At 43.8% G+C, this 121,896-nt stretch overlaps 4 protein-coding genes across 10 annotated transcripts; 2 read left to right on the top strand and 2 right to left on the bottom strand.

Moving 5' to 3' along the window:
- Positions 1–903: 903 nt before the first annotated feature.
- Positions 904–3,569, top strand: SP9 (Sp9 transcription factor). Its single transcript, XM_014599336.3, has 2 exons — positions 904–1,056; positions 1,462–3,569. The coding sequence occupies exons 1-2, from the start codon at positions 1,036–1,038 to the stop codon at positions 2,821–2,823; spliced, it is 1,383 nt and encodes a 460-aa protein (XP_014454822.2). The 5' UTR covers positions 904–1,035; the 3' UTR covers positions 2,824–3,569.
- Positions 3,570–9,143: 5,574 nt separating this feature from the next.
- On the bottom strand, positions 9,144–46,399 carry CIR1 (corepressor interacting with RBPJ, CIR1). Of its 2 annotated transcripts, XM_006267511.4 has the most exons (10): positions 46,227–46,399; positions 41,406–41,500; positions 40,520–40,593; positions 37,923–37,933; positions 37,772–37,827; positions 37,319–37,367; positions 36,606–36,723; positions 14,130–14,236; positions 12,477–12,562; positions 9,144–10,748 (listed from the first exon to the last, which is right to left on the bottom strand). In XM_006267511.4, exons 1-10 carry the CDS (start codon positions 46,296–46,298, stop codon positions 10,103–10,105), a joined length of 1,314 nt encoding a protein of 437 aa, XP_006267573.1. In that variant the 5' UTR covers positions 46,299–46,399; the 3' UTR covers positions 9,144–10,102. The 2 variants fall into 2 exon arrangements, with proteins under 2 accessions (XP_006267573.1, XP_059583260.1); XM_059727277.1 differs by lacking the exons at positions 37,923–37,933; positions 46,227–46,399 and having other exon boundaries at positions 41,406–41,496.
- Positions 46,400–46,464: 65 nt separating this feature from the next.
- On the top strand, positions 46,465–59,819 carry SCRN3 (secernin 3). The gene is made up of 7 exons (XM_014599338.3): positions 46,465–46,658; positions 46,927–47,108; positions 47,972–48,171; positions 48,930–49,142; positions 53,246–53,408; positions 53,739–53,919; positions 54,977–59,819. The coding sequence occupies exons 2-7, from the start codon at positions 47,008–47,010 to the stop codon at positions 55,130–55,132; spliced, it is 1,014 nt and encodes a 337-aa protein (XP_014454824.3). The 5' UTR covers positions 46,465–46,658; positions 46,927–47,007; the 3' UTR covers positions 55,133–59,819.
- Positions 59,820–61,564: 1,745 nt separating this feature from the next.
- GPR155 (G protein-coupled receptor 155) lies at positions 61,565–110,892 on the bottom strand. Of its 6 annotated transcripts, none has more exons than XM_059727272.1 (17): positions 110,785–110,892; positions 109,337–109,385; positions 95,599–96,107; positions 89,783–90,182; positions 87,013–87,178; positions 85,366–85,521; positions 82,963–83,046; positions 80,887–81,007; positions 78,810–78,894; positions 78,631–78,721; positions 77,268–77,481; positions 76,482–76,589; positions 74,435–74,565; positions 72,764–72,859; positions 68,072–68,136; positions 66,771–66,908; positions 61,565–63,583 (listed from the first exon to the last, which is right to left on the bottom strand). In XM_059727272.1, exons 3-17 carry the CDS (start codon positions 96,059–96,061, stop codon positions 63,361–63,363), a joined length of 2,541 nt encoding a protein of 846 aa, XP_059583255.1. In that variant the 5' UTR covers positions 96,062–96,107; positions 109,337–109,385; positions 110,785–110,892; the 3' UTR covers positions 61,565–63,360. The 6 variants fall into 6 exon arrangements, with proteins under 6 accessions (XP_059583255.1, XP_059583256.1, XP_059583254.1 ...); XM_059727273.1 differs by lacking the exon at positions 110,785–110,892 and adding an exon at positions 110,413–110,507; XM_059727271.1 differs by lacking the exon at positions 110,785–110,892 and adding an exon at positions 109,946–110,110.
- Positions 110,893–121,896: the final 11,004 nt, after the last annotated feature.

The following is a 121,896-nucleotide window of genomic DNA, read 5'->3' as shown; positions in this document are numbered from 1 at the left end:
GACTTACATGTCGCACATGCAGAGAGCAGGTAAAGTCTCTGTCGCTCCCTGGGCGTGCGGGGTGTGCACAGAGCAGAGGCCACAGGCAGGTGCTGGGGAGGCTTATTCCAGCGGCGCCCTGGCGCTGCTAGCGGGGAGCGGGCTTCCTGCCACGAGCAGCCCTGCTTTCGCGGGTTTGCAGGCGGCTGGGAAAGCAGCCTGACTTCCCCGGTCTTTGCCCGGGGACGCTCAGTGAGAGCGAAACCTGCAGAAACCGTCTCCTGGCTCGGCGGCGGGAACACGGGAGCTACACGCGTGTAGTTTTGTGGTTATGTAACTAAAAAAGCCTCTTCCCCCCCCCCACTCTTCGCCCCTCCCCAAGGAACCGGGCGCTGCGCGGCGCCGGGGGTGGCTGCAGGGGGAGATGGGCAAAAAGGAACTTGGGACGTGCTGCCCGCGCCCGCCCCGGCTCCTCTTCGCGGGCCCTTCCTCGGACACCGGCCGGGGGCGGCAGGGCCTGGCGGGCGCACAGCCCCTCTCCGCGGAAGGGGCAGGAGAGGGGGCAGCGGGGGCCTCGGACGCCGCGTGGGAGCCGGGCCCGACGGGCGGGGAGTGCGGCCTGACCTCCTGCTCGCGGCTCGTCCCCTCTTCTCCCACAACCAGGCGGCCGGGGAGGGCGGGGCCGCCGCCGGCCCGGGTCGCGCCCCGACGGCGCCCGGGGCCGAGGGCCGGGTTTGGGCAGTGACAGCGTCATCCCCGCGGCCCGAGGCGCGGTGTTTTATCCCCCTGCCTTTGAGTGGCACGCGCCCAGAGTCCCGGCTCCTGCACCTCCGCGTGTCTGATTGGCTGCGGGGCAGCTCCTGCCTGCTCTCCCTGCGCCCTCATTGGGCGAGAGTCGCAGGCAGCGGTACTTCAAAGCAGGCGCTCCCCACACTTAGGCTGAGTTTAGCCCTCCCGAGCCAGGAGTGCGCGCGGTGCGGCGGGAGTCCGGCGGGCGCCCGAGCAAACTCTCCCGTCGGAGCGCGAGGCAGAGCCCGCCCGGCCCAGGGACGGGCTATGGCTACGTCTATCCTTGGGGTAAGTGGCGGCTCCGGCGCTCAGCCCGCGGCGCGCGTTTCGTTGCGGGAAGGACCCGGCGGGAAGGAGCCGCGGCTGCTGCCGCCGGGGCGTACGTCCTGGTCGGGGCCGCGCGCCCGCCGGGCTGTCCCGTGAGCCACGGGCGAGTCGCCGCTTCTCCCCGGGGAGGCGCCGCGGGGGCCGCACGGGAGCCCTGGCGCGGCGTCCCGGCTCCCCCCGCCGCGCCGCGCCGCGCCGCGCCCCCGGGCCCGCGCCCGGCTCCCCCGCCCGCACGTGCGCGCTTGCCAGAGCCGCTTCGGGGCTGGCGGCCGCGGGGCCCGGGGGCGCGGGCTGCGGCCACCCCGACCTCGGGCACCTCGGGCGCGGTGCTTCCCGGCCTCACGGCCTCGCTTTGTGTCTCCCCAGGAAGAGCCACGATTCGGGACGACGCCCCTGGCCATGCTGGCCGCCACCTGCAACAAGATCGGGAACACCAGCCCGCTGACCACCCTGCCCGAGTCCAGCGCCTTCGCCAAGGGGGGCTTCCACCCCTGGAAACGCTCCACCTCCAGCTGTAACCTGGGCTCCAGCCTCTCGGGCTTCACGGTGGCCACCAGCCGCGGCTCCAGCGGCCTGGCCAGCGGCACGGGCGCGGCCAACAGCGCCTTCTGCCTGGCCTCCACCTCGCCCACGTCCTCGGCCTTCAGCAGCGACTACAGCGGCCTCTTCTCCAACTCGGCGGCGGCGGCGGCGGCGGGCGTGTCCCCGCAGGAGCCGGGCGGGCAGTCGGCCTTCATCTCCAAGGTGCACAGCTCGGCGGCCGAGAGCCTGTACCCGCGCGTGGGCATGGCGCACCCCTACGAGTCCTGGTACAAGTCGGGCTTCCACTCCACGCTGGCGGCGGGCGAGGTGGCCAACGGGGCGGCGTCGTCGTGGTGGGACGTGCACACCAACCCGGGCTCGTGGCTGGAGGTGCAGAACCCGGCGGGGGGGCTGCAGAGCTCGCTGCACTCGGGCGCCCCCCAGGCCTCGCTGCACTCCCAGCTGGGCACCTACAACCCCGACTTCAGCTCGCTCACGCACTCCGCCTTCAGCTCCACGGGCCTGGGCTCCACGGCCGCCTCGCACCTGCTCTCCACCAGCCAGCACCTGCTCACGCAGGAGGGCTTCAAGCCCGTGCTGCCCTCCTACACGGACTCGAGCGCGGCCGTGGCCGCCGCCAGCGCCATGATCACGGGCGCCGCGGCCGCCGCGGCCGGGGGCGGCTCGGCGCGCTCCGCCCGCCGCTACTCGGGCCGGGCCACGTGCGACTGCCCCAACTGCCAGGAGGCCGAGCGGCTGGGGCCGGCCGGGGCCAGCCTGCGGCGCAAGGGGCTGCACAGCTGCCACATCCCGGGCTGCGGCAAGGTGTACGGCAAGACGTCGCACCTGAAGGCGCACCTGCGCTGGCACACGGGCGAGCGGCCCTTCGTCTGCAACTGGCTCTTCTGCGGCAAGCGCTTCACCCGCTCGGACGAGCTGCAGCGGCACCTGCGGACTCACACGGGCGAGAAGCGCTTCGCCTGCCCCGTCTGCAACAAGCGCTTCATGCGCAGCGACCACCTGAGCAAACACATCAAAACGCACAACGGGGGCGGCGGGGGCAAAAAGGGCAGCGACAGCGACACGGACGCCAGCAACCTGGAGACGCCGCGCTCCGAGTCCCCCGACCTCATCCTGCACGACGGCGTGGGCGCCGCGCGGGGGCCGGGCGCCAAGGACGCCGCCGCGGGGCCCAGCGACTCGTAGGCGGCCGGGGCGCCCGAGCCAGCCCTGCCCGGCCCGGCCCGCCCCGGCCCGGCCCGGCCCGGAGGACAGAGGAGCAGCCGCTCCCCGCTCCCGCCTCCCGGGAGCCGCGCGCCAGGGGAGCCGAGCCGAGCGGCCCCCGGACGGCGCGGCAAGAGAGACCCGACTGAGTGCGGCGCGGGCCCGGCCCGGAGCGCCGGCAGGAGGGGCCGGGCCGGACGCGGACTCAGCCGCCCCGCGTGTGGATTAGGGGCTCGGGGCAGCCGGAGGCGGCGGCACTTTGACTTGCTCTTTTCTTTTCTTCCCCCTCCCTCCCCTTCCTCCTTTTTCTATGGCAAGGAAAAGCATCCCGAGGCGGCCAGGTGAGGAGCCCGCGGCCGGCTGCGCAGCGCCGCCGCCGCCTGTATAAATAGGGGTCGAGCAGACCGTGTCCTCTTCTCTCGTGTAAATGTCCGATGGCGGGGGCCTGGGGGCAGGGGGCTTTCGGGGCTACCCCGGCCCACCTCCTCTCTCTCTCTCTCTCTCTCTCTCCCCCCTTTTTCCACCCCCCTTTTTCTTTTCCAATTTCCGATGCACTTTGTGAAGTCCGTATATATGTAAGAGATATTTAAAATGTTGAGTTAACATTTCGCTCAGACACACGTAAGTTAAGGTCATTTAAAAAGAAATTAAAAAATGCGTTTATCTGTATGGAAAAAAATCTCGCCATAATATTTTCATTTTGGTATTATTAAAGGACTCTGAACGACGCTGCCGGGTTTTTGTTCTCTGTCTCTGCCTTGCCCAGCCGCCCGCCCCGGGTCGGCTCCTTCCCCTCCGCCCCTCGCGGGGACTAAAAGACCAAATATGCTGAATAGCAGGGATCCGAATGAATCAAACAGCCTCGCGGGGCACATTGAAATTGCCCAGCGCTGCGCTTCCTCATTTCCAGCCCCCCGAAATTTCTTCTTCGAGTCTGTTCCAAAGGAGGGGGGAAAAACCACCCCAAAACCCCGATCCGGACTTCCAAGCCGTTCAAAGCCTGTTTGGAAAATGCCCCCGAACGGGGAGAAAACAGCCCGCGCCAAGGAGCGATTTATTTCATCATGGGGGGGGGGGGCTCTCCTTAGCACCGCAAGGCTTCCCAGGCTGGGAGGTGATCTCCGGGGGATAAACCGCTCGAGTCAATACTCCGGAAAAGACATTTCATGCCTAAATGAAAATCTTGTTAAATGTTATTAATTTTGACTTAGAGCACATAGCAGCCCCCTGTGCCTTGTATTCCCTTATTAGGGATTCATGTCTTATCAAATATCTAATTAATCTCCTAGACATCATTTGTTCTGGCCAACTTTATCTCAGCTGGTCCGCGGGGAAAACTCCGAATATTCTCGGTGACAAAGCTCCCTTGAAGATCCTTTTAATTGTCTAAATTAACTGCACCGAATTTGCATGTCAAACGGTAAAGGGCAACCTGAGATAAAATGTAAACGTTTTAAAAGCCCCAAACTAAGCACTTGATTTGATAACTAGGCTTTTTAATGTTATGGAAGACAACTGCTCCTTTCCTTTTCAAAGACAGTTGATCTATGCAAATAGTGAATTGGAAATGCTTATGTCCCCATGCAGTCAAATGGTCCTTGCATGTTATTTGAATATCAGTGGCTCTGCTATTGAAAAGGTTCAAGGATGCTCTCTGACTTCTTTGTGATTACTCAGTGCAGCGTCTTATTCTGAAGAAAAAAAAACTCAGGAATAATTAAAGGCTGGGCTAAGGCCTGGGAACACATTTGGGACAGGAATCTCATTTAGACAGGCTCTTTCAAAATAAGGCACAGTTAAATTGACCAGAAGGCAATTATTGAAATGAAAATTATTTTCACTCCCTTTGTCTCCTGACCACCAACTTAAGAGCCACAGTATTTTTTTTTAAAAGAAAATTGTTAAATGAGATAATTGCGCCATTAAAAAAAAAAAAAACAACAACACGACGTGGGGGGGTGGGAGGGAGAAGAAAAGTTAATTTAGTCTGTAGGTGAGGAGTGGAGAAACAGAAATCTTAACCCCCACGAATTAGAGAATGCAAATAAAACCCCGGCGCGGGGGTTGCGGCGCAGAGAGGCTGGATCAAGCCCCGCAGCTGCCGCGGAGATGAATGCGGGGCTGAAGATGCCCCGGGCAGCGCGGGGCGAGCAGTCGTTTGGAGGCGACGGAACCGAGCGGCGGAGCAACCCCGTTACCTTGCAGCCCAGGAGCCGGCCCGGAGGTTTCCCGGTCATCTGAGAGCACCGCTCCATTCTCTCCTTCCCCCTTTTTAACGGGGTCAGAGGGAGGCCGACCTCCCCGGAGCAGGTGCTGGGCGCCGGGCGGAGATGGCTCTCCCGGGGCAGGGGAGGAGAGGAGACAATGGAGCCGGCGAGGATGACATGGTCGGGCAGAGGTAACAGGCAGCGCCGGCTGCGGGCTGCCTCGCCGGCAGCGGTGGGTCCCTGAGGAATGCGCGCTCCCCGGGTGCCGGGCAGGAGGCAGCTTTGTTTCCCCTCCATAATAAAACAGATCAAAGGGAAGCAGCCAGGTCCGGTCTCTGCCGGGCCGGGGTTACAGGTCTCAGCTCAGTGATCAAGGACCTCTTTGCATTGCCTTTGCCCCTTCAGGTCAGAAAACGTCCATCACTTCCCGGCTTCCCAGAACGGAAGCAGGAGCAGCCCCGGTTCGTTCACGCAGGAAAAGAGAGGGAGCGGAGCCTTCCCGGCCAAACAAGGAGGCTTTGCCTCGCCTCGCCTCTCCGCGGCTCACGCTGCGGCCTGGACAGAGCGCGAGAGCCGGGCAACCTCGCGGCGCCAGGGCCGGGCCGGGCCAGGCCAGAGCGGGGCTCCCACGCGAGAGCGCAGCCCCAGGCTGCAGCCGAGGCGCGGGGTCGGCCGCGGACAGCAGCCAAAGGCCGCGCCGAGACAGGCGGCACGTCGGGGGCAGCGTTTCTTTCCTTCCCGCCCCAGGGGCGCCCCCTGGCCCCGGGGTTGGGCAGGGGCAGCGCGGCGGGCTCCTGCCTTTCGTTTCAGACAGGACCTGCCCCGCGGGCTGCTCGCAGCCGTCCCCGCGCTCCCCGGGCCGGGCCGGGCCGGGTGCAGGAAGCGGGAGCAGGAACCTACAAGCCGGTCCCGGGCGCTGCCCCCCCACCCCGGCGCCGCCAACTGCGGCTCTTTGGCGCCATCTCGAGGCCGCGCGAGCGCAGCACAGCGCAGGCGGCCCGGCCCCGGCTCCGGCTCGTCGGGGCAGCGCTGAGGCCCGACGGCTGCTCGGGGCCTCTCGCTGCAGGGCCGCCCTTGGGGCGCTCCGGGTGCTGCCACCGCCCCCGCGGGGAGCAGGCCCGGCCCGCGCAGCCTGGCCCCCGCGCGCTCGGCCCGTCCGCTGAAGGGGGGCGCGGGGCACGCTCCCCTAGGGGCCCGGCCGGTGGGAACAGCGGGCAGCCCCGGGCCGGGCCGGGCCCGCCGCGCCCCAGCCCGCCCGCCCGCCCGTGAAGCGGCCCCGGCGCGCGGGGTGTGGCCCCGACGGCGCTGGCCCGCGCGCGTGAGGCGGCGGGGCCGGGCCGGGCCGAGCGGTGTCCGTGCGGGCCGGGGGAGGTCAGGCCGCCCGGCCCCGGCCCCGGCCCCGGCCCCGGCGGCTCCCGCGAGGCGCGGGCTCGTGCGCGGCGGGGCCGCCCGTGTCCGCCGCCCGCTCCCGGGCGGGCTGGCTCGGAAACTGGAGCTGCCTTTCAGCCTAAAGCTGCCTTACCTGAATGTCATAATTACAGTAATTATGTACATCCAAATTACATGCTAATTCAATTAGAATCAAATCGCTTCTAAATCGAATGAAATGAGGTAGCGCGAATTAATCAATGACAACATAAATAGAGCGCGCTTCCCCCGGGTATCCCGGGCGGCGTCGGGCCGGTCACTGCCAGCCCCGGACGGGGGAGGACGAGGCCGGACCCGCGGGGACGGCGCAGCCCGGGCGGCTCCCCGACGGCCCGAGCCGGGCGTGCCCCGGACTGCGGCTCCGCGGCGCCCCGACGGCTCCCCGCGGCGCAGGGCCCATCCGGCCGTCCCTCTAGCTCGGCCTTCGCCAGCGGCCGAGCGGCTGCGCCACGTGGGGCCCTGCCCTGCCCTGCCCTGCCCTGCGCGGCCGGGAGGCGGGTCCTGCCGCAGGATCCCCGAGGCGGGCGGAGCGGTGCGTGGCGCTGGGGGGCGAGGGGCCGCGCGGGGTGAGTCCCGGGCGCCCTCGCCGCCTTCACCGGCTTCGCGACCCGCGCGGCCGCCCCTGCGCCTCCGCATCTAGCTCGTCCGCTTCAGATGCGGCGCAAGGGAAAAGCGAATCTCGGGCTGGGGTTAACAGGAAGTCACCCCTCGGCCAGGGCTGGGCCTGCTTCAGTTCCTTTAGGCCTGTACCTCTCCCTGCCGAGAAGCACAGCTCCCTCCCAGGCTGTGACCCAGCCACCATTCAGCCCCCACAATTGCAAGGGGAGGGTCAAACGGCTGCTGTGAGAGCAAAACGCTTCTGCGTCTCGCTCAGATCTACTTGGAGTGTCATTACAGTTTTAGCCATAGGCTGAGAAAATGCCAGCCTGGGCTTCAGGCCTCTTTCCACATAAAATGAAGTTTGAAGAATGCCTCCCCCTCCCCCCCTTTCAAAACTAGGAGGCCAAAGTATAAGCAAAAACCAGCTAGTTTTTTTCCACCTCTACAACCTGGGTCAACCTTGAACGGTTTGGTATTGAAGTCTGGACTAGTCTCAGAAAAATGTTAAGAGGCAGCAAGGTGCTGGGAATATCTTTAAGGGCCAGGGTTGATGAAGGCAAGAGGGATGTCTTGAACACAGATGCACAATTCATTTTCCTGCAACAAGTTGCCTGGGAATCAGACTTATCCAAAGCTGCATTATTTTGTTTGTAGGTTTGAAATTTCTTTCTGAATAGCTAAGCAGATAACAGAGCCACACCACAGAATAATACACGTTGGCTGCAAGCACAGAGGTACTATGGAAGCAGAGTCAGCTAGAACTACTCACTCTACATTTTACCAACTGCAAATAGACATCACAGTCCACAAAAGTACTTACTGAAAGAGGGTCTGAGCCCTTCCTTGCAGGAGAAACTTTATTAGCTGAAGGACAGCACAGACAGTTCTGGTCCAATGCCATCTCTGTCATGCACAAAGCAAGCTACGCTCTGGTTAAATCAACTGACCTCCTCAGATACTAGAGGGTAAGTGAATCCTTGTGGTTGTTAGTCTTTGTGCCCTTTCAACTGAAAGTGTTGAAGCTGCATAGCTATTCTCCCAACTACACACAGTAAACCTTGCTGCCCCCTCCTACCCAAGGGCAGGGGTTCTCAAAGTTTTTATGCTGCAGCCCGGCGCGCAGCCGGCCAGGGCTGGAATTTCTGGCTGGCAGACAGGTAAGGATGCTCCCTCCCCCTGGGCAGGGATGGGCCAAACCCCGTGCTGCCGCAGGCCTGCACAAGAAGCTGCAGCCTCTCCGTCCCACTTTGGAGGGCTGTGGTTTGCCAGTCTGCGGCCACTTCCTGTCAGAAGCCAACAATGCTGTGGATCAGCAGCCAACAGCACAGGGACTGAGAACCCCTGCTGTAGGGCTTTCTTTAAGTGAAGTTCTCCATGTTCTACAGACCCGTATGGTGGCAAATAGGTGCCTGGTTACATGGAGTCACTATTTCCAATAGGTAGGAACAGATATGTCTAACACACAGGCAAGTTAAAGTGAGCACATTTTGAAAGGTACATCCTAACAACCGTCAGTCAGTACAAATGCTACAACCTGTTTGGTTAAAAATACCACCCTGAGAAATGTCTCAAATCTTGTAACTGACAGCTTTCCTGAACATGCTGTGAACTAATTCAGGGCCTGATCCTGCCAAGTGCTATGTGCCTTCAGCTTCAGTGCTCCCAAGGGATAAACCTGTGCAAAGTATTTAACAAAAACGAAAAAGAAAACTGACATCTGTGAAAAGCTCAGCGTTTCAAAGGCAGTCAGTATGTGTTTATAAGGTAGGTCAAACCACTTCTACAGCTTATTACCTTTATGTGGCTTAAATTTCTGCAAGGTAATTTTCAGTCAGTCAGTCAGTCATAAGGAAAAGAAAACTTTGTCATGTGAGTGAAAGAAGGGACAAAGTTACTTGCCCGAGTTTTAAGTTTGATTTCACCTTTTTTTCCAGTCCATTCATTCATGTGTTTTCAATCTTCTTAAACACTCCAAAGGAAATGTTTCCTTTGCAAGGAGAAAAACATTTAAAAGTCTACTTGACCCTTTAGAATGAGCTAGGGCCCTGGATAATAAGGCGATTCTGATTTTAGAGAATAAAAGAATTTATTTTAAGTACATTTATTTTTGTGGTATGGGAGAAAATAATCCACAAAATCGTCAGAAAAATAATCAGGTCAAACTGCTGCAAGTCAAAGCAAGAAAAGAGTATTTAAATTATCTTTCAATTTCATAAAATTAAATACCTGGAAACAGCTGAGATGAAAAGGATATTTGCTATGTCTTCAGAAATTACTGGACATGGTACTGATGCATACTGACAGGGATTCAAGATGTTTAAATACTCCTGGCTAAGTTGTACACCACAGGAGGTCAAAAAAGTTAGCTATATATTTATGAGAATCTATGTTTCACTGTTACTTTAACTCATGAAATTGCTCTCTTAAGTAGAACTTCTGAAAAAATTGTTTCAGTATAAAAGCTCCTTCTAAAAACAATAGTCCCGCTAAATGAAAACCAAACAACTAATATTCTGAGATCTGAAGTAGTAGTGACTGTATCTTGCACTTTCCAAAATGTTGTTTGGCATTGCTTAAGCTCCTGGGACTCTTCCAAAATTACCCTTTTCTTCCCAAAATAGTAACGTCTTAAAAGCAATGAAAAATAATACCCATAAAATCCAAGCGTATGTACCAGACTTAATACTTCAGAACAAAGTAGGCATTGTTTACAAAAGGCTTGCTACATGAATACAAGAAATATTTACCAACAATTTTTTTCTCTCAAAAATACCAGACAGTTTGTACCTAATTTACAAATATTCCAAAATTATTACAGAATGGATGCTCTTTTATGTAAGTGACAGTATATAAGAGTTGGAGAAATGCAAACAGATTATTCAGAAAGACAGCAGTGCATAAGTGAGCCCTTGTTACAAGGTATTAAAACAAAAAGGGAGACATTTTTATTTGCCTTGGTCACCGGCACTACCTATTTTTTCGATCTGTCTGCTTCTGCTCTTCTCCCTGTGTTCTGCTTTACTGCGCTAATCTCTATAGTTGTCTCTATATTTCTTTTTCTCTCTGTATACATCTGCCCTGGGGCTTCTGGTTCCACTTTTTCTGTGCCATTCGTTACTGGGGCTTTGACTTGGACTTCGTCTTGTCTGCTTGTGCCTATAACTCCTGTGACTTGTGCGGGAACTTCTCCAGCTCTGCTCATACTCGTATGGGTTTCTGCTAACCTTCTCATGCCCTTCGGTCTCTCTGTTGTCAGCGCCATGGTTTCTGCTTTCAGACATTCTTTCGCTCTTGCAGGAGCTCCATTTGTTGTTCTCTCCAGAACTATCTTGCTTCAAAAGTCTGTGCTTCTCTCTATCCTTGTCCTTGTTACCGTGACTACTTGAGGGATCTTCGTAAAGTTTTTCCTTCTTAGTCTTTGCCTTCTCTTCTGAATCACTGCTGCTTGCCTCTGAAAACTTGTCTTTTTTTCTTTTCTTAGAATACCTCTTCTTTTGTGCTGCTTTATCTTTACTGTCAGTCTCACTATCACCGCTGCTTACTGAAGTTTCGCTGGAGGATGAGGAAGAGGATCCCATCTTATGTTTTTTGTGTTTACTTCTGCTTTTTTTCTTTTGCTTTTTCTTCTTTTTATCTTTCTTTTTCTTTTTCTTTTCCAGACGATCCAATTTCCTTTTATTTTCAAAACAGAAAGGTAGAACAATCAGACACTTGAAAGACATTTTAAACGGTGTCTGTCCTTTAACACTGCTTATTTAAGATGATCCTCTACAAATGTTTCAGATTTTCTTAACATATTGAACTTTTTATTTCAAAATATTATTAAAGCTTCTACCCCAAGCCAGACTTAACATGTAGCACTCTAACCTGTGGATGCTCCCTCAAAAAACAGTAATGTTGCTTTTAAATGTATTAAAATTTAGGAAAGATATAGAAAACATGAATTGGGGCCTCATTACTAATAGCACAGTCAGCTGATGTTTCTCAAACTAGTAGGGTTTGGATTGTTGTTGTTTGTTTGCTGTTTTATGTTAATACTAAGGAACATTTTCAAAGGCATAAATAGCAGTGAGGTGCTCAAGTCCCTTTGACCCTGAATGGAAGGTAGGAGCCTAATTGCCATTTGGTTGTTTGAAAATCTCATCCAATGTTGTTAGTTGCCTGGAAAACTCAATGATTTATTCCATCAGAAATAAATGTAAAACTCCTGCCCTACAGTACAGTGTTCTATCAAACAGAACCCCCCACATTTTAATTGCAACTGCCTTCATCTAGTTTATAATTTTAATCTCTTGTTCTCACTCATTTTGTTCACTGTTAGCAAAAATCAGCCACTAAATTTGACAGGCTAGGTAAATGGGTTTAACTGGATTACAACAGCTTTAAGCAGTTAAGTCACAAGGACCTAATCATTTTGTTAAACCAGAACCATTAAAATGTATGCCAGGTGTCTGGACCACCAGAAGCTAAACACAACATAGGTTTATTTTATTTAACCTACAACCAGATAATATAAACTCATTCCTTACTGGAAGGAAGGGAAGTGGCTTCCAACATCTGTAGAGGATGATTTCTTAAATATACAATTATATTTTTTATTATGTATTGAGACCTAAAATGGTTGACACTGCCCTTTTCAATTTTCTCTATGTGAATATCTTAAACTACAATAAGTGCCATTTATTCAATCAGGCATTTAAAATTTTACTTAAAAACATCCCTTCAAACAGTTAAAAAAAAAGACAATGCAACTTTGTTTAGAAAACAGGTGTGACCAACCTTAGCATGTGAAATTAGTAAGGCAACAGTAAAGAAGGCCCCCCCCCAAACTTTTGTGAGAAGCTCCCTCTGCTGGCTTTGCAGCAGCAAAGTATGAAACTTTATCTTACAGCAGGGGTGGTGACATCACCAATTATGCAGGTGAAGAGAAGAAGGTTGAGTTTGGCTCTGTCAGGAACAAAGCACATGCATCAAGCTTTGCCAAGTATAAAAATCAATAAGAAAAGAAAATTCATTTTCAATCTTGGAAGAGGGCACTGTAAACAACAGAGTGTAAAGCAATGTTTTAAAATAGCAATTTAGTGTCCTCTACCAGCCAATGCATATATAATGCGAGTGGTTATTTAAAGTTAAATCTGAAATGTAACTGAAAACAAAAATATACTAAAACTGCAATACATCAATTGGATTACAAAATGAGGAAGGAATGTGGTGCATAATACAAAGTGTATTTTGAGACATTTGTGGTCAAATATAGGTTACTCTAAGCTGATTTTCCTCCCCACAGATACAAAACTGGAATTTCAGTTACAGTAACAAGCATGCACAAGAATACCAAGGGGTTAAAACTATCAGCAAGGTAGCAGCAGCTTTATAGGAGCCATCTATCTAGGATATTACCTCAGAAGCTTCTGTTTTTGTTTAGTTGACAGCGATTTTAAAAATTCAACTTCTGGGTCGTCATCTCCTTCACTTGCAACAAATTCCTGTGCAACAGAAGTAACGAAACACCATGTATGCAAATAAATATAACACAGCCCTTCAAATGTAAGGTTTGTTTTAACAACAAAATTAATACTATTTCTATTAATTCTATTTCTATTTTAATACATACACATATACCTATGTATGCATTAAAAAAAATAAAATAAATTTATATATGTATATATATATATAGAGAGAGAGAGAGAGAGAGAGAGAGAGAGAGAGAGAGAGAGAGAGAGAGAATTTAATTTATTTAAATGCATACATAATGATACGTATAATGCATACATAATATATCTCTCAATCGATCTGTTTGTGTCTTTTTGGAGCGAGAAAGGAGTTTATTATACCAAGCGTAAAAAGAACTGCTATTTAGTGTAATAGTCAAATATTAAACAGTAACATTCACACTGTTAAAAGTAAAACAGTTCCACATTTCTTCAAAGTAATTTATGGAAAGTTTATTTGGCTTTGGCCCACTTAGGAGTGCTGGCCAGGGGATGGAAGACTTTATATACCAATAAGCCACAAAGGAATTTAGATGAGTAACTTAGCCTTCTATAAGCCTCAAATTGCCCATTTGGAAAATTAGTTTTATACCCACTGAAGTCGCAGGTACAACTGACCCCACACTTCGCAAAGTTTCAAATTAGCAGTGCATCTTCAACTCATAGTAATAAAATGATGTCAGGAGGTAACTTCAGGCATTTTAAAATCCAGACCTTTCAGATTATTTGCACTTGGAATGCTCTCTCTTTCTTAACGTTTTTTTTTTATCTCAACTGTACAAGAGAAGCAGCAAAGGCAGAAAGTCTCCATATGTTACCTTTCTAAACTGCTGATAACATTGCAATACATTTAACACCAATCCCATATATTAGATTTTGTCCCGAGTATGTAACTTCCTCTAAAGGCAAGGAACATAATCTACCACCTATTCATTCGAGCCTTTTAGCAACAGTTGAGTACTCTTCTTTTGAGTTTTGTCACCTGGTGGTTTGATTATCCTGTTATGTGAAGAAAGCTGCTTCACGGTGGGCTCGCTCACTATTTAAAATGGTAGGCACATGAAAGTGTATCTTAACATTTTGTGAAAGCACCTCAAGATTTAGAATAAGTGTTTTGTGAAAGTCTAAATAAATACAATATTATGTTTTAAATCCTGTAATAAAATTGTAATACATTACATTATACAAAAATGTTATTTTATTTTTTGCAAGCTGTTCTCAGGCTTCATCGAAAGCCCCTTAAGAAGCAAGGCAAATATCACACCTGAAGTATGTGACAAAAGCCCAAACAACCCCCTCTAGGAGCTATTCAATCTCCAGTCACCCAGAGGAGGCATTTAATTTATTAAACTATGGGTTTTAAAAAAAATCATTTCAGATTTGTCACTTTGGGTAAAATACAGCAGCAAAACACAATAAGTTTCATGATATTTTTTTTCTACTGGTATATCTATCGAGCCTTCCTATGGATATGCATATTGGAAAACATTAAGTAGCAATTCGCAAGCAATCACATTTAGATTTATAGACATTTTCAGCTTACTGGTAAAAAGATCATTACCTGTGATGGATCATTTGCGGTCAAGTTTCTCCCCAGTACATTTTGTTTCAGTGCAAACCCACTGTTTCTCATCTCCGCTATTAGCTCCGAGGGGTGCATTGATGGCCCTGTTCACAAAAATCACAGTTTGAATGTATCATTTATATCTCTCTACCTTTTTTGGACTCCACAGTGGGAATTCAGTTGAAGCTTTGTTAAGTAAAATCACAGCTAAATCAACTCAATAATCTTCTGCTGAGCAAATAATCAGATATGATTTTCTAAAACAGCAGTCTGGAGATTCAGAATAGAAAATAATTGCATTTTTCTTTAAGTGCAAGGGGATTCTCTTCTTATGTAACTTTGTCTTGTTGAAAACAATATATATTGGTATTGTCTGGTAGCATATTTTTGTTATAGTACAAAAATACAGGAAGCCTACAGAAGCAACATTAACTACATTTTTTAAAGAACCCCTTTTCCCAAAAGTAATAGAAAGGCACACTTGAGGATGCTGTCATGACATTTTTCAGAAATACACAAACTTAAACAACTTAAACAATTCAAACGTAATCCCTTCCTTTGAAGCTATAAATGTGGGGGGTGGGGGATAGAAGAGGGAAATAAAAACAATAAACAAGCAAACTCCCCCCCCCCCCGCCATCAGAATCTTTGCTTATTCCTTCTTCCCCAATTTGTGCAATACTTAGATTGTTACCGCTGGATTGTTCATGCGTCTCTCAGAACAGTCTTAAAACAATGCAACATATTACATTAAAGCATACATTTGCAATATGTATGCTATGTATGTTGGAATACAAAAAGGATTAAAATGCAGACCTTATCTTGGACCCCTCAGGCTTGGTTCTGTCCCTTATAAAGCCCCCATACAACTCTTATCCTTTTAATTAAATACTGAAGTAACTAAGATGTCTCACAGAGTCTTATAATTAGACCTGATGCTTTACTGCAAACTAAACAGAAAATGTTGATATTTCAGCTTTGCAGAAAAAATACTAGAATATGTTCATCAGTAAATTTGACTGCCAAACAATAGATCATATATTGATTCAGTTACTGCCATATAGATGAACTGATATGTTCATAAGAGAAATTATGAGGAATTAGGTTATGTATATATTACTGATGCTTTAAGAGTTTGTTTAGAAATATATTATCAAATATATCAATCCTGTTCTTCAGTTTTAAGAAGCTCACAGAACATACCATTTTGGAGGATAAACTTCCTCACAAATCTTTAACATGCAAAGTAAAACCTCCATGTCTCCAAGTTTCTAAGTAGTTAACTCTAGCCCACAATTCTATTGGATATCACATGGACACAGTTCATGGAACTACAAATGAACATATCCACAACCCAGGAATGAAGAAAAAATCCTCAAAAGAAATAACTCATTGCATGCCACTAGATTGTGGTTATTTTTAGTGTTTTGTTTACAAGCTCTCTTCAGATGTTTATAATTTCACCTTGATTTCAGTAGAGGAAGGGATTTTCTACTGAAGTACTTTTAGTTCCTAAGTCATCAGAGCCTTTCAACGTGGGCTTAAGTGCTCTGTTGAACTGGGGCCTTAAATCCATTTTTCCATACATGTTTATAACTCTAGTAATTGGATTTCTCAGAAATGATTTTTAAAGAATACATCAAGCTAGTTTTCCTTCAGAACATGTAACAGCGTAATTGTAAAGTCAGTGGTGCACAGTACACATTCATTGATGGCTTTGTTTACTTTTAAGTTTTAAATACTTGCCCGTGAGGCAGCAAACATCAGCGTGAGTTTTAACTCTTCAGCGTTCCTGCGTATGCTTGTCCCTGTATATGTCAGAGCCATAGCAACCATGCAGGGCCTACAAGTGTTTATCTTATACGGGTACTGCTTCAGAAACAGAATTTATGATTTTCTAGGTAGCAGGCATAAAAATTATACTGATGTGAGCCATTTACAAGAAATTCAGCATATGTAGCAGCTCAGCATGCCATGAAATCTCAGATATTTTTCAAAAATATATTTGAAATTATCCAGACCATAACATCAAATTAACTACTGGATATAAAGGGAAGGGGTGGTTATCCTAGAACTCTCTGACATTTTCAAGGAGAGAATCCAAAAGCTTGAAATGGCAGCCACACACCGCTGCCATTATATATCTGGAGACAAACAGACCTGCAGGGGTTGACCTCAAATCCAGCCCCAGGAGGGGCACAGGTGAGCAGATCAGAGAGAGCACACACTGGTCAGGATCCCAAAAGAGTGTATAGGTCAAGAGCAGCCTTTTAAATCTAATTTGGAAGGTGAGAGAGAGAGAACAGAGCTAAGTCAGAATTGCTACTGCGACCTTACTCTGCTTGCCCAGAACTGCTCCTGATGTGTTGCCTTGGTACCCAGTTATACCTGACATAAATACAGCAACCAAATTTACTACCAGATGACATCTTAATTAAAAAAAGTCTTTACAATAGCTCTCTAAGAAGAAAAAAAGAAAATAAGTTCAGTCATAAAAAGTATAGACAAATTTTGACATCTGGAGAAATCATCATGTTTCACCAGACTAGTATCTGAAGCAACTTTTCTAAAGCTTATAGACTTGGAAAATGGCTATATAAGACCCATATAACTGGCAGAATCGTAATTCTAGCACTCCTTAGGATCTCAAGCTATTTTGCTTATTCAGTAAAGTATGCCTAGTAATTCTCAACTGCCATATGGGAAAAACTGAGGCATGACAAGTGTATGCGACTAGTCCAAGTTTACACAAGAAATTTTAGGCAGAGCCAAAGGGAAAGAAAAACCCTAGCCCTGTACCCGAGTCACAAGAATACTTTCCTCCCTAAAGAAAGCAGTAGAATAAAGCAAGTGTGAATTTTAATCTCCAGCTGTCAGTTCTTTGAAGAAGAGGCTGACACTTCAGTCAAGTGTCAGATCCATTTCCTTTTCAGGACTTACCTACTGGACAGATACAATTAAACAAAGAAAAGAACCCCATTAAAATGGGTATGTCATCCTTGGGTATTGGTAAGCTCATGGAAGCATGTTTTTTGCCAATTAAAAAAAACACAAACAAACCCCCAAACCAGCAACTATCTACACTTTTAAAGCTTGTATAAATAAGGTCAATATGCTTCCCTTAATTTTTTATGATGGAAAAAAGAAAATTCCACTCTTCACCTGTGGTCTTGTTTGTTTTTTACTGTAGAAAAATTAGAAAGTACAAGTTTTGTCCTCCCCCTTTTTAAATTTTTTTTTTTGCTGGAAACAAGAGTGGGAATTCTCTCAAGCCTCCCATGAAAAGGCTACAACAGGCTTTCACGGAGCTCTTTTCTCCCAGCTGTCCCCCAGGGGTTTAAATATGTTTTATGGCTGGGGATGGAACAGGCAAACACCAGCTTTGAACAATCAGAATAAATATAATTTCCTCTTTCAGTTACTTGCTTTCCATTCTCTTGGTACTCATGGTGTCATAATGAGGGGCTCTACAGAAGTCGAGGCTGCTGCCGGCCGATTCCATGGGTCTGACAGCCATTTTCACAGGCGGAGCCCAGTAACTCCCCCCCGCCCCATGCCTTTGGCTGGAGGGACCTGTCCTGCCCCTCACCACCGAGTGGTAGCAAGGGGTGCGGCAACATGACGGACAGCCCTCACAGCCAATCAGCAGCAAGGGTGGCAACCACCCTGCTGTGCTGACAACTACCCTTTCCCCTTCTCCCCCCCACCTCGGCTATGTGGCCGGGCCACAGTGGCCACAAGGACTGCATGCTCTCCAGAGGGAGCCAGAATTTTATTTTCAGCAATTTTTTTTTTCTTTTCCAGGGAGCCCACCAAAAGTGGCTCATGCTTTTTCACAGAGCCCATTTTTTTTGTGGGGCCTGCCAAAAACCACAGCTTCTGTGAAAATCAGGAAATCACAATTTCTGTAGGTCCCTAAACATCATTCTAATTATTTAGTCTTCTATATGGTGGCCTGATATGGGGTCCTTGATGTCGGCTCAGTTCCTGATAAGTAGAGAATTGGTGTAAGTGAAGAATACCTTCTTTTCAGGCGGCTTCTCTCACAGCACAGGGCTGATGAAATTGACTTGAACACCAACTACGAGCAGGGCATGAAAGGACTACAACCTGAGCTCCAAATCATCAGATTACTCTGGATTTAGGGACAGGCTCACTGGAGACTAACTAATCTGCCAAATGGAAATTTTTGAACAATCCTCGGCGCTGTTCTATTTTACATTAGGACAAGGCTCACGATCAGAGGCACAAAGGAGGATTTCAATGACCTTTGTCAACCCACCTCCCAGACTGTGCTTCCTAAGAAGTGAAGTTCAGAACTGAAATCAGTTTTCCAGAAATAATTTAAGAACAAAAAATCCCACTTACTTCTGCCTTCTTTGTGCATGATACTAAAGGGGAAAACACCTCATTTACCCCATCCTCCTTTACAAAACAAACAAACAAACAGACTGTGAGGGACATCGCCCATTAATGACTTATGTGGCAAACTGACTTCAGTTGGATTTTGAGGCATGGACCAATAAAAGATAAGGGCCATAACCTTTAACAAGAGTGGTTGCTCAAACTATGCCAGTTAAACAAACCAATCCACCCACAACCCCCAAACTCCAAATATATTTTTCAATTCTATAAACATACATGGACAGTAGTTATAAATCAGCATGGTATGAAGTCTGCTGTGGGGAAAAATACAGAGTAGGGAAACTTAAAACAAAAACAAATCAGACTAGACCAATAATGCTCAACCTACTGAACTGGATGAGTAGCATGGGGCCAGTCTGTGGGCCAGATGCAGATTGTGTCGGTGCACAGGGTCAGTGCACAGATACGACCTGAAGCGTCGGCCCAGCCCTGCATGCCAGATCCAGCCATGGCATATCTTTGCTCGCTGGCTCAGCCCCACATGCTAGCACAATCCAGCACACTGGGTCATGCCATCCAGTTCACAAGGCTTCCCATGGGTCCGGAGATTGCAGCAATTAACACTGTCACCGGCTCCTCTGCCACCAAAATTTCTGGCTCTCTGAGGAGCCCCATGAACCAGATCAGACAGATAAAATAAATATAATCCCTATTTTTAATCTCCCTATAATTCTGGTTAGAGAAATTGGCTTGACCTGAAATTGCTAATTGTGTGCTGAAGGCAACTGGGAATGTTCTATCAATTATGAAGAAAAGGGCTTAAACTCTAAGTTGTAAGCCATTACAAATGCTTTACTTGGAATTTTAAAAAGTGTTATAATTTCATAGATCCCTCAAGCTCAAAAACATTAGTTGTTGATGTTTGAAGTCCTCCCCATATTTAACTCTATTAAGTCTGTGCAAACATATGCACAGGCTATTTGAGGAAATTGCCTTGAAGTCTCACAAAATCAATGACAATTGTATTTCTTTAAAAGGTCTATCAGTGCAGCAAACTTTTGAGCCTGTTTGCTGACAGCTGTTTTGCCCAACTTTAGAGCCAGATGTAGTGATTTCATTAGAATCAACTCAGCAAAAAAAAAAGAGAAAGTGCACAAGGAGAAGGACAAGAAAAACTAGGCAGAAGCTCTTGGAATTAAACAGCAAAGAGAAGACTGACTGAAGGTTAAGGGAAAAGTTTAAATAGAGTCTTGCTTTAAGGTTTTGTCACAAACATGCTTTTAAAGCTGCAGAACAGAGCAAACCTTGTGAATGGAAGCAAGAACTGAAACAGGACTACTGGGCATGCATGTCACATGGGAAAGAGCGCAGAGACCTCACCCACTCACAGCAAGCACATTGCCTATAGATAGGGTGACCATACATCCCAGTTTGGCCAAGACAGCCTGGATTCCATAGGCTGGTACTGGCTGGTTGGTCAAAATTTAAACAGAAGTCCTGGAATCACAGGGGTGAGGCGCAGTCTGGTGGGGAGGGGGAGTGGCATGGTCCGCCAGGCCATTCTGCCTCCTTGCTGGACTGAGCCGCATGTGCCCCTGTCTACTGGCCTCTGCCTGCAGCAGTGCTGCTGACTTGGGGGTGGAGCTGATTGCATATGCATCAGAAACTTTTCTATAGCTGAAAGAGCTCTTCTTCTTAAAAGAAGGGATCTATGTTTTTTGGAAGTGAAGACATGATTTTATCCAGGCTCCATTAGTTTATTTAAGAACTGCAACTGTGAGAACCACAAACTAATTAAAGGTAGCTTGTCAAGCTTTTAGGTGACCAGATAATATCCACCCAACTCCGGAAAGGTTCTGGACCCATTCTGCTTAGTGAAAGGAAAGGAATATCAGACTTATACATTTAATTAACATGCTCAAAAATAAAACCAAGAAAACATCAGTGAAAGCTAAGCTCCTGTTAACATTAAACTAAATTAAACTAAACTAAGAATAAAGCAAGATGCCTACTAAACAAAATCAAAATAAAGTAGTCTTAGTACTGGCCTGCAGTTAAATCATCACTCTTCATACATTCTGAGAAAGAGTCTGAGGCTGCTTGCAGACATTAAAAAAAATAAAGCAATTTAAACTACATGCACCCCTGCACATGCCCAGAAGAGGCAGCTTGTTAGCTGGACCTGGCTTGCCCAACATCTGTATATATCGGGCACTTTAGTGGAGTTTTTATGACACATTTATCTAATTGAATAAGCTATTAGATAAAAGCACCAAGAATCCCCACTGAAGTGCCTAATCTATAAAGACGCTGCAGAGCCAGGTCTAAGTAACACACTGCTTCTTCCAGTAAAGCACTTTTTAAAAAAACATTTGCAAGCAGCCTGAGAAGTTTTAAGGTGGCCATTTTCTACTTAGTTACAAATCCCAACTAAAAAATTTAGCCAGGTCAATCAATTCATTACTTCTAATGGTTAATAAACCTAATGTTATTAACTTATGCCTGAAACAAAATATCAGAGACAATTGTGCTTCTTTCCTAGATTCCAATTCTTGTTTAATGGCTACTCTTTCCCTTCCAGCCCCCTCCCACAGCAGAAATATTCAGACTTTAACAAAGGGCTTTGATAAGTAGAAGTTTGATAAACCTTATTTGGAAATTCCAGGTGATAATCAAGTGGCTCAGGGCTTTCAAGGCGCCTAACATTTTTAATGAGTTATTCAATCAGACAATAACTTTGGCTATTTAAATCTGGGAAACTTCCCCTTCAGACACCTTCCCCACAAGGACTTGTATGAGACAAGTATTTATTTATGGCATCCTTTTGTGCGAGAGACAGTGGAAATTGCAGCCCATGACACAGATGGTTTGCAATGTCTCATGACTGAATAGTCCAATCCGAGATTTGCACGATGTGTGGTAGTGGTTGCAAATGTATAAGTCACAGTTGGGTGGCTTGGGAGCTGCTTCCTTCCTATGAACTCTTTTCAAGCTATTGGAGCCAATTCCTGTCATGGACTTTAATGCCCTGGTGGAGACAATAACGCCACTTGTTCTGATCACTTGCCAAGGTTTCCCATTGCCCTTTGAAGAACCTCTGCGTTGGTAACTTTATCTTGCCATTTGCTGTTGAATATGTAGCACAAACAGTGCAGGTGGAAGCTGTTTAACCCTTTTTTCTTGATGTGCATAAGTTGTCCATGTTTTCCCACTATACATGAGAATGCTGAGTATGCAAGCTTTGTACACTAGCATTTTGGTCTTGATGGTAAACTTTGAATTGTTCCATGCTCTTTTAATTAGTCTGCTAAAGGTGGTGACAGTCTTTCCAATGAGAACATTAAGTTCTGCATCCAGTGAGAGAGTGGTAGTTATTGTGGAGCCTAGGCAGCTGAACATTTGGACTACTTCTAGCTGGTTCTCATTAAGGGTGATTGATGGATCTTGTGGAACTCCCTGTCCTAGTACAACTGTTTTCTTTATGCTGATAGTGATAGCAAATGCCTGACAAGCTCTTGAAAGGCAATTCATGAGTTCTTGTAGTAAGTCTCCATTGTGGGCTATATAAAGGGCAGCATCAGCATCAAATAGAAACTCCCTGATAAGCACCTTTCTAACTTTAGTCTTTGCCTCGAGTCATGACAGGTTGAAGAGTTTCCCATCTGATCTTGTGTGAAGGTACACTCCACCTTCCATACCTTTAAATGTGCAGTTCAGGGGTTCTGAGAAGAACATTCCAAAGAGTGTAGGGGCAAGAATACATCCTTGCTTTACTTTTCATCTTGAAGCTATCTGAAGTGGACCCATCAAACTGAACAGTTGCTTTCATGTTGTTGTGGAAGGAACATATAAAACTTGCCCATCTTTTCCAGGACTACAAATAGGCCTGCTCTGCTGATTCAGTAAATGAATCAAATTGTTCCAAACAAAATACTTCTGAAGCTCATAAAAAAGGAAATTATACTGGATTGCAATAGGGTAGAAGGCAGGGTACATTTGTATTTTATAGATTAACCAGACTTCTGTTTAAGTTCAAACTAACACAGCTAACTATATCTCTTTGAAGCAAGTACATCACACTGGGATTTTTTTTTAACATGTTGCCAATTTAGGATAACAGAGCACTCTGATTTTCTGTAATACCTAACTGAAATCAATTTGATCACTATTAAATGACTATGGTAAAAAAATTGTGCATTTCACTTGCTAAGGGCTTAACTTTCAACAAGCTCTCCCATTCCCGATCTAATACCTCCCCTCTTCTGTATGCAAGTCCATTAGAAATTATACATGAAACTTATCATTTTAGGTCATGTCCACTACTATGGCTGAAGACCAAACTGCATTTATTAAGTAGTATTTGCTAGCACGGTTTTGTTAACAAGCGTGGGCAGGGACTTTTTTTTTTTTTAATGAGAACAATGCTAGCTGAAGTGTGTCTCCATAAAGAGGTTAAAGCATAATTTTTGTGTTATCCCCTGTGGTGGGGGAAAAGTATTAAAACAACTAACAACGATAACTATTATTAAATTACAGGCTATAACTATTATTAAATTACAGGCTTTACTAGAACTGATTCAATGGAAGAAAGGATAGCAAAGGCCAAAGATGTCACTATTTCTATCTGCATCTGAGAGTCTTGATAATGTCTGCTTAGTTAACTGATAAATGCTTTCATTTCTATTAGCACTGCAAAAGAACAAGCTGCATTATCTTACCAGCTAAGTTTTGATTCTAGAATATATATTGAAAGTAATGAGGTTAGAAGTAGTAATAGTGGAATCTATATTTTTACCAGAGACAAAGAATGATTAGTAGAACTGACTTTCTGATATCAGGTTGTACTTAAATAGTGAAGGCAGTTAAATATTCCAGCTAACTGAAAACAGCCAGTTTAATATGAAATGTCACTGATACAAGGTAACAGAAACCTAAAAAGTGTTATTTTTATAGGCAATATTCTGATCTTAGCTACGCTTTAATGTATCCCAGTTGTGTGTATATGCTGTGTGTACATACTGTAGATTTTAGTAAAACACAGATTGCTTAGATTAGTAACGGAACACAACGTTCAGATCCTGAAGTCTGGAGTAGGGTTCAGAGTTCTGAACAAGACACAGAGCTGGGGTCCAAATTTTCCTAAAGTCTGAGGGAAGCATGTTTCTGGTTTAAATGTGTGTGTTCATTTAAAAAATGGACAACCCTAAAATTGCACCATCACAAGTGTTCACAAAAACTTATGATGAAAGTGTCAAGTTACTTATTTTACATGAAGGTTAATGAAAAATAGCCACTGCACATGAACATCTGCTTTCCACATTTACTTCTTTTCCAGTTCACAATTTTTTGTGAAAGAGAAGCTGTAACACACTGATCTGATTAAAGACCAACTACTTGTAAGGTATATAATTATTTATGGAATAAAGTCTGGCAGAAGCATGCCATCATGTCCGACATCTTAAAAGTAGCTTAAATCACAATTGCATTTATCAAAAAGAACAGATCTACAGTACTTTACTCCGCAGCTATGATTCTAGGAACATGCCCCACTATTTCACAGAGGGAAAATTACAATCTACCACCAGCCAAGCTCTACACCTGGCCTCTCTAGAAATCTGAACAAAAGAAACAAGGATTGGTTAGATCACTGTTTCTCAACCCATGGGTCATGACCCAGAAGTGGGCTGCAAGAATATATGAAAGGGTCGCAAACAATCTTTAAATAATGGATCAACACACTTTAAAAATAGATTCTCCTTTAAAGGAGAAAAATGTAGGAAACTGTGGCTATTCCTTTGCAGCCTGCAAGGGGCTACTTGGGGCTCCCCATTCCCCTACACACCCCACCCTATCCCACACACCCACCCCCTGGCCCCACACACTGGGAGGCTGGGACCGGGGGGCAGCAGGTCGGGAGTGAGGGGCACTGGGTCAAGGCTAGCCATCAATGTTCACAAACGGGCCCCGGTGCAAAAAAGTTAAGAACCACTGGTTTAGATTATCCATTAAGTGCGAACAATATATGTTCACAAATTAGATATCAAAACACTGTGTAGCTGTGTACTATGGTCTCAAGACTGGATTAAAATGGGAAGCATTCAAGTTTTACAATTCATGTTGGATGTACTTGCAGAGAAGCTCAAAGTTCTTGTTAGATGGAAAGTGATGATGATGATGATGAAGATGAAGCGAGCGTCGCCACACTCATACGGTAGAAGCGTAAGGGCCAGAAAGCCAGCAAAACATATAATAATCAATGTCAATAAGTCTTTGGGTGCCCAAAGGAGGGCGATAAGGGTATTCGTAGATGATGTGGTCAGCCTAGGTTAGCCTGGAGTGGTCTGAGCTTGAGGATCACAGCTGCAGCCAGTGTCATTGGAGAGGCCCCAAGGGTACATGCTTGCCTTAAACAGTCCAATGCCTGTTGTGAGACAGTTAGGAGCAGTCCAGTCCAGGCCCTGCAGGGCAGCTGTCAGCCTGAGGGACAGAAGCTAGTATTGGGGATGAAGTTGTTTAGCTGCAATTCTTGCGCAGTGTATTTCCTGCTCCACTGATGTTCATGCGGTAGGTAACATGCCACCTGTGGATTGAGGAGTTTCTTGGCCTGAGTGGAGAATGGGTTCTGAGACTTCAAGCAGTAGTTGCTTTTTTGTCTTGTGGCTAGTAGGCTGGAGTGTAAAGAATGGTTTGGAACTTAGGCTTTGAGGCCTTGGGCCAGGATAGCAGCTTGTCTCTGGATGTTGGGGATGGAGGGCAAGGGGGAGGAGGGGAATGCCCGAGATGATGGGTAAACAGTCAGCTGGGGTTGGTATAAAGCATCAGGTAATGGTCTTCATGATGCTATTAAGGCTGGAATCCACTAGCTTAGTACACATGCTCCAGCCGCATACTGGTGGACAGTACTCAGAAGAAGGATACGCAAGAGCCAAAGTGGAAGTATGAAGTGTTTGGAAACTTGCACCCCAGGTGGTGCCAGCAAGGCAACAGATAAGAGCTCCTCTACTGTTAACTTTACCCTGGACCGCTTCCAGATGCTGGTGGTAGGTAAAGCTCTGGCCCAGCTTGACTCCTAAATAAGTAACAGTGTAACAATGTTCAAGTGCCAGGTTGCTAATTTTGACTTCTATTTCTTTCTTTGCTTGGTTGTTATTTAGGTAGAAGGCTGTTGCCACTATTTTAGTGAGGCTGAACTGGAGACACCGTTTATGGAAGTAGTCAGCCAAAGTGTTTATGTCTGATATCAAAGTGGATCCAGTGTCTTCCCATTGCTTGCCTGACTTGGTGAGAGCCAGGCTGTTGGCATAGCCATACTTCTTGGACTGGGTGTCAGGCAAGTCAACAATGTACACATTGAAAAACAATGGAGAAAGTACAAAGCCTTGCGGAATGTCATTCTTACGATTTCTAGGGCAGCTTTCCTGTCCATCGATGGAGAGTGAAGCATCAGCATAATAAAGCTATCAATCATTTTGTCAAGTATCATTTGGAGGAGTTTTTAGTAGAGGCCATGGAGCCAGACAGTGTTGTATGCAATTGTGAGGTCCACCAGGACAACACCAACCTTCTCCCTAGCCTCAAAGCTCTCTTCAGTGTTTTGAGTAAGGAGAGTTACCTGCTCCACTGTTGACCTTCCACATCTAAAACCAGCCTGCTTCTTAGGCAGCTGTGGATCAATTATGGGGTAGACCCAAGCATAAATGAGGTGTTCCAGTAGCTTGACTGGAATGCACAGCAGGGAGACAGGTCTATAATTCTTTGCATCATCCTTGGGCTTGTTAGCATTTAGGACTGCAACGACTGTGGCCTCTCTCCAAATGTGAGGGATCTTGTTGCATTTGACGCAGATGGAAATGAATTCACGAAGCCAAACAATGGAAAGTCACGACATCTCAATGTTCTTAGTGACTTCAATGACCATGGCAACAAAAACAACAACAAAATCCCCTTTTTAACTTGACCCAAGATCTCCTAACAAACATGGGGCTTATTTCTCTGGTATGCTGGCTGAATAGATTAAGCTGACACCAGGCTGGAATTAGTTTTTCAATTCAGATTGGAATATCAGGGCATTGTCTCCTTTGATTGATGGATAAGGCCGACCATTTGAGGTGGAAGAGCTTTTTGGGGAAAGTTTGTGAGGACTGCAGCACTAAGTTTTTCTAATAGCTGGAGTATTTGGATCTCTTCAACATACTTTTAAATTATGGAACTAGCTCTGTGAATTTCATCTTAGTAATGGACACAGATCAAATATCTGTAAAGATTCATTATTTCTGTCAGCAAACTTTGATACTTTTAACTACAACGTTTGACAGCATGTCAGAAAAGCTTGGGGAAGACATTTGCTGCAATGATTTTGAGTGAGATTTTTAAAAGCATGAAGGTGAGATACGGACATAAGCCTCATTGAAACACGCTTGCAACTAATTTAACATAGGCACTTTTCAATATCCCTCCCTCCATTCTTTTCTCTCAGAGAAAAGCACTAGCCAACTGCACCTTCATGCCAAGTATTGTTTTGTGCGGGAAAGTCCAAAGGATCTATTCTGACATCTTTCTAGTTCAATATGCATGTAAAGCTGTTTAGATTGCAGTGTTGCCTATAAGCTGATTGCACTCAATCAGGTCTGGAGAGGACAGTTTCTTAGCTCTCCAGTTTCGGTCTGGCATTGAGGTTCGTCAGAATATGGCTGGATTCACCAAGGAAAACACAAGAATTGGCAATCTCTCTCCCTTCTGTTGAAATAAGGATTTTATTCCTTTTTGGTCTGTAAAGCACATACTGACTGTGGGTGAATGAGGTCCTGTTGGATTCCCAACTGCTTTCTGAAAAGAAAGCCAAGCAAAAGCCAATAACATTTTTAGAGGATTCTCTACATTAAAGTAGACTTGGTTGAAGTGATCCATTCCTAGAACAGGTTACTGCAACATGCCTAGTGAAACCACCTTCTATATCCTTCTCAAACTTCATCTACTACTGAACAGGGATAAAAACTTATTTGAATTTTTCTTAGTCTGCACTCATTTTGAATTTACTTTCAGGTACAGTTTTGAGTTAAGGATGTATATATAGTCAGTTGTTTGCAAAACTATGGTCAATCTATAACAGTAGTTCTCTATAGGGCTGTATTCCTGACAAACAAAATATTTAAAGAACTAAGCAGCTGGGAACAGTAGGATTTAAGAGGGGGAAAGACTGTATCCCATAAAAGGAACCCCAGTCCCATGGGACACCCCTGCGCATTACAGGACAGGTGAGGGAGATTCCTTATCCTCCACCAATGCTGACCTCGTGAAGGAACACCTTGAGAGGCTGGACACCTTCAAGTCAGCCGGCCCTGACAGTTTACATCCCAGGGTACTCAAGGAACTGGCTAGCATCATTGCTCAGCCCCTGGCACGGATCTTCGAGAACTGCTGGCACTCTGATGAAGTGCCCGAAGACTGGAAGAAGGCCAATGTGATGCCTATCTTCAAGAAAGGGAGGAAAGTGGATCCAGCAAACTATAGGCCCGTCAGCCTGACCTCTATCCCAGGGAAGGTCTTAGAAAAGATTATCAAAGAGGCCATTCTTAACAGACTGGCCGATGGCAACATCCTGAGGGATAGACAGCATGGGTTTGTTGCGGGTAGGTCTTGCTTGACCAGTCTTATCTCTTTATGACTAGGTGACCTATCACCTGGACAAGGAAGAAGAGATTGATGTTGTGTATCTTGACTTCAAAAAAGCCTTCGATCTGGTATCCCACGATCAACTCTTGGCAAAACTGGCTAACTGCAGCCTCGGCCTCACCACGATCCAGTGGCTGGGGAATTGGCTCCGTGGTCGGACCCAGAGGGTGGTGGTTGATGGAAGTCAATTGTTGTGGTGCTCCATGAACAGTGGGGTCCCACAAAGCTCTGTTCTTGGGCCTATACTATTCAACATCTTCATTAATGATGTGGACATTGGTATCAGAAGTGGACTGGCCAAGTTCACCAAAGACACCAAACTCTGGGGTAAAGTGTCCACACCTGAGGACAGGAGGGTGATCCAGGCTGACCCTGACAGGCTCAGGAAATGGGCAGATGTGAACCTGATGGCGTTTAATACTGAAAAATTCAAGGTTCTCCACCCTGGGAGGGAAAACCTGCAGCATGCTTATAGGCTCGGCATTGCTATGCTGGCTAGCACCATGGACAAAAGGGACTAGGGGGTCATGATTGACCACAAGATGAGCATGAGCCTTCAATGTGATGCTGCTGCTAGTAAAGCAAGCAAAACGCTGGCTTGCATCCATAGATGCTTCTCAAGCAAATCCCTGAGCCATGGGACTCTTCAGCCTGGAAAAGCGCAGGCTCAGGGGTGATCCGGTGGCCACCTATAAGTTTATCAGGGGTGCTCATCAGGATCTGGGGGAACGTCTGTTCACCAGAGCGCCCCAGCGTATGACAAGGTCAAACGGTCACAAACTCCTCCATGACCATTTCAGGCTGGACATAACGAAGAACCTCTTTACTGTCTGAGCCCCTGAGGTTTGGAATAGACTGCCGCCGGAGGTGGTTCAAGCACCTACTTTGAACGCCTTGAAGAGACATTTGGATGTCTATCTTGCTGGGATCCTATGACTTCCTACCTCTGGGGCAGGGGGTGGACTCATTCTTGCGAAGTCCCTTCCAGCCCTAATGTCTATGAATAATACTCATTATCTTCAGTACAAGTGTTTTGCATGGTTTGGTTCTGCATCCTGATTACCTTAAAAATTATATTTTCTAATATCATATAATGGCAGAGAAAACCAGCAGAAGCATTTGAGCTAACAATTCTCTTAATTTAAACGGGATAGAGCATCCTTCCATATGCTGGTCTGATAGACCACAAATGTCAGCGTAGTGTGACAGGCTTTTGTCAGAGGCCATATCTGGGAAGGTTTTAGAGGTTTCTCTTTCTTGAAGGAAGATTTCTTATTAACAATGTAAAGTGTAACATGAACTGTGTACTTAAGTGAGTTCATTAGCACTTTCATAAAATCTGTATTAAATGTGCACACACCTTTGAGAATTTTGAAGAATGATTTGGAATTAATCTAAAATCTGATTGGTACTCAGGCTAGTGAAGATGGGACCCTACTGTTTACAATCAAAGTGCTCAGCTGCAGATCTTAAGGGAGGGTTTTATTTTCTATGCATTTTCTGCAGACACCTTAATACAAAGGATGATTTACACAAATTTTCCTGATTGACATTAAGCTACTTCTACTTGATAAAATATTATTATAGACTAAACAGAGCAGTCAGAATTAAGTTCTACTTTCTTACTGGGTGTTGTAAAATATTTTTCCCTGCTAGGAAACAAAAGCAGTCTTAAAAAAAGCATATTACTTGAAGAAAAATCAACAGCATTTATGGATGTGAAGGACCTTCATTTGTTATTTTCACATGGTTGCAGGAATTGCTTGGTGGCTAATGATCACTTGCAGTGCAGGGTGTAGCAGAAGCTAGCTATATACACTGACCTGTTCTGGGTACATTTATATGATACTAGTGGTAGGAATCATAGGATTACAATTTTCTATGTGATCATAGTCCCATAGTCTTTGGCTTAGTAAAAGGTTGCGTTTGTATAGGCATGTCAATAGTCTCTTCACTCTGCCAGGACATGAAACTTTGTTTTCTGAAGGTGAACACCATTTCATGACATTTTTACCAGTATTTGTTATGGTTAAAGTAGTTACATTTTGCAGAATATTCAAAGTCAGAAGTTCTCTTTCTTGATGCTGCCCCCACAGAATCAAGGCACACACAGGACACTTTTTTTTCCCAAATAGTAAATGGCAGAGGGCGCGCATCCAATTTCCTCCAGCATTGTATTCCACAAACTGGGTGTCTAATACCCTGCTCCTCTTAGAAAATCCTTTGTTCTCCTGTCAGAAGTCAGAAAGACAAACACTCTCTAACCTACTTGTTCTCACAATAGTAAATATTTTATGAACAGTTCAATTAAGATCATGTAGAGCCACTAAATACTTAAATTTGTATTGCTTTTGGCTGCTTCAGGCCTGTTCATTCTTCAAGCCCTATCCAAAAGGACAGCTCTATAAGAGAGTGTTATGTATAACTTGACCTTATACTTAGTACAGATTAATGATCTGGGATGGATTATGACTTTATTTAGATTTGTGAAGAACTGAAGTAACTACAGAAAATGTCATTGAAATCAATGCCATAACTCTAAATGTGCAACCAAGAAAACAGTAATTTAGCTATATTTCTTTTGCTTTGTATATTTAATTAGCATTTACAACTGTTCCAAAAACTGAATGGAGCAAATACTGAATTTTCTTGTTGTCTAGGACGACTGGAATCTCTAAGCTATGTTCTCTTTTTTAAAGGAGAAACTCAGAGATAACTTGAAGCATCACAACATGTTAACAATTTTCATTTTAAACTATTACTGCACTGCCACATGCATGTGAAAAAATAATTTTTTCAGTGAAATTTAATACTGATTTATTTGGACACATCAGAGCTACAGCCTTGGAATCGTCTAGGTTTGAAACTAACTTTTGTGCTTTACTATAATCATTTTGCTTTCTAAATAAAGTGAGTTCCATTAACAAACTGGTTTGACAAGTTTTCTATCCCTGTACCACATTAAGTGACATTTTGAAATTAAACCAGCAAAGCCTTATGAAATATTTTCAGTATTGTGAACAAGCCACTGGATCCAAATTGGAAACAAAAATGGCTGCTTGAACACCAGAAAGTACCAAAAGCACAAATAACTGACAGACACTAGCAGCAAATTAGAAAAACAAGGCCTGTGTAAAAATCCGACCAATTTTAAGAGGTTATTGGCCTATTTTGTGAATACAATAGGTGTAGATGTAATATCAGTTCACAGTCACAAGTGATATAGTTTTGCATATATTTCTCATCTTGATTATGAATCTTAAAAGTTAAGATTTTATCTGTAAAAAACCCCAAACATTTTAAACCAGCTTAGCCTAAAGCAGCTTTTTTTGATTGCCTAATTTAACTGCGTAAGAATAGTAAATCTTATAGTTGGTCTCTGTAAACCTCACAGCTGGAACATTCTAACACTACTTTGCAGTTTCCAGTGATCAAAGTAAGTTACTTGATATATCAAACTAAGAATTTCATAATGGAAATAATGCAACACCAGGGGGTGCAGTTATCATGAAATAATTACACTCCTGGGAGATTACAGACAAGGCTGTACCCCAGGGGTGTGATTATCCCATGATAACCATGTCCACCGAAATTGCCTTATTGCAAAAATAATCTCTATTCACTGGTGAGATATTATTCAATATGAGTATTTTTTAAATGGTAAGATCATTTTTTTTTTTGCCTGAATCACCAACTGGATTAGTAAAATGCTCTCTATTCCTTGGTTTGTTTCACGCGCCCAACTTTTTGGACTTTTTATTATTTTGCTGTTTACTACAGCGTTGCATGTTGAGAAATACCAGTTTCCTCCCTCAAACACAGGGCTCTCATTAGCAGCATACATGTACTTTAAATTTGCATAGGCCAGTGGTGTTCAACTCCTCCAGCACCGTGGGCCAGACGAATGGCACAGGTCCAATCTGTAAATTGGATCCAGAGCACAGAGCCATGTTATCTGGCCCAGATGGCTAGAATTTGGAAGTCACAGCATTAAATTGCTGCGGCTCTGGAAGCTGGGGCAATTAATGCTACCACTGCTTACCACCATGCTGCCAGATTTCTGAACTGTGGGTAGCTCCATGGATCAGAGGGCACAGCTCTGTGGGCTGGCTCTGGCCTACAGGCTGGATCTTGGGCACCCCTGGTATAGGTCAATTCTACTGCAATTCCACCTTAGGAATCCCTAGTGCAGTGGTTCTTAACCTTTTTAACCTCAAAGCACCCTTCCATAACTTTTCTGAATTAAGCAGCACCCCATTTCAAATACTAATTGATTCATTACGGTACTTCCCTCCTTGCCAGGGGGAGCCTGAGCCTGAACTTGCTCATATCTGCTTTCCTCCTCATACCTCACTTATCTCCTCACACTTCCTGTGACACCTTTCAAAGAATCTTATAGGACCCCAGGGTGCCCCAACACCCTAGTTGAGAATAACTGCTCTACTGAAATCAGTGCTGGTCAGTACCCAAAATAGATATGGTGCTGAATCCTATAGGAAGGTATTTCCACACCATCTCCTTAACATGCTACCACTCAAACTTTTGATTGATTACCTATTAAAAATTATTATACATGTTGTAGTGGCAGTAATTATTGTTTTTCAATTGCAGCTTCATATTTAGCACTGAGTACTCAACACAAAGCAAAGAAAAGCCAACGTTCTAAAGACTGTTTTTCATAACTGACAAACTTAATACAAGCAATTAAGAGTCAAGTACATTGTTCTCAACCATCTGAAAAACAAAGCACATAGAAATGGTTTTTTTAAAAAGGACCTTCTAATAGTAGGCTAACCAAGAAGACTGTCAAGAAAATATCAGAAATCACTGAAATGAGTGAAAATTTTGCCTAGCAGCAGATCATCATAATGTAAAGCAAATATTCACGATTCTACTTACCCCTTTAGTCTCTTCAGCACAATTGATATAGCATCTCAGCCTCAACTAAACAAACGGCTTCTGCATTAACTGTAAATAGTATTGGCTTTCAAACAGACTTAGGTTTCTTAGTCACCTATATACTTGAAAAAAAATTACCCTTAGACTCACCAGATTTAAAACTACCACTTCAAACTACATGTTATTTGAAACAAAACAGGCAGTCCTCTAATAACATCCAATTGCATTTTAATAGGGTTAGCTAATAAATTCTTCTTTTTGTTTCCTGATTATGACAAAACAGAATGTTCAAAAATCTCTGAAGTTAGGCAAGTCCCCTCTCTTCTTCCATGCAATAAAGATTTGTTAGTAGCATAATTGCTGCCACCTTATTTGCCAGACTAGGCCTGGAAAGGAAATGTTTGTTCTACATTTAGTATAACATTCCCTTAAAGACTTTGGAATTTTGTTACAATGCAACTGATTTCAAACATGGCTGGAGACAGAAGGCAATATGATTTTTACATGGTTCCCCATCATGTAGATACAACATGTTTCAACCCTTCTTTTAAACAGTGTGCAATGAAGTTTTTAGCACTCTTATTGTATTTTGTAGACAGGACAGCCTAAGTGTTTCTGTAAGTGTATGGAATAGGCAATGAGCAAGGTAAGTCACTCCTTATCATCTATGAACTAAATGTGCTACCACCCACTGGTGCTAACATAGCTAGAAATGCAGCTTTTTATTCATGAGACAACAAGTCCTAGTTTCAAAAGCATACCACTGATAAACTTGAGATTCATTACCAACCATTCCACCATTCATGTAGTCTAGCTTCAACATTGTATTAGTGAGTGGTATATATCAGGAGCAGTTTATCTAAGTCAGCGGTTCCCAATCTGTGGTACAGGTACCACCAGTGGTATGCAGTTAACAGATTTATTATGACTTTATATGATAAAAATTGCTGGTGGTACTTAAGGTTGAACTGTACAAATTGCTGGTGGTAAGGTTGTATTGTTTTAAATTGGTGGTATGCAATCTGTCAGAGTTTGGGAACCTCTGATCTAAGTGAAAAAAAGCATCTAAAATTACTAAAAGTGTTCAACATGAGAGATTATGATAGGAAGTAAACAATATCAGTCAAGAAGGACAACGTAAGTAGGGAGAAGGAATGTAGGAACATTGCTAAAATTCTACTGGCACAAAATTATCTTATTTATTAATTTTGTGATTATAGGGCTCTATTTAAATCAATGGGTTTATACTGACATAAACCAACCGGGGAGGGGGTGTGCAGTGATTGTATAACAACTCAAAAATAAAGTCTTAGTGTTGTATATTGTGTAGCAGAGTGTGTATGGTGGATTGTGGGGGGGTATATGTGGGAGGGTAGTGGCATTTGTGGGGTGTGAGGGAGACTGGGGGGACACCTCCACACTCTCCCCATGGTGTGCAGCTCCTAACAGAAGCAGCAGCAGCAGGTGGGGGTGCCTGGTGGCGTGCGGCTCTGGCCAGCACTACGTATGGGGGCGAGGAGCAAAGCTCAACTGAGCTGCTTCTATCTCCAGGGTTCCCCACCTCATATGTACAACTTCCACACTTGCACGCCACCAGAGGGAAGCTCCACATGTTGGAGCCGACTGCCTTCACTGCTCCCTGCCATGCACGTCCCGGGACTCCGCTGGCAGAGCTGGTGGAGAGGAGCCCCGGCTCCAGCTTCCCCGCGTAATACCGGGACCTGTGTAGCAGGGAGTGGTGAAGGCAGCTGGCTCCAGTGCGTTGAACTTCTCTCCACTAGCATGTGAATATGGAAACTGAATGTGCGCCGTGGAGAGCCCTGGTGATAGAGGCGGCCTGGCTGGGCTGCGCTCCTTGCCCCCACGTGCAGTGCTGGCCAGAGTCGCATACCACCAGGCACCAGTGCCCCAAGCACCCCTGCCTACTGCTACCATCAGCTGAGGCTGCGTGCCATGGGTGGGAGCAGGGGGGTGCCCACACCTTCCCACTCTCCCTCACACCCACAACCTGCCCACCCGAGCTCTGTGTTGCTGCCACGCCCTTGGGCACAGGCTTCACACTGCTGCCAACCCCATGGTCCATGCTCCCACCCAGTTGCAGCTCCCCTGCTGACCCTACCCCCATTGCTTCCCTACCTACTACCCAGAGCAAGCGAGATGCGGATGAAGCGTAGCAGGTCCCCTGGCAGCTGCAGTGGCAGCAGCAACCCTGTTCAGAAGTTGTGTGCTGGCTGGGTCGGGCCCTTCTGTCCACAAGGGTGGAAGTGAGGTGTAATAGGGTATGTCGGGGTGTGTATAGTGGGCGCCTTGTGGGTGGAAGGGCTTGGCGGAGTACAATTAGTTGGTGGGTGCCACAGGCCAGAAGGAAGTGTTTGGCAGGCCAAATCCAGCCCATGGGCCTTATTTTACCCGCCCATGTTGTTAGCCCTTGAATAGAGGTTTAGGATAACTGCCATCAACTAGTGGCTATTATTAGGATGGTACAATTTTCAAACAATGCCTAATACTGTAGCAACTATGGATGAAAACACACCATTTCTTTAAACATTTTCTGATGTTTCACCCCACTGAACCATTTTCTGCCTTTTGGAACCAGTCCAGCTAGATATATCAAGGGAGTTGGTATGCTAAGAGAGAACTCAACTCTAATCTATGGCTTCTCTCAGAACATTATCAAGGGTACTGACTGCAAAGATCTTAATGAGCATCTGAACTGAAAATACAATTCATTCTATCACTATAACGTTTTGTATGACCCAAAGCAGAAAGTTTCAATGTGAAGTCTCCTTGTTTGTTTTTAGTATGTACCCCTCTCAGGGCATCTAGAGTCGCTTACAAATTTTGTTATGATTGCAAAAAAGTGTTAAGATGTCACAATTTTGGTACAAATGACTTTTTTGATAGCTGAAAAAAAATTAGTTATCTTATTCATTTAAAATAAATTTAGTGTAGTAACTATTAATGGAGAAAGACCACATAATATAAGTCAATATATAATTGAATGCTGAAAGCATATTTCTACTCAACAAGCAAGATGGCAGAAAGGAATTATTACTTGTGAATTATTTGCCTATTAGATCTATGAAGTGTCTAAATATTTAAAGGGAAAAAATCCATTTTCAGTCTGATTCAGTGTACCCTTACTTGTCCTGGCTCTCAGTTTCAGCCTCAATTGTGGCTGTATGATTTTGATGACTGATCATACTAACTTGTTTAACACAAAAGTATCTTCTTTTACATCTGATATAGGGCATCAGGCTGCTTCAGACCTAACTGCCCATGAAAACGGACAGAGCAATGTCACCACAATATTCAAATTATTTTTTTCAATCATTACTAATTCGATCTTTTGAATCTGAAATATGACTATCATGATATTACAAACAGAAACTACATTTGAATGAAGAATCTTTGCTTATTTCATCTGTTTGAAGTAGGATATAATCATATATCCCTAATTTAGAACTGAGAAATACCTGTAACAAGTCTGGCCAGTATCTTTTCAAAACATTTCAAATACATTCTCTTAATGCCTACCTGAACCATCGTTGGAAACTGAACTTGCATTAATTCCAGAAAGACCAAACAAAGGACATTCTCGGTCAGTGTTTACATGGCCCCACTTGTGGCATTTAATACACCTCACATTCCGCACCTAAAGAACAAAGAGTATTGATGGAACTGAGCTAACAAAGCTTCCTGTCTTCTTGTACAGTGCTGTCCAACTTTTGAGTGGTTGAAGGGGCCACCCACCACATGAACCAAGCATCTCCTGTGCTGCCCCAGCTGTACCACGTGGGCTCCTTCCCTGTGGCAGGCCACACCATGCAGGTCTCTTGTTTGTACAGACAACATGATGTGGCCCCCACCCCAGACTTCCCAGGCCCTATGACCAGAGGCTTCTTTGGCTTCATGAGGCGCACTGCTCCTCTCCACCCCCAGGGGTGGAGACAGGCAGTGGGAACTGGAGGTGGGGAGAGCCTGGGGATTCTGGAGGCAGCAACAAGACAAACAAAGTGGGGAGCAGTACCTGGATCAGGAGCCTGGGGGCCATGATTTAACTCCTCAGGAGTTGCATGTAGCCCTTAGCCCACCAGTTAGACAGTCCTGTTCTAGTACTTAGGCTCAAGGCTTATAAATTGATTGAGTGAGAGATGAGGAAAATTAAAAGTCCACATAAACATCCAGTGATTACATAAACCTCTGACATATTCTTAAGATAACCATAAAGTGAAATTTATGTAACTTGCCTGGATACCAAATGGTTGATCTCTGATATTCATGTCATCCTTAGCATATCTGTTATACACACACAGAAAGAAAGATTAAATTTTCAAGACCAAGTAAAATAGAAATCAAATAACTAGGAAAAATATCATATCCATAACTACTACAAAAAGTGTAGTACAGAGGATACAAGTCTATTTCAAAGCCGTACTTAAGTGTCAAATAGTAAAACTGATCTGTTGAAATGTGAAGCCAGAACTCAGACAAGAGACAAAACTAAGCTGACAGACTAAGTGATGTGTTCCAGCATTAGAAGCTTAACTGTGAAACTGTGATAGCGTAAGAAAAGTAGAAAGCAGTAAGATTAGCACTTAATAGATTAACCAAAGGGAAACCACCTGCCAAGAATAGTTCAGAAGAAAAAACAAATAAGGAGAGGCATGTATATTAGCACCAAGGACGGATTTCATACTTACTTTTCTCGCGGAGCTACTTTCTGCCATTCAAATTTGTATTCAGTCTCTCCCTCTTGCTGTAAAAACAACAAACACAGCAGTATGGAAAATCCCATGTCACATTTCAAAAGTAAGTAAATAAAAAGTATTAAGAATCGACGTATTGAATTACCTCTTTCGTTTCTTGTTTGAATGTCAGAAAAATATGAGGAAAAAACAACAAAGACTACATTAATCATACACTCAACAGATTGCTTATATATACTTTGAAAATTAAATATGAATGGTTTATATAATAATGTCACTACCTATTGTCAGGAAATACTTTACATACTTTACATTAAAAGATCAATTTAGTATACAACTCACCTCTTGTAAATCTATATTACAAATACTGAAAAATAACAAACATCTAATTATATAGCTGTGGCAAATATATACAGTATTCTTTCTTCTCAAATTTTTCCAACTTTATTCAGGAGTACTTCAGTGAAATCATATAGTTCTCCTGAAGTTCGTTTTTCAGTTCTACATTTATTGATGGAAGCAAAGTATCAAAATCACCTGATGTGCCAATATCTAGGACCTTAATTTTGCTAATGTTCCAAAACTTACATTTTGCTACAGTGACTAGTTGATTTCAAAAGGTAGTGTCTAAATGTTTGCAGGCCTGGGTTCTGTATTTGAAATAAATGTTTATAAAGGAACATTATTTAACAAAATGATATTCTTCATGTGAACACATTTCTTCTTAAATGGAAATTCCAAATATGGTACAAAGACTTGAAAGCCAGAAGCACCAATCCTGTAACTTAAAAACACTGTTTGTTAAAGTATGGTTAAGGAATTTTTAGGGTAGGGGCAGACAAGTTACCACAGCAGAAAAGGAGGCGGGGTTTTGCTGTTTGTCAGCTGCTCTATGGTAAATGCTGTATTGCATTCCAGCCTCTCAGTCTAGAGTTACCTCAGCTTATATTTCATCTAGCATTGGGTAAGAGGACTCATACTAGTAGTTTCTGTGGGCTAGCAAAAGTATGGCAAATCACTGCCCCATTTTCCTCTGTGGTTACTAGTTTCTTGCCCGTACTTTTAGAATAGGTTTAAAAAATATCTGTATTTCTGGATAACCATTTAGCTGCTCCCCACAGGGGCTGCTACCTTAAGGATATAGCAGAACATAAGTAAGTCTGACATTGCTAACTATAAATCTTATTATTGTCACAAATCAAGTATTTTTAATCTGCTACTCAATTATTCTGACACCATGTCAGGCTCTATGTTCATTGCTTAGTTTTGTAGGTTTGTATGAAAAAAAGCATTTCTCACTGAGGATAAACAGGAGATCTGGGAAAACTAGCTCCACAGGGAGAGAGAATATAGTGTCTACAAAATACCATCAGAAAAATTAGGAGAATTAGGAAAAACAAGATTTCCCATATTTTGATGGTAATTTTAAAAAGTAATGTTAATGCTAATAATAATAGAAGTTAAGATATTATATTTGTGTCTGAATTAAATTGGCAGTGTTTTTAAAGGATTATTTTAAAGAAGCCTTTAAATTAAATAAGAGGTCTCAAACATATGGGCTGTAAGCCAGACCTAGCCCATGGAGTCCCATAATCTGGCCCCCAGTGCTGTCCCATTGACTCACATGCTGCACTGGACTGGGCCTGTGCTGCAACTGGATCCTGGGTGGCATTGTCACCCACAGCTTTCGTTGCAACTGGGTCCCAGGTGGTGCTGCCACCTCTGGTGCCCACTTGGGCCAGCATCCCAAACCAGCCTGGGTGGGTGCTGCATGTGCTGGATCAAGCATGTAAGCGGGAGTATCTATATGGCTGATCTCGCTCATGGACCAGCCTTGTGCCAATCATTTGGCTCTAGGGGACAGATGAGTTCAACACCCCTGACTTAAATAATTACAAAACATGCTTAAAAATAAAAAAAAAATCCCACTGATTTCCAGAAATTTCTACTGTGGATTCAGACTTTTTCTGCTCAAATTTTCCAGATAAGACCAACTCATTGAAAGCCTATTTGGTAAACATTTAAACTTGCATATTCCATTATAATTGTTTTTCTTCTCCCCTACCTCTGCTACCTTATTCATGCCACCCATTAACTTTTAACAATGTCCAACATATAAAAAAATACTGGTAGTTTTTCAGACTTCAAAGCACTGCAATAAGTAAGGTAGCCCAATACTTCATAATATAAGCAAATTAAAGGAAGGTGCCCAACTTCACCAAACTAACTGCACAGATGGAAATTTTCTAGGTGTCGGCATCAGACTGAAAGTTGTTTGGAACATTTTATATTTTTCAGACATGTTCAAGAATCATATTAGGGTTAAATGAGGGTCTACCTTCCCCATTTTGTTGAGTTCTAGCATGCCTTGGAGCAGAAGCTTAAGACTCATCAGAAGGGCTACCTTTGTGTCAAGATGTCTCTTCTTGTTGCCGTAAAACTTTTTTATTTCTCTCTTCCCACAGGGAAACAGTTCCCTAATTTCTTCTTGATTCAAGACATTAAAAAAAAATTAGTAGTATGCGATTATGTCGTTAAGAACCGAATACACACAGCATACATACAGTGGGAGGAGGGAGTTAAATTGCAATTACACAGGCAACTTTTAATCAGGTCTTCTTTTAATAATTAATTTCCTAGTTTGACTGCCTATGACTTTGCAACCTCAATTTTTTTAAAGAAGTTGTGTATAAAATTCTTTTTTTTCTTGTTAGCTGCAACAAAAGAATGAATCAGAAGTACCTTTCTTTGCTCCAGGTGGGGCCTCATACATGAAGTTAAGACCATTTTTCACCCGCTCGTCACCCATAAGCAATCTAAAAATTAAATGGATTTTAGGACACAGGATATGAAATATCCACATTTTAAAAATACGCTTTGGAGGAATAATGTAAAACACACAAAAGAGATTCACAAAAGTGTTGTGACCTTTAATAATTTCTTGTCTGTTAATCTTAATGCAATGGGTTAAATATCAAAAGAATGTAGACAGTGCTCAAACTTTGCAGACAACGCTGCACAGCATAACAATGAATGTTTAAAGTCAATTCTGTGCTAACAGCACTGTGCAAAACAGATATGTACAATGTAAATGTAGAACCATGTAAGGTTACCTGCTACCCCAAGCAGAGAATGTAGTATGGCACTTACTCAAATACACAAGGAATATTGGAAGAGCAAGTAGGAAAAAAAAAGAAAGTTCATAAAAACATGCTCGTGACCCCTCAAGCAGATTCAAATTAGCAAATCACTGTCCCAAAGGAATGAGAACTCTTTTCCACTAAGGGGAAATTTGAGAGCTGGTACAGAAGACGCTTCAAAACATCTGAGGGTAAGCTGCCTCCTTCTGTACATCACTACATATCAGTAGTGGCCAACCTTTTTGGTAGACATGCCACAAACTAACCCCGCACCCTCCTTAAGTGCCACTCTGATTCCTTTCCCATACCCGATCTGCTACTCAGCTTTCTGCCCCCTGCCCTGCACTCTCTGCTCTGCTTTCTGCTCCCTACTGTATCTGCCACTTGTGGCATCCCTGCTGCAGGTTAGCCAACCCTGCTATATATAAGGAAAGGGAAAGCTACAGTTTTATTGTTTTTTGGTTTTTTTACTTCTTTTTGGTCCTCACCTATTATCATAAGATTCTTGTTCTTTAAGATACTGTTGCATTAGCTCTTCTTGCTTCTTCTTATCATAAGATATTTTCTGTTCTGCCATCCATACCTACATAAAACACACGAACTAGTTAATTACACTTTCTTTATAAAAATAAAACATTACTGCACATAAAATTACTTTAGAATCAATATACTTTTGGTAACATGTTTTGGTAATGCGTTTTGTCTGTACAACAAATGAACGTTATGTTACAAATGTTAAATAAGTGTGATGTAATTCCAAAGACATTTTTCCTGATTGTGTACATACAATTAAAATTAAAACATTTATTGCACTGGGATAATACTTATGGAATTCTAACCAGCAGGATTCCAGTAAGCTAATAGAGGAAATCAATGGTAGGTAAGGGTATTAAGCAGAGGTAATATCATCATTCAACATCAGCTTGTTTTCCTCTATTGAGATAAAACAGAAATGATAAAAATGGATTTGTCAGTTATATTACACCCCTCACTTCCTGCTGTTGCCATGTGCTGAAAGGTGATCCAGGCTGTGAGAAGCAGCTAGAGGTATGAATCTCAGCAAGAGGTGGTGGGCTGGCTACAAACAAAGCTTTGATGGCTTAAGAACCCATAAGTTACTTAACCCCCTTGCCCAAAGGGAGAAATAAAATGCTTCCATGCACTCTTTCACAAATGGGTATGTGCAATGCTGAGCTCAGTGCAATTAGTAGGCAAGCCAGTCACTAGTTTGGATTGATGCTACACTTTGATCTGAGAACCTATTACTAGGCATGTGCGAAACAGGCCATATTAGATTCAAATTCAGCCCAAATCGGGGGACAGTGATTCGATTAGTTGATTCGGATGGCTGTCCCCAATTCGATTCAGCTGAATCGGAAGATTGTTGCTGATTCGGAGAATCAGCAATTTGGCCAGCTTTAAATGTTTTTTCTACACACCTCGAGGTACCAGGCATGGCTCCTGAACACTGCAAAGGTGGGGAGGATGGAGCATCCCACAGGAGCATGGAGGGCCCCCCAGCATGCTCGGCGGTGGACCCAGAAGCGGACCAGAAATACTTCTGGTCCGCTGCCAAGCGCATGGGGGACCCCTACTCCCTCCCGCCCTCCAGGCTTGGCAATTGGCCACAGGGGGAGCCCAGGTGCCCCCCCAGATGCAGAAGGCACCAATCACTGAGCCAGGGGGTGGGTATGAGGGTGGCAGCAAGGCATCTATGCCCGCTCCCAACATATCCTATTATGCCTCACACTCCCACCACCCTTTTTGGTGGAAGGCCTGGCCCAGCTAGCATGAGTGGGGTTGCTGCTGCAGGCTTCCCTGGTGCGCTGCTCTCTCTGGGCAGCAGACAGGAAGTGGGGAGGGGAAGCGGCAGCTGAGTGGGAGTGTGGAGCCAGGGAGGGTGGCAGCAGCACAGAGCTCAGGTGGGCAGGGACACGGGGACTTTCCCCCATGCCGCACAGCCGTGGCAGGTAGCGGGGGCAGCAGCAGCCATGGGGGTGGTGTCTGTTTGGCGCTGGTGCCCAGCAACTGCCTCCAGCCAGCGCTGCAAGGAGTGCAGCTCCTGCTGAGCCTTTTGTTTGCCTGGTGCTCCCTGCACTCACAGGGCACAGGAGGGAAGCCCGAAACACTGGAGCAGGCTGTGGCGGTGAAAGTAGCTGGCTCCAGAGCCTGGGGCTTTTCTCCTGTCTCTGGCGAGTGCGTGGAGTGCTGGGGAAACAAACCGCTCAGCGGGGGGGCTACACTTTTCACGGTGACATGCAGAGCCAGCACCCATGCCCTTGCCTGCTGCTGTGTCATGGGGGGGGGAGGTGCAGGGCGGTTCCCACACCCCACACAAACACATCAGCGTTGCCTGAATTGACTGCAGGAGAGGACAGTGTGTTCCAGTTACACACCCACAAATGCCACCCAACCACCCAACATACCCTATGCCCCCCACACAGCCACACCCCCTTACAAAGTCCCCCCATACCCACCATAAACACCCCCACACTCTCCCCACCCACACACCCACCTGCCCCTGACCACACACACCCCCAACCACACCCCTCCACATAATATAAAAGACTAAGAATTTATTTTTCAGTTATTATGCAATCACTTCTTATACAGTACACAAATACAAATCATGACAAAAATATTTTTTGTAACAACGTTATAGTAGGTGTTTGACTTCTAGTGTATGATTTGATTTTTTCTTGTTCTAAGATGGCAGCCCTGCCCCCTCCCAAAAGGAGTATTTGGGGGGGAAGGGGAGAAACTTCTGGTTGCAAATACCAGGGGTGGGGCTTCTAGTCTCAAGATGGCAGCCAGGAGGCAGGGCACCTGACAAGGTGCAAGCTTACTCATGCAGCCCTTGACAGCTTGCCAAACCTCATTAAGCGGCCCTCTGCCCGAAATCATTGCCTCCACCTTGCCCTAAGCAGTAGGGCTATGCGAAGCTTTGGTCCCTGATTCGATTTGGTGGAGATATGGCCCGATTTGGTGGCCAAATTTCTGAATCTGAATCAGGAAACACTTTAATCTCTCCGAATCAAATCAGAACCCACCAAATTGATTTGGAGTGATTCAGAGACTTGGACATAGATACAGCTTTAAATGTTTTTTCTATATACCTCAAGGTACAAGGCAGCTCGTGAATGCTGAGATGCTGGGACGGATGGAGCGTCTCACAGGAGTACAGGGGGTCCCCACCATGCTTGGCAGAAGACCCAGAAGCGGACCAGAAGCACTTCCACTTCTGGGTCTGCCAGGGAGTGCGCTGGGAGGCTCCCCTCTTGTCCACCCAGCTCAGTGACTGATGCCTCCTGGGGACTGAGGCGGCACCTGGGATCCCCCTTGTGGTTGATTGCCTAGCTGAAGGGCCCCCTCTGTGCACTCCCTGGTGGACCCAAAAGTGGACTGGAAGTACTTATGGTCCACTTCTGGGTATGCCGCCGAGAACACTGAGGAGCCCCCCACGCTCCTGTGGGATGCTCCATCCGCCCCAGGATCACAGCGTTTATGAGCCACACCTGGTATCTCAAGGTATGTAGAAAAAACATTTAAACCTGTGTCTATGGCCGATCGGTGGTTCTCTGAATCAGCATTGAATCTTCAGATTCAGATTCGGCCGAATCGAATTGGGGACAGTCATCCGAATCAACTAATCGAATCACTGTCCCCAATTTGGGCTGAATCCAAATCCAAATTGAATATGGCCCATTTTGCACACCCCTACTAAGCAGACATTTTTCTTGTATTCATTTCAGCCAATGAACCTGTTGCAGGGTTAACCTTTTTATTTAACCAGTGTAATTTCTTATCTTGTGATTGTAAATTTTAGCATACAGTAGTCTCATTTAATATAGGTATTAGATGCTATTCTTTGGGCTGTTAATTTCACATATAATATATTCATCATATGTTAATTTTTATGTGCAAATTTAATCTCTCACAAAAATACTGACCACTTTCCTTACATTATATATTATGCCTCAGTGAAGATGCAGTCAGTCATGTCAGAGTCACTTGTTGAAAAAATACAGAAATCATACTAAAAAATGGACTGAAGTTACAGAGGCTTGACCCCAACTATAGGAGCATGTGGACAATAACAATTCCATTGTAACAACTTATACTGGCATAATTCCACAAGAAACTAACAGTTATGTCTGTCCACGTTGGAGTTATTGCAAAACAGCTATTCAGGAATAGGTATTCTTAATAACCAAGCGTGGGGATGCTTGTGTATTAAGTTATAACGGAAAAATGGCACTTGCTTTAGAATAAGAGCACATAAACATGAAGTTCTTCTGGAACTGTACTACTGCATTTTAACTGAACCAGGCATAATTTTCTACGTAGATATGATCCATGTGAAAAATCTGTCTCGGGCAGAAGCTTGAAGTGTTACTGGTCTGTGATAGGTTGGATAACTGTGTTAAAGTATTAAAATAAAAAGGACATCCTTCCTGCACTAATCTAGTAACCTCCATCTTGAAAAGTTAGAAAATACAATTTCCCCACTTCTGGTCTTTTATAAGGTGCTATCTATTACTTACAGTGCCCACACTATGATTTGGACCTCTCAGTACAGGCTGAAACCTGTAACCTACAAACATAGGTATGTCAATGGGTGCAACATCCAGCAATAGCATGTCCATGGAGCTGTTGTGCTAGAAAATTTGCCATTTTTTAGATTTGCTTTGCCAACGGAAAACAAAGCTGAGGAGCTCGCCGATGCTGATAAATGGGCTTGCTTAGGGAGTCACGAAGGAATCACAATTCTTTGAATAAACCTTCTTGCAAGCCCCAGAGTCTCTTCCCACCTCCCCAACCTGGCTGCTCTCCTGGTCTGACCCCAGCTCTCCTGCTGAGAAGTGTCCCCCTGCCACCGCCACATCTCGTCTCAGTGTTATTATTGTCTGCTGCATCCAGAAATGCTACAGGCTGGGTGGGGCCTTCCACAGCCAGGACGACTCCACAGCTCAGGTTCACTCAGGCCTGTGCATGCCCCTGGAAGGGGGACAGGCCACGACCCGCACCCTCCCCACCAGGGCAAGCTCAGGCTGCTAGAAAGGGGGTTATGGCCCCAGGAACAGCTAGCGAGGGGTGGGGGGGCGGTTCCTCCTGGGGGGCCAGGCCAGATCAGCCTCCCCTTGCCCCTCGGGTGCCCGTGTGGGGGGAGGGGTCCAGGGGGGGTCACACTCTGGCAAGCGGGTAGGGGGGCCCAGGGAGGCAGAGGGACCCGTCGGTCCTGTCCGGGGGGCCTCTGGCGAGGTGGGGCCCATGCCGGGGCGGGGAGTGTCCGCCCGCGCCGTCCTCACCTTCTTGATGTTGGACTTGGAGGCTGGGTGAAAATCCTTCTTGCACATGAAGTTGGCGAACGACTTCCCCATGATGGCGGCGACGGGCGGCGACGGCTACGAGTGAGAGCGCTGCTGCCCCGAGCCCGGCCGAGTCCTCGCGCCCCTGCCGTCCGGCCTCACGCCCCGCTTCCGGCGCGGGGGCGGGGCTTCCGGCGGGGGCGGGGCCCCGCGACCCGGCGGCCCCGCCCCGTGACCCCCGGCCGGGCAGGGCTAGGGCCATGGTCGGGATGGCCGCGCTGCGCTCCTGCGACACATTCGTGGCGCTGCCGCCCGCCACTGCCGGCGCCCGTCTCATCTTCGGCAAGAACTCGGACCGCGCGGCCGGCGAGGTGCAGGAGGTGCTGCACTGCCCCGCCGCCCACCACGCGCCGCCCGCCCGCCCGCCTCCAGGTACCACCCCACCCCGTCCCGTCCCGTCCCGTCCCGCCCGCCCGCTAGCGGCACTAGCCGCTTAGGAGCAACACCGCCGCCCCCTCCGCGCGCAGGCGCGGGCGGGACTGCCCGGGGGGGAGGCAGAGTCCTGCCGCCGGGAGCCCACGCCCGGGACGCTGCCCTCCAAACAGAGCGGGAGTGGCTGGCGGGCGGGCAGGTGGGGGCTGCAGCCCGGGGAAGCCGAGTGAGTCCCCCGGGTCTGGGCCTATGCCTGTCCCTGCTACAGTGCACCTACATCGAGATCGAGCAGGCGCCCCTCACGCACGCTGTGGTCCTGAGCCGTCCGGCCTGGCTGTGGGGGGCTGAAATGGGAGCCAACGAGCATGGGGTCTGCATCGGGAACGAAGCCGTGTGGGGAAGAGAAGAAATCCAGGACCAAGAAGCTCTCCTGGGCATGGACCTCGTCAGGTTGGCAGAGAGGCTGACAGTATTCAAATGCATGGGGTTAAACTCCAGGCGCGCAGTCCAACTCAAACGCGCGGTCAGTGCTTGGGCTGCTGGGGTTAAGGCAGAGCAGTTTTTATAGCCACTGGCACAGCAGGTATCACCTCAGAGTATCTTGCAACTCTTCCCCCACACAGCTAGGTTGGTGGGGGCAGTTCAGGGGAAGTCTGGAGGAGGTCTAGCCTCATGTCTGTCAAGTTATGATAAGCCACTCTTCCTACGTTGGCTCCCTGCTTCTGAAGGCTAGGCTTCTTTCTGCCTGTTCTGTTCGTCTTCAGATACAAACATTTCTTGACACAGATACCTAATCCACAGACACTGACCTGGCACTGAGACTCTACAAAGGAAGGTCCTCAAGGGGTTTTGAGTGGTTTGGTACCCATCAAAATTCCAGCCGCCACAGTTGCACTTGAGGATTGGGGCTGTGGCCTTCTTAAGTCTCTTTCCGTCTCCTCAACTGCCTGAAGTACTACCAATTTTTTAGTTTCAGCCTTTGTCACAGGCCCTGTACTTTGAAACAGAGAAAGGCCACCTATCGTTGCCTAGTTCACTTGGCCAGAAAAATGTATTGAAGGTGTCATAGTGTAATGACAGTCTCTGAGACTAGCATAACCCTCCTCAGTACAGGCTGGGCAGGAAGTTAGTTCCACCACGCTGCAGGTTAATGACTCTCAGCTGTCAGGTCTGGCAGCTTTTTCCTTGTGCCCTGTGAAGAGGTCTCCTCCCCCAAATATCACTATTATTGTTCAGATTTAACTTGAATATTAAGGTTGCAGACAATTTTAAGGCTTATTATTACAAAATCAAATATCTTAATTTTGTTTTAGACTTGGACTTGAAAGAGCTGATACAGCTGAAAAGGCCCTTACTGTCATTGCTGACTTGCTAGAAAAATATGGACAGGGTGGAAACTGTATGGAGAGTCAAATGGTATTTACCTACCATAATAGCTTTTTGATAGCTGACAGAAAGGAGGCTTGGGTATTGGAGACTTCTGGAAAATACTGGGCGGCAGAAAAAATAGAAGGTATGGTTAACAATCTTTACTAGGATTTTAAATCTTCCCAGTTCAGTAGCATTAGCATTTCCCTGCTTTTCATATGCTGTTTTATTAGGATGTGGCAGAAGAAACTGGTATTTAGGTAACTAGAAACAGCATGGCATACAACAAAAATGGCTCTTTAAGAGCTTAAATGGATGGGGGGAGGCTTATGGATAAGGTGATGGAGGCCTTAACATACATAAGGCTATTTAGGATGGAAGACTGATGAAATTGGAAGAAGTTGGGAACACTCATGGATGGGAGGACCCTATGCAATGTGAAACTTGATAATGGTAAAATGGGAATGGTAGAATTATGAAGTTTTGAGGGCAGTATATAGATGTGTAAAATTTGATACAGTAATAGGGAGCATCAGAAAAAATTCCACAAGAGAAATTAACTGGCAGATGGAGAATATGACTTTAATAAGTTATTTACAAGGACTAAGAAGCTCAGTTTTTAAGACTGTTCAGTGTTTCTTTATATTCTGACACTAGCCTTCCTCTTCAAAGAATATGGGTGTGAAGATTAAAAGAATGAATCTTGCAGCTGCTTGAGGAAGCAGCAGTATAATTTGTATATGGTCTGGATACTTGATACAAAAAAAAGTCAAAAATAAAAAGTTTAAGAAGTTGCTAAATATATCACATTTTCTAGTAAGCTTACCATAGACAAATAAGACATGGGAAGAAAATCAATCTATAACATACAAAAAATACATTCTTTTCCCACTTACGAAACAGAGGGTGTGCGGAATATTTCTAATCAATTCTCCATAACCACCAAGATCGATCGGGAACACCCAGAAATGAGAGCATATGCGAAGAGCAAAGGCTGGTGGGATGGTGAAAAAGAATTTGATTTTGCTGCTGTGTATTCCTACGTAAATACAGCCACAATGACTACGTCAAGGGGCAGATACTGTGAAGGTTACAAGCTACTGAATAAACACAAAGGTACCTTTGTTGTTATCTGACTCAAGAAAATGACAACAAATATTTACTAATCTGTATGCTTTAAAATCAAATCTGATTAATATATCTGCTATAAATACATTCAGTTGATTTTAAGTGACTTGAAAATGGAGTGATAGTATTTTTAAAAATTAGTTTGTTTTTAAGCTCTTTAATTGTTTTTGCCATTTTGGGGTTAGAGAAAACAGGTACACAAAAAACATGCAAAGCTGCAGTTACACCTAGAGGTCAAGCCAAGTAAAGTCAGGGTCTTGTTGTTATATCTTTCACAAGGATTTGTATTAATGGGCCACTTACCAACCACCTACTTTACGAGAAAATAAAAAGTAGACTTAAATTCACAGCTACAAAAACGAGACTGCATAGAACTTTGTAGCAGAGAATATAGATTTATAGTGTCTAAAACAAGAAACCATTGAGTGCTGTATTCATATAAATATTATCATGTTTTTTCACATACAGCACACTCCTAAATAAGGCATATACCTTGCTTTTGGAAGGCAAAAGAATGTAGAAAAAAAGATTTTTCCAGAGTTATGGTTGACTCTGATATAGAGTAAATCCTCCTGGAAACAGAGGCTGTGTCAAGACAAGCGTGGCCATGTGGTATGTGGCTCCACAGACCCATCTGCCATGACACACACCACATATTCAGGTGTTCTCCATGTTGCAAGGGGAGAGGGGTTGACTCTGGGAGATCCCAGGGTCAAAAAAATGATGTGAAAAAAGCCGGGCAGTACACATGGGTAGCACGCACTGCCCAAAACCGGAGCCTGACCGGCCAGGGCCACACTCCAGCTGCTGGAGGCTCCAAGAGGCAGGATTGCCACGGCTGCAGCCGCAGGAATTCCCCAGTACCCCGGGGTAAGGCTGTTGGGGCTAGCATAGTTGCTAGTCCCAGCCTCCCCTACCCCACCCAGGGTAACCTGCCATGCGCCAGAGGGCGCATGGGACAGGCATACCCCATGGGCAAGTAGAAGAGGCACAAAGTGTGCCACTGTTTCTTGTCCTGAGTAAACAAATGTCCATGCTTGTGTGGACGTGGCCAGAGTGTCCACAAAGTATGGCATCAGGAACTTCCTGGTATGCCAGACTGTCTCCTGCGATTTCATACTTGGATGCTATGTTTCCAGGAGGACTTGCTGTGTCACGCAAGATTAGGCCTCGGGCCTTTGCAAAGGGCAGTAGCAAATTACTTCTTTACTGTAAGTAGTTCTCTATATAAGTTCCTGTAAATGAAATGTTTCCATATTGTAAGCTTCATCAAGGTATGAACAACAGCTCACTTGCTGCTTTGAACACAAGATAGATACAGTGCTCAGCCAATAGCTACAGCTATGAGAGGGTTAACAAGACTACTACCCTTCGCTTTGCTGATCAGACACAAGCAGCAGCCATCCTGGCACCCACATGGCATGCACTGTCTCTCTAGGAGTGCTCCTTTTTCAGTGAAGAAAACAGCTTCCTTGAGTATTTATTTATTTATGAAATTTATATGCCATCCTTTCCAATGAAGGCTCAAGATGGCTTACAGCAACAGAGAATTAATAAAACAAAATAATAAAATAAAACATAATAAAGCAGAGCCTGACTAAACAACGTTTTAGCTTAGTTTTGATCAAAATATGCACTCCAATTTGAGGGGGGGGCTGATTTTGGGGAAAAAAGGTTAGAAAATACCATATTCTACTTAGTCTAATTAATTTTTAGACTCTACCTGATGATACCAACATTAAAAACCAGTTTAAAAATGTAACTGTTAAACTTATGTCACCTAAGAAAAAACACACTCTGAAAACAGAATAAAGAATCTTACAGTACTTTCAGCAGAAATTCGTAATTATGAACTTAAGTATTTCTTTAGCGAGAAGCTGCCACCATCTCTTCCAACTGCTGCTTCGTGGCAGCTTTTAGTTATGCTTCAAACTGTACAAAATTGCACTCTATTTGCTTGTTCATTTGAAATAATTAATTTGAATCTAAATAAAATTGCTCTCTGGTGTGTTTTTTATTTATTTTGCTGAGCTCTGCCAGCTCAGCTTCAGTGTTTATTTAATGCTTGTGAGTGAATTGCCTGTAGCTATCCTACTCCAGTGATCATGTAAATCCTGCATTCATTCTGGGAACTGCAGGCTCTGAATACTGAACATATCTTCGTAATACCTGTATTTACCTGTATTATAGTAGTGTTAAGGTTCTATCAACACTTTCATTCTAAATCCCCAATTTCAAACGTTTACCTCAGCCATTTTTAAATCACGCTAGGTGTTCAAGTTATCGGGCTGATGTAGTTTAATTTCATGTAGATGTGTTTTTAAATGCATGCCTTAAAAGCTATTTAGTTCAGACTATTTAGTTTAGAGAAAATCCACTGGCTTCATACTTTACTTGTCTAAGCTTTTTCTCCCAAGGGATTTAAAAACAAATCTTTCTGACCACTGATCTTCAGCCTGTGGGGACAAACCCCTTAAAATAGCTATGATATTTTACATCTGAAAAGCAGCCACTGAGTATTCTATTTGGTGAACTTAGGAGTAACATATATATATATATATATATATATATATATATATATATTTAGAAGTTTAGTTAAGTAGTTTAGAAAAGAGAAATGTACTACTTATTCTCTGCTGGACTAGTTGGTGATTGAATAAGACTACCTCCTCTGTCATTTCTTTCATATAGCTGGTTTTGTCTTTTTCAGGCTTCCCCCAGATAGTTATGCCCACTATTCTCTAGAGTGTGGGCACAGTTAAATATTCATACGCTGTTTAGGAAGTCAGGTATGGATTTCAACTTTCATCATTTCCAGGGAAAATTAGCCAAGTAGGGCAGTTTTCTAGCTGTGCAGAAGTCTTTGCAACTATTTTTAGCATTCCAATTAAAAACATCATGACAAATTAAAATGCAAATCCTAATTCAGAGATAAATTATTTGAAGTAACTGTAGTAAAGTTACGAATTTTAAGATTGACCATGCCAGCGTTAACATGGAAAAACCAATTAATAGATTATTAGGATTTCCTTCTTTATGTGATTGTGTTCTTGTGTGACCCATCATGTGTTATACCAGAAAAAGGCAATGCCTGTAACTGCCATCTGTAAAAAATATCGGGCATACTTCACTAGGAACTTCTACACAAACTGATACAATATCAACAGTATTTGAACATTAAGCACTACTTTAAAATGTGTACTATGAGAAGTTTTACAGATACAGACAGTCCCAAAGAAGGGGTCTGTTTTGCCCTGTCTCAGAAAAATTTCCACAAGAACCCCAAACTACCTGAATGGTATACTTTATTCAACTGTGGGCTGCTCGACAAAGAATTACGTTGCCCTCCTCACAAATGGATATACTAGTGTGGTTCCATTTCATTCAAGGCATAAGAGTTGTTTTTTTGCTAATGCCTCATTTTAGCTGTCATCTTGAAATCTAAATTACCTGGGAAATCAAATGATAAGAAACACTCTAGTCTCTTAGAGTTGCATTTTTCAACAGGATGCACAGGAAATCCACACACAGTTGTCATTATTTTTACATTTTCACTGTAGTCTAGTGGCATTATCTGTGTACAAATCCCAATAACCAATATTGTGTTTTGTCTGCTTAACTCCCACACAGCACTTAAAGTTTAGCTTTTAATCCAAAACTATTAATTTTCATCTGGAAAGTTACTATGTGAACAACTGTTTGCTAGTCTTACACTTAACAAATGTTTGGGATTTGCAAAACACTTTTGAGTCCAATACAGTAGCTCATTGTCATTTTCCTTTCAGAGGAGGATATTTTGATAATAAAATAGTAATCTCATTTGGTATTTTCAACATGTTGCTTATTTTGGTATATCTATATGGGGTGGGTGATTGATTGCTTTCATGACATATAGTAGCTTCTTACCCTGGTACTTAATATGAAAGATGTTCTCTTTAGCTAACTGTCATTTCACACTTGCCTTTTTGACAAAACAGCAAAACAAAATGGACATTACCTGTGAAAAATGAGTAAACAAGGAAGGTTCTAGAGTAGATGCTCGTTAAGTCAGTGGCACTGTACATAACTAACCTGTTTTGTATCTTAAATAGGCAATATAACTGCTGAAACAATGATGGAGATTCTTCGAGATAAAGAGAGTGGCATTAATATGGAAGGAGGATTTATGACCACTGGAAGTATGGTCTCCATTTTACCTCAGGACTCTAGTCTACCTTGTATTCATTTCTTCACAGGAACCCCAGACCCTGACAGGTGATGCATTAACTTGGGTAATAAAAACTTCAGTAGGGTCTAAAATGGCAATTTTTGTTAAAATTTTTTAATTCCAAACATGTAGTGAGAGCAGGATGCATACGTCTTAATTAGGATCTTACAGCTCCTGTGTACATGTATAACATTAATTTACCTGTTAAGAGACTTCATGTACCTGTGCCGATTAACTCAGAAATAAGCTGAGTTTTCTGAAGCCTTTCTCCAGAGGAAGCTAAAGAGAGAAATGGAAGACCTAGTGACTCATTGACTTTTACTTGGCAATTGTACTAAAATTGTTTCAGTGAAGAATGTTCTATTTTATCCCTCTAGGTCTGTATTTAAGCCTTTTATTTTTGTGCCAAATATTACTCAGTTACTAAAAACCAACTCACCAACATTTGGTGAGGATGACCCAGTTAAAAAGAAACCACGTTTTCTGACTCAACCAGATCGAAGACACGAACTCTATAAAAAACATGAACATGCAGCTGAAGTAATGGAAGCCTGCAAGGTATGTTGATTAAATTATAATTCAACACAGGTTGAATTGCAAGCATCATGTTTTACAGATGTGATTCTATATAAGGTTCCAGTTTGATGTTGGGCAGCAAAGGATATAAATTCAGTGAAGTAGAGTCCAATCTTTAGTACGCACTTCAGAAATGTTGAGGCCCAATTGGTATGTTAACTGTTTCTCTATTTGACAGGCTTAGGCCCAGCCTGTAAAATGTCCACGCTGCTTCCCAGTTTTCTGACTCTTGCTTCTGGTCTTTTCCTTTTTTTCCTAATGCCAGTCACCTCCTTTTCTTTTTCCACTCAGATACTTTCCAGTTGTAGTTCATGGTAACCAAGTAGCACTAATCATTCCCTCAAGATCTGTGAAGCAACTGAGTTGTATATAGCTCTGGGCACAAATGGGGATTTTAAAGCATGCTTACAGCACTAGTGTCCATGTAACTATTTTCAGTAGCAATAATGAGCTGTAAATTGCATCAACACAAATAAGCTGATGGTAGCAAGGGTGAAAGCTGTAGTAGACAGATCTTAGGTATCAGTAGCTTTGAGTAGGTTAAGACACCACAGTATTAAAGATGAGCCATGTTTATGATATGCCTCTTTCTTGTCACCACCATAGAGAATTATAGTTCCTAGGTATCCAACATAGACATAACTTGTGCAGGGAAGCATGGGCAGAAATACCAGGTTTGTGAGGGGCAGAAAGTAGAGTTAATTCCTAAAATGGCCCTGGTATCCAAGATTGAATACTATCACAAGAAAGAACTACTGAGAATCTTTTGACTCAAAAAAGGTGTTCCATCAGCCATAAACGTTGTCATTTTGTAGGGAAATGAAGTAAGTAGAGACATAAGGACCTGAATGAGAACATAGCATCTGAATGAGAACACCAAGTAATCTGGACAAACTAGACAGCATTGCCTGTGCACTGTTGCTACAGACAAAGCGTAAGAATCTATGCAGAAAGAAGATTAAAATGGTCAAACAGTGCATTCCCTTACTTTCCCTTTTCTGCCTATCGTATTTGTAATACAGATTTTTGTTTTTTATAGGAGAAAGGAAAAGAGATTCTGGAACGGATAAGGAAGCTGGAGAAACAGAAAATAAGTGAGATGGAATTGATCCTGCAGAACAAATACTTTGATGTTAACCAAGCCGTGCACCTTTTTTCAGAGTGTGTAGAAGAAGAAATCAGTGCATATGCCTAAGGGTACAACTCAAATGCAGCGAAATTCAATCAGCAATCAGCCTTTGTAGGCTCTGTGGATTAAATCTTACTTTTCAAAAGCCAGTTCCTATTAAGAGTTATGTATTTTGCACACATTGTAAAGGAGCTTTAGGTTTGAAGGAACAGACTAAAAAGTCTTTCAAAAGTAGGGAATAGGTTTGCATGTAAATGACACATGGTTGTAGGTTGACAGCTGAGGGAGCACTAAATGGAGACAACTAACTTTACTACTAGAACTATTAAGATGGAGATCTTCATTCTGTATACAGTTCTAATTTGGACAACGTTTTCTGCGCATGCAGATTTTTTTAAGACGACTCAGTACTCATGTGGACCTTAGGAACAGGATTTCATTGCCTCTCTATTAAAACAGCTAAGTCTGAGGACTCCTTCTAATGCACACATTACCAATATGTATCAGTTTCCTTTTGAGATTTTGCATAACACAAGTGAATCATTTAACCTAATTAAACTTTCAATTGTGCAATTACCACTCTACACCAAAATATCTTAGCTATCATTAAGTTTATATAGCTAGTGTATATCTGAATGGACTAAAGATAAATCCTCCTCTAATAGGACATATGGGTAACAGTCATGTTGCCAGTTTTGCGATTATAAATAACAAATGCATCTTTTAACAAAAAATGCAAAGAGTATCCCTTAGGTAAGTTGTTTTAACCCATCTCTACAATAAGGTGTTTTGAAATTTGATAGATAATATATTTAGTAAGTGGCTGGTATTCTAGGGGTACAAAATATCCTGCCAGTTATAATAAAACATTAATGTTGGCATTTCCCCTATGTTTTGATTTGCTAGCCCTCGCATTGAAAAATAAATTATCTTCGATTTCATGTACTGTTTTCAGAGTTGTGTGCTTCAATTAATTCTGCTAATGCACTTTAGAATACAACTCTGGATTGTTTTGTAAAGAGTAATGAATTTTTACACGTTTAAACACACAAGTACAATGAAAACTAGTGCCAGGTATTTAAAGGTAGAAAGCAATACCATGGCAGTTTAAAAATGAACTTTCTAAACTTTTCCACTTTACATTAAGTGTCACAGTTTTAATCTATAATTTATCTTGCCAAAGTTACCAGTCTAATTATGCCTTGCTCCTTCTCCACTCTTTCTCTTTGATCCTTTTGTAAGGTAATGATGAATTTAGGATATGATCTAAATATCTGTGGTAAACAAGAATCTGAAGAACAGAGTATATAAAAATAATTTGAGATGTTATTGACTGTAAATGAGTATCACAGAATGCAGAAGAGATACCTTTTGTACAAAAAGTGGTTTGATGATCTTTAAAAACTTTTTTTTAAACAAACTCAAATTTTTCCCTAGGGAAAAACCTTATAGTTAATCAGAGATAGACAGAAGCCAAGTGATATTTGGGTTGGGAAGCTTCATACAAGTTAACATTGTATTGAGACATATTGACATCTGATTATTTTGTGTATTTTTTGTGTAGTGAAAATGTGAAAAACTGTAAAACAAACAAAAAAATCTAGTCCCTGATACAGAGAGAGTACCTGCTAGCAAAGCTATGAAAACTTCAAACAGGAAACCATGGCACCCTACAGCTAATATGAAAACCATCTCCTATGAAGGGCGTCTCGAGCCATTCTCAGGCAAGTGAACCCTTTCATGGATTTGGAAGTGACGGTTAGCATACTTTTATTATATTCAGTAGAAGGTCTAAAATTGTAACCAAGATTAGGCCATGGTAAATGTTCCATAAAGCCTTAGAACAGTTAATGTGGATGCTTCTCTTTCCATAATGGCTACAGCAGATTTAGAATGTATACAAGGCCCTAGAAATAAGGCCATTTGTTCTACCTATTTATTTATATTTAATCACACACTGGTTATATTAGCAGAATGGCATACTTGTATGCATCTTCTTACCTCTGCTATCCTCTTTGGTGTCTTTATATATCCAATGACTTCCCAAGTTCTACACTTGTATGAAGAAGCATCAGTGTTGTTATTATACGAAAAAGCTTATATAGACCTCAGTTACTTTTGATATGACTATCTCCTTCCAGTACCTTTGTATTTTAAGGTTACTTACAAGGTATTGTATACAGATAAACGGGGGAAAAAAATCAACAAAGAGACAGGGAACATGAAATTGGGTCAGTTTCACATTAGATGCTGCTTCTGTCACTGAAAACTACTGATTTATATATTTAATTCCAGTTTTCTTGTTTGTGAACTCCTGTATCTCCCTAGGGTGTAATGGATTAACATAGAAAAGTTTAAATTAGCAAAGTGCTGCTAATAGAGCTGTCCCTAGGGGTGTGCAGGGCCTGGGACATACCAGCCTGTGCAAGGCTTGGGGCAGGGCAGGGATGGGGAGCGGCATCGGTGGAGGAAGAAAAAAAAAAAATGGGGGAGGAGGTGGGGGCTGAATGTGCAAGCGCTCACCCCCCCCATGGAAAAGTTTGTGGGGAAGGAGAAAGGGCACGGAGGAGTGGCATTGCCCGGCCCCGCACTGGCTGTTGCCACGCTGGCTGGCCTTGGCTGCCTCCCGGCCCTGGCCAGAGCAGTCCCAGCCCTGACCCCGGGTGGCTCCTGACCCCAGGTATGCACTGCCCGGAGTGGGGCCCAGAGCTGGGGGCTGGAGTGGGGCCTCAGCTGCACCACCAGGCCGGAGGATTCCTTGGCTCCATGCCTCCCTGCTGCCACTGCTTTGAAAGCGGTGGGTGCTGCCATGTGCGTCCCGCCGCTGGGCAGGCAGGGCAGCGAGGCACATGGTGCTGCACCACACCACTTTTGAAGTGGCACCACTGAGCTCCAATTGTCCCATGACCCAGCCCAGCCAGGCGAGTCGTGGGACAATTGGAGCCCAGTGGCTTGTCCAGGGGTGCGGTGCAGAGGAGCCGAGGGGTGGGTGGAACTCCCCCCATCCCCCCTTGGCTCCCTGCAGTGCACGCAGTAGCGGGAGCTGCCTACCTGCATCCCTGGAGGATCCATCAGGCTCTGACTGTCCCATGACCCAGCAGTCATGGTGAATGGGGCCTGTGGCAGGGCACTGTGTGCCTGCCACTTTAAGGGCCTGGAGCTGGCAGCCACCAGGTACCTGATGAGGGCAGCCATTTTGGAGTCAAGGGCTGCCTATATAAACAGGGCAGTTTGGCTGCTGGAGGCCAGGCAACAACACCACCTGGCCGGAGGGCTGCTGAGATCATCTGGAGGTAAGGGAGGAGCTGTAGGGGATAGTAAGGAGGCTCCTGGTCCTGGTCCTGACCTAAAACTGCACCCTGCTGGGAGTGGGTGGCCTGGTGGGGCTCTCAGTGGTGCGGGAGCCTCCAGGAAATGCCAGGCCAGTTACTACCCCGGTGAAAGGTGCGTCGGGGCGCCTTAACCCCTAGCCCCCACCACCGGGTGGGTAACCCCAGTGTTTGTGAGGGGCCCAGAGGGCGGGCCCTGGGAGAGACTGAGGGGCTAGAGACCTGACCCGAATGAGAGAGTACCCTCGACTGGCCCATGCTGGAGGGACCAGGAGGACCAGGAGAGTCAAAAGGGCCAGAGGCCCACTGCGAGGGACGCCCAAGAGCTGGGGGCCTGGGGTCCCGACTGGCGTGGAGGTGGGCCAGGGCTAGTAGCCAGAGGTCCTGGGGAGACCACACCTGACAGGGGAAAATAGTTTCAGGGGGCTAAGCCCGAATGAAGGTGGAGAGGCCGTCTGATTGGAGGGATCATGGAGGGGTCCTGTTAGAACGATTATGGGGCCCAGCGTGGGGGCCGGTGATTGTATGAACATCAAGATGCCATCTGCGAGGCTTGGGCTGCGGTATTGGGGAGGAAAGGAGCCGCAGAGAGCGCCCCCTGGCATCGGGGCACTAAAACGGGCAGCCTCCTGCTTAATTGACATCTGTTAATGAATCAATTAACATCAAGGCGTGGTGGGCGAGAAGGCGGGTGGTTGGCCCAAGAACAGGTGGGCGGGCCACAGAGATCGGCCCTGAGAAGGCCCCCTGTTACAGGGCCTCAGCTGGGTTGTTTCATGGGACAATCCCCATTGTGCAGCAGGAAGGGGGCAGGGGGGTGAATGATTCACCCTCCTCCTACCCCACTCCCCCGTGCACTGTGGGGGGTCTCAATCTGCCCACCCCTCCAGGGTGATAAAGAAGATTAAAAGAAACTTACCTGCCTGCATGCAGCTGGGACAGCTGCAGTGCTGCGTGCAAGTGCAGGGTAGCCAAGTGTGCCTGTTCCTCCCCCCACTGCAGCAGCCCATGCACAGCTTAAGCGTATGCAGGCTGCTGCCCTTTCTTTGGGGGAGCTAAGCCCTGTTAGCCCCTCGCTTCCGCCACCAGCTGGAGCTGGCAGTGCTTGGCAGTGGCAGCATCCCCCAAAGTGCTGGGCCCAGGGCGGTCGCCCCGATTCGTCCACCCCTAGGGACGGCACTGGCTGCTGAACAAAGTAATCTGAAAATTCCTGTTGTTTAATTATAGCAATTCTAGGTGTTGTCAACATTACATAAAACGTTTTCCATAAAAACTTTTTTTTTGAGTTAACTATGGTCCTTCTGCATCTCTGCTGCCATCATATTCTTCTAATAAAAAACAAGATCTCTTAGGAATTCAGTAATACAGAGAATGTTTATGAAATGGAAAAAGAACGATTCAATAAAGTGTTATTTGTCACATTCCTTCTCAGTTCCTAATGTATGTCTTATTTGACAGCAAATCATTTAGCAGTCATTCCATCTTGAATTTTGACTTTGTTACACCTCCTAAAATAGTCCTTAAACAGATGCTACAAACACATATATTGGTTACTGTGGTGAATCAAGTTCTGCCCCTAGACAGTGTTAGGCAGCATTGTGAAGTAAGATCTGTTATAGTACTTGCTTTGCTGCTGCTATATTCCAGTTTTTTGCAACTCCTGTGAAATCAATAGAGTTATACAAGCATAAAACAGGAGTAACACAGTGGTGAAACAGGTCCACAAAGTGAACTGCCTTACCACTTAATCATAATCGCATGGTAATAAGTAGGGAGGTCAGCCCAGATTCCAACATGGGCAATTACACTTGAACTATTCCCCTGTAGTTTCCATGTTGTTTTCCCTTTCTGGGTCTAAGTGATATACCATTGTAATTGGCCTGCTTCAGTCTGTAGGTGGGTGAAGTGATGGATGTCACCTCCTTTTGCTGTCATATGGGATTTATTTTGGATGAGTTCTTGGGAAGAATTATTTTAGGAAAAAAAATAAAGGAAAGAACTAAAAGAAATTGGTAAGCAAGTTTAAGTGACCTCTAGGAGGCAACCTTAACACACATTTAGGTTAGGAACACCAGGCAGTTGAGAGAGACTTTAAATAGGTCACTGGAACTCATTACCTAGTGTGTTCTACTGTTGTGAAAGCATGTGCGAATTAAAAGTTTCTTCCATGGTTTCTTCAATAAGTTACAGGAAAAAAAGGTTAAACCTCAGCGCTTCACAGGACGGAGCAACTGAATTGGTGGAAGTGTATTCTGGACATATAGGTTCCAGTTTATAAATTAGTCCTGTCATTCCAAGCTAATCAACCTGAAACAGAGAAGAGCCTAATACATCCTTTCAGCTCTTTAACAATAAAAGTCCCCTAACATCTGAATGAATGGGAAGTGGGCACTCAGGCTATTTTAAAGGCTTCCACACCACAGGGAAGCAAGTACCTGCCTTCCTGTCATGGGGGCTTACCAGCTTTCAAACGCTGTCTAAAATCTATTGCTCATTTTCTAGTGGTGCCGAGTGTGCTCAAAAATAAAATAAGTATCTTGAATTTAATTTACGGTTTCATTAAATCAATTAATTAACTATTGCAGACTATGTAATTGGATGATGGTATAGTATCAACGGTCACAATATTGTAACTCATTTATTAATAAGATGATGATTTCCACTTCAATTAAAGAGAACAACGTAATAAGGAGCTTTTTCCTTAGAGAGTTTTGGAATTTTTTCCTCAGAGATTGATTATTTTGCATGTAAACCTGGGGTAGACTGGATGCATCATAAAAAGGGGGGAAAGCAGGACCATTTTAGATAAGGAAAAGCAGGGAAAAGATGACTGCTTGGTTGACAACACACTTCCAAGAAACTAGCCATAAGTCATCAAGTGGATTATTTAACAAATGCAGAAAACCAATCAAAAGGAGCTTAGTCCCAAAATATTTCATAGCTGGTATGTCAGTTATTCTCCATTTGAAAGAGATCAATTCACAGTAGGTCCTCCAGCCAATTAAAAAGATGCACTGATAAAATCCATTGTGAAAACAAAGGGCAAAAACTGGGATTGCCAAATCACTAGTATAAGAGGACCCTCAAAAGGACAGAAATAGTTCGTGCAGTGTTTACCTTACAGGGGTATCCCATCACATTTTACAACAAAATATTCAGAACTACCAGATAAAACAACTCCAGATTTATTGAGAATCTGCAACATTTAGAAGCCAGTTATAACCACTGCTTCCATATATATAGTGTATGTGTATATATGCATATATATTCCAAATTTCTTCCGAAATAGTTTAACACATCTGTTTTCAGCTGTTGTAATGTCACAAGAGTAAAGCATCCATTTTATCTGTGGCATACACTAAGCCACATTACTATAAACTTCAGGTTGTTTGGTTATCAAAAAAGGTAAAATACGCCAGTTTGTACAGCACACAGCAGTACATTGTTTGCATCTATGCATGCTGCAGACTGATGTGCAAGAAAGACTACATGTTTGTCAGCAAAAGGATTTGGTTTCTCATGTCAAAGAAAAAATTCCTTAAAAAAAAGATTTGAAGGGAAATTTTCATACTTGGCTACTCTGCTTAAGTAAAAGGTTATTTTGTGGGTCCCCCCCAGTTGCAATGTTGATTAAAAGTCTAGTGGAAATAATTTAGTATTGGTCTGGCAGTTTTAAAAGGGCAGTAGTTATTCTGTACATCGATTCTATTTTAGCCATTTCAAAATATTTCAGATAATATGGATTCTCAAACTCCATTTTGTATATCGAAAAGATACAAACAATGCAGAGCACTATTTGAAACTTTTAGGGAGATATCCGAGTCTTAGAAGAATTTGTTTACCTTATATCCATGAAAGAAATATTTGGCAAGAAAGTTAATATTATTTTTTTAAATCCTTAGAAACTCTAAAATCATGTTCAGAAATTCCATAAGTTTTCTTTAGATAAATTTAAAAGTCAGAGCATCTAGTTTAAAAGTTTTTATACTTTGTTAAATGTTCTGGACCTGATTTGCATAAATACCCACTGCTTCAACTCTCCAAAGTAGCTTACTACCTCCAGATTTTGAAAATGAAAGACTTGATACTCAGAAGGAATGAATAATCTGATAATCATTCTCTTTTTACAGAGTTACATGCATCAAATGGAAAAAACACCCTGGATAACAAATTGTTTAAAATTAGTTCCATCTTTTTTTGTTTCTGCACATGTTTTGTCTCTTTCAGACTTGATTAATTTGTATAAAACCAGGATCTTTGTTGTTATTTGTTCAGCTGCTAATTTCTGCTCCTAATCCTTTGACATAAATCATATTCACAGCAATTATGTCATTAAAAGCAAAGGATTCCATGTTTATGGGAGGAATAAAATACCTAAGCTAATAAATAAACAGTTGAGCAAAAGTTCCTAATTTTTATGCAAGTGTACAAAGTGATTAGAAGAGGAAGATGGTGGAAGGGCAGTAGAAGGAAAGACTGGCTCCATTAAATCAATGGAGAAACTCATTGAAACTATCTTAACTAACGGTCAAGACTCACCAGAGTAAATGCATAAAACATGGTAAAATACAGAATATAATCCCACTAGAATGCATACATTTTCTATATGGCACTGGCAACTATCAGCTGTTTCACTGATATTGTTCGTGGATATAATGAGGGAAGGAATCTTTTAACTCCTGTTTGTTTTGTTCAAACTGGAAAAATAGCTGATGACAAGTATCTTCTACTGGTTTAAGTTACGTTATTTAACATAGATGTTGGCGTGAGTGAGCATTCAAAGAAGGTCATTAGCTATAGTTTTTTGGGAGTGAGAGACAGGCAGAACCAGCATTTCTTATGCATTACAAGTGAGAAACAGAATTCTGCAGGAATCAGAAGAAACAGAATGCATCAGGTGTCAGCAGTCAGAGCAGGGGAGATGAACTTGCTTGCTCTTGATTCTCTTTTGAGTACTTGCCCAGGTTAGTACCTCTCATTCACAGCAGACCTCTTACGAACAAAGCGGTAGTACAAGTACTCATCCCGAAATTCAAATTCGCTGGTAATATGCTGGACAACTCCTCCTTTCACCAGTCTGTCTCCGTACATCACAGCTTCACCACGGTCAGAGGCAAGGCCAACTTGGATAAGCCAGTTCACCAGGTCACAGCCAAAGAAGATACCAGTTGAGATCTTTGCACCACACCTGTATGTCAAAGGAAGGATTCACCCATATGTTCTGTAAATCTGGTATCACCACTGCACAGTGGGGGAAAGCAAGGAAAATAGGGGGAAACAAGGAAAGACAGCATGATAGTTAAAAGTATGTTAGAAGGGAACCTGCAAGTTTTGTATACTAATGGGTATACTATGGCCAATTTTCAGTACCTTATCCTATAAAACACCTCAGTAAAAAAGCAAAATGCATGCAAAGTTGTTATGTCTGTGAGAATAAGCTTAACTTAAAGAGCAATTTTAAGAAACCACACAAACACACTAATAATATTTATTGGATACTTACTTCAAATGTATTCATTAGCATGACCACTTCTGTAACAAAATATCTGATTTAATTACATATAGTGTGCCAGTAGCAATAGCTGTTTGGCTACAATTTAATGCCCATCTATAAAACTTTTCTTTCCCTGTGTGTGGTCATGGATGGACTTTCTGTATATTGTAAGTAAGTAACTTAACTGGCTTATTCAGCTAAGTATTTGCCAGAGGAGAACTACTAAGAATAACGTAACATTTAGGACAAGACTGGGTTAATTTCCATCATGCTAATGAGGCAATACTACTGACTTCTAGCTAGTACTTTAAAAAGTATTATTCAGAAATTTACCTTTAGCAATGAATGTTTCTGGTTATCTAAAATCTGTTCTATGGAACCCAAGTGCAGGGTTTCTGAAGTTTGAGCAAACAAAGATGATTAACAGCTATACGAGACAGCAACAGCCAAGGAACATTTTTATATTTTAATTAGAAACAAATAGTGAAAACAAGGTAAGGTTGTTAGCACCTAGTAGTGGAGCAACAAAAGAAGAAATATATTACAAACATAGTATCACAGAAAAAAGTATCTTTAAATCAAAGAGAAATGAGTGAGAAATTAAATGAGTGGATATTCAGAGGTGCAATAAAAGGATGCACATTATGTTCTCACAAATGGGAAAAAGGTTGGAAACACTGCTTGACAATGTGTAATATCCAAATACAAAATAAAATAACCCAAATATTTGATTCCAAAAATAGAAATTAAAAACCAAAAAATGTATATTACATTTCTCTCTGTTCTGTAGTAATCTGTTCCATCATTTAAACTGTCTGTCCAGCTGCACTTTTGTTTGGAGAGAAAATGTTCTTAAACTGAATTATTGTCAAATCCAATTAGTTGACAGATGACTGAAACAAAAACTAAAGAAACAACAATTTTCAATAACGAGAAGGATAAAAAGTTTATCTTAACGGGTAGTTATAACGCGTACCTCATCTACTTTATAAAACTATTTCCTGGTGAGCCATATTTTGCCTCTGTGTAGATGAAATAGGCTCAACAGACTGCCTTCCTTCCCTTTCCTTACAAGTTGCTTATACGTCACAGGAAAATCCAGAAGCATCTTAATTAGAACCATTCTTTATTTGTGACAATACAATGGATATTATATAGAACAGATTTTTTTCTTGCTGCTTTTCCTCCAATTCCATCCTAACTCTCTCCCGCCTCAACACTGGAAACTATAATCCTCAATTTGGGGCATCATAATGTATTTCTGAAAGCTCTGAGAGATGTCACAGACTAAGCAACACGAATGTGCGAACTTGTAACTGGCAAAGAAAAAGTCCTCACCACGGTGAGATTCCTTTTAAGGGTGCTGCACAATATTAGTATTATTAGGTATGCAAACACCTACATGAGTCACAAGGTAAACCCAGGGATTTCACAGAGGAAATCATAGTGTCAAAAACATGTCTGATATGCTGTGCTCCAAGTTCTTTGCAAAAGAACAACTGCTCTAGTGCAGAGGCTCTCAACAGAGGTGCTGTGGCATTGGTGCCACCTCAGCCATGTTGAACTCTTCCTGCAGCCCTTCCTGGTCTGAGCCCACACACTCCTGGAAACAGAGGAGTGTCAGGCAGGTGGGACTGTCCTCTACCCCTCTGTTCCTGGGAGCAGCATGTGGGGTTGGGCCGGGAAGGGACTATAACAAGAGCACATGCTCCAGCTGCAGACCCTTGTGCTGCCTAGCCAGAGGAGCCAGGTTGGGATGCAGCAGCCCTGTGAGACACCCAGCCGCAGGAGCCAAGTTGGACTGGAGCAGCCCTGTGCACCATGTGGCCGTAGAAGCCAGGTGTGGGGACCCAGGGCAGGTAAGACCACCCTCCTTTTCTCCCCAGGGGCACAGGGGAGTTTTGCCTAAGACATGAAAGTCATTAGTTACATCTCCTGCCTACTTTAAGTTTATCAAAAAACCCTGATACAGGCTGGAGTGTTGCAGCAGCACCCTGGTTGAGGACCACTGAGAGAGGTGGAGGTAATACAATAGTGGTTCTGAACCAAGTGTACTACCAAATTCAAACCAGTTGTGGAGGGATGCCCTGACTCTAAAAAGGTTGATAGCCACTGCTCTACTCTTCCTCCATAATCAAAAAGGGAGTGGAAGCTAAAAGCTGGCATTTTCCAAGGGGTGCTTGGAGTATAACAAGGTTGAAAACCACTGCCTTAACACCTGAAAAAGTTGGGATTAGACTCAAAAGCTTTTGCCCCCTGCAAATACTCTGAGGTTTGGTCTATGCTGCAAAGTTTTGCAAGCACAGGCACACTGGCTAGAAATGAGGAAATATGACATCCCCTGACCAGTATAGTTAAATGAGTAAAAACCTTGATATCAGCTCATTTAGCTTAGCTTGTATTTTTTGGAAAGCAGTTTAACTGAACTGGCAGAAAAATCCGTTTTGCCAACATATGCTGCATCTCCACTAGAGGGCTCTTCCAGAACAGCTATAGCCTTAGAAGTTCCCAACTGAAGAAGACAATCTAGTAATAAAACCACCTTTTAGAAAACAAAACCAAAAGCAGGACAGAACTAGAAAAGAAGATCTATATTTAAACACACACAATACTGCTTCTAAACTCAACATTCTTTGAAGTCTGGCAGAACAAGGCTCTTCGGTGTAGTATTTGTTGGGTCCAATTTTCAGGTAATTCTACCTAAATGTAACAATATGGCTACTTGTATAAAATCCAGGTATGAAACACTTGCCTAAAATTACATTCTCAGTCTTCAAATTGATGTATCCTTTCAGGGAAATGCTGCATTATTACTGCTATACTATGGTCTCTGAACATTCTAATGCAGTTTACACAAACTTCTCCACAGGATTAGACTCACCTTCTGTCTTTGACAATGCTCCTGACACAGTGATCTCTATGATAGCGAACAAACTGTTGGCATGTCATTCTGATTTCCTCAGGAACAGAGGAATCTGTATGTTCTGCTGTTGTTCTACCACCCCAGAGGAATTCAAATCTGAAAAGTAATTAAAAAAAAAAGTAAAAAAAACCAACAACTGGTACTTTAAAAAGAAAACATAAAAACATGTAGAACTCAGACAAACTTTCTCTAAGCTATTTCTGTCATCAGTACTGTGCATAAAATTGTTATCTCTGTGGCCCCCTCTACACATTACATTTATGCTATGAGTAACGTACCAATCATGGCATAAATGGCAAGGAGACTACATGCGCACCCAATTTAAGAATAACATGGAAAACCAGCCATAAAATGTTCTACATATAACAACAAATATTTTTATGGCCAAGGTATGGTGCCTTAAACTGAACGTAGCAGGTCAGGGCTGGGGTTGACAATCAGCTGATAGTCGGTTCCAGTCAGGGACTACACTGGTGTCTCGAGACTGCAATTAACCAGTAGCCAGTGACATTAGGGCAGGACCAGAAAACTGTAGTTCACTATGGCTGCTTGCACATGTTAAAAAAAAATGCATTTTACCAGAAGCATTAGCATGTTATATCAACCTGGCTCTGAAGCATCTGTAGAGATAGGGCACTTCAGCAGGGCTTTTTGGCATTTTTAGCTAAAGCTGAGTCAATCAGCTTTTAGATAAAACCATCAAAAAGCTTCACTAAGGCACTAGGCAGACAAGATTCTTTGGGTAAATCTGGTATCTTTTATCAGACCAACTAAAATAGTTGGAAAAATTCTACTTTGCAAGCTTTTGGGTACAAACACCCTTCTTTAGACAGAGGGAGAGTCTGAAGTTGTTTTGTGCTCTTCCTGGATGAGGTAGAAGGCAGTATCTCATGCTGAATGCAGGTCAGCAAAAATGCAAATGTGTGGCAGTGAGGGTCAGAGGAGGTGAGAGAGACACTAAAGCACCCAATCTTTACAGAAACTGCAGAGCCAGGTTGAAGTAATTCACTGCTTCTTCTGGGCATGCACAAGGCTCAGCACAGGAACACTAAGTTTAAAGTAAAGCGCTGGTTTATTTACTTGTTTTTAAATGTCTGCAAGCAGCCTTTGTGCACTGAATTAGCCTAATACAAAAAGGGAGGAGAGGAAGTGTGGAGCAAAAGCTGAAATGGAGGTTGACATTTTAGAAAACCAATAACATTTTATAACTGTCTTTTGCATTTACTCTGCTTAGATAAATGTTTAAAGATTCAGTTTACCTTCTTTTGAATGGCAGAATGATTAGATGTTTATCTAAACCAAAGATACCAAATGAAATGAAGCCCTGAAAAAAAAACCACACACACACAGAAACGTCAGCATGATAAACCTAGAACCAAAAGCCTAAAACAGACAGACAGGTACATACATAACAAGCTGTCCAAGAGCCTCTCAAAGAGTTGGTAAATTTACTGATTAAGATAAGTATCTCACATGATGCTACAAAACACAGCAAAATCCTTCCAGAGTCTGCATTCAAGGACCAGTTAAAATAATGGGAACAATAAGCAGATAGCAACTTACTTGCAAACAGGAGGCATTATATAAATAACTTGCAGAGCAGAAAATACCATGCTATAGAAGCCAAGGATGAGTGATTTGTTTAAAAAAAAAAATCACCAGCTGTTTCTAGCAAACTTGACATGCATCTCATTTGATCAGATCTCCATCCAAAAGTCTTGTAAACTGCCAGCATTTTTCCCCTATCACTGTAGATAACCAAGAGATCTATCTATGTATATACACGCAGATATGACCCTCTTATCAGGCTTCTACATCAGTCCAACACAAGTAACATCAGAATCTCTTCTCAGATAATGAAGCAACTAACTTATGACATTAAAATGATCAATTCAGGCTGGAAAGGATTTTTTTCTTGAAATGTAACTTCTTCAATTTATACGTTAGTAAAATAATACTGAAGACATTTAATATAATGGTATTTTGATTATACATTTTAAACAGCTTATCAAAGCAGGGCAACAATATGAAATCTGACACATTTAAACCAGCCTTTGCAAGCAAATTATGGTTCTGATCTGCAATCTGCTAGCTCCTTCTGGGAAGCATCATCTGCCATCAGCTGTTATCAGTGTCAAATGTTAACTGACACCATGGAGAGCTGAGGACATTTTGCAGCTCCTAGGAGGCACTAGCACTAGGTGGAATTACCTTCCATTTTGGCTCCAAAAGCATTTCATATAATTCCATCAATGTTTTCACCACAGCATCTGGTGAGCACAGGAGGAAAATATTCCTAAATCAGTTCTTGCCATTTTAGCCAAATGACAGCTACTAGAAAAGAGTAAGAGGGAGACCTCAAAGCCACAAAAGCCCGAGGGCTTCATAGACACAGATTTCATAGACATTAGGGCTGGAGGGGACCTCGGAAGATCATCGAGTCCAGCCCCCTGCCCAAAGGGCAGGAAGTCAGCTGGGGTCATAAGATCCCAGCAAGATAAGCATCCAGTTTCGTCTTGAAGGTGTTCAATGAAGGCGCTTGAACCACCTCCGGTGGCAGGCTGTTCCAGACCTTGGGGGCTCGGACAGTAAAGAAATTCTTCCTTATGTCCAGCCTGAAGCGGTCTTGTAGTAGTTTATGACCATTCGACCTCGTCATCCCTTGGGGCACTCTGGTGAACAAGCGTTCCCCCAGATACTGGTGGTCACCCCTGATAAACTTGTAGGTGGCCATCAGATCACCCCTGAGCCTGCACTTTTCCAGGCTAAAGAGCCCCAGGGCTCTCAGCCTGTCATCGTAGGGTCTGCTTCCCTGACCTCTGATCATGCGCGTGGCTCTTCTCTGGACTCTCTCAAGCTTCTCCACATCCTTTTTGAATTGTGGAGCCCAAAACTGGACGCAGTACTCCAGCTGCGGCCTCACCAAGGCCGAGTACAAGGGGAGAATGACATCCCGGGATTTGCTTGAGAAGCATCTATGGATGCAAGCCAGCGTTTTGCTCGCTTTACTAGCCGCAGCATCGCACTGTAGGCTCATGTTCAACTTGTGGTCAATGATGACCCCCAAGTCTCTTTCTTCCATAGTGCTAGCCAACATAGCACTGCCGAGCCTATAAGGATGCTGCGGGTTTTTCTTCCCAAGGTGGAGAACCTTGCACTTATCGGCGTTGAACACCATCAGATTCTCATCCGCCCACTTGCTGAGCCTGTCCAGGTCAGCCTGGATCACCCGCCTGTCTTCTGGTGTGGATGCTTGTTACACTGCTATAACTTTGGGCTGTCCTTTCAATCAATGTAGTTATATAGGTTCAAGAGGCTCAGTGGATACTTATCTGAGGGCACAGACAGGTACAGCTGGAGCACTTCAAAAAGGGGGACATTTCAAAAGCTGTTACATTCTACTTGTTACATATGGACAAGTTGGGACACTACAAATATAGCAAAACTGCTCCAACTCTAATCCTGGATGAAGCAGTGTTAAAGCTGAAGTGACTGGCTGCATTAGTATGTTCCTGGCTTGTACACACATTACAAGGTAATTTGAAGGTAACAGCTGCCACCCTTTTGAAACATTATCATTATGTAACGGCTCCAACCATATCTGCATCCAGACCCTGAGCATAAAAACAAACATCTCCAAATGAAGCAGATCAAGCCAGGGTGGAACTCATCCTGCCATAGCTAATCTACTGCATTGGGCAAAACAAATGTCACCCATTGTCCTGCATTGGGCAGTGGCCCAGTATGGGACAACAAGCAATGTGTTCCCCTTGCCCAGGAATACCCCACATTCCTTGTTGTCCCGCACCTTCTAGCCAGGACCCACATCGCCCCACGCTCTGTGCCGAGGCATGAGTTGGTGTGGGACCTGGGGAATCCCCAGCACCCTAAGCCTCCATGCCAGGACCCATACCTCTGCATGACATAGGTAGGGCTGTGCGAAATTTCAGCAGTCGTTTCGTTTCACAGGTGTTTTGGCCTATATCAGCACCCAAAACACCAAATCTGAATTGAAATGGAAAGCTCTGAAACAGCTCCAAAACTAGTCAGAAGGCTATGAAATGTTCTGGAAACGTTTCGGAGAATTTTGGAGCCGGGCTTGCAGGGAAACAAAAATTAAGAAGAGGAAGGGTAAGGACTGCTCTAATATTGACATCTAGCTCCCGGTTCCATTCCCCAGCTCTCTGATCGCTTCCCCTAGCTCTTCCCAGGGGGGCTGCGTGCAGTGTTTCAGCAGGCTGCTGCTGCAGACTGGAACCAGTGGCAGATGTTTGGCGCAGCCTGTGCCAAGTGCTGGGAAGACTGTGGTGTGGCCACTGACCCCAGCCTGCAGTGGCAGTCTGCTGAAACCTGACATGCAAATCCAGGGGCCCGCACCCTCCAGGAAGTGCTGGGGAAATGATCAGAGAGCTGGGGAATCAAACCGGGGGCTGGTGAATCCCTGCTGTGCGACCTGGCTCCGCAGGGAGCAGAGATCCAGGCTAGGCTTTCCTTGATGCTGCTGCCCACCCCACATCACTGGGACAGCACAGGGCGGGCAGTGGCAGCGAGGAGTCCCCCAGTGCGGATCTCTGCTCCCTGTGGAGCCAAGTCATGTGGCAGGGACCAGCAGGCTTGCTCGCTGCTCTGTGCTGCTTCCCTGCCCCGCAACCCGGCGTGACAGGAATCAGATTCACGCAGGGGTCTCCTTGCCTGCATGGAGGGCAGCGGCCCTCTCTTCCCCAGGTGAGCCACCCATGGCTTCATCCTGCTCCCCACGGGGGCCCTACAGCCTCTGGCCCCAAGCCCCACCCAGGCAGGTAGGGCTGTGTGAAGTTTGCAGCCCGTTCAAAACCGATTCAGAAGAGATTCAGCCAAAATGAAACCGGATAGTGATCCAAAACACCGAAACAAATCACTGTCCTCTGAAACGGCCAAATCCGAAACCAAATCAAAACTCAACCGTTTCACCCAGCCCTAGAAGTATGGGGTAATGTGGGTCCCAACAAGAAGGCACATGGCAATGCAGAACCTGGGGAATTCTTAGTGCCCCATGCCCTGCAGTGACCCGTGCTTCACACAGGTCCTATGCCTCCCCACATCTCCTTGCCGGGACCCACACTGACCCATGCCTCTGTGTGAAGCACAGGTCAGTGCAAGCCCTGGCATGGAGGTATGGGGTGCCAGGGATTCTGTGGGTCCCCTTCACACTGGGACCAGCACAGGCTTTCCCCACTTACAGAGACCAGGATGGGTCTTCATAAGTGGAGAACCCCACCTTTCTCCACTAACAGAAAGGTGCCTCAAAATTCCCCAGGGCATGTCTCTAAGCAGGAAAAGCCAGGCAGGTGCTCTGGAAACTCAAGGGGCTGAATAATGGGTGGTAATTCCCTGGGTGCGCAGGATTGACATGGTGCAACAGAGTAGGGACACCTGTTTGCTCACCATTTGTGTGGCCATAAAAATTTCTATGGTAATACAAATGCAATGTTAGGCAATGTCTGTTTCTACCCTGACAGTGGCTTATTTTAGTTTAATTTAATTTGTTCCTCATCATCTTAAGCTAACCCGAAATAAGCCACAGTTACACTGCACTAAGAATATACATTCAGCCTTTTACACTAGGGTAATTAGACTGGTATAAATTCACACCTTGCATTTTAATGGTGCATCTTTTCCTTGTAGACAGGACCTTGCATTAGGCACTGGGTGGCCAGCTGCCATTTGTGTCTTTGACAATTCTCCCCCAGCGTGTACATAAACATTATGTAAAACTGAGAACTCAGGAAACCAGAAGCCAAAACAATGAAAGTAAAACAAAATAACAGCAGAACATTGGGAATTTCAGCACACTGGAGACTTCAATCAGTATAGAAGTGTTGCCAGCTACCAAGATGTACAAAAATGGCAGCTTCTTACCTTTAGCAGATACCCAGAAACAAGCAATTTCAAAAGCAGAGACTGATAAGTACCTGTCCAAAATTAAATACTGCGCAAAAGAACTGCAATTCCACATACAGCCTTCCTGGCTCTTGGTTGAACAACCACCAGAAGCAGCTGGACAGATTCTGTTAAAAAAATTATAAACTGAGCATTATAAAATGGATAAACTAAAAAAACCCAAACAATTTTATTGTCTTTAATGCAACAAGTCATCTCCAACAAATGCAAAAACTGAAAAAATAAGTAACCAAATGTATTCTTTCTGTAGCTGTAAAAGGGGCCATATGTTCCAGTAAATTTTAAAGGTAAGTAAGCAGAACACTAATGTGGATGGCTTTGCACCCTTTATGGCCTTAAAAAAAAGGAGCTTGTTTTTGTAGATTATGCTTTATGCATGCTTAGTTAATCACTGACTGTTCCAAATCTGAGAAAGCAAATATTCCTCCTGAACTGAGCACCAATGTTTTGACAGTCTCTTAATTTTATTGAAGCTTTAAGAGATATAATGTTGCTGGTATGTGCTTCAGTGTTACACAAACTTGATAACCAAAGGTAATTACTTTAATAGTAATGGGGTTTCTTTTTAAAACGGGATTTTTTTTCAAGTTTCTACAACTTTAAAAAAACATTGTGAATTTGAGTACCTGTTAGTAAAAACTCAAAATGGGGGCCAAAAGCCAGGCCATCCCATATTAAAAAATAATCACAAATGTATTTATATCTGTATACAACAATGGATAATTAATATTTAGAAGATCAATAATTTAATTAATGCTGAAAAATGTTAATAACAACACCATGGAGCACCATGGTGTTGATGTTTGCTGCCTCTCCATTTCTGTGCTCCATTTACTAGCAAAAATGATGCATTTTTCTTATAGTTAGCCTTACATACATAACTTGTATTCTAATAATCAAACTGGGTATACCTTCTCCTGCCTTGCATCAATAACAAAGAATCTACAAGGCAGATCTGTAAAGCCTGACTCACTTGCACCTACATATTTTATAGCAGAAGATAACCATTCAGCTTTTTATTTGGAAGACAACAAATAATTCTGCTGATGAGACACCACTGAAGTGTCCAATTTATTATTTTATCTGTGTGATCAGGAACTTACATCATTTAACATAAAATCACACACACAAACACACATACACACACAGTAAAAGCTGTGTTAACTGGCATTTTACTAACTGGAATACTGCTGGGAGCCATTCTAGTTGATATCCACATAGATGGGGGGAGAAAATTTGAGGGGGGAAGGGGGAGGGGGAGCTGAGCATGCAGGTGTGAAAGAAGGGGCAGGGGGGGAAGGGATCTATGTGTGGCCGGGGCCGGTATAACTCTCACATAACTGGAATTTTAAGATAACTGGCACCCCCCTTACCCCACTCATGCTAGATAACAAAGCTTTTACTCTATGTGTATGTGTGTGTCTATATCTATAAAACAATTATATTCACATAGTTGGTTCTATGCACATCCTTATATTGTGCTCATCCCCAGAGCATTTGCTAAAAGTGACCTGGACTCATCCATTCATTTAATGTGATGTCACAGATTAAGTAAACACAGACCCAGAAGTTCTTTTTCTTAAACACAAAAACACAAAACAGAATTTGGGCTGTTTATGTAGCTTTCCCAGTAAATTATCCCAAAACAATTATTTAATCAGCGTCAAAAAGAGGAAATTTACAGCCAACAGGCCCACGATGAGAAGTAAACACAGCAGCACATGTCTAGCCAGCTGTTTGTCTCCAGTCTGTAGAAGTTGTTCTTCCTGTGCCAATATGCAGGTTTGAGCACTACACTGGTTTGCACATTGATCTGCAAAGAAGTCAGTCAGAATTCATAATTAGGTCTTTTGTATAACACTCAGCCAAGAACCCAGTTATCTTATAGCAGCTCTTTAAAAAAATATGGAGGAGAAAGTTTGGTGAGAGATGGGAAAAGGATGTGAATAAGCAGAACTTTCAAACAGAATTTTTATCATATTTGTGGCCTATGTAATCTAACGACAGTCTTTCCTCTCTGCATATTTAGTAACCTGGTGATTTACCCACTGCTAAAATACCACTCCCCAACCCCTCCACATACTAATCTCGAACAGCTCCTGCCTCCAAATTCATGAGAAAACACGTTATTTATTTTGTATAAGCCACACATATATTAGCTTTAAACTCCTATTCTAAGGGTGTGTACATTAAATGGTAATGCTAGCTTTGATAATGAATTCCTCAGACATCCGTCCCAACCAACCTGCATGATGGCTGATTTTTGGCACATATGCTCACTCTGTAGTTAATCAAGGAAATCTTATAAAATAAAAGTATGCTTCCTGAATTACAGCTCTACACTCAGTGCTCAGTAGTACTCAGCACAGAGACATCACCCCTAACACTAAAGTAGTAAGTTTTGCAGAATTTATTACACAGTGAAAGAAATATTTCAATAAATACTATCATTTTTAATTTTTGCTGTAAAGCTTAGTTTTCTTTTGCTCTTCATCAACCAGTGAATCTCCTCCTATTTCTGTCAATATCCAAACTTAATGCAGCTGGATACATTTCATTAGATTTCTTAAAACGCATACTGAAATATACTACAATGATCCCAACTAACTAAACAGCTAAAAATAAGTTTACAGAACGGATTTTTTTTTCCAAACAGAACTTTGGGAGCTCTCAGTATCTGCCACTAGATGGCAGTAAAATAACTGCATTATGCAGCTGTATTACACAGGTGAAAATGGGCATCTTTCATAGCAGCTGCAATGGGAGTACTAGCAATGCTGGCAATCACTGAGGCTGAACCTAACTGCTTTCATTCTAATCCCAATTTCAGCTGAGCACTCCCTGCATGGCTATGCCTACTATTTGTCAAAAGTTTGAGCAAATTAAGGTCTTGAAGTTAAAAAGGCAGTGCTTTTTTTTTTTTTTTTTTTTTTTTTTTTTTTTTTTTTTTTTTTTTTTTTTTTTTTTTACCAATAATGATGTAATCTTGTGTAGAATCAGTATTTACTGAGGTGTTACTGTGAGAAATATTTTTCACTTCAGAGTCAGACATGTTGAAAATGTGTTTTTTGTGCCAACAGTATGGAAGGGAATTTGCTTGCAAAAACACACTACAGAGGAAGGCTACAGTGTGAGTAACTTTGACTACAAGTTACTGAAAGGGAAGCAGCCTAAACCAAGGGCTCTCACTACATGTCAGAAATCCTCTGGGAACCAAAAAAAAAGGTAGGTAAGGTAAACTGCAAGATGGTGGAGTCAAAATGAAGTCTGAGTATTTGGAGAATATCACATGAAATGGCAAAATTATATCCACAGGCCCTAACCCCAAACGCTTTGAAATCGAGAGAGAGAGAGATTTCTGTGGGTTTGAGGTTAGGCCTCCAGAACTCCTGAGCTGATAGAGCTCATTGTGACAGCCACACAGCACTGGAGAGGACTTGCATTGAAAAAATAGAAGCCAAATCCTCTCAAATAGTTGCATTTTTTGCAGATTTCTAAACTGGCTGCTCCAAATTGCTGGTCCTGCACATCAGAAACTACTGATAATAGTTGAAGGCAGTAAATTACAATAAGTTAGCTGATGCCAGGTATCTAAATTTTACCTTCAGTTAGAGGACAGTCAGAGTTGCTAAAGTGAAATCCCAAATTCAATATTACTTCTCTCACAGGAATACTAAATAACTTAGTGTAATAGTTTGAACAATAGGTGAAAATACATGATCATTGTACCCGTCTCAGTTGAAGGATCCTCACTACCATCAGTATTAGCCTTTGACACTGGCTCACATTCTCTGGAGTAGTGTAATCCACCATTCGCTGTTTGGCATGAGCAGCAACCTATTAAAATATAAAGTATAGGAACAGTTATAGACTCTTTCAGATGATGTGATGGATGAGAAAATTATCTGTGTATCTTTAAATGGAAGAGTAACAACATGTACTGTGTGTCTGCATACATCCCAAATCCAGAGTACCTAAGAACCCTCTTCCAGTCTCCAATTCAGAGCAGAACAACTTCAGATACCTAATATACAGAATTGTTCAACATCACATTACAACTACAGGAGCAACATAAGCACTGTCAGCTGCAGACTATATTAGGGAGATCATGAATGATAGAGAAAAGTAAACCCGATTAAGCAAAATAAGGAATGGTTTAACTAGTAAGCAATTTGTAAACATGTTGTAGGTGTTTAGTTTGTCTTCAGAGACATGGCCAGATGCAGATAAATAGTAAAAAATACCTGATAAATACAATTAATGATGTGGATATCGCATATACCCCATTATACATTTTAAATACACATACACATAGTATTATATATGATGATAAAGAAGAAAGCTCCCCTAAAAAATATATTAAAGAAATACAATTATAATTTTCTAGGTCTTTACATATTAACCCATCCCAACAGCTTAGCACTTTTAAGCATTAATGAAGACACTTTTTCTTTTCTTTTCTTTTCTTTTAGCTATAAGTTAAATTGGATTATCCCCAACTCCTCTATCCTGTACCTCTTTCTGCAGAGGTATCTGTGAAAGTCTGGGAGACATCAACTGATGCCTGGCTTTCTTCATTCCTTTCTCTTTCAGGTTCTTCTATTTGGCTATTAGATGAATATGGGTTCAAGACTTCATAGTTTGATTCCTGTCTATTTCGATTCATGCACATAAGGGAAATGCCTGACATCAATAAGCTGATGAATAGAGTCACTGCTGTAGTAATTATCTGTCAAAGGCAGAAGAGAGACAAAGAGATATGCCTGAATATAACAAAAAACAGCAAAAGAGCATTAAAATTCTACATTTGATATCTGTAATATTCTCGAATCTAGGACCCTTTATACCAAAGTAAATCTGAATGTAGACAAAATGTATTTCCATGTTAACTACCTTTAAGTTTTATGGCTAAGGAGGTGAACTTCAAAGACCTGGCCACACTGATTTTTTTAAATCCAGATAATTTGAACAACTGCTTTTCTTTGACCTGGTTTCTGTCAGGACCTTCTTTCCACACTACCAGATCTCACACCTTCTCCTTCTGCCCCAGGACCATTCCTCTTTTCAGGTTCTGTCCAAGTACACCTTAATCCCAGGGACAACAGCATTCTCTTTCTTTACCTGCCAGGCTCCATTTTCCACTCCTCTCTACCTGGGAATCCCATTAATATTTCCTTCTGACAAATCTGTCACCAATACCCATCCATCCATTTTAAAGTTATTTCAGTGCAGATGACAGGTCTGTATTGTGGAATTTTCTTTATGCATAGAAAAGATACATCACCAAGGTATACTTCCACTGTATATATTACCCCAAAGATGCAAGCAGCAAAATATAGTTTATACTCCAGATGCTTTCAGTTCTTGGCTTCTTTGACATGACTTCAGCTAGTATCCTTGTTCTTGTCACATAAATGTCCACATAAGATTACTGCATTTCTACTAGGATTTTGACCAAGACAACTATTTACCCATTAGATAGTAACAATTTTAGATAATTACCAAACTATGCCAGATTCAAACTGTTAAGCTAGGGAAGGGCTTTATTATTATTCCCAAGCTATTCAGCCCATGCTCTTTCCTCCCAAGAGGTCTATCTTCCCTCTTGTTTCTAGTCAGTGTTACTAAAAATGTCAAGATCGTTATTTCTAACACACTTCCATAATGGTTTGTTACACATATATTTTAATAACCACAACCTCCAACTTGGGTCGCACTTCTTTTAACCTAAGTAACTGGTATCATTAAAAATGCAAAACATGCTTTGGAGGAAAGGTATTAAATTAAGTGTGAAACAAACAAAGAATATAAACACTTTCTCTATAATGTATTGGACAAAACAGGTATCAGGAAAGGTGGAAGCAGAACAGATTCATACCTGGTATTTGCCATAAAAAAATGCTGAGTCGATGCTATCATTGTTACGTTCACCAAGAATTAATAAGATACCCACTAGCAGTGTTGGGATGCTGAAACATCAAAATACAAAAAGCGTCAAAAATAATTATGTGGCACGTTCACATTTTCTCTAGAAAAAAAATCCTCATACAAACTTACCCCCATCCTGTCAGGATGATGTATCCAGCAGGAATTTTTAACACTTCTCTTTTCTTTAACATGAATAAAGAGAAGGATAGGAGACCTAAACAAAAACAGAGTACAGTACAATGGTGATGGTCTAGACTAGACTAGATGGTCTAGTCAGGGGTGATCCTGCCCTGAGCAGGAGGCTGGACTTGATGACCTTGTGAAGTCCCTTCCAGCCTGACTTTCTTATGATCCTTATGAAAATCTCTGCTATCTGGTACTTAACCAACCAGAGTACTCCATTAACTGGAGTTTCCGGACGGCCGACTGAATGTGGGGTGGGGGAGGAGTGGAGGAAAGGACACATGCAGCGACTGCCACGGCCACCCAGCACCCTGCATTGTCGCCGTTTTGTGTGCGGCCACCACTACCACACCCCCTCCCCACTCCGCCAGTCAGACACGGGGTGGGGGGAAGGGGAGCAGGGGAAAGCTCGCACCCACCAGCCTGCACTGTCATTGCTCTGCGTGCAGCCGCCACCACACCCCCCACACTGTGTTATTTGAAAACCCTGCTGGGCTATTTCAGATAACCAGAGCTTTTATGCAACTGGCAATCCCCTTACCCCAAGGATGCTGGATAACAGAGATTTTACTGTAGCTAGTTATTATTCAACATAATACAAACATTACAGAATCTAAACTATACTTGATGCAGCTGGATAGTTTTTTCTTTCCAGATCCTCAAAATATATTATTATTAATATTATTAATATATTAAGTCATAGAAATAAGCCACAATGATTTTCTAACTTTATTCTAACAAAATTTTAAAAGGTTACCTAGGTATTTTAGAAATATGAAAAACTCCATCACATTTAATATTAAGGTTAAGAAATGTTTAAAGAGATGTTTTAAGCATGTTATAGGCACAAAAGCTTGTTTATAAGGATACTGAAAAAATTCTTACATAATTTATGAGAAAGTGTGACTGTGGGTAGAATTTTTAGAAATGAGCAACCAAACTGGGACCTGAAATCCCTAATTGGGTGTATAAACAGGAGGTCAGATTTTCAAAAGTGTTAAGCAAACAGCTACCCCCATTAGGAAATATCTTGCAAAATATGGGTATGCCAGGGCAGAGTTTTCCAACTTAAAATTGGTATGTATGATTAAATAGTTTATGTATGATTTAGTATATGTACAAACTATTTGGTGGGACACCATAGATTCAAGCCAAAACCCTATATACAAACAATCCCAGCTATTTAGCAATTGATTCATTCTGCGTAAGACAGTGCGGGAACCCAAATCTACAGGAATGGGTACATAATACAAGTGCACCAAGTCATACATATGCATGAGATATATGTATGATTAAGTAGCAAAAGAAGTGAAAGTCCTTTTAAAGAATGGCTACACTTCTTACAAGCAATCTTCTATGCTTATTCATATTTCATCACAGACCACAAAAAGCTTGAAAAGTGTAAGTCTTGTTATGTAGTCATTTAGGCTTTGCACCACTGTTTACAGTAGAAACCTAACCAGCACACATTTCTACAATCTGCATAAAAGGTATGTTACAATTGTGTGTGAATGATGACTGGTCTACATTTCCAAGTAGAAAAAGGAGTTGGACACTGAAACACATAACAAATGTAATGGAGTACCTTTATTTCTAGCTAGTGTAACTAAGATTCCTGTTCTCGTTATCAGGTCACCTTCCTCTTAATCTCCTCAGGCCTCCCGCCTCATTTCTTCCATCACGTTTCATTTGGTTTCCCTACTGCCCAACATGATAGCCTTTTTCCATCTTTCTCATCTGCCTGGCCTAACTTACCCAGGCCTACACTAACAGCAATAACCCACTGTCTCCATTCTCTAGCCTATCAATGAGCTAAAAATTACCAGAGTGGGGCTTTGCAAGTCATACAATATGGACACTTCAGCCTTGCATCCATCTACTACTGGGTAGAACTGGGAATATTTATGACATGACTAAATCATTAATATAGGATGTAAGAAAGGATGACTTCAGAACATTAATTACATGCTTTAGTACCCATCTGTATTATGCATAATCAAATATTAGTCACATTCTAACTTACCTGTCCACAAGTAGGTACTATAAAGAGAGCTATACAGCAAGCTAAATATGAGGATCTGCACAGTGATGTCTCTCTCTTTAATAATGAAATTCCATGTCACCATTCCAATACAAGCAATAAACTGTAAAAGGAGAGAGAAGCTCCAATCATTTTAATATTGAAGGCAAAATGTTACAAAAAATATCTAGAGTAGAACAGCTACATAATTCACTTTTGCTGCTCAGATAACCTATTTTATAATATTTAATGAATAAAACTCAATCTATGTCACTAAGCATCTAAATTCACAGGTTTTCCATTTTGACAGCAAACAATCTAGATCAGTGGTTTCCATATAGTGGCCTGCAAAGCCATGGGAAGTGATATGAAAAGCACACTGACCACCTGTTCAATTCCATGTTTGACATTAAAGGTGCATGACAGCACATAAGAAATTCTGAGGGTAGACACAGGACCTCTTTTCAAGAAGTCTGGGAACCACTGATCCAGACCACGGGTGTTCAGCTGCTTGCAACCAAGCCAGATTCAGTCTCCTGAGTTACGTCATCTGGCCTAGAGAGCTCCCTATGGATCCAAAAATTTGGTGGCAGGGGCACTGCTCCCCTGCTGTCAAATTACCAGACAGTGAAGAGCCCCATGGGCCATACAACATGGCCCTGAATGCTGAATTGGGTGTGCAGAGTAGTATGGAGCCTGATCACAGCATGGCGTGGCAAGCAGAGAGTGCAGTGCTTGATCCTTGGACGGGGCCCAGTCTGGCCCAAGGATCAGTTCCATACCCCTTCTCTGGCCTGTGGGGTCAAGAGGCTGAGCACCACTTATCTAGATTAACTTAATTTCAGAAGGTTCCAAAGAGTTCCTTTGGAAGCTTGTTCAAAGGGTATTTTTATGTTCTGCTTTTTTGAAGCACATGCACTTTTTGTCTGAAATGGTTTAGGAAATTGAAGAAAGATGAATATGGATATAAAGTTCCCTTGGCTCTTCTCCTAAGGGAAAAGTCCTTTTCTTCAGAGCTGTTCAAAATTTCCTCCCCACAGCAATGTTGCACACTAGCTGTCTTCAAGAGATGGGCAGCAATCAGAAGAAAGTGGCTTCATGTCACTGCTGCTCAACATATATAAAGAAAGGTAAGAATCTGGAGATCTTTGGGGATGTGAAGTACTATAAACTATAGGATTACCATTAGATTTAGAATTACAAAGATAATTAAGAAAACAAGGGTCACCCTGCATTCTGAATTTCCTATGTTTCTGCTTGAAACAGATTTTTCAAAAAGACTTAATATTGCAGTCTTCATTATTTTATGCCATAGAATCATACAGAATTGGTTGTCTGGTATAGCAAGTACTACATAGCTTACCAAATACCCTTTGAGGCACTATAATATAAAAAAAATATGGAAGCAATTCATTATATCTTTTCCCTTTCCTCCAAAGGCTATCTATAAAGCTTTGTGAAAAGCAGTGTTGTAAAACAGTGTGTGCGTTTTACACACACATTTCATAGATTTCATAGACACTTGGGCTAGAAGGGACCCCGGAGGATCATCGAGTCCAGCCCCCTGCCCCATGGGCAGGAAGTCAGCAGGGATCATAGATAGGATCCCAGCAAGATAAGCATCCAAATATGTCTTGAAGGCGTTCAAAGTGGGTGCTTGAGTCACCTCCAGTGGCAGTCTATTCCAAACCTTGGGGGCTTGGACAGTAAAGAAGTTCTTCCTTATGTCCAGCCTGAATCGGCTGCGGCAGAGTTTGTGACCGTTTGATCTTGTCATCCCCTGGGGCGCTCTGGCGAACAGACGTTCCCCCAGATCTTGATGAGCATCCCTGATAAACTTACAGGTGGCCACCAGATCACTCCTGCGCCTACGCTTTTCTAGGCTGAAGACTCCCATGGCTCTCAGCCTCTCATCATAAGGTCTGTTTTCCTGACCTCTGATCATGTGTGTGGCTCTCCTCTGAACTCTCTCAAGCTTCTCCACATCCTTTTTGAATTGTGGAACCCAAAACTGGATGCAGTACTCCAGAACATGTGTACACACGCACAGAATATATATATATTCTACATGATACTAACCTGAGCAACAAGTAAATTTGTTGTAAGCATATGAGGAAGCTGTCTATACTTCTTACTTAAAAGAATGACAGCTAGAGACCATATCTGGAAAAAACAGAAGTATTCAAATTAACAGTTAAAAATTAAGATGAATACCTAGGCACATAAAGATCGAAATTAAATACTAGACAAACCTTTAGTTTTTAATATGTTTCTGGATAGTAATTTTGGAACAGCCAGATCTAAACCACTGGCTTCCATTCCCATAGCCAGAGTGATTTTATGCTTTGAGGATGGGGAATTGAGTCTGGAGAAAGGGAGTTGCACAAAAATAGAAAAATAAGGCTGGATGGGACCACAGGAGATGCTTAGTCCAAGGCCCTTCTCAAGGCAGGATCAACCCTATCTAAACTACCCCAGACAAGTATTGTCTATTCTGCACTTAAATATTGGAAATTCCACAATTTCTATAGTTACAGGCTGGAAAATTCTTCCTAATATCCAATATTTCCTCACTGCAATTTAAAGCCATTCCTCATTGTCTTGTCCCCTGTGAACAACTGATGGGCACCCTCTATATCACAGCTTTGTTTTTTAGACTAAATCAAATACTTATCAGCTCTCTTTTCTCCAAACTAAATAATCCCAATTATTACAATTTTTCATATCGCTTAAACCTGTAATCATTTCTGTTGGTCTGCTGTGGAGTCCCTTCAATCTGCTCTAAGTGCTTTGAAGTGAACATAGCACTCCAGGTGAGGCTGCATAAATAGTGAATACAGTGCAAGTTAAAGCATCTATTTCTTTGGCTTTGAGCTACTTGCCACTCACGATTAAGAGCATAGAAAAGGCTAGAAAGCCACTTAATTTGCTGGCAATGTACTAATCTGCCACTTTGGCTTATTTTTCTGTTTTCTTTTCTTTAGCTTGTTTGGCTTAGCCTCTATCCTTTTAGTCCTTATCTAAACCCTACCAAGACCTGGTGATGGCAAGTGGCAAGTTCTATTTGTGGCTGTGCTACCTTATTCTTAATGAAAAAGTCAATGACCAACTCTGTAGTCTGTTGCTTTGACAATTCTTAAGTCTTTGTTTAAATACTCAAGGATTCAGGTCAACATTATTGACATATTGGTATCTCAACAAAATACAAGATGGTTTGGCACTTGTAAGTCCAGAAGCAAACTCTCTGAGAGCCTATTAGGACAATTTTGTTTATTATGAACTCATCTATACACATGATTTGTAATGGCCTTCTTATTAAGGGTCAGGTCAGATGGACAAGGACCATGGAATTTTTTTTGTCTTCTTTTGCAGCACCAAGCATGGTTCTTTTCCTAGGATCAACTGAGCATATACTAACCAAAAAAATTCTCTGCCATTGCAATGACAGAACAAAACCCTGGCTTTTCTGGCTTTTTACATGGAACATGCTGTAGGGCTGTTTTCCCCATGGTGCTCTGTGGCTGAGGTGCATGAGAGGACTCAGGAAAATATAGTCTTATGCATCCTTTGAATAAGTGGTTTTCATGTTCTTGCAGGTGACTGAACTTGATGTCTCACAGGCCCCTCTTGGCCCTATATTCTAGTTCAAGTGTAAATCTGAGATGATTCAAAAAATGCACTGCACTGCTAGACAGGACTGTGCTCATAACCGCGCTGAATCAGACTGTCAGAACAATTAAGAATAGAAGTTTTAATTGAAATCTTTTGAAAAATATCTAGCTTGAGTAGCTGTCACAACAGGATTCATGCTGGGATGTCTTGTTCAGCTTTCCTAGCTGAACTAGGAAACTAGAGGATACTGCTAGGGTATGAATTTTCAAAAAAACCCAACAACTCCTCCCCCCCCCCCCCCCCCCCCCCCCAAAAAAAAAACCCCACAACAACTTTCACATTAAATGTCCTCACTGACCCAAACTTCAGGGGCAGTCAGTCCACATACACAGTGGGCTCCAATCTTAAGCACTTATATGTTCCCCCATCACAGGACCAAGCAGCTCATCTTCTTCAATATATTTACTCTCATAAAATCCTTGGGAAGTTGGGAGGTAATATGATTTCTATTTTTACAAATGCAAGAAACTAAATGACCTACCCAAGGTCACACTGGAAGGTTGGAGCTAAGAACTGGGAACCAACCACTGGCTTCCCCATGCCTCTTTTTTGGGTGCCCTAACCATCAAAAATTGTCTTGACAAATACTTAAGTTTCATATTAGCTTTACAGTTGACCCTTAACCATTCCAGTATGAGCTTTTATCTCTTTTCACCCTTCAGCCTTTCAAAACAGGATATGGGAGTAAGGAAGTATATCAGTTTTATCTTTCTATCTCCTGGCTTGTTATCTGCATAAACCACTATCTTACCATCATTTACTGTGGTTTTATATTTCCTTTGCCTGATTGCAATGGGAGCCAATACCTACCAAGGAGACAAGGCTGACAATGCTGATATCAAAGCTAACGTTCTGGATTGCTGATGCTAGTGGCTTTGGATCCATAGACGGAATGGTTAGCAGCCAAGCAGAAACGTACATGATAGGAGCAGACACAAAAGTGCTTATCACCATTCCTGAGGTAATCTGCAAATGGAAATCAACAGTGGTAAAAATATCAGATCTCTCATTAAATAATGTTTTTAGGAAAGCAACTTCAGCACTGACTTTGATTTAAAATTCCATAGGCAATTCGACTGTAGTCACTAGGTCATATGGATAGAGGACTATTAAAAATCAGGTGATAAGTTGGAGGGAACATGCATTTTTTGAAGACAGTTAAGAATCAGTTGAAAATTTTAGAACAAGTCTTTTCTAAAATAACTACAATTTGGAGGCCCACTTCTGCCAATTCTTACACATTAACTGTGCTTCCCCATGCCAGTAAGAGTCATTCCAGTAATTTTAATGCAGGATTGGAATGACAGAGTGCAGCCCCTCCCTCTGAACTAAAGATTTATATCTGAAATAAATGAGTAATATTTTGTTGTGAAAAAAATGCCTGAGCTGTCCCACAAACTCAAAGAGAACCAGCAGCCATGGATGTATTGAAGCTACTTATAATTTGGTTTCCCAGGGTTTCCACATGCTTGGAATTCAGTGAAACTGTAGTTTCTACTCATATGACAGCCCTCTGTTTTAAAAGCAGATATTGCCATACTCATTGGACGTAAAATTCAAGGTTACAATCATCTATTTTTACTTTTCTTGTATTTTTAAATATTAAGAGAAATATTTTAATATTCCTTTAACCAGAAAGAAGTGAAAAATCCAAATAGTTACAGACATCTAGGCATATGGAACTAGATTCTGTAACTATGCTAAATGCTCTTACCAGCACCACCACATGCCCAGATTCAAGGAGCATCAGCACCATGTTCATGCTCTTTCCCAGATTCTCTCAGCATTTTTAATAATCCAGATGGGGACCTCTGGATAGGAGCCACAAGTAAACAAAATGTGCATTGGCTGCCAGAACTTCCCACCATAGCGTCTGGCTGGCAGTTTTCTAGTGGCAGAAAAGGGCATTCATAATGCCTGCAAGAGCCTGTCTTACTTTATAAAACAAGTTATCTGCTTAAAATGTATTTGTATCTTACACCCAGAAGGTAAACTGCACTGGTGTTCCTTAACTAAGAAACAAAAGCTAAATGTAATTTTGATCTTATTATTTAACCAAAAGGGAGTAAAGGTCATCAGATTTTAACTGGTCAGCATTAGCCTATGTCTGCTCCCACTGAAGCCAACAGTGACACTTTGCCTTCACCAGGAGCAGAGTGAGGTTAATGGTGAGAACTTCTAAAAATCCCACATGTAAACAATTTCAGTTTTCACATCTTCTCAGTGTAGATTCTAGGAACAGCACTTACTTTAAGAATGTGTAATCTGAACACATGCAACAGAAAGCAGAAAAGGCCTTGGTACAGTTTAATTATTAATGTGAAATATAATTTAGATAGTGATTTTTAGAGAGTGTAAGCAAACCAGCTGTGTCAATGTGATAGAAAGGTTTTTTTTATTGCTCAGTAAAATTAAAATCGAAGTCAGTGCTGGGCTTGTAAAGCATTAAGAACCTACAATTTCTACTTCCATGTTAAACTGAGATGCAAAGATAGCCACGCCTGGTGCTGCTGGAAAGATTCCATACAGAAATGCATAGTTTGATAAACTGGTGTGGTTGACTAAGCTGTCACTCTTGTCCAACAATTCCACCATTTCTCTGCAGAGAAATGGCATCATCAGTCTGAAAAGGAAAAGGAGAGAAAGAAGGGACACATGTTAGTCAATTAATCACATTTTTCTGAATTCTTCTCTATCCAGAAAAGGAATTTAGGGAAGTTTATGGTTTGTCTGAATACTACTGTTAATGATATACAGAGAAAAAAAGCAATTATTTTTAACAACTGCATCCCTGCCTACAATGCTGCATATACCAATGTCCAAATGAAGGTGACACCATTTTTTAAAAAAGACAGTAAAAATGATTTGTCAGTTTACATATTGGCCAATTACTACAACACGTTTATATAAACTGCTACAAATAAAAGCTGAGACTCCCATCTCAGACTCACCACTAAAAATCTTTTAGAACATATTACAGTTTTAGGGATAGATATAATGCCCATTGAAATCAGTGAGGTTTTGTTTTTTTTTTAAATCAATATAACTGAGATTAGAATTTGGCCCAGAATCTAGAAAAAAACTCCTTATTTCAGGCAGCTGGACTAAGTGCATGAAAACAATCTAGATCTTATCATGATTTTGGGGCTGAGACAATGGGAATGTTTCTATTCTTAGCATTCCCATCATCTCCCAGGCAGTCTCTAGAGTAGCAAAACCACAGAAAGCTAGGTAATCTGTATATCTTGCTCTCAGAGTTGGGGAAAACTTGCTGTATAGTGGCAGCTAGTCTTGGGGACAACTGTATTAGAACTGAGGAAACCCCACAGGCTGCAGATAGAAAAATATCACCATGCAAGTATGGCATGGTGAGTAGGATGCTAGCAAATAAAATATTTTTTTGGTCCACAAATAATGAAATTAAATAATTGGGAGCATTCTGCTCTCTCTCAGGAAAAAGACAGCGAGCAACTAGTCCCAATGGGAAAGTTTTGTGGGTGGTAAGCTTAGATTCTCAAGAGATTTTCTGTAAACCTGAAACAGGGTTAGCGGCACATACACTAGCACGCAAATATCAACTATCTGACACAATTTGAAATCAAAAAGCAACAAAGAAATCTGCATAAGTTACACTGAGAACTGGAATCTCTACCATATAAATCCATTTTGCCATCATATACTAAAAGGCTTTTTATACAACTTCACATTTATGTCTGTCAATAGAAATTACTTATTTTTAGAAGTGCTGAGCTAAGATCAATAATAGGCACTTTACCACCTTTGAAAAAGTTAAGCCTCCTATTTTTAGGACCTCAGATATGGAGCTAGAAGACAAGTTTTAGGCAACCAGGTTTAAAAATCTTGACCAATATTACCAAACAAAAAGGTTTTTGAGCCTGTACAGAAAAGGAAGGAAAAAAATCTACACAAAAAATCAAAGCAAAGAAAAGCATTAATGACAGTTAAGTACTTCCCACATTGAGAGCTCTGCTTTCAGTTCTCCACTCCCTCTTCCCCTCATAGGGACAGGAACTAGAGGGGTAGGAAGAACAGTGCACTGGAGCACAGGTAAGCAGAGTGGAGGGAGCTCCCAAACTCTCCTAAACTTCGCCACTCCCTCTTCGAGGGGATTGGTAGAGGGCATTGGGGTTGACAGACCCAGGTCCAGAGCTGCAGGGAGCTGACAGGGGGGAACCCCAATGCTTGGCTCCAGCCCCAATCCCAACCCCAACCCATCTCCCGCTTGCTGCCCCTCTACACATGTAACCAGAAGTGAAACACTTCATAATACTACTTCAAAATTTGTCCTTCTTTAGATGGAGCGTTTCAGCCACTTCTGGAACATTTTAAAGGCCTAGTATATTTGTAGCAACCAACTGCACATCAAAAATTGGCTGGCTTCAGCTCCCCTACCCCACTCCCTGCAAGAGCACTGCTGGCCTCAGCTCCCCCACCCTCTGTCCAGTCCTCGGTGCGGCTTTGGAATCATGGTGGCACTCCCCCACACTTGTTTCTGTCAGCCAATCAGAGCGTGAATAGAGTGTTATAGACGGACAGACTTAGGCTTTTATAATTTAGAATAGCTAGCTAGCCCTTAGAAATGTTTAAATTGTTACATCCAATCGCATCCTTAGACTGGAATGATCCTGCTTTGAGCAGAGGGCTGGACACAATCTCCTGCAGTCCCTTTCCAGTACTATTATTCTATGAAATACTATGAACAAGTGAAGCTGAGTAGTTCAGTTTCACTACCTATGAAGACCAAGCAGTTCAGAGCAGGGGCTGGCCCACAGTGGGACTGGATCCAGCCCATGAAAGTGTGATCTGGTCCACATTTTACTAAGGGCAGGCCAATTAATCAGCCATTCAATCTGGTTCACATTTTGCTAATGGCACACCTATCACCTCACCCCTACAGCCAACTGCTACAGACCCCATGGAGGGCTGTTCTTCCCCTTGCAGCCTCTGCTCGCTGGAGCAGCTGGCCTCAGGGTTCCAAGCTGCAGCCTGTGTTTGCAAAAGATTGGCAACCCATAGTGTAGGGTGCTGAAGAGTATATTTGTTAAGAAGTTACCCAAACAATTTTAACTATTAACAATAAGAGCTATGGATTTATTTAAGAAAAACAGAATAATCTTGACACTGTCCCTTTAAAGTTTTTCACTTTGCTGAAATCCACAAAAATACTGAAGCACATAAATGCAAAAAGTAAATAGGTCAAACTTACAGTTTAGCTGTGATGAGAAGAATCAGTGCAATAAACATACCCTTTGTCAGTTTTTTTATTTGTCCCACCATGGTGAGTCCAAGATAAAAAAGTGCTGAACCAGAAAATGAACTGGCTAGTCCATCAAGGAAGTTTTCAAGGTATACTGGAATCTTCTGGCCAAGAATAAAATTTGAGGCAATTCCTATGAAGACCATGAATACTATTGGGTTCTGCAACACTCGAAGCAAAGCAAGTCCCACTATTTTGATTTTGTTATGTGACGTACTGCGATTCTGTCTCCATTTCTGGATTTCACAGAAGATAAATCCAACAGGGTTTAAAATCATAAGAGAAATTGGAGCCACTAGGTAAATGTATTGGAGATATTCTGGGTAAGTGGCTTGATACAGAGCTTCAACTAGAAAACAGGAAAAGGGAAGTAATTATTGGCTATATTTCACAATACAAAGAGATTCATATTAAAACATAGTATTGTTCTTACAAAACTACAAAAAATATTGTTCTTTGCTGTGCTAACCACATTAACAGATGAACATCTACAACTAGTGGTAGATGATATTGTAAGGATAGAAATAAAAGCAACCTGAATCACCATTTTAGGCCACAGAAATTAATGGAAAAAATAATAAAATTAAAATAGAAATTCTAACAATAAAAACATATATTAAAATATATATAGTTAACAGTTATTAACTATCCAGTGTTACTTAAAAGTTCTATGAATATCTAAAAGGCACGGCACAGCGATTCACTGTGAAGCAGTGCTGTAATACTTACTGTACCTATACAGATATTCAGTTTCCTGACAGATTTTCCTGGGAACTACTTCACGTGGGTTGTTTCCAAGTTATTTTTCTCCTAGAGTGGCCATTTTTGGGACATTCTTCCAATCATGAATGCCTATACACTGTGTTTCTCCTGGGAGAGCAGTGACACTCTCAGAAGAAACAATGTCTGTAGGTAATCACTAGGGCTGTATGAAGCTTCAGCAGCCGATTCAATTGGAGGAGATTTGGCCTGATTTGGCTGCCGAATCTCTGAATCCAAATCGAATCAGGAAACCCATTAAAAGGTCCGAATTCAATCCAAAGTCTCCAAATCAATTTGGAAAAGATTCAGAGTTTTGGATCGGCTGGGGACAGCCGCAGAAGAAGCCCCCGTGGCTGCCCTCCCCGGCCCAAGCCTCCCAACAATAAAAAAAAAGAAAAAAAGCCACACACTCACCAGCTGCAGCAGTGGAGATCAGGGCCTCTGAGGGTTTGTGGCAGAGCCCCCCTGTGCAGCACAGGGCATTGGGGGGCAGCAGGGATTGTCCCCCCTGCCTGGCACCCACATGGCAGCTGCCCCATGGCACGGGTGCAGCATGGCTTGGCAGGGTGCTGCACGCTGTCTGGGAGCTGGGGCCACTAGGGCTGAGCAGTGCCGGGCTCTGGCTGACTGCTGGAGCCACCCCAGCTCCCAGACAGTGTGCGGTGCCCTGCTGAGGCATGCCGCACGTGTGCCACGGGGCAACTGCCGTGCGGGTGCTGGGGGGGAGCGATCCCCACTGCCCCGCACTACTGCGCCTGCATTGAGGGGGGGGGCTCTGCCACAAGCCCTCAGAGGCCATGACCGCCGCTGCTACAGCCAGTGAGTACAGGGCCTTTTTTTTGTTTGAATTGCTGGGAGGCTGGGGCCAGGCAGGGCAGCCATCAGAAGCAGGGCCAGGCAGGGGGTGTGATTGGGGAGCGAGGGCTGTGAGGGGGGGTTCTGCCAGGAGACCCCAAAGCCCCAAAGACTCACTGCTGCTGCAGCCAGTGAGTGTGGAGCTGCTTTTTTTTTTTTTTTTTTTTTTTTTTTTTTTTTTTAAGTGCCAGGACTAGGCTGGAGCCAGGCAGGGGATGGGGCTGAGTGGGGCAGCCATGGGAGCTACTCCCACAGCTCCCCCTGCCCAGAGAGAGGCAGGCACATCTGGAGGAGCCGCAGGAGAACCTGCAGCCACCCGGCTGTGCCTGCCTTTCCCCAGCCAATCCAAATATCTGAATTAGCACTGAATCTCTGATTCTGATTCGGCCGAACTGAATGGGGACAGTGATTTGAATCACTGAATCGAATCACTGTCCACCAAATTGGCTGAATCCAAATCCAAATCGAATACTTCCCTATTCCCACAGGCCCAGTAGTCACTGTTGTGCTACAAGCAATATCGCATGCCCTACACTATAGGTTGTTCAGCATTTGAGATGAAAAAGTTGCTGCACATTACAGAATCACGCAAGTTCTCGAATGTTACTAGCACATTTTAAGGACCTGATTTGCAAGTTTTTTTTATCGCTTATGTTTCATCTTACTTTGAAATCAACTACTGATGAGCATGGAGCATGGCAGGAGAGCAGTTAAGGCCACAGATCCAAACATACAAGTTTAACCCTCATTCCAGATGTGCACCAAGGACAATCACCAGTTGATGCTAGTCATTTAGGTCTGGGAGTCAAAAGTGGCTCATTGTAATGCTGGCCACTTGTGTGCCACTGACTACAAAAACTGGCAGGCCTAGCCTGATCTGCCACATAGGCCTAGGCAGCCCTTTGTATGCTTTGACTGATGGGCAGAGGCATAGAGAGCTAATTCGGTGCCCAGGGAGGAAGTCTGCCGACCACTGGAGACAGGCAGGGATAAGAGAACAGAGAGATCGCTATGTCTTATCTGCCTCAGCTCTTGGTACAGTGAAGGCAGCTTTTTCTACTGCTGTGCAGTGGAATCCCTATGAGCCATCCCTGGTGCCCTATTCGCTCCCCTCCTACCCCAGATATATTGCTGGGTGCAAGGCTGCACCTGCCCAGTTCCTATGGCTGGACAGCGTAAAGCTTCTCCAGCTATGGCAAGAACTCAGGGGGGAGGGGCGCCCTCTCAACAGCCAGTACCCAGGCTGGTACCATGCTCACTCCCCCGTTACACTACTGCTGATGGATGACTAACAAGTGTAAACTATCAAGCTGTACTTACCGTATAGCATTATTATCTATGATACTCTATGTATTAATTCGAGTGCCACAAAGGGAACATAAATTCAAAGATATATTAGTGTAAATAAATCAACAATTAGCCAAAATTCACTGAATGCAAAAGATCAAGCTACTACAAATAGTGCAACATAAATCCTCTCCGGATTGTTGTCAGATTTAAGATGCATAAAGCAATCTGCACTCCCCTTGCTATGTCATGTCTACTTAAATTGCAAACTCTTCAGTGAAAGAACTGGGTCTTTTTTCTTCAGAATGCCCAGCACATTTCTGAATATATAGTAAAACAAAACACTAGGCAAGGACTTGAAGAGCCTTGGGCAAAAACAGCTCAGTGAAGGTATTATTAGAAACTCAAAGCAAGGACAGTATGGGTACTATGTACAAAACAGGACTATGCTAGATCTAGGTCTACACTACCAAGCTTTTGCTGGCACAGCTGTCAGTCAAAACTGTGATGAGGTGCAATTTATGACTGATGCAGCCGTACCAACAAAAGCTTGGTAGTGTGGACACAGCTCATACCTGCAAAGCTGATCTTTTGGTGGTACAGCTTGTTTCATTCAGGGGAAACAATAGCTATGTCAGCACAAGCGTAGCACTGGTAACAGAAAACACATCCACACTAGAAATGCTTTCTGGTTTATGAGGACAGCTGAGCTTTGACTTGAAAAACATTTCATACATATGCTAACAGAGGAACTAGATCTGTCAATCAGAAGTAAACATGCAACAGCAGGGAGCCCAAAAGTGAGATTCAGGGATATGCTGTCAGTTGGAAACCAGCCTGCCTGCTAGCAACTGGGAAGGGGCTGTCCTTGTCTCCATCTTGTGTACAAGCTTTAGTTTTATTTGAGCCCTACATTAAGCAACCTCTCCCATACTAGCTGGAAAAGGTAAACCACTCTCTCTATCCAAACCCCTGAGAACCTTCTAAGGTGTTATAGTGTCTGTAGTATGCAGCTCTACCACCCCCCTGCCTGCTGTGAAGCACAGAAGGGAATTCAGCCTCCATTTTTGGATCAGCCATTCCTATGAATAACTCTCCTGCGAATGTTCAGAAGTATCATGCAGAAGCAGCCACAAAATCTTGATACACTGTCAAGGAAAACTATAGCTTTTAAGCTGTTCCGCAGAACTACAGGCTATAGGGGAACTCAAAACAAACACATCAAATCACCATAATCAGGTGACATCTGGAAAGTTATTAGAATAATTCTAGCCTTTGTAAATTAACTGAAATAAAATTATAGTTAGCAGACAGTGACAGCATCAGCCACTCCCTCTCTAGGTGAGGATTCCCATTTTTCAGAAACAAGTGGATTTTCTCTAAGCCCAGTATGATCTCTTAGTCTGTGTGCACCAAACTTCTGTTCTGTTACAGGTACAGGCTGGTTTCCAATCACTTATACTAGTACAAGTCTGTACGTGGCCTTTATGTCTGCATGGCATTGAAGCACTCCAAACTGGAATGCGATCTGAAGGACTTCAATGAATGTCTGTCCATACCACCTGTCAGATTCTTTTGTACGTGAGGAACTTTCATACAGCACAAGATAGGAAAATGTTTAAAGTAATAGAACAAAGTGGCCACAAAACAGAATCATAAAATTGGTCTGGAAACCAGCAGATGCTTTTCACTGTTTTTTTTAAACTGATTATTGTTCAAGATCACTGCCTAATCTGCAGATGTGCCAACTCTTGAAGTTTTCTACAGAACTTCAGCTGAAAGTGTGCACTTTTAAAATTATTTTTAAAAAGCTTTTATAAAATATTACAGGTCTTTAAAAGTAAAAAAAATGCAACATTACTTACAAAACACAATCTTTCAAGTATACGTGGGATGTGCAATAAACATGTTGCATGAATCACCAAAAAAGTACATTAGCAGTCAAGCAATGAGAACTACAAAAAACCTGCCTCCCAAAAGTGGTGATAAGTGACTACATGAATGAGCAGAAAAGTAGAGATTAATATTTTTCTCTATACTAAAAATAGGATTAAAATTAAAAATACGATCTGTCACTTAAACTGACAGATGATAGAGAATAAATGAAGAGACCTGAAGAAAGCCTTGCATTTGAAAGCTTGTCTATATCTATCCCAACCACGCCTTTGGTTAAAAGATACCACATACAAAAAATCCGCACCTCTAACAGATGGTAAATCCTCACATACCAGATGGGAATTTACAGATTAGAAACTAAAAGTTTCTGCACCCTGTTCTTCTAGCACCAGAGACATCCAGTCAACACTTCTGAAGCCACATGCATAACTTTGTGCTGGTAAATGTATGCAGTTTTTTGACTGAGGGCTTTTCTCCAAGACAAGTTATGGAAAATACAGGATGAGACGTTTGCAGTGCACTAGCTATTCTGCATTAAACCCTTATGGTATGGTACACTGTTAGTAGGCAGTAAGTGCAAGGCAATGTATTCACTTTAAAAGTTTCTTAAACAACCTTGATTTAATCAATCATGGCCATGTCAGTAATGGTATATATAACATTATTTTAAATACAGTCTGTTTTAAGTAAGCTACATCTCATGTATGCCAAGTGACAGTATATGAACTTCTCCCTCCTCTTTAAAAATGGAGTAAGCTACCTCATCCTATACCTCACCTAACTTTGCAGTAACTTTCCCAGGTAGACAAGCCTGAGGGCTGTATTACAGAACTTAAGATTTCAGTTCAGATTGTAAGAGATCTCAAATTAAGAAACAAGAGCATAAAACTGTATAAGCATAAGCAAAATGCCTAAACAGAGGAAAACAACATTAAAAAAACAAGACAGTATAAGTAACTTCTTACCTATTGGATATCCCAGTGCAAAGTCATTGCTTTGTGTTGCAAAAATAGGGAACAAACCCGCTTTGCTAAATCGACTTTCAGGACTGGCTACCAATAATGTTAAAATGCAGACTAAGAAAAATACAGAAGCTTTGGCAACTAGGATGCTGTAAAGGAAGGACCAGTTCACATTAGAAAAATTAAGTATTACCATATTTTTGAATAGTAAAGCTGGGAGTGCAAAGCGGGAGACAAAATTTCCCAGACCTTTGGCCTGAGTTGATGTGATGATGTTGGCTCTTCCAGCTATGTATCCACAAAGGATTATGCCAAAGCACTGTAACAGGGCTGGGAAAAGCCTACTTATTGACATTGAAGGAGGACTACCAGTGGTGTTGAATTGGTAGTCCAATTTGCCAGATAAGACATTAGACATATTGGCTGAAGAGAAGTTCTTTGTACTGTAGTCTAAAAAGCCATCCATTTTCTTTTGCCAGTTGTTTCAAAAGCAAAGTACAGAATGTTCTAATCTGTAAAAGAAATGAGAAAAACACAAACACTTTATTAACTTTGAGTGGGTGTTTGTCTGATTATTTAAAATGCATTTCTAAGTCCCCTCCAAAAGTCTTTCTGTCAGCAGGCCAGATTCTGTGAATATGTCCAAAGAGCAGCTTTGAAGAGAGAGAAATAAAAAATTCATTAAAGAAAAAGCTTCAAAATCATTTGGATGGATTCCAAGAAGACATCCTTGCCTCTTGACTATTATTCTTTTCTGCTGATAGCAGCAAGCACACAAAATTCACCAAGTGAAGAGCTGTACAACTAATGCTACTGCTAGAATCCAGAGGGAAATCAGCTTTAAATTCTAAGAAAAATGTCAACTGAAACATTAAAACCAAAAGGTAAATCATGACCTCAAATGTAAAAAATGATTTGGCATGGGTAGAGAAGGTAATTTTAGCTCTTCTGATGGAAAAACAAAATTACCGTGAAGCAACAGGATGTAAAACTAAGGCACTTCTCTTACTGGACCAGAATTAACTAACTAGTTTAATTTAACATAGCCAGGTCTGTCAAATCACATATAACAATGCTTTTGAAAACAGACTGCCATGCTACCATCTACTGCATAGGAGTAACTTGCCTAACACTACTTTGACTAACCTTCCACCCTGTTCTACAATTCTCTCCTCCGTTCTGTCCCTTCAACAGACAAAAAAGTTTCTCATCCTCCTTTCTCTGTTCCATCTTCACTTGCCAATAAGCACATTATCCTCTTTTACACATCCACTGTCATTCCCTTTCCTACCCTTGCTCACCTCTGGCTGTGACCTCACATTACAAAATGCTTTCAGCTCTCTGACCTGAAAAACCAACTGTGGCCCCAATACACTCTCCTACTATTACTTCATCTCTATACTTACCAAGTGCACTTTTCAATCACTGTCTGATGTTCTTTTCTTCCAATCCTATCCTTAGACCAGTGGTTCTCAACCACTGTGCCATGGCACGTAAGGGGCTAGAGACCCATTGAAGAAGCCATGGTACTGGCACTGCTGCTGCTAGGCAAAAATGCCCTGCATGCTTCTGTTTCAGGCGGCTGTGCAGTAGAAGAAGGCACTGCTGTCTGAGTTAGGTTTTGCTCCCCTCCCTTCCTGGCTGGCAATTAATAAATAGGAATTACAAGCAACATCCTCCTGAGAAATTCTTTGGGTATAGGGCACAGTCACATTCAGCTTCTGCAAATCTAGAAACAGGCGTGTGGGACAGTTCTGTGTGGCAATGGCAACCTGGAGATAAGCCAAGGTAGATAAGCTAAGACTTTACAGTAGTTCTCAACAGGGTGCTGTCAACTGCAGAAAAGTTATGGAGAGTGCCTTGTATTTAACAGACTAAGAATACCTGCTTTAGACCCTCTCCACTCCAGTTACCATTTAGTATCCAGAATGATAAAATACAGACCACGTTATACAAGAAACCCACAGACCAACATACGTATCTGCACAGAACCAGCAATCACCCTAAACACACCCAAAAAGCTGTGATATACAGCCAAGCCCTCAGATACCACCGCATTTGTACTGAAGAGAACACCCGGGATTGCTACCTCACCAATCTCAAAAAGGCTTTCACCCAACAAGGACACTCCTCCAGAGAGACAGATCGCATGTTTGAAAGAGCCACCCGGATACCACGTGAAGAACTGCTGCAGTACAGAAGAAACCCCCCCCACAAATTGCACACCGCTGGTTATGACATATCACCCCTCCCTCGAACCCGTACAGAAAATTCTCAAACAATTGCAACCCATACTAGAAAAAGACCTTATTCTTAAAAAGATCTTCCCAGAGTCACCCATCCTAGCCTTCAAACAAGCACCGAACCTCGCTAACATCATCACCTGAAGCAAACTTCCTCAAGCCCAGAACACACCAAATGCATCCAGACCATCCCATGACAAGAAATGCAAAACCTGCCATCACATCTCCCCCACCCACACAATTACTACACCCAACAGCAGAGTCATCAGCATTCCCGGATCTTACAGATGCACCTCTAGAAATGTAATATATCTCATCCAATGCACCAAATGCCCTGATGGAAAATACGTAGGAGAGACCAAACAACAACTGCGCACCAGAATGAATGCACACCGGAAATCTATCAAAGACAGGAATACCCAATTACCGGTGGGGGCACATTTCTCACAAGAAAACCACTCTCTCTCCAATCTCTCAGGCCTGATCCTAAAAGGGAACTTACAAAACACTTCCCAGAGATGAGCCTATGAACTCCACTTCATCAACCTCCTACATACTAAAAACCATGGACTAAATATAAACATTGCATTTATGACACATTATAATCTGCCTGACATCTGACTCCCCAGGTAACTCTCCACTATTCATCCCCCTTCTCTCTCCCCCCACCCCAGCCTGTCTCTCACCCATTGAATCCTCAATCTACATTTTCACTGACTGCCTATCTTGTATGCATACCAGCCCAGCCTCTGGCTTCTTTATTTTTCATTCCATCCAGGAAGAGCACACGCCAACTGCAGAAACTTCCTTAGCCTGATGAAGGGTTTTTGAACCCGAAAGCTTGCTTAATAATTGTTTCCCAACTATGTTAGTTGGTCTAATAAAAGATATCAGATTCACCCAAAGAACCTTGTCTGTCAGTTACCATTGACTGCATTCACATGAAACATCCCTCACCAAAATCTCTAATGGCCTCTTATTAGCCAAATCTCAGAACCAATACTCCATCTGCATCCTTTCTCCAGCTGCCTTTGATAGCGTCAGTCATGCTCTCTCCATGGTTTCTCTGATTCTGCCCTTCCCCTGTTCTCTTCCCACCTTTAGATGTTTTCCTTCAGAACTTGCTTAAGAGGAAACCTCTGCTTTCTGTGGGAGTCCCACAAGGCTCTATCATTGGTCCTGTGCAGCTCTTCCTCTACATTTTATGCCTGAATAACCTCAGCCATAAACATGAATTTCATTTTATGTGGATGACTCACAAATCTGATTTCTCTGGTTTGGACCTGTTTCTTTCTTCCAAATTAAAATCTTGGCCTGGCTCTCAAAGATCTCTTTGTTGATGCCGTTCTGTCAGTTCAAGCTCAGCAGTTTAATTTCTTAGCATGCCATCCTTATTGCCTCCTTTCTCAATCACTGGACAACATCATCCTGCCAGTGATGCTCAGAACTGTAATCCGGGTGACATATTTGACTGGGTCTTCACTCAAATTGTCACATCCAGGCTACATTTAAGTCTTGCAGATTCCTACTGCGTAACAGTTCTAAAATAAACTCTTATCCAGACTCTCATCCTCTGGCATCTTGCTCACTATTGCACCTGGCCTCAACGAATGCAATTTTGCCTCAGACAATTTAATCCAAAACGCTACTGCAAAGATTGCTTTCCTAGCTTGTCAATTTGGCCCTTTCATCTCTCCGTCATCCTTCTACTGGGACATCTATGGGCATTTGGTGCATTGGATGAGATATATTACATTTCTGGAGATGCATCTGTAAGATCCGGGAATGCTGATGACTCTGCTGTTGGGTGTAGTAATTGTGTGGGTGGGGGAGATGTGATGGCAGGTTTTGCATTTCTTGTCATGGGATGAAGACATCATATTTGTCTTCAGTCTCAAGGCCTTTTGGGGCACATGTCTTCCCTCCCTATCTTTTCTTAGCTACATGCTCCCATCCAGGCACATCATGCTTAGGCAATTCAGGGCATCTCCCATAGCCACTCAAGCAGTCTTCACAGTGGCCACAGGGAGCACCTCCACAGGAATTTCACTCCTGCATCTCTGGGTTTGACGTGTGTGCAGGTTGTTCACGTGCATCTCTCCCTAGTAGTGCTGAAGATGTTGCATAAACCTATACTGAACAACACTAGCATTATATACAGTGTGCTGTCAAATGCAAAGTGAATGATATACTTCAGGCTAGTCTAATTTAAACTTTTGTTTATAACAAATCTGCGAAGACTAAATCAATTCAGGCTCAGGCTTTATGAATATCTGTCTCTAACCTAATAGTACAGCCAACTAAATTAAAGAACTTCTCCCTTTCCTCACCTGCTGCACAGATCCTGTTCTGTCACTGACCTCTGTGCATATGCTGCCTGGCATATAACTGGAGTTCTGACACTAATACAAGTCATATTTCTTTCAAAAAAAGGAATTAGGAGATGCTACAATAGATGGGAATTCCTGTCCTAATCAAGAATAACTGCTGTGGCTATAAGAGGATTATGGCTGCTTGCTGCTACTGTACAGAGGTCATGTCCATGTACAAAGGTTTTGCCTCTAGAACTTTTTAAGGTTTACAGCTGCTGACATTACTAACTTGCTGAAGTGCAAGCACACACAGAGCCCTTTGCCAGTGCTTTATGTCCTCACTGAAAGATACTGTGTTGACAGAACACATGCTGCACAATGGGTAATAGTCCAGGGGCTGATAGCAGTTATGATAGCTGTCACTGGACTGAATCCACACCCACCTCTGCTGGTGGCAGATTGTAAGGTGAGGGCTTGTGTTGCTGGAAGAGGTTTTATTCAAACCTAGGACAACAAAAGGAAAGTCCTGTTGACATCACTTTACTATGTAGGTCAGGCCTAGGTAAAAGAATAGAGCAGATCCCCAACCTTCTAGGCCAGTAATCCTCTATCATAGGTAGAGGCGTTTCCCATAGCCAGGGGCGCTCAACCTTTTTCCCTGGTGGGCTGGATGGGCAGTGCCAGGTCCAAATGTGGGCCAGATGGGGGTGGGGAACACTCCAACTTCAGCCCAGCTTCATGGAGTGGACTGGGACAGAGGGACATGACCTGGCCCCACAGGGAAGAAGAGGGCATAGAAGGGAGAAGCCCTCTCTCATGCTGGAAGCTGTTGCAGAAGCCCAGCAGAAATAGACAGGTGTTTTCCACACTGGGTTTTTAAAACAACTACACAGCGCTTGCATTTTTTCTCTCTCCTGGTTGCTAAGACAGCCTTCATGCTTTGATTACTCTGCAATCACACTGACATCTATTCCAGGGCCCAAAGTGATGCATCCTGTGCCCTTTAACTAGAGAACATTACAGTTCAAAGTTTAGCTCAGATTGCTCAAAAGACTCTCTTATTTAAAGCAAGTTTTCAAAACTTAATTTAATTATAAAAACACTACATTATTCATCTGCAGTTCTTCAATGGACCAGAGTCCTTGCACAGTGAACTACCTCCATTCCCACAGTTACTATATTTTTGAGAGGCTGTATTGTTCATGCACATACGATTCAAATTCCTTATGGCACAGTCTCAAGGATTTGGCATCCTTATCCACCTTGCAGTACTGCATACATAATTTTTTATTTCACTTAAAAAGGAACATCTAACTGATCTCTTTCTTGTTGCAGAAATGTTCTAGACCAGCGGTCAACAATCTTAAGACTGTGGGCCAGGCTGAGCCAGTTCAGGTTAAAGATGGGCAGGACCCAGCCATGGCTGGTGCTTTTCCCCACAGCAGCAAAGCCCTATGCCTACAGACTTGATCAAATGGCTCTGGCCCACAGAACCTAAGCTGACAAGTCCTGTTCTAGACAGTATGTTTGAATCTATCTACATCAGAGCTATTCAACTTCCAAGCAGCTGGAGGCTGCACACCACCCAGGCTGCAACAGCAAGGGCTACACATACCACAGGCCACACCAGGGGTAGCCACACACAAGCCCCCCAACACTGCACTGCGCACCTGTGAAAGTGACTTTCCTCAACTGCTGCAGCACTGCATGCCTGCCCCTGCCACAGCACCATGCACCTACACAGCCCTGTGCCACAACCATCCATTCCCTCTGCCACATTGTCCTGCCCCTGTAGCTGGAAGAGGGATGGGGGAGCCTGGCCTGTTGCAGCTATAGCGATAATGAGAACAACAGTCAGGCAGGAGCCCAGGGACTGCAATTTAATCCCTCGTAGGCCATGTGCAGCTCACAGGCCACGTGCAGCCCACAGGCCACCAGCTGAGCCCTGAGCTACACGATCACATTCTCAAACACCCTGGATTCCAGCACTTCCCTTCCAGCATACCCCCGATGATCCTACTGAACTTCACCTCATTATTCCAGGCTATAACATAAAGAAGGCTCTCAAATAATCCTTCTGCCTTCTGGTCATTTATCAATGGAGAATATTTCCCCCCAGTTTGACATTTAACTATGCTATACATACTTAGGTCTAACACTATTTCTTCCAGACCATGGATTGTTTTTCTTGCTTACTCCAAACTCTATCAATATCTATCTGTTAATATAGTGCCCAGAACTGAACATAGTATCACAGGGACCAGAACCATACATTATTACCTCTCTACTCCCTAATTTTACATGACCCAAAACTGCACTGACATTTTTGTTCCCAGACTACATTGCAATATTCAGGTCTGTTTTGACAGCTCTGTTTCAACTGAAAAAATAAAACAACACTCTGATTTTATAAAATATGATTTTGAAAGTGTAAACACTGAAAATGGGGTAGAAGGTATTGAATTCAGAGATCAACCAGATTTAATAGACCCTCAGAGATGAAAGTTTTTTGGCTGAAATAAGCAGCTTTTCCTCTTTGTAGCCACTCAGGATTGTGGGAGCTGGAGCATGTGTATTTGAGAGGTCAAAGGAGCTCTTTCCAGGAGGAAGTCCAAATGAAGAAGAGCCATATAAAACTAGGGTATTCTAAAGCCAGGTCTGATAAATCTTTTGGCTTGCTCAAATGGCAAAAAGACAGAAGGTGGAAAGCAACTTTGATGGAGCTCTCCAGTAACAGCTGCCTATTCATTATTTCTGTGCTGCTGTTGCATCTTTAAGTCTATTTGTATCACCCACTCAGTCACAGTCAGACTCTGCTCTGCTGTTATTGCAAGCCCTTTTGCCACAAGCTCCTGGGTTTAATCAAACGCCTTCTCCACCAACTCCTTAACATGAGTGATGTCCTCTTTCTTGGCCTCTCACTTCTTCTCCTTCTCTCCATTCTTTCCCTTCTCTTGCCTTAGGAATGCCCTTCATTTCCAAGATGTCCTCACATGTGTCCCAAGGTTGTAATATCAGCTTCTGTTCCTTTACTGTACTGTCAAAAAGGCAATACTTAGCTGTTAACCAGCACTTACACAGGGAGGTTATATGTGGTCAATATGACCCAACAGCAGTCAAGGCCACACAGGCAAACAAAGCAGTCACCTGATGCAGGGCACAGCAATATGGGAATGACTCCAAGCACAGTAGTGCTACAAACACAGCAAGCAATCTGCTCCAATGTAAAAACACTCCCAACACAAGAGGAGTAAAATCTCCGAAGCGTTTAGTCAGTAACACTAGTGCAAAGAGTTGTGCCAGTAGGTACAGATCTTTTTACATAGATGCAGCCATGTTTATACAGATATAAATCACTTATGCAGACAAGCCTTGTGACCTCTCCTCTGCAAGACTGCTCTACCTCCCTGCCCGGCAGCAACTACTAACTACAAACTTAGACTTCTTTCTACCACTACGACATCTCTTCACTACAACAGCGGCAGGAAGAAAGACAGTTATTCTGAGAAGCGACCACCAGGCAGGGAAGGATACTTTTTGCAGAGGATAAATGCTCTCTAGCCCTAGCTGACAAGCCCTACCCTAAGCGAAAGAGATCATTTTTGGGATAAGAGCGGTAGGATTCTGTCACCCCACTCTGAAAACTAATGCCCAGATTTGTATTTCTTTGGAGGATTGAATATTATTTATGACTACTCTTTTTTTTTTAGTGGCAGCCTGTAATTTAATTAAAGCACTATATCCTTCACTCTTCCAGAGCACTAACAAACATGTTACTGATTGAACAATGATCCAAATTAAGCCATTTGGACCACACCAACTCAATATATACCATTTAGTAAGATTCTTTACACATAATACAGCCAAAAATTAAGTTACCTACTAAACTAGATTAAGTATTTTACAGTACCTCAGATATTTAATATGACTCCTGGTTTTCATTCCTGCCCAGTGTGTCCGTAAAACTTAAATAAGTGAACCCTTTTGAAAACATAGGCTAGAAGTTATGCGGGGGAGAGGGGGGAAGGCATGAGCACTTTGGTGTAGTCTACAGATGGATGTGGAAAGAGGGGAAGCCAAATATGAATAGTTAGCATCCTTTTATCATGAAAAACTGATATAGGGTAGACTTTCACATTTTCCAGGACAGTACTACTACCACCCACCTCTAAGTTCTATTCATCAGAAGATCTCCAAGTAGTTTGCAAAGGTCAGCATCTTTATCCCCATTTTACACATGGGGATAGCCAGAGGTCTACCAAAGCACCAGTCTCCTGAGTCCTCATCCAGAGCTTTAGCCATTAGGAGGAAGACTGATGACATTTTATATATACAGTAAAGTGTTCTTCTCCAAGACCTTTGGGTCCTATCCTTAGAATAAGAGGCTGGGGTCTGGACACATGAGCACAAGACAGGCAAAGCACAATCCTCTAACCAAGAGACCCCTCAGGCCTGAACTGGCTGTGCATCTTTATTTCTTAATGCTTCTTTCATGATTTTATTTATGCATATATTTTTTTAAAGAGTGCCTAGTAACTGTACAGTATAAATGCATCATTTCAAATCAATCATTTAGACTCAGCAGCTCCATCAACCAAACCTAGCTGTTAGTCTGGGGCTATCCTTCCCACTCCAAGAAAGAGGTTTTGTTATGATTCTAGAGGATTCGTTGTTCATCCACTGTATACAATGTATACATTTGTCTAGATTCATTTAAAATAGCTGCTCAATCTATCTACCACATGGCACACAGACCTGCAACCTACAAAAACTAGAAAACCATCACAGCCACTTCTAGCAAGGCCTAAACAGAACTTTCAGAACAGAAAACACACAGGTGTTGCCATTTGTCTTGAAGGGCACCAAATTTTAGTTTTGCCATGCCAAGCGGACTGGAAGAGATTTTAACAGTGAAATTCCAGAAAGAAGGCAGTCACATTACACTACACTAGCTGCAGTCTGAGTGGCCTTTAGCTACAATCCCACCTAACGTATTACAATAATGTAACCAGTAAAAGAGCATGAAACAAAGTCAAGGCTCCCATCAGCAGAAGTTTGGAACATTCTATTCATGTGTATTCCTTAAGATCATCTAAGTTTGATGCTCTATCAACCAAAAGCATCCTTCTGATTAGTGGGAGCAACCCATTCTGTCTGTTGCATCCAAATTCTGGCTTGCCCCCTTCTACCTTGTGCCTTTTCTATCCAAATCCAAATCTGATTTGGTGAGAACTCTAATCTGGACAAGAAAACTCTTACTAGTACAGTAATATTGGCTTGGATGAGATATTTTCTTGACACTTTATAACTATGAAAGCGTTAGGATACATGCAGTTACCGTGGCATAAAGTTATTTTGCTGATATAGTTTATTTTGCTTAGGGCATCAATTGGCATGAGCTGTATGTATTTGAGTTGATCTAATAAAATATATCAGATTTACCCAAAGAACCTTGTCTGCCTATGTCCTTAGACCAGCATGGCTACAACCTATGCCTCTGTATGCTATGTAAAGCACTTTATTGCCTGTATAAACTAGATGTATAGAAGGAGGGTCTGTCATATAATCATATCAATGTAACTCCACCAGCAAACCTCCACTGGTCAAGGGCTGGCTTGGTCCCCTCCCCATTGCTGTAGACTAAAGTGCCTCATCATCATTATTTATCCCGACCCCCACTGTGAATCATTGAAATGATATTATGCCCATTTTTGGTGTAGGTTCCTCAACTCTAAATACATTTGGAAGGTTTCTGACAGTATAATTATTCCAGTTGCTGGTCTGTGCTGATGTCTACAGTAGCATGTTTTTACTATTATTGTTGCCCCTGATAGCTAGATGAAAACTAACAAAGGTACTTAATCTGAACCAGAATTTGCAGTGCAGCTACACCCTCTCCCTTCAACCATCTTAACTTTTGTAGTGAGACTCCCACTCCAATGGGACTATTAAGCAGACAGGGTCATCTTTTCAGTGAACCAAAGAAGTCTGAGAAAGAAGCTTACAACCGAGTGAACTTGCTACTTCTACTCTTTGGAAAACTCTGAATATATCTCCTCCTTAGACAGGCAATGGGCCCCTCCCCAAAGTACAAACAGCTAAAATAGGCAATATCTGGTTAGGGACACAGACACTGCACAGTGGTGCAGGCAACAGAACATGTCTCACAGGAGACAGCTTACTCAGCATCTTGTCTGTTTCTGGCTAACTGTATTGATGTAACTGTCACGCTGTCATATGATTTCCCGAGTCTGGATCCAATACACAGGACAATTCTGCCAATGAGGCAATCAAGACCTGTTTTTCATAACAGCAAAACCACTTTAGTTCACATCTCTTCTTTTTATTAAAAGTAAATTAAGTATGAGGAAGTCCATAAAAAAATTTTCTCACTCACCATCCCCACTGTTCTCAGTTGGGATCACTGCCAGTGTCATGCTAATTTTGTTGAGGAGGTTCTACAGATTGTTAATGGATCCTGAGATCACTCTTATAGAATGTCACCTGATTCACCACAGGATGCAACAAAATAAAATGACCCTGAGGGCGAGACAAAGCTTTATTCAAAGTGGAAATCCTGTGGAAATGGCTAACATTCCTCAAAAGAGAGCTCTTCTGTAATAGAGGAAAAACAGACTTACTGTATTTCCCTTAAAAAGCTTCTAGCATAATAAAAGCAACAAGGAGGAAGTTAATTGCATCATCACAGTGCTTTAAATTAAAGCTTGGAGTTAGTGGGGAGAAGTGATTAGTACAGTTTTTACTCTTATACTTTAAGAGTATAGCCAAGAGACATTGTCTTCGAAAGCAAATACAAAGTAATTGTATCAACTTGGGCAAGATACCAGAAACTGACTAGATTCCAAAATGATGGGATCTGTTCCAGTTGTAGTTTCATATATTAAAAAAGCCTCTTTGCCCTCTACACATTTTTTGCAATTTTAATATTCTCCTTTTCTTTTTTCTACTGCTAAATTGGAATACCTAGATACCAGAGAAACCAGAAATAAGTGACCAGGTAGAAGAAGCAGTGAAGTTAAAGCCTGGTCTAGACTCAGCCTCAGATTGATTTATCTAGAACAGGGGTGTCCAACCTTTTTGAATGTGGGGCCGGAACACAAACTTTTTATCAGCCAGTGGGCCAGCGAGCCATATTCAAAGACCTCACTGGAAGCAGTATCACATCAGGAAGTGATGTCATGTGACCTTTGACACCAATGAAGTTGCAGGAAGTGACAATGAAATGGGTCTGGAAATGCGGTTTAAAATCCAAAATAAAAACAATTTGGTCTGGTAGCACTGTTTTATTTTAAACAACCCCCTAGCAGAGCTGAAGAGGAGTGATTCACCCCACTGCACCCTTAATTCCCTGCCTTTGTCCACATGGAAAGCCACAATTTGCAGAGGGGTAGAAATAATTTTTGAATGCAAAACCTCTGTTGACATGGTGCTGTCAGATGTCAACTCCAGAGTATTCCATCTCATGGTACTCCAGAGAACTGTTGCAGGGATCTGATTTTTCCAAAGGTTAGTAGAGCTTTCTGTCACCTGGTTTCACGCCTTCTACTTTTCAAATACTTGGTTGAAATGCATCACAGATCTTTAATTTCTTATTTGCAGGCGCTCTCTCAGGGCAACATCCAGCCGGGGGGGGGGGCGCGCAGGAGCAGTCGCTCACACAGCCTGTCTAGTCTGGCTGCAGCCTGGGGGCACAGGGGTCAAGGGGCACCAACTGACCCTGCCGTGTCCTTCCTGCCACCTGGGCAGCCTCAAGGATACTCCCACACCTGCGTGCCTGGGCTCAGCAGCCAGGGGGATGTGCAGGGACCCTACATGGGGGTACGGGAGGTGCAGGAACACCCCCCTGCTCCCTCTCCCCCGGGGCAGCCCAAACCCAAGCCGGACCAACAGGGCTCCCTCCCTCCCCGGGGCCCACGACTCACCACCCCCAGCGCAATTTCTGCGGGCGTGGGGGGATGCAGGGAGGCGAGAGCGACGCTGGTTTCCCACCCTGACACCCACAACACCAGCAGCATCTCCCATGGGCCCAGCCACAGCACCCCTCCGAGCTGGCATCTGCGCCCCCCGTGCCCGCTGCACCACAACCTGCTCCAGCCTGCGCAGCTGGCAGGGACCGGAGCAAGGTGGGGCCGGCATGCAAATGCGGAAGGGAGGGCAGGGCTAGGAAGGGACACTGTGAAATGAGGGGGGAGGGAAGGAGCCGTACCGCGTCAGCAACGTCAAGCTGATGCAGTGCATGTGGGAACCTTGTCCCTTCCCCAGTCCTTCAGCAGCCATTAGGAAGCTGCTGAGGGGCTGGGGGAGGGACAAGGGGTGGGAACAAAAGTAAAGGGTTTACTTTCGTTTCTCATCGCAGCACCTTGGGCCTCAGAAAATGGCTTGGCAGGCCACATAGCGGCCCGCGGGCCATATGTTGGACAAGCCTGATCTAGAAAATGCTATTTTATTCCAATTGAACTTGTGTGTTTTATCTAGAAAATGTTGTTTTATTCCTATTAAACTCCTGCACTGAAAAAAACAACAATTCATACACTGCTGCCAATTCCAAATAATATACTAGCTGAAAAAAGTAAATAAAAAATAACATAGTATCATAGCATTTAGGGTTGGAAGGGGCCTAAACAGATTGTCAGGTCTGACCCCCTGCCCTGGGCTCATATCACCCCAGCCAAATAGCTGTCCATATCCTCTTATTCTTTGCCAATTACTAATCAAACTGAAGTTTCTATAGCTATGACCTTTCAGGCAATCATTGGGTTTTCCAGACAAAGGTGAGTGTATACTGACAGAAGCCTTTAGATTCTTGCATTTGTAAAAGGATGGGGAGGCTTAGCTCTGTTTACTCAACTCCCTTGACCCCTGTGACACACTATAAACTGTTAGCCATTTTTTGCAATTTTCTAGGCCTGCCAACTGCCCCCCTTCCTCACTGCCCCATACCATTAACCAACGTTTTAAATGAGAACCGTCTATCTGAGAAATGCAGCCCGCGCTGCCCTGTGCTGCCTGGAGATAAAAGTCTGGAAAAGAAAGCAAGAGGGCAGGTCGGAGCGATGCAAGGTGCCTGCAGCAGATGATTCGCAGGAGCGAATGTTGGCCACAGATGAAAGTGGGGAACAAGTGAGGCCAGGCTAGGGTTGACAGCACACATGGACAGACACTCACCCCTGTGGCCGGCTGCTCCCTCGAGTGCATTCAGATCATGGTGAAGGTGCTAGAAAACAAGCAAAGCAAGGGGCTTAGCGGGACCAGGACTGAGCTGGTAAAGTTGAGAAGATAAACACCCCCCTACCCCATGCGAGTGTGCACACACCCAGGAGCAGTGCTGCACACTAGTACGCGCACATACACACACGCACACAGTGCTGCACACTGGTATATTCACACACACGCAGTGCTGCACACTGCTACGAGCGCAGTGTTGCACACTGGTATGCACACACACACATTGGCATGCACACATACATGCACGCAGTGCTGCACACTTGTATGCACACACGCACACATGCAGTGTTGCACACTAGTACACATACACACAGGTGGTGCTACATACTGCTACGCACACGCCCGCATGCAGTGCTACACACAGAGTGCGCAACACACGCAAACACACACACACGTGTGCGGTCCCCGCCGTGCAGCGGGGCGGTTGGCGAAGGGCGCGGAGCCGCCCGCCCCCCGCCGCCCCCGCTAGCGGCCCCGGGCGCTGCCAGGCACGCGGCCCCAGGGGTGCGGAGCCGCCCGCGCCAGACCCCAGGCCCGGCCCGCTCGTACCTGGCGGGCGCGGAGCCGCGTGCCGGGCCCGCTGCTGCGCCCGGGAGCCTGGCGCTCCGCCCGCGGGGGCCCGCGCGGGAGCGGCCGGCGGCGCGGAGCAGCCATCGCGGGGCCGCTGCTGCGGGCGAGGACGCGCGGCAAGCGCTGTGGCGGGAGGCGCTGGCGGCGGCCCCGGCCCGGCCCGGCCCGGCCACGGGAGGGAGACAAGCGCTCAAGATGGCGGCGGCCGGGAGGCGCCGTCACCCTGGACCCAGCCCCGGCAGAGACCTGCCCCCCGGGGGGCCGCTCTCCCGCGGGGCCCCTGCCCTGCCCTGCCCTGCCCTCCCACGGAGCCCCTTTGCCAGGCGGCACCCTCGCCTCCCCGTCCCCCCATCGCCGCTGCGGAGACTGGCCCCTGCCCACTCGCCCTCATGCCCGGGTCCCCGAGACCTGCCCCGCACCCCGCAGGGAAGGGGCAGGGCACGGACCTTCTTTCTGCCTTTCATTGCTGGGGGGAGATAGAGGCGACCCCACATCTGGTGGGGATGGCAGAGGACAGACCCTTCCTTCCTACTAGCACTAGGAGCGGGGAAAGGGTCCTCACGCATCTGCCCCGAGCTTCAGCACGAATTCCTGTCACTTCAAAAAGGCCCCCCGGAAAGGAGGAGAGCCCCCGTCTCTCAGCAGCAGAGGACAGGCATTTACAGCTTATTACTCATCAGGAAAAGAGGAGTCAGGGTGCTCCTTTCCAGCCCCAAGTCTCCTAGGGAGAAACATTGCTGAGCAATAACCCTAGAAGAGGGAGTATTTAAAATATTCTGAGGATTAAAGATTAGGGCCTGTTTCTCTAAGGTACTTACATCATTCATGTTGTTACAGTTCTCCATGAGGTGATCAAAAGTGCGCACCTATACTCCCAAGTCCAGAAAACCGTGCTATCACAAGTTCAGAATGAATAATGGGCTTGTAATATCTTCTATCCCATGAGCCCATGTTAACCCACGCGCGCACAGCTCTCTGTACCACAGAGGCATACACTATGAGAGCCGAGCAGCAGGTCAGCTTTAGGTGTAACACTTCAGACAATATTAGTAGGGAGGAGATCAGTGCATTTTCTCATGGAGTAAGAAGCTTTACACTTTCTGTGAATACTGTTTCCTTCTTTCTTAGCAAATTTCAAAATAAAAATGCAAAAAACTCGCCCAAACATTATATAAACAAACACTCCAGAGCACAGAAATAGTGAACCACCTAGCTATTACGGTACTGAGATGGATTATAGTTTCCTAGGTCTTTATTTTCTAATCTTACTCAGCAGTCATTGGAAAAGGATAAAGTACTAAAAGAAAGGTGAATTTTCCCAAACTGTGCTAACAACATGCCCCCCCCCCCCCAGTTTTAGCCAAACAATTCATTGTGTCCCAAAACAAAAACTGAATTTGGTTGTTTGGACTCACTAGACACAGTTATGAAAATGTTGCTGATGGAAGGGGACCCAGGCTTTGACCTGCCTCTTCCTCAGCACTCAGCTACTGGGAAAGAAGAAACCAGGTCATGAGTCACCCCTATTCTAACAGCTAGCCTGGTGGGGCTAACAGCTAGTCTATGAACTAACTAGGCTATGTTGTATTCTCTGTGAGCTCATCAGCACCTACGTGGAAAGGGGAAATAGCAAATGCTCTCTTTGCATAGAGTTTTATCAATTCCTATATAAAATGCAAAGCAGCTTTTCTGCCAGTCATTGAAGCTAGCCCAGTAACACCCTTAAGAGTGCAAATGTGTAGCTACAGAGCTCCTAATTAGGACAATGGAACTGTACAGGTGGAGGAGTTTTCATTCAAGTCTCCACTTGGGAAAGAAACCCATCTTTCCATCCTCTACCCCTCCCCCCCCCCACCAAAAACCCCCTAAATAAATAACTCTGGGAATGTGAACAAATACATAATCACCAAGGGAACAATACAACTTAGATTTAAACTTCCAACATTTACCTAAACTGGGGCAAAGAGGAACAAGGACACAATAACAGAAAGAAAAAAATCTGACCTGATAGACAGCTTAAACATTTATTTTTGTCTATTCTTCTCAGAATAGATTCAGAAGTACCAGAGCCAAGACTAACCTATTAAACCCACATACGATGGAAAGGGAATAAATAAAATATTCTAAGAATGAAAAAAGGTAACACTTTTTCTTGGCAGTATTAGTGGAAGAAAGGAGAGAGAAGAGAAAACATCTTTCAGACAAAATATATATTTTTAGCAACTTGTAGATTAATCATATTACAGTTAATATGTTAAGATTCAGTAAATGGCTAAACCCATATATTAAAAGGGATGTTCCAAGGAAGGAAAAATTGAAAGAAAAAAAATATATGGACAAGACAAGATTTAAAAAAAAAAAAATCAAAACTATTTAGAAAGTGGAAAAAATATTTAAAAGGATCTGTAAGAATAATACTACTTATATATGAAATACAGAAAGGCAAACTAAATGAAATAAAAAATAAATTTGCACTTACATAAGCCATTCTTTCCACATGATCCTGAAAAGACTGACGACAGCAGTTGTGGGACACATTCTGTGTCATCAGAATAGAGCCCTTTCTGAGGTGAAGTATGGTATACAAGGTGTGTCAGTAACACCACAGGAAAAAAAGAGTAATTTATCAGTCTGAAACTACAGGGGGTGCCCACATAGGACATCAGGGTTAGAGTCCTTGCTCTTGTCTGAAGGTCTGGTGCTGTGACATCTTATTCAGCACAAAATGTAATCAAGACATCCCCTTCTGCAGCACGGGTTTCCTCTAGTACCGTGGTAGGCTTGGTACACCTCTTATTTGGAGGGGTCTGTGTTAGTCTTTTCTCTGTTACCATCAGTAGAGAATACTGGGCTGTGCCACAGATGCTCCTATTCAAAGCTTCTCTAGTAGCAGCAGATAGTGAAACTGTCTAGCCCAGGGGTTTTCAACCTTTTTGGGTCAGTGTATCCCCAGCAGCCAGACACAGAGCGGGGAGGGAGGGTGGCACGCAGCTGAACGTGAAGTGGTGGCAGCCACTGCATGCAACCTTCCACATCCAGCCACGTGGGTGGCAGGATGGTGCGTGGTGGTGCTCTGTCTCTGCCTGCCCACACATACTCCCTAGGGCCTTCTCAAGTACCCCCAGGCATACGTGTACCCCCAGGCATACTTGTACCCCTGGGGGTATGTGTACCCCTGGTTGACAACCCCTGGTCTAGACTAATGACATTCTGCTTTTTCCTCCTAGCAGCACCACCACAAGCCACTTGCGGGTGCTATGTACATGACCATCCTGTGAGAGATAAAAGGGGTGGGGAAGATGAAAGGAATGAAACTACAGTGGAAAAAAGATGAACAATGGAAGGGAGAACCAACAAGAAGTAGATTATAAAGAAATAAATTAGGGGAACTGCTTAGCCCTTTGTGGGCGGGGGGGGAGTGATTGGTGGAGGTGCCCCAGTGACCCCATTATTTGCTGCTGATTGGATGGGAGGCAAAAATCCTGATGTTAAGCATGCCATGTTTTTTTACTCCTTGCCTATCATCAGCAAGTGGCAGGGCTGCTGGGGCCCCTCAGCCAATCAGCAGGGGGAGGCAAAAACTGGCATATTTAAAACTGCAGTATTTGCTTCCTGGCCAATAAGTGGCAACTGGCAGGGCTGCCAGGGCCTCTTGTCCAATGGCACATGTGGTGAAAATAGCAAAATTAAAAAGGGCTGTCAGGGCCTCTTGTCCAAGGGAGGCACGTGGTGAAAATAGCAAGATTAAAAAGGCTGTTGCACAGCACATTTTGCTGCGATTTCGGTAGGTCCCTAAGTATGACATTGTAGCAAAATGCATTATGGGACACAAAAATTATTATTGCCCTTTACATTTATGATGATGATGATGATGATTCGAGTGGTGGGCCAAAATTTGGTTCTAGCAGATTGGTTTGATTAGGAAAAAAATTGATAGCAGACTTAAAAGTTTCTTTGATGTAATCCTTTGTATTTACCAAATCTGGTTTCCCTGAACAGAGCAGGAATCAAACAGCAAGAGACCAAGTGTGTGCTCACAGTTCCAGGCCCCTTCCCAGCCAGTACTGGAAGGCTCTAAGGCCCCTCTCAGGGCCACCTATCTTGACTTCTATTTCAGGCTTGACGTGGCTTTATTTTGGGGTGAGGCCCTATTGTTTCAATTACCCGGTCCAATAACGGTGCTTAATGGCTTTTACAAAAATCTAAAATGAAAGGTGTCACCAGCTTTTATGAGGTTTCATCCAGCCTATAAAAATATCAAAGTATAATGTACATTACTAGATTAACAGAAACTCCCACCAGGACTTCTTTGAAGACAATAACCATGAAAATTTAAGAACTGAATTGAAGAGGGGCAAACTTGAAGGCTTGTAGACATTTTAATGACTATAGATCAATGGTTTCAACCTTTTTTCATTTGCAGACCCCTAAAAAATTGAATGGAGTCTGCAGACCACAGATTGAAAACCACTGCTATAGACTGTAGCTGTCATTAATAAAAACTTAGACAGTCTTAATTTGGACTTCAAAATATGCAGTATTATACAGTCTTATTAATGATCACATACTATTTTTTCCTTAGGATTTCTGCTTTATTCAGTGCACAAGGTGGATGATAGGCCAGTGTGAATAGGGACGTATTCAATTCGGATTTGGATTTAGCCAATTTGGAGGACAGCAATTTAATTCGGGGTTCACTGTCCCAAATCGATTTGGCTGAATCAGCTTCGGAAGATTTGGTGCTGATTCTGTCATAGACTATAATGGGGAATCACTGAAATACCTATAACTTTGTCATTTTTTGGCAGATTTGGATGAAAACAGTAGGAATGGTAGCCCCTTCTGAGGCCATGAAGCATGCCAGGTTTCAAGGAGGGGTTTATGGGAAACTGCACCTCAAACTGTTCAAAGCAAAACTCGTGACATATATGACTTTGTGTGTGTGTTAAGGCACAGCGGAATGAAAATTGCAGGGATGGTAGCTGTTTCTACATCCTTCCCTCAGAGCACTGTGATTGGAAGGGGACTCAGGGAAAGATCACAGTCACTGGCCACCTACAGATGTCAGTCTTTCCCCTACTGCTCCCCCTCCCTCTTCTCAGTTTCTCTTCCCCTGAAAGACTGCCTTCTGAATATCCAAATCTTTTTCTGAATTGATTTTGAGGTGTTTTTTTTGTCTCCCAATTAAATTTGGATTCAGTGATTCAGCCTCCGAATCTTCTTTAAATTGAATCGGCGACCCCACACACCCCTAGTGGATGATTCTTCTTTAATGAGCATCTATTCAACATATTGTTCTGTTTGAGACTCCATTTCCTGTTTACAGCAAACCATGTTCTGAAGACAGACTCATTTATTTCATCACAGGACATCTATGATGGTCCTCTGTAGTATCCAAATGCTTTACGAGCAGGCATTTGTTTACAACACTTTTGGGTGGTGCAAGGATAGTATCATCCCCCTGTTACAGATAGATAACAGAATCATATAGAAAAGTGTCAGAAGTATACATTAAGTTTGGGTGCCCAAGTTAAGAGGCCTAGGACCTACTTATTTCAGAGCACTTGGCATTAATTACCATTTTGTATATTCAAGTACAGTACCCTGGACTTCAGTCCTATTTCTGCTAATGTCATTAGGATCCCAGAAAAGAGCAACATGCTGTTTCTTAAAAGTTGACTTTAGATTACTTGCTTAGCCATCACAAAGAACCTCTCTGGCAAAGTTAGGGATAGGCAAAGTTTGAGCATGGTAAATCATGAGGCCTTCTTGTGCCTTGCTGGAAATCCCTGCCTCATACACTTCACATCACTCCCTTTCAGCATCTACTCTAACATGGAAGGATACAGGATATGGGGCAAAATGGGTCTATGGCCTGATTCAGTAAATGGTAGTTCTTATGTTCTATGTTTTACTCATACTACAAATGAGGTAGGACCCTTACAGAAAACAAGCTCCTTTTCTGCACAACCATGATTCCTCCCCAGAGCACTGAGCAGGCAGTGCACTGAATGGGTTCTGTGGAGAAAAAAAATACCATGTAATTAAAGACTATCATAATGGAGATGTGCAGCAGCAGTGAATTGAGGTTATACAGGAGAGTGAGTGCAGTATTACGATGCCATCATCTTTGTGGACCAGAACTAGAATATTTGCTAAAAGCCGATATAGTGAAATTTGGGAATTTGTGGGTTCACTCTAGGCTCCGGAAGAAAATGTATTGTAACAGGCTTAGACTTTTCTGGCCATTCCCAAATTTGACTTGCTCCCTGTCTGCCTATTCTCCACCCTTTGGCTATCCACCTCACTTCCATTCTCCTCCTGGTCTCAGTCTCCACTCCTCAGATGTCTCATCCCCCAGTCCCAGTATGTTTACCCAGTCACCTGACTCCAGGCTTTGTATCAGAGTACCAATAACTTACCTCCCCAGACCCAGTTTCTGTTCCCCCCTGAGGGACCACAACCCTTGTTCCCTGTTCTTCTTGTCCAGGCAGCTCCTTTTTTTCTTTCTGACTTTGTCCAACCTCTCTTTCCCCTCTTTCCCACTCCTCTCATCTAATCTCAGTCTCCCGCTCTGAAATACTGTGTGGTTCTTTTTCTGAGTGTTCCCCCCACACTCCAGCTCCTTAACAAACCTTCTCCAGCTCCTCATCAAAACTTCCTCATCCCAGACCCTTATCTATCCTGTCCCAGCATTCTCCCTACCCCATCTCTTTATTTGGTTTCAGTGTTACCTCTCTCCCCAACCAACTTATTCACTCTCTGTTGTTCTGCTTTCCTCAATCACTCCCAGTTCCTGGCTCCCTCCTCTGGCTCCAAATTAAAGTTTCCTTGCCTTGCCAGTTCCAGCCCATCCTGTGCTTTCCATCTCTTAGTTCCTGTCCACTTGTCAAACTAGTCACCAGTCTTCCCTCACTTCAACTCCCAGTTCCATTTTCTTTTCTCCCAACCCTGCAACTCCAATGCTAGTCACACCAGATTCATTCCCTCCCCTGCATCCGTATTTGTTTCCTTTTCCACAACATTTGTCTACCAGCAAGGAGTACACTGAGAGCACAGGACAGACCCATTCTCAGTGCTCTTCAGTTTTGGTGTGTGATCCCTATCAGAGCAGCAGGAAACAGTCATTACTAGTGCAATCTTTTTGAGTCCACATTGCCCTAAGCTGGAACATACAGCTACTTCTCACTTAACATTGTAGTTACATTCTTGAAAAATGCAACTTTAAGTGAAATGATGTAAAGCAAGTCCAATGACATCACAGTAGTTACCTACTAGCAGGCAGCGGCCAAACAACGTTATAACCTAACATTGCACAACTTTAAACAAGTATGTTCTCTCATAGATCAGCGACGTAATAACAAAACAACATTAACCTGGACAACGTTAAGTGAGGAGTACATGTACTCAGCTACTCAGCTGAGGTGGCACATGTACAGTGTGGTCACACTCAGGCACTATGACAGGCTTAAGTATGTCCACTGAGGGCAATATCAATATTTTAGCTATTAAGCTATAATAAGTCCAGGAAAAAGCCAATCTGTTAAACTGGTACTTTGCATCAGTCTTTCATCAGTTCCATGGGAAGCCCATGCCCACTACGGGACAGGGGGGTCTGGGTGAGTGAGATTCCCTGCCCTCCATCAATGCTGACCTCGTGAAGGAACACCTTGAGAGGCTGGATAACTTCAAGTCAGCAGGCCCTGACAATCTACACCCCAGGGTACTCAAGGAGCTGGCGAGCATCATAGCCCAGCCTCTGGCACACATCTTTGAGAACTTCTGGGGCTCTGGTGTAGTGCCCGAAGACTGGAAGAAGGCCAATGTGGTGCCTATCTTCAAGAAAGGGAGGAAAGTGGATCCAACAAACTATAGGCCCATCAGCCTGACCTCTATCCCGGGGAAGGTCTTAGAAAAGTTTATTAAAAAGGCCATCCTTAATGGACTGGCTGACACCAACATCCTGACGGATAGCCAGCATGGGTTTGTTGCAGGTAGGTCTTGCTTGACCAATCTCTACGACCAGGTGACCTATCACCTGGACAAGGGAGAAGAGATTGATGTCATATATCTTGACTTCAAAAAAGCTTTTGATCTGGTATCCCATGATCACCTCTTGGCAAAACTGACTGTGCCTGCCTCTGTTCTATCAGGCATTCTCTTGCGGCCTTAGCCCGGACTAGTGATCTTGTCTGTCCCAGGCCTGGGAGTGGACCCCAAAGGCTACCCTGGCTAATGTCCAGGGGTCCCCTTAACTCGCCTGCCACGACTTTGAATGGAACCTCAGTGGAGGGGTTCCCCTTTAAGGCAGCCTTCAGGACCGTCACGCCTCTCGGTGGGCACTCACGGGGCTCCAACCTCCCTTACACCCTGGCCACTTGCCACCCTTGATCGTGGGTCTTCTGGCCCTTTAGCGTCCCTGGTTCTTCTCGGTTTATTCCTTGGCCTCCCGTGGCTCTCCAGCCATGGGCCCCCAGTGACCCTGGGTTGTTGCTCAGGCATGAAGGCTACGAGGCCCTTTTGTCCTAGCCTCATCTATCCCTAGTCCCCAGCTCCTTATTCCACCCACTGTGACTCACCGTGCAATCCCCACCACCGTGACTGCCGAAGAGATGGGACCGGTGAACCAGGAGGCCCCAAAGGAATATAAAGTACTCCTCACCCTATGGGCCCTGTGTTATCCTGGTGCCTCAGTACCCAAACCTGGTGGCTTGCCCCACTTGAGGCTCCTATCTCCCCTCTTAGGCTTGGCGCTACTCCAGGGATGGAGTCCCAGGTCCTATGGGTAGTGACTGATCCTCCTGGGGGGGAATGCGGTGGGCCCAGCTGAAGGCTCCCTTACTCTGTTAACCAGTCCCGCTTGGGGTCTTCTGCTGCTCACCCCGCGGCTCTCCCAGTTGGGGTTCCCGTCAGCCCTGCCCTCTTTACCTCTTCTCCGGGTTTCCCTGTAGATGTTCCAGCTTCCCCAGCACTCGTCTCCACCTCTGCTTTCCCCAGTCACCGCTGCTCTCTTTGTCAGCTTCCCTGCCGACTTCTCTATCAGCTTCTCGGCTGCCTTGCTGGTCGGCTCTTCTGACGGCTAGGCAGTCAGCTTCCCTGCCGGCTCCTCTGCCGGCTTGCCAATTGGCTCCTCTGCTGGCTTCTCTGCCAGTTTGTCAGTTGGCCCTGCTGCTGGCTTCTCTGTTGGTGCCCCCACTGCCAGCTTCTTTGCTGGTGCCGGCTCTGCTGCCGGCTTCTGTGCAGGCTTCTCTGCTGGAGCCTTTGCCGGCTCCTCTGCCGGCTCCGCTGCCTGCTTCTCTGCTGGTGCCCCTGCTGCCGGCTTCTCTGCCAGTGCCGGCTCTGCTGGAGCCTTCGCTGGATCCTCTGGAGCCTTCGCCGGCTCCTCTGCCAGCTCCGCTGCCAGTGCCAGCTCTGCTGCTGGCTTCTCTGCTGGCTTCTCTGCTGGGGCCTTCGCCGGCTCCTCTGCCGGCTCCGCCCCCGTCTTCCTGGACTGACCGACGCTGCGGCTGTGGCTGCACCTGCCGGGCTGTGAGCTTCCCTGTGGAGCCTCCGATCACTGGCTGTCTTCCCGCGCCCACGGGGCTGCCTTTTGTGTCCACCGGGTGGTGTCTCCAGGTGACGTCACCTGGCCTCAGCTGGATATGAGCACGGCTGACAAACCGCGTGGGCGGTTTCTCCGTGTGCGTTTCCCCATGCCTTTCAGCCCCTGCAGGAGGTAAGTTGGGGCTTTCTTTTACTTTGGCCTGGGGTCCTCCTGTAACCCAGGCATCTCTGGGAAACTGGCCAATTGTGGCCTTGGGTCTACCACGATCCTCTGGCTGGGGAATTGGCTCCATGGTCGGACCCAGAGGGTGGTAACTGACGGAAGTCAATCATCATGGTGCCCTGTGACCAGTGGGGTCCCCCAAGGCTCTGTCCTTGGACCCATATTGTTCAACATCTTCATTAATGATGTGGACATTGGAGTCAGAAGCAGACTGGACAAGTTCACTGATGACACCAAACTTTGGGGCAAAGCATCCACACTTGAAGACAGGAAGGCGATCCAGGCTGACCTGGACAGGCTCAGCAAATGGGCAGACAAGAACCTGATGGTGTTTAACACTGAAAAATGCAAGGTTCTCCACCTCGGGAGGAAAAACCTGCAGCATCTTTATAGGCTCGGCAGTGCTACGCTGGCTAGTACTACAAAAGAAAGAGACTTGGGGGTCATCATTGACCACAAGATGAACATGAGCCTTCCATGCGATGCTGCGGCTAGTAAAGTGACCAAAATGCTGGCTTGCATTCATAGATGCTTCTCAATCAAATCCCAGGACGTCATTTTTCCCTTGTACTCGGCCTTGGTAAAGCTGCAGCTGGAGTACTGTGTCCAGTTTTGGGCCCCACAATTAAAAAAGGATGTGGAGAAGCTTGAGAGAGTCCAGAGAAGAGACACGCACATGATCAGAGGTCAGGAAAACAGACCTTATGACGACAGGCTGAGAGCTATGGGGCTCTTTAGCCTGGATAAGCGCAGGCTTAAGGGTGATCTGACGGCCACCTGTAAGTTTATCAGGAGTGACCACCAGTATCTGGGGGAATGTTTGTTCACCAGAGCGCCCCAAGGGATGACGAGGTCAAACAGTTATAAACTACTGCAAAACTGCTTCAGGCTGGACATAAGGAAGAATTTCTTTACTGTTCGAGCCCCCAAGGTCTGGAATAGCCTGCTATCAGAGGTGGTTCAAGCACCTACATTGAACACCTTCAAGAAAAAATTGGATGCTTATCTTGCTGGGATGCTATAACCCCAGCTGACCTCCTGCCTTCGGGTGGGGGGCTGGACTCAATGATCTTCCGAGGTCCCTTCCAGCCCTAATGTCTATGCGATCTATGAAAGTCTCTTCTGAGCATGTGCAGATTTTTCAAATGCTCATGATTTGACCAACTTTGAAAAGGTTTGGGTAAAGATAACAGAAGCACATCCTTGACACTGGCTGTTTTCAAATCACAGCCCCCAAAAATAAAAATTTCAAGAATTTAACATGGGCATAATTATGTATTTTCTATTAGCTGTGGCCTTAGAAACAGCTGAACCATTTTGGCTGAAGTTTACCAAAAAATTCAACCTGAGGCACAAGCTCTCCATAGAAAATTCTAGCCAAATAGTTAAAAGTTGACAGTTGCAAGTAACTGAAAAGAGGGTCTCATAATGAAAAGCATATTAGTAAATACTAGGTCTGTGTGATGGGCTTGGCTCAGGGGCTGGAGCCCAGCTGCTGGGGATTAAGGGAAAATAGCCTACCTGCTTACTAATTCTGGGCCAACTGACAGAGATGATTGGTTGGGCTCAGAGGAAGTTAAAAACTCCCAGTGAAGCCCTGAGGGAGCAGGAGCTGTGCAAGAAGCACAGGGCTGGTGTTGTTCCTCCAGAAGAAAGACCAGGCATTTGATTTTTGTATTTGTTCTTTGCATCTGTAATTGTTTTGTTTGCTGTGGAGAGAAGCTTTCTGCATGTATAATAAATGGACTGGAACTAAGAACTGAGTGGCCCTTATGAGAGAACTGGTTTCTGGGTCTGTTTAAGAGAGTGCCAAACTGCTACACATGGTGGAGAATGAGAGCACTCGAAGCCCAGCTCTAGTCACGGAGACAGGCTTATTTGCCACTTCAAGGGATTGTGGGCCAGTGCCCACCAAGTAAAACTAAAAGCCTTCTTTGAAAAGGAAGGCTACTGGGAAAGTAGCAACTGATTTCTGTGGATAACCAATAACAAAATAGGGATGGGAGTGCAGGTCAAAGGTTCAGAACAAGTGCACTAAGGGGGGGCAGCCATGGAGAGAGGAGTCCTGTTAAAATGGATGGAGGGGGTGCAGCAGCAACAACAGCAGCTGTTCCAGCAGCTCCAACTCCTGCCACAGCAGTGCCAAATGGAGGAGTAGCAGCAA

Source organism: Alligator mississippiensis, chromosome 4 (assembly GCF_030867095.1).
Source record: "Alligator mississippiensis isolate rAllMis1 chromosome 4, rAllMis1, whole genome shotgun sequence".
Taxonomy (NCBI): Eukaryota; Metazoa; Chordata; order Crocodylia; family Alligatoridae; genus Alligator; species Alligator mississippiensis.
Note: the sequence above shows the minus strand (reverse complement) of the source record. Positions and strands in the feature narration are given on the sequence as shown.

Excerpts from the sequence above, each read along its gene's own strand:
- SP9 (XM_014599336.3), top strand. The coding sequence starts at position 1,036 with ATGGCTACGTCTATCCTTGGG. Across the intron at positions 1,057-1,461 it reads TGGCTACGTCTATCCTTGGG|GAAGAGCCACGATTCGGGAC; the intron begins GTAAGTGGCGGC and ends GTGTCTCCCCAG.
- GPR155 (XM_059727272.1), bottom strand. The coding sequence starts at position 96,061 with ATGGATGGCTTTTTAGACTACAGTACAAAGAACTTCTCTTCAGCCAAT. Across the intron at positions 81,008-82,962 it reads CAAATTTACTTGTTGCTCAG|TTTATTGCTTGTATTGGAAT; the intron begins GTTAGTATCATG and ends CTCCTTTTACAG. Across the intron at positions 63,584-66,770 it reads AGCATTGTCAAAGACAGAAG|GTGTGGTGCAAAGATCTCAA; the intron begins GTGAGTCTAATC and ends TTTGACATACAG.
- CIR1 (XM_006267511.4), bottom strand. The coding sequence starts at position 46,298 with ATGGGGAAGTCGTTCGCCAACTTCATGTGCAAGAAGGATTTTCACCCA. Across the intron at positions 41,501-46,226 it reads CCAAGTCCAACATCAAGAAG|GTATGGATGGCAGAACAGAA; the intron begins GTGAGGACGGCG and ends TGTTTTATGTAG. Across the intron at positions 37,368-37,771 it reads AAAGTAGCTCCGCGAGAAAA|ATATGCTAAGGATGACATGA; the intron begins GTAAGTATGAAA and ends TGTGTATAACAG.
- SCRN3 (XM_014599338.3), top strand. The coding sequence starts at position 47,008 with ATGGGAGCCAACGAGCATGGGGTCTGCATCGGGAACGAAGCCGTGTGG. Across the intron at positions 48,172-48,929 it reads GGCGGCAGAAAAAATAGAAG|AGGGTGTGCGGAATATTTCT; the intron begins GTATGGTTAACA and ends CTTACGAAACAG. Across the intron at positions 49,143-53,245 it reads GCTACTGAATAAACACAAAG|GCAATATAACTGCTGAAACA; the intron begins GTACCTTTGTTG and ends TATCTTAAATAG.